At 41.9% G+C, this 144,179-nt stretch overlaps 1 protein-coding gene across 2 annotated transcripts; it reads left to right on the forward strand.

Moving 5' to 3' along the window:
• The first annotated feature begins 17,213 nt into the window (after positions 1 to 17,213).
• On the forward strand, positions 17,214 to 97,966 carry cnih3 (cornichon family AMPA receptor auxiliary protein 3). Of its 2 annotated transcripts, XM_041251577.1 has the most exons (6): positions 17,214 to 17,475; positions 34,534 to 34,602; positions 35,946 to 35,993; positions 85,383 to 85,495; positions 88,534 to 88,677; positions 97,939 to 97,966. In XM_041251577.1, exons 1-6 carry the CDS (start codon positions 17,395 to 17,397, stop codon positions 97,964 to 97,966), a joined length of 483 nt encoding a protein of 160 aa, XP_041107511.1. In that variant the 5' UTR covers positions 17,214 to 17,394. The 2 variants fall into 2 exon arrangements, with proteins under 2 accessions (XP_041107511.1, XP_041107512.1); XM_041251578.1 differs by lacking the exon at positions 35,946 to 35,993.
• Positions 97,967 to 144,179: the final 46,213 nt, after the last annotated feature.

Raw genomic sequence — 144,179 nt, forward strand, 5'->3', positions numbered from 1 at the left:
TAGTGTCAAGAGCCCATCCTTCCTCTTCCAAGGCGCAGCCCCGCTGTGGCAAAGTGGTGGGTGAAGGGGAACAGGTGTAGCGGTGATACGGTGCAGGAGTAACAAGCAGACAATTGTATTCCAGTGAAAAGTGCTTTTATTGTATTCTAGGTCTGGTGACCGTAAAATAATAAATCCCCGGCAATACACAACAATGTGTAAGGTACGGGGATAACAAAACAGGGCACAGTCCCGAACAAAAATGAACACACGGTCACCAGTCCTGGGTGAGTGCAGTCGTACTAGTGGTGAGTGCAAACACAGGTATTTTCGAGACGGTAGTGCAGTGATGATCTGGATAGTGCTGACCCTCGGCGACAGATCCGGATGTGTGCTTTCGCTGTCTGGTGGTGCAAAAACACGGTCAATAACAACACAGACACACAAAACAAGTAACACGTCTTCCTTTTTTTATGAGAGCTCCTCTCTCAGTCTTTCTCTCCACCGAACTTTATCCAAACAAAGGAAAAGATCAGGGTTACCCTGGCCCCTATATGTATATATATATGACATCTTGGAAAATGGTTGCAGCTGCCTTATTACTTGCAGCTGCCCCTCGTTTACCTTTCAGGTCAATACAGTCTTACAACAGAGTCTCGCTTCGTTCCATGCTGACCGACTTCCCGGTCCTGGAAACGAACTGTCAGGCCAGCCCTTCCAGATACTTCAAAGACATCAAGACATCAAAGGCCTTCTGCAGTCTCTCACATAGTCAGTTTCATCTCTCTCCTCCCGTCTCCAATCCATCGAGGCACAGGTTGGACATGGACCCGCGCCAGCCCTTCCCGTCTCTACCTCAGCCTCCAGCTCAGCTCAGCCTCCATTACAGCCTCAGCATCCATTCTCCCAGCAACCGATCCCGAGGCCCCGCAGTACAACTTGGCCACAGCTGCCTCCGCTTCCTCGTCTTTCCAACCTTTTACTTCCTTCAGACGGCACTCCATCTCCTCTCATCTCTGCCTAATCATCCAGGGTAAGGATGTCAACCTCGTATCCATCTTCATTGCAGCTTACCAGTACATCGACCATCGGGTAGTGGATTGCGGCAACTTCTCCGTCACCCTTAAGTTCCGCGATCCAAGGCTTCTAAAAAGTTTCACACTCTGAGAGTTCGTCATAGCTTTTTCAGCATACCGTGATGTTCTCTTCACAGCCTACCCTCACAGATGCTGGATCAATATCACCTGTACGTTTCCGAGCTGTCCGTTAGACATGAGGATGCCATATTTTATGATTACCATAAAGCTTTCTCCGTCAAAGCAGCCGCAATCCTGGAAGATGACAACGTCATCATCAACTGGGCAACTCTGGACATGGATTTATTTAATCAAATTTTCAGCGGGCTATGAGCCTGCACTTGCGGGATCTATGCTTTGACAGTCCACTCTTCATCTCTGTGCCCCAGAGCAGCTTCCCACAGCTCTCGCAGCCCACTGCCTCTTCCTTCTTCACCTTCCTCCCATCATGTCTCTTTCATCAATCCTATTTACAGCTCAGCAGCCCCATCAGCATCTCGCTCCAAGGATAATTATTGCCTCTCTATTAAATTCTCAGGCACCAGGCAGATCTGTAATAATTTCAATACTGGAACCTGCATGGTCAAAGGCTGCCGCTATCTGCACCTATACAGCTTTTGCGATGACGCCCATTCCAAATCCATCTGTTCCGTGTCCCGCAAATGACTAGCCACCCTCCTTTCAGTTTCCACACCCATAAAGAGCATTGCCTTAGCCAAAACTTTAAAACCCCACCAATACCAACAGTTCACAAATACCTATCGACAGGCTCAAATACGGATTCTTCATCGGTTTCTCCCACCCACTTTCATCATCATTCGTTTGCAACAACCTTCACTCAGCTACAAGCCCCAGGTTGTCTCCTCCCTTATTCAAGAAGAAGCTGATAAGGGTTTCTTAGCGGGACCCTTTCCAGCCCCTCCCTTTCCTCAATATTGAATTAGCCCAATAGGAGTCATTAGCTGCAACATCTCCGGGAAAAAAAATGGCTAATTATAGATCTCTCCGTCTTGAGAGGCTGTTCCACTGCCAGCATTAATACACTGATCCTGAATGACGAGTTCTCACTTCATTATATCACTCTTTCAGGCCCCATTAAATCCATCAAGCCGACAGGTCAAGGAGTGTGGCTAGGTACAGTGGATATTTTGGACTTCGTTATTTGGTGTCTACTGGAATGGAGAATTCTATTTCGTCACCCAGATCACCTTCAGTTGCCACAGCAGTCCGAAGATCTTCAATACCCTATCCGAAGTTCTATGTTGGATCCTGCTAAACTCCTATCACATTCCTTTTCTCCTCCACCTTTTTAATGACTTCCTTCTCATTAGCCCTCCTTCGCACCCTCCCGCCGAAGCCATAAATGCACTCCATTCACTTTTCTCTTCAGTCGGTGTCCCACTCTCTGCTGAAATAACCATCAGCCCTGTTACTTCTTTTTTGTTTCTGGGAATCATGCTAGATATCATCAAGGTCGAAGCACGCTTTCCACCTTCAGAACTCATCAACGCCTTTCAATCGTCACGGTCCATCTCAAAACAGAACCTGCTCTCTCTGCTAGGCCACTTTAATTATGCCCTCCGCATTATCCCTCAAGGCAGAACCTTCTATTTCGGCTTCTCAGGCTATCCACCGCCACAAAAAACATCAATTCTCATATCTTCATTCCTTCAGATGCCAGAAAGGATATAGAAATGTGGTCCACTCTGCACCAACATTGGAATGGCCTATCCTTATTCTACCAGGATTTCATCGCAGCCCTAGGCCCCATCTTTACAGATGCCTCCTACCTCAAATTCAAGGGCATCTATGGAAAACAATGGTTCAGCAGTGAATGTTCACCACAAATCCAGAACCTGCACCCCCCCCCCTCCACCCCCAAATGGAAGTCCTCAACACTCCTTGAGCTCTACCCAATCGTCACAACCACTCACCTCACATATTGTATTCTTTAGCGACAACCAAATATCTCCCACTTCATTCAACCAGAATTGGATCCATGCTTTTATTGTCTATCTCAGGGACATCCTTTGGGGAGTTAGTGAGGCTCACTTTCCCCAGCCTCCCTGGACTACGCCCTTTGAGCTGGAGGTTCTGCATCCGGCCAGAGCGGACCCCCGGCCACACTGTATCCTGTCGCAGTTTGTGCACTTTACCTATTCTAATTTCTGGAGACTCTCTCTCTCCTTCTCAGCTGTCGACACAAAGTCTGTCTCACAGTCCTTCGATCTCTTTCTAATATCTCTATTTCTTTCTATCTCCAGGACTCCTGTAAGCTCTGTTCCACTATCCCGAGTCCCTCGAATTTTGCCTTTCAAGGCTCTCCTTTGGAGGTCCGTTTGGTCCCGGTGGGTATCTCTGTTCACAAGTTGCTCAGCTGCAGCGGCTCTCCGAAAGTCGCTTCCTCCCTTCCTTCAATCCCTTATGGGTAACTCCATTTCCAGGTTGTCACGTAAGTGGCTCTCTGCAGAGTGGGGGATTTTATCTATGTGTTTTGGGGTCTTGGGTTGCCGGATCAGCCTTCAACAATAAGGTTCTCCATCGCCGAGAGCAAGACTCCTGTTCTATCCCTTTAACTCCCTTCAAGTACCATGGTGCTCTCTGAGCTGTCATGAAGCACTCCATTTACCACTCACCATTGTCCTGTGAATTGTATTGGGGTAGGCATTAAAAAAGAGCCTTCCATTTTAACTACAATGTTACTTTGAACTACTGTACAACCCCGGGTTTTCAATTAGTAATAATTTAAGTGGAACTGTGGCGGAGTGTCCTGCCCCTTTATGTTTATCAGTGTTTTATGTTGTATGTAGTGTGTTAATGTTGGTGTTTATGTATAAAATACACAGGATATAAATATGAGTTACGAGCATAAGTGTTTAAAATGTATAGGCACAAGGATTGCACAGCAGGTAAATTAACGTGCAGGTAAAATAATATGGGGAATTGCTGACCAAAAGGGAGTTCACTGATGCTTGTTTATTTCATCATTACAGTACATTTGCTAGAACCTGCAAAAATATAATTTGCCGACATGTGTCATTAAAACTACCTCATGTCAAATGTTAGCAATGTTTTTTTATTCTTTGGATTTTGTGGGAATCAGTATTATCTGTGATAGCTGTGAAAACACTGTTCTTTTTTAATTGCATACATGAGTGGTGGAAAGAACATAATGAATACATACTTCATTGCTAGCATATCAGTTTCCCTAACAGGATCAATGTGAAGCTTCACCTGCAGAGGAAAGCACAGGAGCTATAAAAAGCTTCTGAGTCACACAGTAAAAGTCTGCCAATGCAGACACTATAGGTTCTGCATAAAAGCACAAGTACTTACAGTTTATTATAGTAGCCAGAATGGTTGTCTTTTTCTAGTTTACTTTCTTTGCAAGATTGCAAGATAACCCATCCTGCTTGATGTCACCACAACCACCACTGTTTATGTGGTTACAATGTTTGAGAAAAATTATGATACAAAATACTTAAGTTTAAGCAAAAATTGACATATTGCACCAAGTACAAATAATGATAATGCATTAGGCTTATTCAACATTTTAACTATAATAATACATAGTTTCAGAAGCTAGCAGCTAAGTTAAACACCCTGACCAGATCCTGTCTGAACACCTCCACTAAAAATATACTCCAGATCCTTCTTCAGAAGTATATTACTAAACCAGTTTTAGCTGGTGATGTCATAATACCAAACAACACCTTGATTTTTGGTGAGAAATACATAGTCTAGGTGGCTGTCACTGGGTAGCAACTTATTTTCAGAAAAGATTTGTTTAGAAAGTACCGGGAGCTTGAGGTGTTAGTTTGAATTTGTTATTTTCAGAGAAATGGTTATTGTTCAAAAACTGCTGGCTGAAAAATGCAGAGCAAAAATTTAAATGTGTGTGGAAGTTCACACAACACTATTATATTGAAAGCAAGCAGGCTCAATTCTTATTCTGCTTCAGATCCCCTCTTCTCCGCGGCAGGTAGCAGGATTTGTTCTGGGTATCTAGTATTTTCTCGTCACAGGTATGCTGAGTTCTTGCTGCTTGGCCCCTGTAATTTACTGTAATTCCCCCCCCCCCCCCCCCATATGCTGTCTACACTGCAGTGCAGTCTGACCTTTCAGTGGCTGCCCACTCTACAGGGTTTTTGCATCTGAGACAATTTGCACTCACTATTTATTTTCTGTCAAGTATATGGACCGTCTCTCCAGTGCTAATTTTAATATAAGCATAATACTACCTGGGAAAACAGGCAGTGCAATCTTCCTTCTTATCTGTGCCCTGTCTTCTCTGACACTGTCAGAATTACAATCTTTGTGCCCCAGAGAAGGTCTCATTTTCCTAAAATTAATCACCTGCAGGACAGTTATGAAATGCCCCACGCTATCCATCTCAATTTGTTCACACTAATATACCTTCCTGGGTACGCTGTGTAAAGGTAACAGAGTGGCCTGGACAAGATGGCCAGACAATTAATTCCCAGGGTTAGGCAGAAGTCAGACATCTAGAAAGGGGACGAGAAGTGAGTTTCCACCATCTGCGCAAAACTTAATACTCTGTGAAAGCAATCACCGGTGTCCAGTTGCTGTATTTTACAATGTTCTCGACATGGCAACCTTCGGGGAAAATATCATCTTATGATGCCAGCCATGGAGCTCTGGCAGAAACGTTTCGATTGGAAAGCTGCAGTGAAATGCAGCTCAATCTGGATACAGTGCGCATCAAGTGACACATGCAACAGAAAACAAACAATGCCAGGTAAATAAATGCAATAAAAATAAAACATCTGATATATGTGCCCAGTGTGAAAGAGCAGTATGTAGTAAATAAACAGAACTTGATAAGTGTTACATCTGTGTGCATTGTGCTAATATGGGGGTGTGACAGAAATACAATGAGTTCTGGTTATAAATCTCCCTCTCGACCTGTAAGCGTGCTAAATAGTGAAAGGAAAAGTATCTGGACAGGCTGGCCTGACAGTTTGTTTCTTAGGTCGAGAAGTCGGTCAGCCTGGATGGAAGCGAGACTCTGTTGCAGAAATCTATTGACCCGTAAGGTAAACAAGGTTACAGCTGCGCGCTATAGATGCAGCTGAAATCGTTTACCAAGGGATCATGGTGATAGCATAAAAGGGCCAGAGAAATGCTAATCTTTTCCTTCGCTTGGGGTTTGCGCTTTAAAACTGGAAGGACTGAGAGAGCTGCAGTAGTGATAAAAAGAGAATATTCGTGAGTGTTGTGTTTGTTTGTCTTGTATGTTAGTAACTGTCTGTGTTTATTGAACCACCAGACAGCTAACACGTATGTGGAGCTGTCACCTTGGGCCAGCACAGGCTGGATCATCACTGCACCAATGCAGTCATGAAATAACATTGTTTATCACGCACCACGAGCACGACCACACGCACCCAGGACTGGTGACCGTGTGCCGTATTATTGTGGGGCAGATACATCTGTGATTATTGTTTGGGACTGTAACCCTGTTGTTTTCTCCGTGCAATACACATCGTTGTGTATTGCAGGGATTTATTATTTGGTAGCCAAACCCGGATTACAATTAAAACCACTTTCCAAACCAGATTACAATTGTCTGTAAGAGTGGTGACGTCAGAACCAGGAAATGAAACCAAAACAGACAGTACCGTTGATGACGGCACTGGTGCGCATTTATTATGAAAACAGAAAAATAAAAGGTTTGTACCAAAACACAGGACATGGCACTTTACGCCAAAATAAAGAGACAAACAAAAAGGACTAACATTTGACAAACAAGTGGACGAACACACAAACAAGTACCACTCTGGTGCTTCCAGTGCGCAATAGCAATTGTTATTTTATATTATTATACTTTCTCATCTCTCACACCCTTTCTCCACTCTCGAACACACAACCACGAACGAGTGAAAACATGCCCCTTTTATGCAACGGTATCGATACATCTGCACATGAACTAATTTGTGCCCTTCCTGTTCTTCCATACAAATACCCTTTTAATTTGCACGTGAAGTGATTTGTGCCATCCTCGTGTCTAACTACAAATTACACTTTATATCACCTGTGCTCATAACCCACATTATAACATGTGCACTTTATACATAAACACCAACATTTATACACTATTGTGGCAATGTTGCCCGCCCCTGTGTGTATTTCCGTGTTATATGTTGCATGTTGTGTGTTAATGTTGGTGTATAGTCATTGGTACACAGGATATAAATGGGTCTGTGGAACACGAGTTGTTTAAAATGTATATTTGTACATAGGCACGAGAATTGCACAGCACTTCACGTGCAGGTAAAATGTAATAATATGTGAGCATGGGGAATTGCACTTTATTAATTCACGTGCAGTTGTACTGCGACTCCAAGTGAATGATTAATTAGCAATCGAGTCTCAGTACAGCTGCATAAAAGCAGCACGTTTTCACTCACTCTGGGTTGTGTGTTCGGTGAGTGTAGAACAAGTGTGGAGAGGAGAGAATATAAATACGTGATTTCACTCTCCGTGTTTGTCTGTTCGTCCGCTGTCTTGCTGTCTGTTTCGTTTTGTTTGTCTGTTTATTTTGGCCTCAAGTGCCGTATCCTGTTTTGGTGTGCTGTTTTTTTTTTTTTTAATCTTTTGTTTATTATTATTTAATAAAACATTGAGCGTCCCTGTGCCTCAGTTTCACCCGCTACTTCCTGAGTCTATTTCTGGTCTGACGTCACCAGTGCAATGCATCTTGGTCACAACTACGTACAACATAAAACACAAAACTATCGTTACCTCCCTTCTTTTTGCTGTCTGGCCACCACTGCTAATAGGGTCCTGGATGTTGTTACTTTTGTTCTCTTGATGTTGGTTTTGATCATCTAAATTTTGAAGTGGCTCAAATTTGTTGGATGTTTTAATTTCTGGTGGTTGTGTTTGACGAAGTTTCTTTTTTTCCCTCTTTATTCCTACCTGAACCCAGCTGTTTTGTCTTTCTTCTATCTCCCTGGCATTCAGTTTGTTAGGGGTGGTGCAGACTTCCATGAATTGTGACTGTGCCAGCTCCTGAAGATCCTGTTGCTGTCTCATTTCTTCCAGCTCCATTTCTAGCACTCTTACTAGTTTAAACAAGTCCTGGATCATGTGGCACTTGGTTTAGCTCTGGCACTTGGTTTTCTTAACCTTGTAATTTACGGGCCTATGACGATGTGGTGGGTGTGGTGGTGAAACAGAGTCACAGAGTCACTGGTACAGGTGCAAATGACCCCAATAGATCCCAATAGAGCAAGTCCCTCTGAGCTCTTTGGTGCCCTTTCGGGGTGGTGGAAAGTGCAGGTCCTCAGGTGCTCAAGTGTCCAGTTCTGTTGTGCAGGGTGTGTGATATCCAAGATGAAAGTGCTGACAGTAGTGCCGCAGCTCCTTGGCGTGACAATTTACTCTGACCCCGGTCCTGATGAAAAACAAGCAAAAGCATGTAGCACACAAACAAAACACATGGCTCAGCAACAAAGGTTCAGTGTTACCTCAAAGGCCCCACACTTACAAAATGACAGCCCTTATATACCAGGAGACTCTACCCAATGATCAGCGCAACTCAGCACACCTACTAGTTGTCTAATGCAGCACAGATGAACACAGTAATCTTGTCCCCTAATGTGGTCATTCCGCCCTGCACTAAGATGGCCGACTTCCTTTTCTGCCCCTCTCTCCAAGTTGACCCATCTCAATACAGGAATGTGAGTACCTCTGCTTAGCGCCCAGGAGGGAGATTTGCAGCTCAGATCCTCTCTCTCTCTGTCACAGGGCCCCACTTCCTCAATTACCTCGTAAGGACCTTGCCACAGTGCAAATAATTTACAGTACGAGGAGGGAACTAAAACCAAAACCCTTTCCCCAGGCTGAAACACTCTGACCTTTGCTGCTTGGTTGTAAGTCCAGGACTGTGCCACTTGTGCTTTTTCTAAATGTTCTCTAACTATGGGGGTGATCTTCTTGATGATTTTATTACCCATTTCTATCACATGTTCGACTAGCGATTTCCCTGTATTGGTTTGTCCCTCCCAGATTGCGTGATGTCAAGTATACCACGGGGCTGTCTCCCTATGGCAATGTTGCCCCTCCCCTGTGTGTATTTCTGTGTGTGTAGTGTGTTAATATTGGTGTATAGCCATTGGTACACAGGATATAATATGGGTTATGAGCACAAGTATTTAAAATGTATATTTGTATTTAGGCACGAGGATTGCACTTAATTAATTCACGTGCAGTTGTACCGAGACTCCAATTGAATGATTGATTAGCAATCGAGTCTCATAAAAGCAACATGTTTTCACTCAGTCAGGGTTGTGTGTTCGATGAGTGGAGAATGGGTGTGGAGAAGGAGAGTAAACAAAGTAAAATAATGTAAATAGAATTGTTTTGACTCAGCGTGTTTGTTTGTCTGTTAGTCCACTGTTTGTTTAAGTGTTAGTCAATTGTGTTTTGTCTGTTTTGGCCAACTCACCGTTTTCTTTTAAAGTGTTTTTGTCTATTTAAACTGTTTATTTTACAATAAAAGCACTCCAGCGTCTCAGTTATCACCTGCCAGTACTGCCTGTCTCTGAGTACTCCTTTCTAGCCTGACGTCACCTTACTGCCAGCCTGTTCACACGTGGTGTCATAACTGGGACAACAGCGCCTCCAAGACTCAGGCCAGGAAGAGTACTGCAGAGAAAAAATATATATAAAAAGGCAATGGCAGAAGACGCCATCAGGCTGAGGACTGGATCCAGGACAACGCTGGGCTGGAGGCCCAGTCTTTGCCCATAGTCATCTGGGTTCTGTGGCTGATGAACGGAGCAATGGGAGGCTTATGAGAGGGAACACACCCCAAACTCCCTGGAGGAAGGTGTGGAGTTGGTCCTCTGCCTCCTGGAGGCAGCTATAAACAGAATAGCAGCCCAGGTAGCAGAGTCTCCAGCACCTAGACAGGGGGAATGCGAGAGTCCAGCACCCAGATGGGGGGACTGCAAGAGTCCAGCGCCCAAGGGGGGACTGTGGGAATCCAAAGCCCGAGAGGGAGATGTTCCCACTTCCACCAGTTGAGGAAGAATGCCTGCTGTCCCCATCTCCACCAGCAGAGGAAGAATGCCTGCTGTCCCCATCTCCACAAGCAGAGGAAGAATGCCTGCTGTCCCCAACTCCACCAGCAGAGGAAGAATGCTTGCTGTCCCCATCTCCACCAGCAGAGAGAGAATGCCTGCTGTCCCCACCTCCACCAGCAGAGGGATGTCTGCACGACACTGCCCAAGGATGCCTTCATGTCATGCCTTCGGGGATGCCTGCCTCACTTTGCCGAAGGATCCCTTCCTCGTTTCACCCAAGGATGCCTGCCTTGCTTCGCCCAAGGATGCCTGCCTCGCATCGCCCAAGGATGCCTGCCTCACATTGCCTGGGGTTGCCTGCTGCTCTGCATCGTCTGGGGTTGCCTTCTGCTCCACATCGCCTGGGGTCGCCCGCTGCTCTGCATTGCCTGGGGTCACCTGAACTGCTTCGCCAGGGATCTCCACCAGCTCTGGGGATGTGCTGGGGCTGGTAGAGCCAGCACATCTCGGTCGTAGAGCCAGCAACAAGGGTGTGTGTGTGGGGGGGGGGGGGGGGGGGGGGGATGTGGCAATGTTGGGCAGCCCCTGTATGTATTTCTGTGTTGTATGTTGCCTGTAGTGTGTGAATATTGGTGTATTTTCATTGGCACACAGGATTTAATATGGGTTATAAGCACAAGTGTTTAAACTGTATATTTGTATTTAGGCATGAGGATTGCACAGCACAGCACCTCCCAAGCGCATCAGCGCACACAACAGCTATGATGCTGGTTCCAGAGATCAACAACAGTGCAATCTCCCCAGCGCATCAGCATGACAACCATCTGGGTTGAGCTAAGTAGGGTACATCTCTGAGGTCTTCAAATGGGCACCATCCATCCTCTGTGTTTTGTTGACTAACCCACAACACCTCAAGAGTGCTCAACAGTGACTTCGGTGTCCTAGCATCACCCCTCTCCATCCCCCACGTAACTCAGCCCAGCTTACTTGCCCATACATCAGTGTTTCTTTCTTTCTATTGTGCTTGAGATCCCCAACCACGATCTTTCTGTCTCAACCACGGCCAGTTGCTGCTCCTCTCTGCTGCATCAAATAAGTTACTCACTGTGCGATGCAACTCTTGGTCACTGAATCTGATGTTTCTGAGAAACCGGGTTGTAGAGTATGCCACAAATCCTCAACAACCCACTCCACTGGGTAAACCCAGACTCTCCATCCTTGCTGTTCTGCTTCAGTGGCTAGTTTCAGCATACCACAATTTCTTCCTCTCATAAGCCTCATCTACAGCATTCTCCCACGTCACTGTTAACTCTACCAGTTGAACAAAGTGTGCTGATCCAGACAACAAGACAATATCTGGTTGAAGGTTAGTGGTGGCAATCGCAGGTGGAAAAATAAGCCGTTGACCAACATCTGCCAGCATTTTTCAGTCTCTAGCAGCTTCCAGTTGTCCTGGGCAAGGCTTGGTTTTAACACCTTTTCTTGGCAGTTGCTCTCCTGGGCGGAGGAATGTTGTCTTTTGTGCATAATGTTTTGATGGAACTGGTGGCAACTTATTGGTTATGTTATGCTTGTCTTCCAATGCTAAGCCAAACATCTCAGTACCTGGTCATGGCACCAAGTAAACTGTCCTTGGCACATTACATCCTGTGTTGTGTCAGTAAAGCATGTTCTTAAATGTGTTAAAATATGTGACTTAGAAAACGTGTCTTTCAATGTACACCTGCGTTTGCACCTGTCAGATAGTTGCAGAGATTAGGGTCCAACATGGTATATGTCTGCATTTCATTATGAAGGTTACAATGGAGTACTTCTTCATTTATTTAGTATGTGCCTCCTCTGATTTGCAGTGCATATCTTATTATTAATAGTCTACCTCAGAAAGCTGAAACGTGTATGTATAAGGCCTCTGTGAATATTCTAAGAGCATTCAATAGGATTGTGACAGGCTGGCGAGTGGATAGAGGCCCAGAGACAGACTGCAGTTCAAAAAATATCCGGTCCAGCTCCGGAGGCGGCAACGGCGGCCCGGCTCCCTCTAGTGGTGGAGGCAGCAACAGCGGCCCGGCTCCCTCTAGTGGTGGAGGCAGCAACGGCGGCCCGGCTCCCTCTAGTGGTGGAGGCAGCAACGGCGGCCCGGCTCCCTCTAGTGGTGGAGGCGGCGGCAGCGGACCCTCGGGAGGCGACGGCAGCAGCAGACCCTCTGCAACCCTAGGAAACAAAAAGGTTTCTAACCCGCAGTGTTATTATTGCATGGTATTCGGTGCACACGGTGCATGTCGTACTCAGTGGTTTTTATCCAGTACCATGCACCGCACATGGTGTTACAGCGCAGTGGTTTCTAACCCGCAATGTTATTATTGCATGGTACTCGGTGCACACAGTGCATGTCGTACTCAGTGGTTTTTACCCAGTACCACGCACCGCACACAGTGTTACAGTGCAGTGGTTTCTAACCCGCAGTGTTATTATTGCATGGTACTCGGTGCATGAGGTGCACATCATACTCGGTCTCGCGGGGGTGTTCTTCGTCCAATGCAGCGGGCCCCTCCCAGTCACATCTCCTGACACCATCACAGAGCCCCTCCGGGGAGATACCCTGTGCTCAGTCATCTGTCTCAACCTGCAGCCGCTCCCCATCGCATCTGGCTAGATGGGTGAAAAAGTCCCGGTAGGCATGGGATATGGATATGAAAGCTAAGATTGGTCGCATCATGGATCTCTTAGAGAGGCAGGCCCCACAAGCTTCGGCTGTGGACCTCTGTGTGGCATCCCCCCCCACTCCCTGAGCCGGTCACAATCTCTGTGCCACCCCCTGACCCCTCCAGGGAGTACAGGGCGAGTGGACCCACCGGGCTCTCTGCTCAGACGAGGACGCACTTTCCATCACCTGAATTCCAGGCTGATACGGCCCCTAGTTCTGAGGCTTCCTCGGTTTTTAGTGCACTGCCTCTGGCAGGGTTCATGCCCGCGCTTATGGGGTGCACAGCGGCGTACCTGCAGGTCCCCTGGACAGCACAAACAGAGCCACCCTGTTCCATCTTTCGACCGAATGACGTGGCTCCCCAAGCTCAACCCAAACGCTGATAAGGCCACGATTTTGGACGCGCCCATATCTCCAGGCCACACTTTTGGTCCAGAAGTGGAGGAGATCCTTCAGCAGAGCCTTCGGGACCGTGAGGCATCGAGACAGGTAGCCGCATTACTCCCTCCCCCCGCTCCTGCATGGGTGAGTTCGAGCCAACCGGCACCCGGTGCAGCCGCATATGGTCACCCGGACCGTATGGTTAGCCCCGCCAGGTGACCTTAGGCACCGCCTACAGGCCTCATTTCAGGTGAGAGGTAGGACCCTCCCTCAGCCTGGTGGACATGGCCGTAGCCAGCCCATGCAGCAAAAACCGTGACGGCTGTTCAAGGGTTTCCACCCTAGACACCCACCGACACTAGCCCCGCCTCATACCCGATTCACGGCACAACAGCTGCACTACTGGCACGCTTGCACCTCCTACATGTGTTTGCTCGCAACTGTACAATACGGTTACGCGGTTTAGTTTTGTTTGGGACCCCCTCCTTTTCGCGGCTTCCCGACTATCTTCGTAATGGACACTCTTCAGGCCTCGATGCTCCAGACCGAAGTAACAGCCTTGCTGGGGAAGCGCGCCATTTGTCTCGTAGATCCTACATCTCTCGGAGAGGGTTTCTACTCGAGAAACTTTCTAATACTGAAGCGGGATAGTGGCTTTTGCCCTATCCTGGACTTGTGGTTTCTAAACCGGTTTCTAAAGTAGAAGGGGTTCCACATGCTGAGTCATCGTCACATACTCGACCGGGTGACTGGTTTACCACGGTGGACTTACGGGAAGCGTATTTTCACGTTTCCATTTGTCCACAGCACAGGAAATACCTCCGCTTTGCCTTTCAGGGCAACGCGTAAGAGTTTTCCGTGCTGCCGTTCGGCCTCTCCCTAGCTCCCCATACGTTTTCAAAGCGCATAGACTCTATCCTCACCCCCTTGCGGCTGCAAGGAGTCAGAGTCAAAGACTGGTTGATCTGTTTCTAGTCACGGGAGGGAGCGGTGGTCCACATGACACTAGTGACAGAGCATCTAGTGAGGCTGGACCTCACCATCAATGACACTCAGAGTCGGCTGACGCCAGTGAAGAACATAATGTATGTGGGACTCCGGCTGGACTCCACCACGGTGCGCGCATACCTGTCAGACGACAGGGTAGCAGCTTTACACCACCTCTCCCTGTTTCAGCAGGGATCAAAGGTTTCCTTTATTTTGTGCCAAAAATTTCTGCGTCTGATGGCAGCAGCGGCACCAACCATCAAGCTGGGTTTATTACTGCACCCATCGAAGAGTCGGCTCCACCCTCAGGTGGTGGAGCACATTTTGCAACATTTCGGCAAGGCGCAGGTCGATCTCATCACTTCAGCGGAGACGACACACTGCCCCTATGGTACTCCCTCCACCGCTGCAGCGGTCCACTCTGCGTCGATGCCCTAGCCCAGGTATGGCCCAGAGCAGTTCTTTACGCGTTCCCGCCTCTGCTATTGCTCCCGGCCTTTCTCGAAGGTCCGGTCGGAGAAGGCATCAGTTCTCCTCGTGGCCCCCAGGTGGCCCAGAGAATCTAGTTTTCACCCCTGTGCCAGCTATTGAACGGCCCCCCCTGGGAAATCCTGCTTCCCCGTTATCTTCTCAGTAGGTAGGAGGCACACTTTGGCACCCGGAGCCGGGCAGGCTCCAGCTATAGGTCTGGCCCCTGAAAGGGACTGCTGGTCAGCCTTAGGGATTTCAGACGTGGTCGTGGGTACGCTGTAGAATGCTAGGGCGCATTCCACTAGGTCTCTGTATGCCAGTAAGTGGAAACGGTTTCAAGACTGGTGCCATTCTAACGGTCATGATCCAATCTGCTGTCCCATGCCCGCCATCTTGCAGTTTATGCAAGATCTGCTTGAGGCTTCCACATTGAAGGTTTACCTAGTGGCTATTTCTACTTGTCAAGCCCCCATTGACTCTGTGTCCCTGGGCGTGCATTTTCTGGCTACCTGATTTCTCTGAGGCGCTAGGCGATTGCACCCTCCTAGGAGGGCCACTCTCCCCGAATGGAGCCTTGGGATTGAACTGGAGGCTCTCACGCAGGCCCTGTTTGAGCCTATATACTCCATTGAGTTGAAGCACTTGTCCATGGAGACAGCTTTCCTCTTGGCTATCACCTCCACAGAGCGGGTTAGTGAGCTGCAGGCGCTATCTGTGCATAGCTCCTGTAAGCGTATTTGGGATGATGGTAGCAGAGCGTCACTGCATGCAAACCCTGCTTTTCTCCCCAAGGTGGTTACAGCCTTCCACGTGAATCAGTCCGTGGAACTGGAGTCCTTCCATCCTCCTACGTTTGCGACAGAAGAGGACAGAAAGTTGAACCTTCTCTGCCCAGTTCAGGCATTGAGATGTTATGTGGATAGGACAAGAGCGCTGCGTCAGTCTGACCAGCTCTTCGTCTGCCATGGAACACAGACCCTGAGACAGCCGCTCTCCAAGCAGCAGCTGACGCATTGGATTGCGGACACAGTCTCGGCCGCGTATGATGGTGCTGGCTTACCCCCACCTAGGTGGATAGCCTCACATTCCACAAGAGGAGTGGCTACATCATGGGCCCTCTTCTGAGATGCCTCCATGGCTGAAATTTGCGATGCGGCTAGCTGGCCTACCTCGCATACCTTTACCAGGTTCCACCGCCTGAATGTGGTAGATCCCTCATTGCTCTCTGTGGGCACTAGGGTCCTCATATGCTGCTGTTCTTTTCTTCCTCGCGACGGCTCTGGTACACGTTTCCCATAACGATGTTTGGTGGCCATCTTCGAATTGAAAGGGAACGCTAGTTTACCTACCGTAAACCTGGTTCCCTGAAGAAGAAGATGGCCACCAACCGCAAGGTTGCTTCGGACGACATCGCAGTTTTGTCACGAAAGAGGATGATTCTTCCCCTGTGTGACGGTTAAGTGCCCTCCGGGGGCGTGACTGAGGACATCAGTGGGGGAAGGGGGCCTGTCAGTAGCTTTGATATAGGAGCTCATTGACACCTACCAATAGGCAGGAGTGTATCCCATAACGATGTTTGGTGGCCATCTTCTCTTTCAGGTAACCAGGTTTATGGTAGTTAAACTAGTTTTATGCTGGCCAATCAAATTATATTTATTACTGTGGAAATTGCTGGGCGTAGTAACTAGCTTGATCAAAAACTAAATTGATATACTTGCACAAAGCTATAATATTTTTAGTGAATGAGGAATGGGGAGAAAACGAAGATTAGTTTATGAATATTCAAAAGAAAACGAATGTTTCGAAGTACAGTGTACAAAAAAGCAAACATAGCAGAAGTGGGTCAGATGAGGCAGGGGGTGCATAGCACTGCTGCTGCATTGAGGTACGTGTTCATGCTGACAATAAAAGAACATACTGAAAAATAAGCCACACATTAAACTAAAACAAAGTGAACTGAGAAACAAGCAATCCGTTTATGCGGCTTTAACACGCGCTACAACAAAAATAAAGAGCAGCATAACTGTGATAATGAGTTTGTCAGAGCGCTCTGCTTTGCTGGACAATCGCTGATATTGCAGAGACGTATGTATTTGGTGCGACAGTACTGTGTTCATCAGCTAAAACACTACATAACGCCGACAATCTTAATCGTAAACATATGACAGAAGATTTTTTTTACTGATGTTACAATTAAAAACTATTTTTTATCGATTGTATCACTTTTTATCACTTTTAAATACAAGAACCGGAAACACGGAACACTAGTTATGTGTTAAATCACGGGTTAAATCTAAGGGGGCTGTCTCTGTGTGATGTTGCATGTTATAGTCTGGGTGCTTCAAATAAATCACTGATATCACTTTTATAGTTCATTGTCCCATCACCTTCCACCTTCCTTCTTGGATCTCTTGACTGATAAATGGCTTGGATTTCTTTACATCGCTGGATAATGCCTAGTGTTTTCATCTGCCTTTTGTTTGCATAATGTCATTTTAATTTGCTGATCTATATCGATATTTCAATGAATTTAAACGCTGTATTTAAATGCAATTTAAATGTCAAAAATATCAAAACAATACCATAAAGTTCCATACCTATGAACCTTGTGTACAAGTTGATGGAATGTAAGGACTGTAAGGACTGCTAATTCTGGATGCGAATCCTTAGTTTTTGTTTTCTATCTTATCTCCTGAAGTAATTTTGGATTTGCCACCTATTATCATTTTAATTACCCTGGACCATGGCGTTTACTTTTGCTGCATTTTGCTATATGCTTTCCTTGGTTCTGTGTGCATCGCTGGTATTCTTTGCAATTTGGCACGTGAGTATATTTATTCATTTCAGAGTTAGACGTATTATTTTTGCTACTTTGTGCAAATATATTTGAATTATATATATATATATATATATATATATATATATATATATATATATATATATATATATATATATATATATATATATATAGTTTATATAGTTTAAACATATATTGTTTATTTTTAATTGTTTAAGAACACCAAACTATTCATCATGACAGTGCTAAATATATAAAACGCTGTTGTTGGCTTCTTCAGCAAAGGTCAAAAAAGTACAGTACATTTTATTTTATTCATAAAAGCAGACTTTGAAAGAACGTTATTCTAGTGATTTATTCAGATAAAGGAAATGAATAAAAAAGAAGCATTTTAAAGCTGAAACAGACAAAAACAACTACAGTATTAATATTTTTTATTGGGAAAATGTGGAACTTCTTATATGTAGTTTTTTGTTCTACCTGACTGGGGGAAAGCGGCGGGTCAGTGGGGGGCATTTTTAAGAACAAATCAGTGATAGTCCTCTCTTTCCTGCTTTAATAAGAACAAACCGCCTAATAAAATGAAAATATGCTACAAATATGTGGTACATGTTAATGAGCAAGATATACATATATAATTTCTAAAATGTATTTTGCATTTATACTATAAATTAGACATGACTTTCCATCTTTGTCGTTCATTTGTTTCAGTGAATAATTGTAATGCTTGAGGGTTACAAGATTATTTTATGCACCAACATGAAGAAGTAGATAACAGTACTAAACAAAGAGATTGCCTTTTTTGTATGTATAGTGTTCCGCGTTTTTATGTCTAAAAAAAAAAAAAATAAATAAAATACATTCTGTGAATTTTAGGGTTAGGGTTAGGGATTAGTTTACTTTACGTATACAGTATTAAAATAGGGCTAACATCAGTAAGAAGTCGTTTTTAAGTGAAACATCAGTAAAAACCGGGGGGTGGTGATCTCAGCATACACACTTTACAAGTAGAATATGATGCGTAGTAGTTCTGGTACCTGGCATGTATGTTGAAGCAGAATCTGTGTAAATCCAAGCCACATTTTCCCAGCTAGTATTTTTCGAACGTTTGGGCAACAGCTTTTGCTGGCGGAAACAGTATCTACAGAAGGCATCATCAGCACAAAACAAGGCAGGATTATTCGCCTTGAAACCATAAAAATAAAAGAAAAAAGAATATTGACAGAACTGGGTGGTGCAGAACATCGGGAAACACGTCAAAAATCACAGTGGACATTTCCATCAATGCAGTCCATATAAGTTTACCAACTAAAGCTTCAATTTTCTGTCAAATCTTTACGATTAAGATTGTCGGCGTTAGGCAGTGTTTTAGCTGATGGACTGGCAGTACTGTCGCACAAAGACTAATACATACATATCTGCAGTACAGTGGCTGTCCAGCAAAGCACAGCGCTGTGACAAACTCATTAACAGTCATTCTGTGCTTTTTTTTTTTTTAAGCGTTTGTAAAAGCTGCATAAATGGTTTGCTTGTCTTTCAGTTCACTTTACTGATTTAGTTTAATGTGCTGCTTATTTTTCAGTATGTTCTTTTATTGTCAGCGTGAACACGTACCTCAGTGCAGCAGTATTTGCAGTGCTATGCACCTCCTGCCTTCTCTGACCCAGTTCTGCTATTTTTGCTTTTTGTATACACTGTACTTCGAAATTTTTTCTTTTGAATGTTCATACATAGATTTACGTTTTCTCCCCATTCCTCATTCACTAAAAATTTTATATTTATGTGCAAGTACTTTAATTTAGTTTTTGATACGTTACCATAATCAGGTGATGTTTGTGAACAGAGAACCACGTTTGAACGTTATTTGATCCTCTGGCGTCTAAAAATCTTCTGTATCCTAGGATACAGTGTAGGGCAGGGCTTCTCAAATTCGGTCCTGGGGACCCCCTGTGGCTGCTGGTTTTCGTTCCAACCCAGCTCTCAATTACTTAACTGTACCCTTAATTTAACTCATAATTTGCTTAATTAGACCTTTTTACTTGCTTTCAGCCCTTGAACAGTTGCACATTTCAAGTTAGCTATAACATATGATAAGTAACTTGAATTCTGTAACTGTTTAAGACACTGTGTATTGGCCATTTGATTTTTTTTTAAATTAACATCATTAATGAATAGGATGTCAAGACAACAAAGATCATGATCTGCATTGGAATAGTGATTAATAACATAGACATGCCACCATTATGTTCAATTGTGTACTAAAATTAGACTGTACATTTCCAAAGGCATTTTAGATGAAGAAATTCAAGTTCCTCCCCTTGAACCCTTCTTGCCACTATATCAGTCTGTAAACCACAGAGGAATGTGGCACCAACTGCAATGCCACCAATTAATGTAGCCTTTGAAACAGAACACAATAATACAACAAAACAAAAAGCAAGACTTCTTGTATACTAAGGTTGAAACAGGTACATGACCCATTCAAGTTTTTTTTCCCCCATCAGTGTACTGTGAAATACATTGAAATTCATATACCAGCTTTTAAAAATTTAATGTACTTTATATTTAGTGTTTATTTGTTATTTTCCTAGTATTTTACACTTACAGTAGTTTCAGTGGAATGTTATTTTTAGTCCATGAGTTGGTCTATGGATTATACCTCCTTAAATGTGGAACAACCAAGTGTACAGTTTACTGCAGCTGGTGTACACTTTTACACAAATACTTAAATGTGGAATCCCAGGGGATGCTGGTATTGAATATGTGCAGAGTGAGGTCAGAACACTTTTAAATCTGGAATTAAATTAAAGAGCAATCTTCCATTTACAGAGACCAGCATGGATTTTGTGAGGACTGGAAAAAAAAACAAAAGCAAAAAAAAAAAAAAAAAAAAGCAAAAATATATTACAAGAGAAGCAAATAAGCTACCAATGAGTCACATTTTATGAAGTAAGTTATTAACCAGCCCACTCCATAAGAAAAATATTCCACCTCTTCATAGTATTACTGGCATTTGAAGTACAAGACCTGGAGTTTCATTATAATTAATGCATTCTTTAGATGGGGGTGATTAAAAAATAATAAAAATAGAATATGTATTATTTAGTATGTATTACAGTATTATTATCCTCAGCTTGGGATGCATATCCCCAGGTACAAGGATACAGTGGAGGCACCTCTGCATCTTCACATTTGTTCATTTGACATATCTATAGTATCACTAAATATCCAGTTGTGGTAATTGTGCTTGTAGTAAGCACATTATTTAGTGTGATATGTCTTTTTTTTCTTGTCAGACATATGTAATTATCCAATTGAGATGACATTTGTTTAGGGCACTCTTTAGTGGGTTAGTGATATCAAGGTATAGAGGATTTCTGTTACCATATACAAGGCTGGCTTTAGGCTGTATGGGGCAATAGGTGGTGAGGATTAAGTGGTCCAGAACATTAAATGAATGCTACAGTAGCAACCATATCTTAAAAAGAGTGTATAGGTGCATCATGTAATCATATGCACCCGCATATATGAACTTTAAGATATGGTAAATAATATTAATAATATTAAGATTTCCATTACATGAGAGTAGATGTTGAACTTCATGCTGATTTGAACTCGGCTCTCTCCAAGATAAGCACCAACTAAGACGTAGCTTTGCAGTAAACTAATGTGATCCATCTGCATCTCCATCCATTTGCGTTGTTTTCCATCTGATGATGTAGATATCATTCTGTCTGGTGTTGATTGCTGAAGTGTAATGCTGACTCCAGGGATCAGCTCATTTTACCACCCCAGCGCATCAGCACACACAATGGCTGCGATACTGGCTCCAGGGATCAACCCAGTGCGGTCTCCCCAGCGCATCAGCATGACATCCATCTGGATTGAGCTAAGTAGGGTACATCTCTGGGGTTTTCAAGTGGGCACCTTCCATCCTCTATATTTCGTTAGCCCACTAGCCCACGACACCTCAAGGGGGCTCAACAGTGACTCTGGCGCCCCAGCATCACCCCCCTCCATCCCCCACTCAGGTCAGCCCAGCTTACTTACCTGTACATCAGCGTTGCTTTCTTTCTATTGTGCTTCAGATCCCCATCCAGAATCTTTCCGTCTCAACCACAGTCAGTTGCCTTTCCTTTCTGCTGCTTTCTCCCCACTTAACCACTACTGGAGCACATGCACATACTTCAGAGGAGCCCAACAAAAATTAATTTCTGTGCATTTCATATGAGAGTGTAATTTGTCACATTACATTCTACTACAGTACTTAAAATTCCATTAAAATGACAAAAAGCACAGTTTATTTATGAAGATTAATTTTGGTATATATCATCATGGGAATCCAAAGAACTCTGGTGGCAACGTTTATCCCATCTCTATAATGTCTGCTCCATTTCCTATTCAAAGCTTTCTCTTTTGAAAACGATTGAATTTTTTTTAGCAAGATTCACCTGGATTTGTTTAGAGACACCCCTCCTTAACACATATGATCTGATCAGATCAGGGGCTCCTGTAGGCACCAATATCTGGTGTCTACCTCCACAGTCCTCTCTGCTTTAATCCCTATGCTCTGAACATGCTGCTGTAGACCTGTGGGAGCTGGGATGTATCCATTGCTTTCTCAGTATCAATTAGGAGAAAGTATTTATCGTAGCCTAGCCCCCCCACACTCCGCAGAAAAGCAAAGGCCCATGGACTGCGCACAGGGGGGGGGGGGGGGGGGGGGGGGGGGGATGGTGGCAATGTTCCCCGACCATGTGTATTTTGTGTTAAATGTTGCGTGTGGTGTGTTAATGTTGGTGTATAGGTATTGGTAAATGGGATATAAATTGGTCTGTGTAACACTGTATATTTATATTTAGACACGAGGATTGCACAGCACTTCATGTACAGGTAAAATGTAATAATATGTGAGCACAGAGAATTGCACTAAATAAATTCACGTGCAGTTGTACCGAGACTCCAATTGAATGACTGATTAGCAATCGAGTCTCGGTACAACTGCATAAAAGCAACATGTTGTCACAGGGTTGTGTGTTTGGTGAGTGGAGAACGGGTGGGGAGAAGGAGAAAACAAAAAGAGAAGTAAAAGTAAATAATTAATTTAACTCACTGTGGCAAATTTTATTCTTGGGCAGGCAAAGTTGGCAATATTAAAGAGCAGGAAGAGGAGTGGGAATATAAATCTGCTCAGTATTTTTAATTTGTTGCTTGTTACTCGGATAAAACTAGAACACAGTTTTTATAAGATAATGAACATTATGGAGAAGTTTGAAGTGCTGTGGTGTGTAGACAGTGCTCTGTGTGAAGTGAATGAGGAGCTGATTTTGTTCTTTTAAAAGGATTTTAAATCTGTAACTGTGTTTTTGAGTTTTAGTGTTGATGCGCTAGGGAGGCTCAGGCTGATCCCTGGTGGTGTACTTTTTTCTTTCAAATAACATATATCTAGAATTAGGATCAGACCTTGAAAAAAGGCTGTCAAAGTTACAAAAATCAAGTCGCTTTTCAAAAAGAAAAATATTTTTTGCAGTAAGTTTTTTTAGTCGGCCTCTGAAAAGTGCAACGGCTGTCAAAGTTACAAAATTCGAAACTTGGTACAAGGTCGTCAAAACTCTGATACATGTTGTGATAGGGTTGGCTGAGAGGTAATGTCAGGCCAGAATGCAGGAAGAAAACAAACGAGTACTATGGTGAAAAGCAAATATTTGAACACAAAAACACTACTCACAGAGCTATATAAAAAGTGAGAACAAAAACAAATCTCGAACACAAAATAATGTGATCCTAGGTCAGGTTGGGCAGTTGCTGTCACTGTTCCTAGAATGTTTTAGTTTCATTTTCAAACTGCTCTCACTCTGCTCTGTTCTATCCTATGAACAGCCACCCGGAGTGCTGCAGGCTTTTATGCAGGTGACCATCTCCCAGTTGGCAATAAATTAAACAATTAATTAAATAGGGAGATGGTCACTTTCTGCACAACATGTTTTAATGTGGGTGGGGCTTCCACACCATACAAAAACAAAACAAATACGGCTACACTGTCACATACATTTTTAAATATATACAAATAAACAATAACACAGCTTTCACCGTGTGGCATTGTGCCCCGCCCCTGTATATTTTGTGTTAAATGTTGCGTGTGGTGTGTTAATGTTGGTGTATAGGTATTGATTCCCTATGGGAAATCCCATTCAAAAACAGTCACATTTTATGAACATAAATGTTACGGGGTAACGTTCGCCATCTGGCGGTGGGTGTCGTACATGGCCAGTGTTGTTCTTTAGCTAAGACTCTTGTGCATGCAACGAGTCTCCTCCTGAGTTTGTTGGCCCAGGGTTCGTGGAGATATGGGTATGATAAGAGACTACCCACCTCCCTATGGCAAACCTCATTATAAAAACAGCATTGGGGTAAGGCTTGGCAAATGGCGGTCGTGGGTCATACGAACTCGAAGGAACCCATTTTCTTTAGCTAAGACTGATGTGCATCTGAAGAGATTTTCTGCGGCAAAATACATACAAAAAATGTCCATTATATATAAGACCTGAAACATGCACACTTTGTAGTGTATTTAGGCAACAGAAGAACCGATTTAAGTCCATTCAAAGTGTTTTGTGATCACAGTATCAGGCGACAAAAACCACTATATACCCCAGTCTTTAAAATATCACTTTATAGTGCAAATTTGAGGAAAGCAACCACTTAGCAACTTGCAAATTGGTACATTGTACATGTGGGACATGTAGATAATTAATCCAGAAGCTCAAGTGTCTAGCTTATTTGGTTCCCATGCAGTACCTGTCCTTAGATGGGCGATACTACTGTATCGCTGTATAACTGTATACCCTATAAATATCACTTTTTATTGTGTATTTGAGGAAAACAACCACGAACTTCATTTAAATTGCTGTGCTCTCAGAATATCAGTGATAACTTTGCTGGGTATTGAAGTGTTTGCTGGATATCAAAATGCCATCACTTTTACAAAAAGGTTGTCAAAAGGACATCGTTTTTAAAAAAGGCCAACGCTTTTACAAAAGGCCATCAAAGTTAAAAAAGCCTGTCAAATGGCCGTCAAAGTTACAAACAAATAACCATAACCACTGGACTACCAAGCCTCCTAATAAGGGAAAAGCAATCTTGCTGCATTCTTTAGAAGTACAATATAAATAATAATGGTAAATATAATTATTAATCATTATACTCATACTTTGATGGTTTTTGTTTTATTTATTAGGCGCGGCTACATTTTAGTAACAGTAATAGCAGTGGGTTGAATGAAATGGATACATTACTTGCAGAACAAAGGAAAAAACATGTGCAAAGCACATAGAAGTTGTACTGAATCCCTTTAGATATTTTTTCTGTTAGCTTTAATAAAAACATTTATCATTGCTAGTAGTTATTATAGTTTTATCTTGAGGTAAATCTTTAAAATGGCACACATTATTATTATTATTATGCACATTATTTTGTATTATTTATACTAACTTATAATGACTGTTTCCAAAGCAATTACCAAATACTTTTTAAAAAAAAAATTGTATCTAAATACTTGTAATTAAACGTTTTAAGAATTAAGCCTACTGTTTGTTATTCTGTCTGAAACCAGCAGAAATCATTCAGTTGAGCGAAAATTGTAAAGGGGTACTTGAGCTGAAATCACCAGATAGAAGGGGTACAGTTTAAAATAAAAAATTGAAAACCCCTGGCCTACAGTATAAACTATCAGGAATAGATAAGGAAAATGTTGACTAATACAATACAATTAAGATTTATTTGAAGTTGTTCAAGGGCACTGGCCTCTAAACACAAAAAGTCTAATAAACCCCTATGCATGACTATAGATTGATGGATATTACATAAGCAAATGAGATGTCCTTTTGTTTTTGGAATACAATGTTCTTTCTCAAAAATGTGTTTTAATATAGCCTTTGATAAATGAAAACAACTGAATGGTGGACTGTGCGTGCAGTGGTTGCATGGTGGAGTGTGCGTGCAGGGGTTGCATGGTGGTGTGTGCGTGCAGGGGTTGCATGGTGGTGTGTGTGTGCAGGGGTTGCATGGTGGTGTGTGCGTGCAGTGGTTGCATGGTGGTGTGTGCGTGCAGGGGTTGCATGGTGGTGTGTGCGTGCAGGGGTTGCATGGTGGTGTGTGCGTGCAGGGGTTGCATGGTGGTGTGTGCGTGCAGGGGTTGCATGGTGGTGTGTGCGTGCAGGGGTGCAGGTGGTGTGTGTGTGCAGGGGTTGCATGGTGGTGTGTGCGTGCAGGGGTTGCATGGTGGTGTGTGCGTGAAGGGGTTGCATGGTGGTGTGTGCGTGCAGGGGTTGCATGGTGGTGTGTGCGTGCAGGGGTTGCATGGTGGTGTGTGGGTGCAGGGGTTGCATGGTGGTGTGTGCGTGAAGGGGTTGCATGGTGGTGTGTGCATGCAGGGGTTGCATGGTGGTGTGTGCGTGCAGGGGTTGCACGGTGGTGTGTGGGTGCAGGGGTTGCATGGTGGTTTGTGCGTGCAGGGGTTGCATGGTGGTGTGTGCGTGCAGGGGTTGCATGGTGTTTTGTGCGTGCAGGGGTTGCATGGTGGTGTGTGCGTGTAGGGGTTGCATGGTGATGTGTGTGGAGGGGAATTGGAGTGCAGGTTTGGTGCAAAAGAGGGGGAAGCAAAGGCATATAAGGGGGTACAGGGAAAAGACTGGGAAGGGTAGGGTAAAAGAAAAACTACTACAATGATTTATTTTCACTTTTGACTCCCAGTCCACTTTCCCTCACTATGATTTTATTTTGTGATTAATTATTGTCAAAATAAACGACCTTCATCTACTCAGGGTTGCATTCTCATTTCTGTCCCAAAAAGAACCTGAAATGCTACACCATGTTCCTTCTCAAAAATGTCTTTTAACATTGCCTTTAATAAATGAAAACGGCTGCTTTAATTACACGGAACAAAAATATAAATGCAACATGTAAAGTGTTTCGTGAGCTGAAATAAAAGATCCCAGAAATTTTCCATATGTACAAAAAGCTTATTTCTCTCAAATTTTGTGTACAAATTTGTTTACATCCCTTAGTGAGCATTTCGCCTTTGCCAAGATAATCTGTCCACCTGACAATTATGGGATATCAAGAAGCTGATTAAACAACATGATCATTACACAGGTGCACCTGTGCTGGGGACAATAAAAGGCCACTCTAAAATGTGCAGTTTTGTCACACAACACAATGCCAGACATGTCTCAAGTTTCGTGCAATTGGCATGCTGACTGCAGGAATGTCCACCAGAGCTGTGGCCAGAGGATTGAACGTTTTGATTATCCTGTATTAATAACACCCTTTTAGCGTCATTGTCAGTTTTTTTAGAATCATTGTCAAGGTAATTAAAATTAAATCCAATAATGCCCCTCCCATGTGAATACGCAATAGGAAAGTCAGTGCGACATTTGTGTAGCAATGGGCTTAACAACCATGAACCTGGTTCTAAATAAAAATCAAGCAACATGGCGTAGCCAGTGGTAAAGTTGGTTTAAAGTTCGATATTCATCTGATATTAGCAACCATATCACCAGCACGTTTCAAACCAACTTTAAATGCAAAGCTGATCAGTTAAACTTTCCTTGAACTGTAAATCCTACAGACAATAATGCTTAAAATGACATTCGTCTTGCAAAGCTAAATCTTTCTTTTCAATTTATAAAATTTAGTCCGGGCAGGGGAGCAATTTTTTATAGCCTGATCTATGAAATTTAGTCTGGGGGGGGAAGAAATTTCAAGTGAAAATAAATGTAAATGTAGCTTATAACTCCTTACAGAGTCCAGATAGGGTCATGGTTACTATAGAACACAGATAGGAACACATATATGCTCTATCCAAAAATGACCATTGACCTTTCCTTAAGGTCAAATGTAAAACTATTATTAGGCTTCCAAGCCAAAGGCTGGGAAGCCTATTGTTATTGTTAAGATTTTTTTTATTATTATTATTATTATTATTATTATTATTATATTATTATTATTATTATTATTATTATTTTCTTCCCAAAACTTTAAACTGCTGCTGCTTCAAAGTTTTGTGACTGATCAGGTTCTGACTTGACAGGTAACAAGCTGGATACATTGGCTGTCAGATGGAGAAAAAATGTTGCTGCTGCGGCCTTGCAATTGGCGCCGTGACGCATTTTTTGATAAAACCTTTCGAAATCTTCTTGGGAACCGATGAAGCAATTGATCTGAAACTTGGCATATATCATCAGCATCCAAACCTGCATCAAGTTTACGAAGCAGAAGTTGCTGTGATAAATTTTAAAGTAAAAATGGCTGCCACAAATCTTATTGAAACGCGCCCCTAAAAACAAACTGCTGCTGTTTGAAAACTGTTTGTCCAACAAACTCCAAACTTGATAGTTATCGTCCTAGTAAAAGTGGGATACAAATATGTGAAAATGGTGATGTTTTATAAAACGAGATGGCCGCCACTTATACGTTTACATTTGAAATTTAAACCTGTGTCAGTGGACAAACAATTTACTTGACTAACTCCAAACTTCACAAGCATCTTCCCTGATACTGTATCAATACAATTAACTTTTAAAAAATTGTGTTGACCGTAAACAAAAATGTCTGTTTGATGCGTTTTTTAGAAAACTTTCAAAATCTTCTTCTTTGGAAATGGTGAAGCGACCGCACTACACGTTGGCACCGACCTCTCGGCACCGACCTCACTCTTTTCAACGCCGATCCTGGTACCGATTGATTCGGCACCGGTGACTAGCTTCGAGGCCGTCTACAGGCTGGCACCAACCGTGTTACACGTCGGCACGACCTCGGCACCGATTGACTCGGCACCAACATCTTGGCACCGACCGCGCTCTTTTCAATGCTGATCCCGGCACCAACTGATTTGGCACCGGTGAATAGCTTCAGGCTGTCTACAGACCTGCAGCAAACGCACTACACATCGGCACCGACCTCGCCGACAATTGACTCGGCACCAACTCGGCACCAACAGCGCTCTCCTCGATGCCGATCACGGCACAGACTAATTCGCCACTGGTGAATCGCTCTAAAGTGTCTATAGTCCGGCACCAACCATGCTACTCTCAGCACCGAGCGCAGCAGCTTCACCTGCAAAGCTTATGTCGGTCCAGTCGACTGGGTCCCCCGCTGGGTTCCACCAGTGTGACCAGTGCGCGGTGAAGCTGCCCAGACTGGAGGAGCACCGGTCCTGCGCCAGATGCCTAGGGCCAGAACATGCGGCCAAAGAACTGGCAGGTGAGCTGGGCTGCTCTTCCCTGTAGGAAGTCCTCAAGGAGAACTAAGCGATGGAGAGCAGCTCTATCCCTAGAGTCTCTCTCCTTGAACCATGGGAGAATGAGATCAGTGGTCCAAGAGCCTCCGCAGAGGTCATCCAGGACCCCACCTGCTACAGTGACCAGGGTGCTCTCACGCATACCTGGGTCATCCTCCTCTTCCCCACCACGGTACAGAGGCACAGACGCCTCTCAGGAGAGGAGAGATGGTCACTACCGAGGAGGTACCACTTGAGGGGACACTCACCAGGGGACAGGAGGTCGCCGAACAGGCAGCTTTCCCAATTCCCCAGGGGACAGGAGGTCACCATGCAGACACCACTCCCCTTCCCCACGCAGGCGCAGACGATCCCTGTCACAGTCACCTTGAAGATGCCCAAGCTTGGCCAAGCGGCACTTTGCGGAACTAACAGAGACTGTAAGGGCTCAGTAGACCATGCTGGAGACCCTATTAAAATCACAATCAATCACAGGGCGCCCTTGCCACACATGTTGCAGAGGGAAGAGTTCCAGATACTAATGCAGGGTTCAGCTGCAGCCACGGACGTTCCCTGGCCAGCAGAACAGGAGGGAAAGGGGAACCGCTTCATCCAGCAGAAAGGGCATCCACAGCATGCCCTCGCTTTATGCCAGGACTTCCTGGAATTGGTGTGCTCCTCCTGGAGCAACCCAGCATCTGCACCCTCAGCCCCCAGAACAGCAGAGTCTCTGCTTCATACTGCAGGAGCCCAGGAAGCGGGCCTAGGCACATTCCCCACTATCGGGGACATGGTCACGGTATTGGTGCAAGGTTCCACCTTCACCAAGGGGGATAAGGACCCAACCTATCCATCCAAGCCTTGCAGGACAATGGATGCGATGCTCAAAAAGGCTTACGCATTGGCAGCGCTCCGAACAGCAAATGCCATGGCCATACTGGTGCTCTACCAGAAGCAGTTGGCAGGCTGCAGGAAAGAGCTACAGAAGCAGACACGAGGGAGCTCCAGGTGGTAGTCAAGGTGATAACTAACCTAACGAGGGAGTTAGGTCAGGCATCAGGGAGGTCGCTGGTGGTGCTGGTGGCCGCCCGCCAGCATTTGTGGCTGACACAAGCCAAGGTCATGGAGACCGAGAAAATGGTGCCTCTGGACGCCGCCATTACACCGGGGCAGACTTTTGGAGTGACCATTGATGTGAGCCTTGAGAGGTCCCACAAGACCACGGAGGTCGCCTCCAAGTTTTTGCACTTTCCGGCTTACCGTCAGCGCCCAAGGTGGCATTCGCAGGCTGCTAGGGTAAAAGGGTCTGAACATTGCCCTCAACCCTAGAGTATACAAACAAGCAGAGGCAGAGGCTGAGCCAGTGGCAGGGGACCACTATAGGCCAGGGGTAACCGGTTCTCCGGCTGGAGACCAAGGCCGGGGCCTAAGAAAGACCCTCCCCCTTCCAAGCCCAAGGGAGACCGCCCTGAGGGGCCCCAGCTGCCACCAAACCCCCCTACAACCGGACTAACCATCAGCAACGACCTATGGAAAGAATGCACCCAGGACTCCTGGGTGCTATTGACAATGAGACACGATACACTCTACAATTCCACATAAGTCTGCCGCCCTTCAAGGGTGTGCTCCTCACTACTTCGAACCACCAAGGGCGATACTCCTTCAACAGGAGATTGCCAATTTTCAAAGGAAGAACACTGTACGCTTGGTAAGTCCAAGCGATGCCCTCAGCGTTTTTACTCCAGGTACTTCCTGGTTCCCAAAAGGGATGGCGGTTTCAGACCAATTATGGACCTCAGGGTCCTCAACTTGTTCCTCAAACAGAGGAAGTTCAACATGTTGACAGCACAGCGTATCATCAAGTCCTTCTAACCGGGCGACTGGTTCACATCGATCGACATGTAAGATGCCTACTTTCACATCCCCATCCGTCCCGCGCACAGAAAGTATCTGCGCTTCACCTTTCAAGGCAACGTGTACGAATTCCGCATGCTGCCTTTTGGCCTTTCACTGGTGCAGCACTGTCTCCACTTAGGCTGTGGGGTATTCAGATCCTGAATTATCTGGACGATTGGCTAGTTTGCTTGCATTCAAAAGAATGTGCAGAGGCGCATACAAAACAGGTCTAGATCATGTGACGAAGTTAAGGCTCTCAATACATCAACAGAAGAGCAACTTCGTACCGTCTCAGTCCACAGTGTTTCTGGGGATCAAACTGAACTCTGTGAGCATGCTTGCCTCACTGTTGGAAGACAGGATTTGGTCATTGGAGGCCACACTCTCCCAATTCAGAGAGGACGCCCTCCTACAAGTCAAAGTATATCAAAGGTTGTTGGGGCTGATGGCAGCCGCCTTGAGAATCCTTCCACTAGGGCTGCTGAAAATGCGCCCGCTTCAAGCCTAGGTAAATACACTCAAGATGCACCCGGTCTGAGATCCGTACCGGCTGGTGCGAGTGTCCAGGCAGTGCTGGAAAACACTGGAGTGGTGGCTCCAACCTGGCAATCTGAGTCTTGGATCTCCCCTTGGATCCACTCACAGAAGGGAAGTGGTCACTATAGACGCCTCCAGCCTGGGTTGGAGAGCGGTCTGGAATGGGAGAGGAATAGAGGTCAGTGGAAGGGACAGTGGCAGCAAGCGCACATAAATACCCAAGAGCTGCAAGTAGTGAACCTGGAGTTATCTAATGGTCCGGATGGACAACACTACAGTGGAAGCCTACATAATCCACCAAGGCGGCCTGTGCTCACCAGGTTTTCACCACGCAACGCACAGACTTCTGTCCTGGATGCACAGAAACTTACGTTCCATCAGGGCAGTTCACCTCCCTGGTGTGGACAACAATGCAGTAGACCTCCTATCCAGAAGAGCTCCAGACATCTTGGAGTGGAGGCTGCATCCTCAAATGGTGAAACAGATTTGGGAGAGGTTTCGACCTGCACAAGTCGACCTCTTTGCCACAGCCGTCCACTCATTGCCCCCTGTGGTTCTCTATGGAGAGAGACGAGGGACCCCTGGGAATAGATGCTCTAGCTCACCCCTGGCCACGGAGGCTATTGAATGTGTTCCCTCAGCTACCATTATTACCCCTGACACTAGAGAGGATCAGGGTGGAGAGAGCACAGGTTTTGTTGGTTGCACCCAGATGGCCGAAACGCCCCTGGTTTGCTGTCCTCTCCGACATGTTGTTGGATCAGCCGTGGCAGCTCCCGCTGCGCAAGGACCTCCTGAGCCAAGCAGAGGGGCTATTATGACACCTGAACCCAGCCCATCTCCAACTCTGGGTGTGGCCGTTGAATGGAGCCTTCTATTTAGACGAGGTTTGCCAGATGCAGTAGTAGAGACACTACAGTCTGCTAGGGCATTGAGCACTAAAGCCCAGTACTCATATAAATGGAAAGTTTTCCAAGACTGGTGCCTTGCCGAAGGTCATGATCCTGTGACTTGCCCGATTGAGACGATATTAACCTTCTTACTTGTTTGTCGCAGAAAAATAGCGTCCTCTTTGAAGGTATACCTGGCAGCAATATCAGTGTGCCATGACAAAATTGACTCGGTGTCCCCTGGGGCACATTTCCTGGCAGTGCAATTTCTTAAAGGGGCTCAGAGGCTTCGTCCTCCAAAGAAAAGTATGGTCCCCAAGTTGGATCTAGAACTGGTACTGCGGACCCTTATGGTCCCTCATTCAAGCCCATGGCGTCAGCAGAACTACACCCTGTTTCATTGAAACTGGCATTTTTAATAGCCATTACGTCTGCCAGTGAGTGAGTGAGCCTCACGCGCTGTCCGTCGATGACACATGTATGGCTTTCACTGGAAGTGACTCGCGGGTAACAAATCCATCCTTTTTGGCAAAGGTGGTATCCTCATTCCATATTAACCAATCAGTGGTTTTAGAAACTTTCAGACCTCCCCCGCACGAGTCAGAGGAGGACCGTAGACAACACACGCTATGCCCAGTTCAGGCTCTGCACTGTTATTTGGATAGGACAGCATCCTGGAGACAGTCCAACCAGCTGTTTGTCTGCTATGGGTCCCGCTCTAGAGGTCAGGCCATATTGAAGCAATGTCTAGCGCACTGGGTAACAGATGCGATACGCTTGGCATATGAACAGATGGACTCCCTGTTACCTGGGGTGATTTAAAGCCCATTCTACCAGGGGCCAAGCAACTTCGTGGGCTTTCCTTCATGGTGCCTCCTTAGATGAGTTATGCAATGCTGCTACATGGACAAGTAGTCAGACATTTGTGGTTTTTAACGCCTTGATGTTGCAAACCGAACAAGACCCTCTCTTGACTCTAGAGTTTTGCAGGCATCATGTGGGGTCTGAGGCTATCGGCGTGGGGCTATATTGTCGGTAATCTGGAGCCACGACAGCTTTGGTACAGCTTTCCTATTTGGTAGTAGTTGTCATTTGAATTGAAAGGGAACGTTCCCTGAAGAGAATGACAACAATTACCCTTTGAGGTCGTGTCCCTGCCTGACCTCTGTTTTCAAAAGAAAATGGCGATGTGCTACTGTGAGAATGTCCCTCTTCAACAGGAGGTGGGAGGGACTTCCCCCTCACAGCAGGGCCCTGATAGGGAAGCTTTTTTATATATGCCAGTGATTGACGGTCAGAAAGGCTCTTCCCATTCAGTAATGATTGTCATTCCCTTTCAGGGAACCAGGGTTATGGTAATAACCTAACGTTATTCCACATACTGTAATATACAGATACTTTACCAATATACATGCATCTCATATACTTACCAAATGACAGCTAAGTCTTAGATACCACTTATCCCACTTTCATGAAACTATTCATTGCCACATCTTAAGCTAAACTAGTCTGTACATTCTTGTGGCAAGGTGGGAGAATGGAGTTTTGGTTGGCAGGAAAAGAGATATCCTGCCTTAACAGAGGAGCCCTTGCCTGGAATGTGGCTGCGGCATAATTGGGTAATTGCCTATCAATTAAGCCTCAGCCACATGGCTTAAAAGCAGGCCTGTGTTCTCAGTATGAGGCGGGTATTGGGGTTTATTATGCAATTTATATCCATCTCAAATTTTTTCCTAGCAATAATTACAAATATATGTAATACAAAAAACATCCCACAAGTGAACTGAAATGATCGCTTTTGTACAGTTCACTAGTTGTACTGGTTTGTTGCAGTCTGTTAATGTCAAAAGTAGAGTACTGGCGTAAAACCTAGAGGTGAAATTGTAACTGATAACCCGCACTATCAAAATCTTCACCACTCACTGGGCACAGAAGTTTTTAGAAACAGTCTCTGTGCTCAACAGCTTCACTGTTTACTTCCACAACATTTTAAACAGCACATGTTTCCCTGAGTGATTTGAAATAGCTCCATTATAAAATAATTTTAAGTGGTCACACAATGCATTAATATTCTTTATGAGTGGTACTATCTACAGTCTGGACAGGCACAGTGTAGTGATAATAGGAAATTCCACTGAAACTTCCATAGTTTACACTCGCCTCTACTAAAATTAAAGCAACATTAGCCACATTAGTCAATGGTACGTTTCTTTCCTTCACTACTCGTAATGTATTGATTACGAAAAATGAGTTACAGTTTCTCTTGTACTATTGTATGCTGGGGAGTAGCCCGGCTCATTCTATCTGAACCCCCTAGTTTATTGATTGAAATCAAATGTCAGTGAGGCCTTTGAGATGAAAAGTAAATTAAATAAGAGCTTATTAATTCACCACAACACCAGTTATTGCCCAGAAAGAAGGGGTGAGTGAATTAACAATCTTCCAGCTGTGCTGTTGACTTAATCTATGTACATTTCTTTCCAGATAATTGCATTTGACGAACTCCAAACAGATTTCAAGAACCCAATTGATCAGGGCAATCCACTTCATGCAGTAAGTAAATTAAAACATCCCTTTTGTTGTCTATTCATACATAAGGAACCTGTGTGGTAAATAATTTGAAGGTGGCACAAGGAATTCTTTTTCATATGTTTACAGTAGATTGCCATTTTTATAACAGTCTCAGTTGCCAGATGTAATTCTCAAAGGCTTCAGGATAGCTCCATAAATGGCTTCCATTTGAAAAAGAATATAAATATAATGTCGACTTGAAAGATCTAGTGGTAAAATTAAAATTTGTCTTAAAATGCATGCCTTGAAGAGATTCTTTATGTCAGATATTCTCATAATATTCAATTTCTGTTTAATATTCTACTAAGTGTTTTCTATATATTGAGGATGTTTTTGTTGGAATAGTATGTTTATTATAAACAAACAGAGAATGACATGGAACACATATACAGTTGGCGCTAGAAAATATGCAGAGTAAACCGCTGTCCCAATTAAACAAGAGGCATATGTGAACACTCCAAAAAAGAAAAGGCAGCCCAAGGCTGACCTAGATTTGCCTATGCACTACATTATTTTAAATCACAGAAATGAAGATTGTGCTCAAGAACTTAAATCATAAAAAAGTCAATAATACCAGATTGAAGGCACTACAGTCCAGATTATCTCAAGAAGGATTGGAACCTCCTACCAGTTGCCATACAATCAACTCTAACTTCATTTGTTTTGTCTATTTACACAGTTAATAGACTTAAAATTGATTTTTCAGCTTTATCAGATCACATTTTGTGTGTCTTCCAAATTACAACAGAACTTCATTTCTCTGACTTTGACTATTTAGGAGTGCTCATGAGTTATGTATTTTCTTTGGTGCTATTTAGTTTCTTCTCTAAATTGCTATGCCAGTTAGGCCACTGTATGTGTAGAAAGAAGATAGAGCAGAAGTATTCCTTGTGGTGTTGTTTATTTGACTTTGTGACAGGATAGTGTTAGGGCCCAAGATGCACTGTTGTGCACTTTATTAAACATAAAACAAACAAAACAGGAACAAGTAAACATGGCACAAGGGCCAAAACAAATGTTCAAACAAAAATATTCAGGATGGGCATTTGCCTTCACTACAAACTTTCCCCCAACCCCCAAACTCCTCCTCCAAAAAAAAAAGGATTTCTTATACAGGTGGCCACTCCCCAATTAGCACCAGTTACCTAATTGCAGAATGGCCATAGCTGTGATTGCTGGCAGGGACAGATTTAACCCCATCCCTGTCAACCTTACATGCCCACATACATTAAACAGCAGGGCTTCCCTGACACAGATTTATTTGATAATTGTGATGATTTTAACATATGCATTTCTGTGCTATTTTGTTTCTCTTATGCTCACAGAGGGAGAGACTGAAAAACATTGACAGGATCTGCTTTTTGCTGAGAAAGGTGAGCTTCAGTTACCCAACCCCAACATAAGGTAATGGTTTGTGCCAGAACTGCATCTGACTGTAGCCAGCGACAAGTACTAAAATTAAGACTCAAATTATGGAGAACGCATTTGTTTGTTTTGTGACACACATGGCTGTTATTTTCCATACATACTTGCACTGAGCTAGTTAGCAAGCTGCATTAGCAGAGTGAACATAAGGTATCAAATCTCTTGTAAAATCCCAATTGTCACAAAAGTAATACGTTACATCATAAATGAAACATCAACCAGTCACTAGGGCTGACTATATTTTATCATATCAGCTATTTATTGAAATCATGGCAACTTTCTACAACAAACATATTTTTTGTTAAACAAACTGAGTACAGAAAAGTGGTTTACGAAACAAAAACTGGTACAGGACTGCATTAATTTAAACAGACTGTTACAAAAGGAACAATGAGTTTCCATGTAGCCAGTTACAAAAGGAACAATAAGTTTCCATGTAGTCTGTACAAGCTGTACTTGTTTTTAAACCCTATTATTTTTTTTTCCCCAATTGAATTAAAGAATCCATGAGTAGACAGATGCTGGCAAACAGGTCACAGCTGGATTTTTTAGAACATTTAGAGTACCAACCACTTATTTTCAATTGATATTGCCCATCAATGAAGGCTCTACCATGTGGTAGTTTACCTCAACAGAGTTATCAGTCCCAAGCCAAAGTCGCTAACAAAAATCATTGTCGACTACCACATGGTAGAGCCTTAATCAAGAGGCCACTATTATAATTTTTCTATTTTTCTTTAAAACAACACTGTGGAAGGGTGGTGGGTAATTCACTGACACAGGAGATAGACAGGTATACTTGAAAACTCCACACAGGTGCCCAGTTTTATTTTTCAGGGGACGTTTTACTTTTTAGCCTGCAGAGGGCGCTGTTGTCCGTGATCTGCTTACTAACTATGGTAAACAGAACCATGGTAATACCAAAAGGTGGTAAACAGTTCCGAGTGCAGGCGCTCTTACACGTGCTCCAAAGAATAATAAAGAACAAAAACAGAAGGCGAAAGGAAAAAGAAAATAAAACAGTAATAAAACTACAAATAAAAGGTGCTGAGCTTGGCAGCGTTATCCCGGTCATCGCTACCAGCACAACCCGGATCACCAACCTACTTTAGCGGCTCCCTCAGCCTGCTATACATAATATGTCGGGGGTCTGCCCAAGGATTCCCCACTATCTCTCTTTCGATTTATCGCTTTCTTTCTCCAGTTTCTTTTCTCCCGGCTGGTTCTCAGTCCTGGACCAGCGCTTCCGCACATTGAGTGCGTCTAAAAGGGCAGACCTGAGGAAACAGTAGAGTGTAATCTCATCAAGATCTGCCTCCCAGCCATTCAGAGAGAGGGAAAGTCCACACACACCCTTTTCCACCTCCCCGTGTCACTGCCATGACTCACAGGTGGTTATTGGACGACTGCTGCCTTCTTCCTGCAGCACTATGAACACGCCAGCAGAGTCAGCACAGATCTCCCCCTGTTACAAACACTTTAAAACGTTAGTTTACCTACCGTAAACCTGGTTCCCTGAAAGAGAAGATGGCCACCAAACATCGTTATGGGATACACTCCTGCCTATTGGTAGGTGTCACTGAGCTCCTATTTCAAAGCGGCCTATAGGCCCTCTTCCCCCAGTGACCTCCTCGGTCCCACCTCCCAAGGGTACTTAACAGTCACGCAGGGAAAGGAACACCCTCTTTCACGACAAAACAGTGATGTCGACCAAAGTGAAAAAACTAAACAAAGTAAATATATAACCGTTGTTTTGACTCACCGTGTTTGTCTGTTAGTGTTTGTTTAAATGTTATTCCATTTTGTTTGTCTATTTATTTTTGGCTGCCAGTGCCGTGTCCTGTTTTTTGTACAACTGTTTTATTTTCTAATAATAATAAACCGCGCAGCATCACATTTATTCATCATTTTATCTTGCAGTACTGTATGTTTCTTCTGGTCTTACAGTGGCTCTCAAAAGTATTCACCCCCTTGGACTTTTCCACATTTTATTGTGTTATAACATGGGTTCAAAATGGATTTAATTAGGAGTTTTTGTCACTGATCAACACAAAAAAAGTCCATAATGTCAAAGTGAAAAATAAACTCTACAAATTGTTCTGAATTAATTACAAATACAAAACAGAAAAAAAAATTGATTGCATAAGTATTCACCCCCTTGAGTCAATATTTGGTAGAGGCACCTTTGTATAAGTCTCTACCAGCCTTGCTCATCTGGACACTATAATTTTTGCCCATTCTTCTTTGCAAAATTGCTCAAGCGCCGTCAAGTTGGATGGGGACCTTTGGTGAACAACAATTTTCAACTCTTTCCACATATTCTCAAATGGATTGACTGGGCCACTACTCCAGGACATTGACCTTTTTGTTTTTAAGCCAATCCAGTGTGATTTTGGCTGTATGTTTGGGGTCATTGTCCTGCTGGAAGATGAATCTTCTCCCAAGTCCCAGGTCTCTTGCAGACTTCAGCAGGTTTTCCTCCAGCATTTCTCTGTACTTTGCTGCATCTATCTTCACAAGCTTTCCAGGCCCTGACACAGAGAAGCATGCCCATAGCATGATGCTGCCACCACCATGCTTCATGGTAGGGATGGCGTTCTCAGGAATATGTGCAATGTTAGGCTTGCGCCAAACATAGAGCTTAGCATTGAGGCCAAAAAGCTCTATTTTGGTCTCATCAGACCATAGAATCTTCTTCCGCTTGGTCTCAGAGTCTCCCACATGCCTTCTGGCAAACTCTAGCCGAGATTTGATGTAAGTTTTTTTCAACAATGGCTTTCTTTTTGCCACTGTCTATTGTTGCCGTACGCACAGTGTCTCCCAGCTAAGCCATGGAAGACTGTAACTCCTTTAGAGTTGCCATAGGCCTCTTGGTGGCCTCCCAGACTAGTGCCCTTCTCGCCTGGATACTCAGTTTTTGAGGACTGCATGTTCTAGACAGATTCACAGTTGTGCCATATTCTCTCCATTTCTTAGTAATGGACTTTACTGTGCTCCAGGGGATATTCAATGCCTTGGAAATGTCATTATATCCTACCCCTGATTAATGCTTTTGAAGAACCTTATTCTGGATTTGCTTTGAATGTTCCTTCATCTTCATGATATAGTTTTTGTTAGGAAATGTACTAACTAACTGTGGGACCTCCCAGAGACAGGTGTATTTAACCTGAAATCATGTGAAACACCTTAATTGCACACAGGTGGACTCCATTCAACTAATTATGTGTCTTCTAAAGACAATTTGTTGCACCAGAGCTTATTTAGGTGTGTCAGAGCAAAGGGGGTGAATACTTATGCAATCAATTATTTTCTGTTTTATATTTGTAATTAATTTAGAAGAATTTGTAGATTTTATTTTTCACTAATTAAAATAAATCCATTTTTATTCCATGTTGTAACAAATTAAAATGTGGAAAAGTCCAATATATATTAAAAGGCAATGGCAGAAGACACCATCAGGCTGAGGGACTGGATCCAGGAAATGCTGCCCATTGCCAGCCGGTTCCTGTGGCTGATGGACAGGGAGTGATGGGAGGCTTATGTGAGGGAGCACACCCCAAACTCCCTGGAGGAAGGTGTGGAGTTGGTCCTCTGCTACCTGGATGCAGCTATAAACAGCCCAGGTAGCAGGGTCTCCAGCGCCCAGGCGGGGGGACTGCGGGAATCCAAAGCCCGAGAGGCAGCTGTTCCCACTTCCAACAGCAGAGGAAGAATGCCTTGCGACCTCATCTCCACCAGCAGAGGAAGAATGCCTGCTGTCCCCATCTCCACCAGCAGAGGGTGAATGCACCAGTCCCCTGCAAGTGAGCGAGAGCCGCACCAGTCCCCTGAAAGTGAGGGAGAGCCACACCAGTTCCCAGTAACAAGGGTAGACTACACGCTGCTCCCACCTCCATCATTTCCACCACCAGGAGCAGAGCAGCAGGAGCTCTGTCTGCCTCCACTACTTTCACCAGCAGGAGGAGAGCAGCAGAAGTTGCCTTTGCCTCCGACTCCTCCACCGCCAGGAGCAGAGCAGCAGGAGCTGTGTCTGCCTCCATTACCTTCACCGGCAGGAGCAGAGCAGCAGGAGCTGCATCTGCCTCCGTTGCCTCCACCAGCAGGAGCAGAGCAGCAGAGCAACAGGAGCTGCCTCTGCCTCCGCCACCTCCACCAGCAGTGAATGTCTGCTGGGTCCCCGTCCACCAGCAGAGGGTGAATGCCTGTTGGGTCCCCGTCCACCAGCAGAGGGTGAATGCCAGCTGGTATCACATCCCCCACAATCACCATCATGAGGAAAGGAGCTGGAGCTGCCTATGCCTCCATCACCACCAGGGGGAGAGCAGCAGGAGCTGCCTCTCCCTTCACCAGAAGGACCAGGATGTGATTCTGGCATTGGCGGAAAACAGCCTGGCCCCAGCAGCCGTGAAGAGGGCTAGCACCACCACTGCCACTGTGGCCAGCAACAACACGATTGGTCCTGACTCCGTCTCTGCCCCTAAGGATGCCTGCCTCGCTTCCCCCAAGGATGCCTGCCTTGCTTCACCCAAGGATATCTGCCTCGCATCACCCAAGGATGCCTGCCTTGCTTCACCTGGGGTTGCCTGCTGCGCTGCATCGCCTGGGGTTGCCTGCGGTTGCCTGCGGTGCCGCCTCGTCGGTAGGTAAAGTTAGTTAAAGTTAGTTTGTTTGTTGAAATCTAAAATGTATTTTGCCAATTACTTCTATTCAAACATAAGATAGATATACACACATACAGGGACAAATGGTTTGAGGTCTGGTTTGCAAAGGAGATTGTCTTGTGTATAACCATTGGGCATTTAACATATATACAAACTGTAACATCCACAATGTAACATATGTTTAGGAATATACCATATAAATATATAGAGACCCAAGAGCCACCCTGTTTGTAGTGATTTGTATTGATATAGTGCTGCCCTGCCAGAGGGCCCGGGGATGCCATGCTATATTTGTCTGATGAATTCACAACCAGGGCAGAGCCTGGATACTGCACTCTGTAGAGATATGTCCCTGTGGAAAATAATATTAGTAGAAAATGATTTTTCATCGAGCTATAAATAATACCATTCTATTCATAAGTACTCATGTCAAACAACTAAAAAATATTCTGTTCTTGCTATAAAAGCCAACTTTTTTGTGAAATATAACCAATATATATTTTGGGATATTTTTTTTTCAGTTTTTTATTGCACTGTATCAAATAATCAATCATAATTTGACTGTCTAAACTGCTGTTTAAACCAGACTTCTAACTTGAAATGCTGCTGCTCTTCTTAGAAACATCCTGCTAGTGGATATGATATTTAATCCTTCCTGTATTTTTGATAGTCAGCTTATAAGCAATGATATCTGTCAACAAACAGAAGGCCTAATCTTACTCAAATCTATACATTTTTATATATAAAACTGAGCTTCTAAATGTAGTTGAACTAAATTGAACCAAATACCGTATTGCTGATCTAAAGTTTTTCACACCGCTGGGGATGCTATCTCAAGGATGTAGTCGAAGCCAGCGCTCCAGATAAAGTTTTGTGTCATTGAGTAATTTACTCTTCAGTTTAGACACTATGGCCCATATACATAAAACTTACTGTCCTTTATCATGCCAGTAATAGTGTTTAACATGACAGTATTTCATCGGGTGATTAATAAAACAAAAAAAAAAAAACACTCATTTCAACGTTAGAATAATGTGCCCTTAAAGACCAATTTTCTCAGTAGCATATTATTCGTCTGATTCATAAAGCTGTGTGGTGCCATTAATTTACCCTTACCAGCATCATAATTAACACTTGCCTCAGACCAGGCAGAGAATGAAAATACTTAATGGTATAATTTGCTAGCATCATTTCTGTGCTTAGGAACATGTATTTAAGCCAATAGTAATAATAAAAATGTATATGTTTAATTATCCAATAATTAGGCAATTTAAGTAGTTTGTTATTTGTAACACATTCATTAAATTGCATTGGTAACTTGTCTGAGCAGGATATGCTATATACTGGTTGGAAAACATAAAAATGAGGTCTGTACCCTATTCATTGCTCTAAGTGGAGAAAATGGCAGGCTTGTGTGTGCTGTACATCAAGAGGAAAATATCTTGGAAGATAATCCTCCAAGAATAGTGAGAAGACCCTGCAGATTTGACTCTCTGGATTACTCTGATGATGTGATTCGTAGCAGTTATCCCCTTAACAGGAGCACAGTTATGCACCCCTGCGGCAAACTAAAACATTAACTAAGGAGTTGAGCGGCTAGAAACAAGGATTCAGGACAAGTTGGGTCAAGAAGTTGTATTGTAGTAACTACAAATGCATTGCAAGAAATGTATGGCGTGTTGTAATCCAATTTTGCTATGATTTTTCAATCTAGCTGTATATATTTATTTTAGTTTAAAAAAAAGGTTTTTGTTTGGAAAGGTATAGTGTACGACAAACATATTTAAGTGTATTATTCTTGAATCACATTTTAATTAATTGTGCAGGGATTTGCAAACGGAAGGAATACAGTAACACATAAAACATATTTTTTCACCATTTAACAATGAATTATATTTCAATGTAACTGTGCAGTGCTGTTTTTTCTGTGCCATTTGTCATTCAAACTAAACTTTAACATAAATGAAAAATAACCAGTCAGTGAGGAGGAGACCAGAGCCCTTGACCCGTGTGTGGTGTGTGGACCTCCCATCCAATGGGCCTGCATTTTTAAAGGAAATAAAAGTGCCTAATCACATTTGCTTTTACAACCATTTCCAAGATTTCACTTTTTCTATTTCCATGACCTCAGTAACAAAATTGTAGCCTCACTTATGACCCATGATGCTTCGATAAAAAATTTCAGTCTGCAATATGTTTAAAATATATAACACTGTCAGATGGACAACACGGGTGACAGCTAAGGTCTTGTAAACTTTGCAGGGTGTTCTGCAACACTAATGTTTTAATAACCATAACATTGACAGATGACCTAATATAGATGCGATATTTAGGTCATATAACTTAAGGGGTACACAAACTCTTTCAGTTAAGTTCCAGTTTCAAAAATAAATCAGTTTTACTACCCTCTGGTCATATCAAATATGCAGATCACACACTTTGTTCACTTTGTTTAAGTCCTTAAACCATTTGATTAGGGATGTCATTCCCCTTACATAATGCCTGGCTTGGCCTTAATCAGCTTGTACTGCATTGGAATAAACACAAGTGTGTTTGCTCGCTATATTAATATGTTAAAATATAATATGATGTTAAAATAAATCGTTTCACTGCCACATTGTTTTAACCACTAGCAATATCAATGACAGTGTTATTTATTTATTTATTTTTATTTTTTTACATAATTATTTTACTGTCTGCTTGTAAACTATTACATCAGAGGTGCCATTCCCATTACATGATGTCTCTGTGCATTTTGTTTTTGTTTGCAGAATGCCTCTTTCTAGTTCAAAAATTGTAATAACAGCCGAGCAGGGGAAGTATGTTACATTGTTTGAATTGTTTTTACACAACCAGTGAAATAAATTGTCCAGGGGCTTACAAAGTTCCACCATTAGGAGTCAAATAAATGTGTAGATCCAGACTTGTAAATTGAGGAATGTCTACAGGAAAAGCATTTAGAAAATAAAAATAATAAAACATGACACTAATGCAGCTTGCCGTCATCACTGCAGTGTGATTCCTCTATCTCTCGTAGGAGCTGGCTAGCTAATCATCAGCTAAAACACTGATTTTGTAAAACCACTGGGGTATAATCTAAGGCAGGTGTTGTGTGAAATTTAATTACTTTAAATTTAAAAGGAAGTTGATGTGGAAGTAAATAAGGCAATTACTTCACAGAGTAATTTTAAAAGGTCCTTTATTATTTCACACACACACACACACACACACACACACGCAGTTACATACACAGATGCTATACTGCGAATAACGATATCCCTAACGGGACATAACCCAACAAGGTTACATACAAAGATTATATTAATCACAGATCAATACAATCCATGAGACGCAACTGAACTAATTCTTACCCTTCCAAGCGGATCGGGAGAGCCCTTCGACCCTGGTAAGAGAAAGCAGCTGTCTCCAAGAAATTACCGAGCAGGACTGCGCGCTAATCCTCACGGCTGACTCTCATCAGAGCAGAGGAGAACCCCGTCCTTTATAACTTACCAAGTTAGGCTTTTGCATGCGAGAGAGTAATTGGCCAGATCACTCCCTCGAGGCTCGGCCCTCTGAATAAACTATTCCTTTCCCTAGAACATTCTAACCAAAACAAGTTATATAAACGTGACAAAAACAAGTTATATAAGATATGGGGTTATTATAGGGCAAGGGCAAAGATGAACTCGAACGCATTTCTAGAACTTTCTAAAACACACTTTTTTTTTATTACATTCGGTCCTTCGGTCGAGATTCATCTATGCACTGCCAAATACATTGTTCGCTGTGTAATTCTACGAAGATAGATACATAAACATATTTGCCATACACACAGAAGAAATACAATTCCCAATAATATTAAGATGGGATGGATTAATATAGTTAATGTTCCTTTAGCCTTTGGTGACCATCCCTCAAATATGGACCACCATGCATCTTGTGCATTACGTTCAATAACTTTCCCTAACCCTAAGATGGTATTTTGTGCCATTATCGTTCTAATTTTTAATACAGTAGCATTGTGTTGATGTTGTTTTGCTAAGTCAACTAATTCAGACGATCGATTCAGCAATACTTGATGTTTTTGCAGGGAAATGTGAATTCCTGAATGCAGAACTTCCCACTGGATCCTGGTGAGAAGCTCTTGCTGAGAATGATTGGTTAACAAATAAGTATCATTTCCCCAATGCCAAAGATATATGTCTGATAAACACCCAGAATAAGGCACATAAGTAAGTTGTGGATGGGCATGCACCGTACTTACACATAATTTATGAGGGCCAACTTCGTGCAAAATTTCCCTCAACGGCTCACGTCTCCATTCACACAACCCCTGTCCGTCTGTAAAACACGGGTTAGTATATCCTGTCCTTAATAAGCAAACCATGCCTTGGTCTGTCTTGTCACAATCTAGTAAATCATATGTCTGATTAGTATGTGTATCCAACCACATGCCTGTAACCTGAAGATACCAGTGAGCTCCCCCAGCAATTATAGGATGCACATAGTACTTACATACAGGCGTCACTCTCGTTACATTATGCGTAACATATCTCCCTATACACATAGTTTTGTTACACATAGTAGACTCTTTTACCACATTCACCCATAACTCTGAAATATTCCAAATTTTTGATATTCATGATTACTTTGTCGTAGAATCAATGATTGTACTTTGGTACGTTGATGAGATGCATATAACATTTGTAATGTACATTCTGTCCAGTTCATCCACTTGGTAATGTTCTGCCACTGTTGTAGAGTTACGTTAGTTATGTCTATGACCAGCTCGGATGCTACTCGGTCCCAGTACGCTTGATACACATGCATGAGCGCACCGTCGGGCATCCACTGTACAATTTTATCCAGGGCCATCCGAGTATTATAGCCCACATTTTGCAATTTATGTGCCGTTACTTGTCCGTCAATTGTGTTCATGAGTCCTAGTCCAGTCCCTGTTCCCCCCAGTAGGGTATCATACCAGGCACGTTTAGTTCGCCAGCCACACACAGTGTCCCAGTGACGTTGGCGAATGAACACTTTGTATTACCATTGCAGGTGAAGTTATCTTGGGTTCGGGTTTTGGTGTAGTTATTCCAGCTCAGCGTGACCCGATCCAGCTTTGTTAATTGATGTCCTGGAGACCAGGCCTGCAGCATCCCCACCACTGCCAATATCGCCTTCGTTCACCATACCCAGTGCTTCATGGTGAATCTGCAAACAAACATACACACTCACAACTCATTAGTTTTCTCTTATATAACATTTAGTAGCTGGGACATGTTCCCAGCCCTCTTCACCAGGTTTCATTATTGCTACCGTATTATCTTTTCCTACTGCAATCACATCTGCCGATTGTGGCGGTCCTTCCGCCTGTTGTACCCACACTTTAGCTCCATTAATGTCCGTGGACCCAAACCCTCCTATTCCTCTAGCTGTGTTAGTTAAGGGTTTATTCTGTGACATCATTCATATTATATGGTTTTATCAGTAATTGTGCTATCTTGTCTCCTTTGTTTAGGACAATTGGTACCTCTGACGTGTTAATTTAGACCACAAGTCTTTTCGAGGGATTTTTTTTTTTTTTTTTTTTTTTTTTTTTTTACCACCTCCCCCGTTCCCCTGGTTCCCTTAGTAGTTACCACGGAATGTCCACTGTGTATTCTCTTTCTTTTCTTCCTGTGTGCTCCAGTCTCCTAAGTCACCCAGTTCTCTAATTTTAACTACCACTCTCCCTACCTCTGTGCCCACTTCTGATATTAATAAAGCCAGTATGGCTCCCTTATATGGTGGCGGCGCGTCTCGTATTACAGCAGCGCGTGCACCAGCAGTCAAAGGGAACTCATCTACTTCATGCGCGTGTCCGGTATACACAGCTTCTCTCATAGTTAACTCCCGTAAGCGCTGTATGCATTCACTCAAAGTTCCCCATGAACCCCTCATTTCAGGCCAACTTTGCAATGTAGGATATTTTTCATTTGCTCCTTCTGCCATTAAAGTAAGGAGATTAGTATCACCATTATTTCCATCCATTCGGTTATGAAAACCTCTGCACCACTGTCTAATAATGAGATCTGTGCTCAAGTCCAAAAACTCAGAGTAATCACCGACATCTACACGTACATTTCCTGCTCCTGTATCGTATAACCGTAACAACCATTTATCAATTGGTTCACCTTGCTTTTGACGATATCGTTCTCTGATATCAAGACGCTCTTGTTGTGTGTAATCCTCAGTAGACAATTGAGCAGTTATTATGTTGCCTTGTGGACCAGCAACTTGTCTGCGTCTAACAATAGGTTTAGCTTGCAAAGGGGGTGGTTTGGATTCAAGGTCTGGTTCATCATTTGGATCTGGGTCAGGATTATCCGGGTCCCAAATATAGTCCCGGTCATCCGTGTCCGAGCTCCAAATGTCACCATCCCATCGTTCCGGATCCCACCCTGCTACATTTGCACTAGCCAGGAACGCACGGATCTTTTTCTTACTCGGCGTTTTCTTTTTTTTAGCATTAACTTTAGCAATATACACCGCAGCCCTCTCTGCCATTCCTGTCGTTTGCTGTAATTTTCCTCGCAAAACATCACACTGTGCCTGTGCAAGGGATGCACGTCCCATTGCATCAGACAATTCTACTATTTGCCGTTCTTGCCTTTTTTTTACTTGTTCCAACTCCTCATCCTTAATGCGGTAAGCCGTATACACAATCCATAATCTACGTTGCAATGCTCGTATTGGATCTTTATTACCAACTGGTACTTTCTTTAGACATGTCGTTAATTGTTCAGGTTTTGCTTGTTTCAATAGTTTAAACGAAGATTCTGGCAGCCCTCCGCCCTTTCTTAATTCTTGTGCCCCATCACTATAAATGGTTTCATCCCATTCAGGCAGCACCTCAGGCTCAAGCTCCTTATTCTTGCGTTCAAACATTGTGATTATTTACGTCCAAACTTCCTTTTATGATCCTGCCGACAACGCCAATAATGTTGTGTGAAATTCAATTACTTTAAATTTAAAAGGAAGTTGATGTGGAAGTAAATAAGGCAATTACTTCACAGAGTAATTTTAAAAGGTCCTTTATTATTTCACACACACACACGCAGTTACATACACAGATGCTATACTGCGAATAACGATATCCCTAACGGGACATAACCCAACAAGGTTACATACAAAGATTATATTAATCACAGATCAATACAATCCATGAGACGCAACTGAACTAATTCTTACCCTTCCAAGCGGATCGGGAGAGCCCTTCGACCCTGGTAAGAGAAAGCAGCTGTCTCCAAGAAATTACCGAGCAGGACTGCGCGCTAATCCTCACGGCTGACTCTCATCAGAGCAGAGGAGAACCCCGTCCTTTATAACTTACCAAGTTAGGCTTTTGCATGCGAGAGAGTAATTGGCCAGATCACTCCCTCGAGGCTCGGCCCTCTGAATAAACTATTCCTTTCCCTAGAACATTCTAACCAAAACAAGTTATATAAACGTGACAAAAACAAGTTATATAAGATATGGGGTTATTATAGGGCAAGGGCAAAGATGAACTCGAACGCAAAGCACACATGGCCTCAATGGCCACCTCCCCCCTTAAAATCCCAAAAGTCTCCAAAGTCCTGGGCGAAGAACAGGGACTTTAAGGGGTTGATGGGTGGCAATGTTGCCAGTAGTCAGGCTGCTACTGGCCATGCTGTCAGCAGACGTGCTGACAGTGGGGTGAATCTCTCCTCCTGCTGTACCACTGACAGCGGAAATGCTGCCAATGGTGCGGCTGTCAGCAGACATGCTGACTCCTTCAGCCGGGGCAAGTCCAGCAGCAGAAAAGCTGCTGGGGTTGGTGGGCTCCAGACCTCCCCCAAGATCTTCAGCAGCGAAACTGCTGCGGGGGAAGGTGGTCTCCTGACCTCTCCCCCCTTTTTCATAGCCGGCAGCTCCCTCTGGTGGGGCTCCGGCCACACTGACCCCTGCAGCCCAGCAGACCTGACTGCAACACCTGGCGAAGCAGTTCCAGTGACCCCAGGCGATGCGGAGCTGCTGGCAACTGGCATGCCCAGGCAACCCCAGGCGATGCGGAGCAACAGGCAACCCCAGGCGATGCGGAGCGGCAGGCAACCCCAACCCCAGGCGATGTGGAGCGGCTGGCAACCTTGGGCAAAACGAGACAGGCATCCTTGGGCGAAGCGAGGCAGGCATCCTTGGACAAGCTGGGGTGGGGTCCTTGGCCCTCTTCTCTGGTGTTGGCCCTCTTCTCTGCCTCTGCGGCCGACGGTTCATCCCTGTGCTTCCCTCAGCAGCCTATGCAAGGGCTGCTGAGGACCGCCAGCATCTATTCCTGGTCCTTCTGGTGCAGGGAGAGTGAGCTCCTTCTCCTCTTCCCATGATGGTGATGGAGGCAGAGGCAGCTCCAGCTCCTGTCCTCGTGATGGTGGGGGAAGTGATACCAGCAGGCATTCATCCTCTGCTGGTGGGGGAAGTGATACCAGCAGGAATTCATCCTCTGCTGGTGGACAGGGACCCAGCAGGCATTCATCCTCTGCTGGTGGACAGGGACCCAGCAGGCATTCACCCTCTGCTGGTGGTGGAGCCAGAGGCAGCTCCTGCTGCTCTGCTCCTGGCGGTGGAGGTGGCGGAGGCAGAGGCAGCTCCTGCTGCTCTGCTCCTGGCAGTGGAGGTGGTGGAGGCAGAGATAGCTCCTGCTGCTCTGCTCCTGCCGATGGAGGTGGCGGAGGCATGTAGTCTCCTGGCGACAGAGGTTGGAGTGGCGTGTATACTCCTGGCGGCGGAGGTGGGAGCGTAGTGTAGTCTACCCTTGTTACAGGGGACTGGTGCAGCTCTCCTTCACTTGCAGGGGACTGGTGTGGCTCTCCCTCACTTGCAGTGGACTGGTGCGGCTCTCCCTCACTTGCAGGGGACTGGTGCCGCTCTCCCTCCTGCTCTGGAGACAGTGGTGGGACCTCTCCCTCTGGCGCTGGAGAGGGCAGCAACGGCTTCTCTCCCTCTGGCGCTGGAGACAGCTCCTCTCCCTCTGGATCTCGAGGCAAAACCAGCAAGCATTCTTCCTCTGCTAGTGGAGATGGGAGCCGCAAGTCATCTTCCTTCAGCCCAATGAGGATGCAGGTAGGTGTGGCTCCTCTCACTTGGAATGCAACCTGTTGGGGCAGTCCCATATTGGCAGCCAAGTAGTTGATCACCACGGCTGCGGGATTCATGAAGGGCACTGGGTAGAAATGTTCCCAGTGTTCCCCATCTCTGGCCCACAGCAGGTCAACAACCAATGGGAGGTCCTCCCTGTTCCACTCCGGGTCTGACACCCAGTCCAGCATCTCCTTAGAAGACAGGAAAGGCTCTGTCTCCTCCCTCCTTGGCAGTGGATGCTCCGGGACCCCTCTCTTGGGCTGTGGACGTTCAGGCTCCTGCCACTCAGCCGTAGGATGACCGGGATCCTCATCCTCCTCCTCGTAACTGCAGAAGGGACAGGAGGCAAAGTAATGCTTACCCTCAGAGGGGGCACATCTGCGATGGCATCTAGTTGGGTCCTGGCTTTCTAGCCCTCTGGTGGAACCACTCCTCTGTGTCTTCCCCCATCCCATCTTTCAGGACAATGCCTGAAGATCCACATGGACTGAGCCATGCATGGTGTGTGACAGGTTTTGCCACAGGCAAAACACCGCAGCCCTGCTTCCTCCTTTCCCCCTTTGCTCTGCTGTTGCTGCTTCTTCTGGCTGCTTTTTCCCATTTTTTTTTTGTGTCACAAAGACGGCTGTAGTGGGTGACGTCAGACCAGAAATGAATACACAGCACTGCGAGTAAAATAAAGAATGAATGCGCTGCTGCGTGGTTTATTATTATAAAAAAAAAACAAGACAAAAACAGGACACGACACTGGCAATCAAAACAAAGAGTCAAACAAAAACGAACTACACAGACACACCCGGTGAGCTTCTATTTTACTTTACGTTATTATCTGGTATTATTACCTCCGTCTCCAATCCTGTTCTCCACTCACTGAACACACAACCCCGAGTGGGTGAAAACATGCTGCATTTATGCAGCTGTACTGAGACGTGATTGCTAATCAATCATTCAGTTGGAGTCGCGGTACAACTGAAATGAGAACAGAAACAAAATTCTAGAACTTGAAGCTACTGCACTAACAGGTAACTTGATATGTGTTACAGAAACGTGGTTGTCTGAGATTGATGGGGACGAATATAATATTTGTGGGTATACACTGTATAGGAAAGACAGGCAGGACAGAAGAGGAGGAGGGGTAGCGCTATACATAAGAAACAGTCTTGAAGCCCAGGTGTTAAACCTGGACAAAGAAAATAAAACCGAATCAATATGGGTCAGAATAACGGACAAAAATTCAAAGGGCATAATAATAGGAGCATGCTATAGACTGCCAGATTCAGACGGTGAGCACAATAATCTGTTATACAATGACATTAGAAATGCGTGTAGCAAAGGAGAAGCCATACTAATGGGGGATTTCAACTTCCCCCAAATAAAATGGGAAAACCCGGTGGGTAGCGCGAAGGATGAAATAGAAATGGTGGAAATGACAAATGACTGCTTCCTAACACAATTTGTCAAGGCACCGACTAGAGGGGAGGCATGCCTTGATTTAGTCTTTTCAAATAACGAAGATAGAATAACTAAAACAGAGGTCAGAGAACCACTGGCAAAACCTTTCAATGCCCGAGTGAGACCAATACGAGCCAAATGAATCAGCCCCATGCACCACAGAGACATGTTGTTAGTTTGGTACATCACGTCTAAACTAAATCAACACGGTAATCCACTGGCAAACTCAGACCACAACATGGTCTCATTTGAAGTGTTTTTTAAAACCCCAAAAGTAATGACTAAAGCTAAGGTTTACAATTTTAGAAAAGCAAACTAGAAGGTATGAAACAGAGACTAACAGAAGTAGATTGGAGTAAAATAGAGAAAACACCCACAGAAGAAGGATGGTTGTTCTTCAAAAATGTAGTACTGGAGGCGCAAAACAATTACATCCCTAAAGTAGACAAATCTAAATGTAAAACTAAATTTGCAAAATGGTTTAATAGATCAATTAAAAAAAATATTCAGTGAAAAAAGGCACTTTACAGAGCATTAAAAAAGGACCAAAAAGAAAGTACGCAGAAAGAGTACACAGAACTGCAAACGCAAGTCAAAAAGGAAGTTAGAAAGGCCCAGAGAGAAATAGAAATGAACATTGCTAAGGGAGCTAAAACCAATTCCAAAATGTTTTTCCAATATTACAACAGCAAGAGAACATTCAAAGAGGAGATTAAATGTTTAAGAGATACAAATGGCAAAATCGTAGATGAAGAAAAAAAAATAGCAAATATATTAAATGATTACTTTTCACAAGTTTTTACAAAGGAAGATACTGACAACATGCCCCACATGTCATCCAGTTCCTATCCAGTTTTAAATAACTTTAGCATAACTGAGGCAGAAGTGTTAAAGGGACTAGGAGCTCTTAAAATAAACAAATCCCCTGGGCCGGATGAGATCCTCCCAGTAGTACTCAAAGAAATGAAAGAAGTAATTTACAAACCGCTAACCAAGATCATGCAGCAGTCTCTTGACACAGGGGTGGTACCGACAGACTGGAAAATTGCAAACGTAATACCGATCCACAAAAAGGGAAACAAAACTGAACCAGGTAACTACAGACCAGTAAGCCTGACTTCTATTATATGCAAACTTATGGAAACTATAATAAGATCCAAAATGGAAAATTACCTATATGGTAACAGGGTACTGGGAGACAGTCAACATGGTTTTAGGAAAGGGAGATCATGTCTAACTAACTTGCTTGATTTTTTTGAGGATGCAACATCGATAATGGATAATTGCAAAGCATATGACATGGTTTATTTAGATTTCCAGAAAGCTTTTGACAAAGTCCCGCACAAAAGATTAATTCTCAAACTGAACGCAGTTGGGATTCAAGGAAACACATGTACATGGATTAGGGAGTGGTTAACATGTAGAAAACAGAAAGTACTGATTAGAGGAAAAACCTCAGAATGGAGTGTGGTAACCAGCGGTGTACCACAGGGATCAGTATTAGGTCCTCTGCTATTCCTAATCTACATTAATGATTTAGATTCTGGTATAGTAAGCAAACTTGTTAAATTTGCAGACGACACAAAAGTAGGAGGAGTGGCAAACACTGTTGCAGCAGCAAAGGTCATTCAAAATGATCTAGACAAGATTCAGAACTGGGCAGACACATGGCAAATGACATTTAATAGAGAAAAGTGTAAGGTACTGCATGCAGGAAATAAAAATGTACATTATAAATATCACATGGGAGATACTGAAATTGGGGAAGGAACCTATGAAAAAGACCTAGGAGTTTTTGTTGACTCAGAAATGTCTTCATCTAGACAATGTGGGGAAGCTATAAAAAAGGCTAACAAGATGCTCGGATACATTGTGAAAAGTGTTGAATTTAAATCAAGGGAAGTAATGTGAAAACTGTACAATGCACTAGTAAGACCTCATCTTGAATATTGTGTGCAGTTCTGGTAACCTCGCTATAAAATAGATATTGCTGCTCTAGAAAGAGTGCAAAGAAGAGCGACCAGAATTATTCCGGGCTTAAAAGGCATGTCATATGCAGACAGGCTAAAAGAATTGAATCTGTTCAGTCTTGAACAAAGAAGACTACGTGGCGACCTAATTCAAGCATTCAGAATTCTAAAAGGTATTGACAGTGTCGACCCAAGGGACTTTTTCATCCTGAAAAAAGAAACAAGGACCAGGGGTCACAAATGGAGATTAGACAAAGGGGCATTCACAACAGAAAATAGGAGGCACTTTTTTACACAGAGAATTGTGAGGGTCTGGAATCAACTCCCCAGTAATGTTGTTGAAGCTGACACCCTGGGATCCTTCAAAAAGCTGCTTGATGAGATTTTGGGATCAATAAGCTACTAACAACCAAACGAACAAGATGGGCTGATTGGCCTCCTCTCATTTGTAAACTTTCTTATGTTCTTATGTTCTTATGTTCTAAAGGGGCATTCAGAACAGAAAATAGGAAGCACTTTTTTACACAGAGAATTGTGAGGGTCTGGAATCAACTCCCCAGTAATGTTGTTGAAGCTGACACCCAGGGATCCTTCAAGAAGCTGCTTGATGAGATTCTGGGATCAATAAGCTACTAACAACCAAACGAGCAAGATGGGCCGAATGGCCTCCTCTCGTTTGTAAACTTTATGTTTTTATGTTCTTAAGTCTGTTAGTGCATGAATTAGCGCTAGTGGTGCAAATAGTTATTGGTGATACAGTGTAGTGCTGTTCCAGGTTTGTGCTGGCCTCTGGCGACAGCTCCAGAACGTGTTAGCTGTCTAGTGATAGCAAGCAACAAGTAGACAGAACAAACAAACACTCACAATATGGATACCCAAAACACAGGCCCTTCCGGGTCATTTTTCATAAAACAGAAATGAAGGAACAGATAACATCGCTTCAACCCCTATTTATACCATCACTCATGACCCCTTGGTAAATGACTGCAGCCGCTCCTCCAATCCGCAGCTGCCACATCATTTCCCTTCTGAGTCAATGAGTTAGTGCACCAAAGCTTTGTCTCTTTTCTACATGACCGACTTCCTTTTAACACTCAGAATGAAGTGTCAGGCCAAGTAATCCAAAGCACTCTGTCCCTGTTACTTAGCGCCTTCACAGATCGGGAGGGAGATTTACCACCAAGAATCATATCAAACATCTGCACAGCTGAAACGCCATATTCAAATTAACAATTAAACATAAAATGTTTTTTTTTTTTTAATCTTACCACATATAAAGCACTACTTCAAAAAAAAACGAAAAATTATAATAAACATTTAAAAATAAATTAGTGTGTAAACAGGTATATCTGCAGACAAAACTGTAAAAATGAAATTAGTTTTTAATTTAGATTGAAAGTAACATACTCTATGTTTACTCTTGCGTGTGTGTCACAGAAAGCGGATTGAGCTGTTGAAGCCTGCTTTGCTGCTTTGCAGTTTTCTGATTGAAATGTTTTTGCCAAAGCTCTGTGGCTAGCTTCAAGATTTAATCTCTCCTAGTGATATTTCCCCTGGTGCATTCCTTGTACAAAACGAAAGAATTGATGGCTACCATGTCCAGTAGAGATAACAACAGGCTAGGTTATATTCAAAATAAAAACATGTATTGTAAAAGGCAGTCAAAATGACTGCGCTGGCAGTTCTAGGTAGAGGGGATTATAACTTTTTTTAATTTTTGCAATTCTACCTTTCAAACACCATCAGGGTATTTAATATATGTATTTAGGAAAAGTCAAGAACAGACAACTGCATATCTTTCACACACGAACGAGTGATTCAAATTTTAAAAGTGGGACCCATCAAAATGACTGCCATGGCGGTTCTAATGTTAAAGGGTTTATGGTGTGATGTGTTCTGTGTGAAATATTTTCGCTATTTAACTTATTAGTGAACAACCCTTTATCAGGATTACTTATTTTGTAACACACATTTTTATACTAACCTCTTAGCCTTTTTCACATTTATTTCTGCAATATTAAGCAAATTCATTTTAGTTTATAGATTTTGAACTGGAGCATATAAAATTCGGCACAGTTGCATTGCTTGGACTGTTTTCCTTTGTAACTGCTATGTTTTAAGGCCTAGAAGCAATCTCACTATATCAAATATCAAATTAAATTCTACCCAATTCCCTTTCATCTGAAATAAAAACAAAACAAAACTATCAGAAATTTTAACTGTTGAGAAAAAGTGAAAAGCACTCAGGCTGCCATCAGTGAAATTGTAAATAAATGGCTAAGTGCATTATTTGGTTTTGTGGTATCCATTGCTGTATATCCAACTCAACTGAGCATAGGTAAAAGGGCCTTTGTATGGTCAATAACAAAATCTGCTTATAATCGGCCAAGGCATCGTGAATTCAGTGAAATGGAGACAAAACAGAAGGCAGAAACCGTGGACCTTTAAAAGTGAACATCAGTGGGGCAAGTATGATCACATGATTGTGCATCTCAATTTTGTATTTTTGATTGGAATTGTCTTTTCTTTTTATTTGTCGATTGCTAATCTCCTGTGAAATGAATCTGATAAAATCAAACTGTCTCAAACTGTCAGAACTAATGACTCAAAGATAGATGACTCGACTCGAGCAAACTTTGTGACTCAACTCAATTCGAGCTTGGCATGTCACTCCACTCGAGTCTACCCTCCGTGACTCAACTCGAGTCCCAGTTTTTGTGACTCGATTACAAGACTGCTATGGGAAAAGGAATGCTTACTCCAATCAGGAATCAATTACAATTGAGACCATATGCACCTACTGTGAGATCTTAATTTGGGTGCAAAAGGGTCCAGATGTCCTTTGCACATATGAAAAGTTTGATAAATATGTGATGCAAGACATAACAATCGATGGATGAAGTCTTAAATTAGTTACTGTAAATCTGTATTGAATTGTAATTCTACAAGCCAAGTCAAACTTAGAAATGTGTGTGGCCATCTGGGCAACCTCATTATTAATAGAATCTGACCTTTTCATTGCAAGCCCCATGCCAGTAGATAATGACACTTTACACAATACCAGAAACTTACCATCTTTCTCTACTCGTGCCATTGTTCTGAATTTAAAAACAGATTTGTAAATGCCTTGAGGAATTCTTATATTCGAAAGCTATTTATGTTGACACATTACAATAAGTCATTATGGTTTTAGAAATAATGTATATAATAATCAGATACCAGGTCAGTTACCTTTTTGTCTGACAGGCAAAAATTATATAGTTTTCAAATGAAGAACCGTATAGAAAATAAATAAATATAAAAACATTTTTTGTTGTTGCAACAAATAACCTCAATATACATAATGTGTAAAAAAAAAAAAAAAAAAAAAAAAAAGCTTTCCTGTTCCGTGAATTGAATGACAAAAGTGTACTGTAACACTATACATTATTTTAGGATGCAGGGTCTATGAGTAAGAAAAACTAGTTTTTTTACATCCCAAATGGCAAAATGGTAAAAAAATAAAATAAAATAAAATAAACCTAGCATTCTTAATGTTAATGGCATCTCTCCTGTTCATAATTAGTCAACACAATGCTGGTTTTGTTTAAACATGAAAAATGGCTAGGCAAGGATCAGCATGCAACTGCCGACACCAAACCCAAAAGCAGATGAAAGCTTGACACATACATGGGAGCTACTGTAAATTAGGTCTAGAAATGCTGTCTCTCTTCATGTTTCTTCACAAGCAATGCTTGTGTCACTTTCTATTAAAGTCTGGTTATTGACATTTGACTAAATGTTTTAAACAGTACTCATCATGTAAATGTAAAAACAATTATTTAAAACCATTGCAGTAATTGGCTTTTGTAAATCAGGAATGTATATCAATAGGGTTGATAAATAGGGAGTGCTTTTAATTCCAAAACACCGGAGCTGCTCTCTTACCTTTGATCATTTGAGCAAAATGTGTGACACGCCAATATTCAAAGGTCATATTCAAAGTGCTTTGTTTTTTAAAAACCAAGATCAAAGCTCTTAAAGCCATCTCCACTAAAGAAGATTATTGAGAGAGAAAAAACACAGTTGCTTTAAAGACTTTAAAGCTTTCATTTTAACATGACTTCAAAGTCACAGTGAGATATCAATTTGTGGCTTAAAAAGGCTCATGCCTTTTTTGTTGGAATGACTAAACTGTAAATCATAGGTCAAGCTCTTTTCAAGTTCAGGAAACAGTGTGATTTTTTTTTTTTTAAAGTTAGATAATCCATCTGTCTAGCATGGAGAGAACGTTGCCCCTTACTGGATTATTGAGGTGCTTTCAAGAAACAGCAGAGCCATGAAGGACAAATAACTGGAACATATCTTGAAGCAAGTGCAAACGCACAAGTAACATTTCAGAGAGGAATAGCACAGTAATGGCATAATAGAGGTACCACCATTATATTTTCCATTTGTGTGACCATGTGACTGGAAGGGAAATTGCTTTTGTACAGAATTCTAAGCAGCGTTGTGAGTTTGTATACAATATTTTAAATAGAGCACCACCTTCGATCTGAATAAAACTTCTTTGTTAATGTGCAATTTCATTTATTCCCAAATATTGGGCCTTTTTTCTCAAAACTTTACTGTTTTAAGGTTTGAAAGAAAAATAAAACTTCTAACTTCTTTTGGTCTATAAGCCTGGAGGTGAAGTAGAAAAACCGTCACGACTGTGTGTGAAAGTGGAGTGAGCTAGAAACGATCACAGCATGTTTAACCAGGATCTTAAGTTTATGAAAGGGGAATTCTAATCCCACGTTTATTTAGTTTGCGTTAGGAAGAAGGTTGCTGGTGTGGGACCTCCCTGTATTGCCCGAGCTTGGACACCTTATATTGTTATACAGTGACATGGGCCGCTCCTAAATAATTGTAAGAGTGTGTATACACATTTTTTAAACGGTGGTCTAAAACAAATCCATTATAATTTCTGATCCCTCTATTGTTTTTCAACTTTGAGGCACAGTTGTAAAAAAGGCAGCATTAAGCTTTTGTTTAAACTGCCTTGAATTATATTGTTATGCAAATTAAATCCCTTACACATGTTGTGCACTATAGAAAAGCTGCATCCACTGGTTACAGATTAGAATGGCAATAAAGATGGTGACAGTAGGAGTTCATTTAAAAACTGCTTCTATTCTTTATCTGCACAGGTGACTGATGTTTCACAAAGTCTCTAAAGTATTAACTGTGAGACATCTTGGATGGTCGACTCCACTGTCGATTTTCACCTTATGTTCCCTAAAGGAATTAGATATGATCTGTTTTCCTTGTTTAAAACATTTCTGGGGAGATGGTCCTAACTTACCTCCAGCCACAATCACATTTATCAGCTCAGGAACATGGAGGTTTTTGGAATGCAGGAAACAGCAACTTGGTAGTATATACAGGCATAAATGTATATTTTGGTGGAAGGAAACTTCACAGAATCACAAATGACAACTGATGCTCACAGGCTAACAGTTTGATCATAAAATGACCAACGCTCAAAGACAAGACCACAAATGACAAAATGATCACTCCCAAGGAAAGACATGCCATTAATTAAGCCCCAGCCCTGCCTACTCCTAACAGGATCAATTGTTAAATAAACAGTTACACATGGAATGATTTTATACAAAAATAAACTATTATTATTTATTCATTCCATTCATACTTTTTACTATAAACATTCATATACTTTACAATTAACATGTTTCTTCTCATGTTTTTTCTACCACCTTTGTTTACAAAGAGACGATCGCTAAACTGTTCCATTATGCTATGTTTACTTGTACTTATTATTATCCTTGTCATTATTATTCTCTCATCCTTAACTCTTACCAGTAAAGACTAAACATTAGCATTACACTTCTCTTGGAAGATTATCAAACATATAGCTAAAACAAACACTTGTCCCACATGTAAAGCTACGGCAACTTCATTATGGTAAGCTGCTTAATCTAAACAAAGCAATATACCATCATTTATCAAATACAATTGCTCAACAATGTGCACGATACATAAAGCATGGTTGTATCACCAACAGAATATCAATCATAACAAACACAACAACAATCAACATTTAATGTTACTGTGAGGGTCTCACCCTCACATGGCATAAACAACTCAAGTTTAACTAGTAAGAAAATCATGTAAGGTGGGTTCTATTTCATCTCAAAATATTCAAACAGTCTTCTTCAAACGAAGTCAATCAAAATTAGTTTATTCAGAAATTATATCAAAACAGGAATAAAGTAAAATACAGACAGTTCAAGGCAGGCCTCAACTGGTGTAATTTCCAAGTTGCCAGGGCTCTCTGCCCCCATGGTTTTCCAGGTTGCCAGGGCTCTCTGCCCCCATGGTTTTCCAGGTTGCCAGGGCTCTCTGCCCCCATGGTTTTCCAGGTTGCCAGGACTCTCTGCCCCCATGGTTTTGTGTGTGTTTTCTGTGCTGCAAGGCTTCCTGCACCAGCTTCTGAAAATATCATTACATGTATCTTTATACTAAACAAATAGGAAGTGGTACATTCCCTTTTAACCAACAAGCACTTGCCAACGTCCATGTTGTCAGTAGCTATTCAGAAATATTTATGAGAAGTATATCAATTGTAGCTAGGCAGAAGATTGTTCCAGAGGATGTGAAAATATTTAATCATATCGAAAGCAAAAATCATCATGTGTTAGTTTATAAAAATATCTAATAATATAAAATGCAGGAGTAGACACATGATATGTCGGTAGCCAATCAATGGATATTAACGTAATTTAGTCACTTATAGCTATGCAGTAAAAACATTGACAGTTTCTGAAGAATATAGTTGAACATAACCATAAATCAATGCAACAGTCTGGCTGGCTTGAACACTAAACATTTCCTCTTTCTCTGCAGTTTGCAGTTCTTGCAAAAGGAGGAACTGTGATACACTGCTAAACCATACAGAATTGCATGGTTCAGAAAATTGGGCCATGTTAAACAGTGGCTCAGAAAGATTTACGTTAAACACAGGAAAATCACACAAGGTTTAGTCAGTCTTTCAATGATTTCAATGAATGGAAAGGAACAAAATGACTGATGAAACAGAACCTTGTGCACACCACCCCACACAGGGTGCATGTTTATCAGAAATTATTTAGATTTGATTGATTGAATAAAAATAATTCTAATTCGCTGGGAACAGGTTTTGTGGAAAATTATACAGTTAGGGTTGACATTACTCTTTTAATATGTGTAAATGTGCTAGTTTTGGCTAAATTCAAATTCGTATTTTCCTTTAAACATCTTAATGACATGAATTTTCCACTTCAAATTTAGCCAGAGAGTCAATCCATAGGGTTTTCTTTTCTTGTATACAAACAGTGGACTATTCAAAATCCCCAAAAACCAAAATACATTTATTTTAGAGTTTAGAAGTTTACCAATTTTAATAAAAATATTATAATTGTTTATAATAGTGGGGATATTACACAGGAAATTGGGTGGACCGTGCATCAGAATCTCTTTAAGTGAAAACGGTGCTACAACTTCTTCTTCTAGTTTCAATACTGATGGTGTTTGTGCTAAAGAATGTATTAACCACTGTGAGCATTGTCTGATCTGATAAGCATAATAATACCATAAGGGGTTAGGTAAATTTATCTTTATGACTTCAAAACAATTTGTCAATGTTTAATTTAGCTTTTTTAAAAGTTAGCCAGCGTAGTTTGGGGGGCATGCAGCTGGGCGCTTCCAATTTCCTGTCAATTAGTACCTATTCTCTATTTAAGCCCTGATCACTTGTACCTTCGCTGTCTAGTGTTTCGTTTTTGTAGCAAACACTCACACGCCGTCATTTCGTGCTTCATCGCTAATCTACACTTAGTCACCTTTCACTGGAGGTCAGTTCTCTGTGCAGCGCTCCCAGGATATTATCAATTATTTTCCTACCTGCTCCGGTGATTCTTCTCATCATTCAGCTTCTCTATTCGGCTGCAGGAGCTCCAGCGTTAGTCTTTCCTGCTCCATTCAGCTTCCAGCCCAGCAACAGCACCGTTCAAACCGCAGCTTCATTACTCAACTTGTCCCCGTCTTTATTAGACAGACTGGCCCTCCACTAAAACTTTTAAAGCTTATTCAACAAGACATTGACATTCCCGTCGTCAGCGTTTGTCTTGCCATAACTCCTGTATTTAAATCCACCACAAAGCTCTGTCAGGTGAGTATTTCTTTATTCCTCGCTTGCAATCAAGCACCCCTCCCCTGCTCCCAGAGCCAGCACAATTTATCGTTCCTTCAGAAGATCCTGCCCTGGATTTCTATTAGCTACGTTCAACATTTTAAAGACCTATCCAGCCCATTTCACACTCCATTTCAACCTGTGGTGGCTTGTGCTTTCGACTAGTCACAACATTCTCATAAGACACTGCTGTTCTGCAACTTTTCCACCGCCACCTCTCGGTCCATGGCTACCATGGCAACACCCTCATTGAGTGACTGTGGGGAGTGGTAAGTCGCCATGGTGACCAGGCAGCTTCATCCGGCACTGCGAGCTCCGTGCCTCAGTACTGCAATCTTCAGGCTTCCTGTTGCTGTGCCGAATTGTGACATCTAAATACTGCGTTAAACGTATTCATATACATGACTAACTTTTATGCAATTGTTGTTCTACATTGACAAGGATTTCAATCACAATAACCAAATATGTTCTACCTGGTTTCACTCAAGCCAATGGTTAATTCCAATCATAACCTCTAGATGGCAGTATAACCCCACAAATTCTATACAGTCTTTAAGCTGGTTTGCTATCATTGAAGCTCGCACACTCCAGTTTTTCTGATTCTCAGGAGTTCCCACTCCTCCTCAACCTTTTGCCTACCTATATCCACTGACATTTTTCAATTTCAACTCTTGCCCTCTTCAAGGACCTGGTCATGAAGCAACCTTACTCAGATGCTTTTGAGATTTTGAGCTTCTGTGCATCATGCATCCATTCCTGAGACTTATTCCTGTTCCCAGATTCGTGTTTCCTTATCTCGCGCCGCTCCTCCAATCTGACCAGCTTCATCAAGGTACCTTATTCAACTTCCAAAGTCATCATTTCATCAACGTGAGCCGCTAGTCAGTCATGGAACCATGTCCTACAATTATTAACTTTTCAGTCAATGTCCTCCTACCCCCAATAGACAATACTCTCATAGACTGCTCCCAACCAATCAGTAGGTTTTGCAGACGCCTTGGAGCAACACATTCTTCATCCTAGGGTTCTGCAGGGGTCTCAGATCTCTGCATTTTTCATCTCTCCCAAAAGCAGCCCCATCTCTGGCTCCATCTAAATCTGCCTTAACACCAAAAGACCAATAGCTACCGCATTCAGCAGATCCCTACTCTTTGCAGCAGACCACCAGCAGGCCTCTGCACACTACTGACATGACTCCATCGTTTTCTTCCTCAGACCTCTGCTCTGTTCAGCAGATCCCGCCCTCTACTGTTAATCGCTCATTACTACAGCAGATCTCCGCTCTCTCTTCAGATCTGCTCACTACTGCAGCATGCAAAAGTTGCTCTAGTTTACTGTTTAAATCTGTTTTACTGTTTTAAATCCTATTCATATCCCCTCTCATCCTCTCAAATGTTACAGCATTAATACTTGGTGAGAGACATGGTACAAGACTGGAAATCTGTCTTGATTAAGAGTTAAGGAGTTCCGCTATTAAGAGAATAACTGGAGTTGTGAAACCCAAATCTCTGAATGTGAGTTTAACTTTTCCATTTCAAGCAGACATTATAGTAGCAAGCCACTGATCAATTCCATATTAACTAACACATAAAATGACGAGATCTCATCTCTCTGCCCTTGTTTCCAAAATATGGGGTGCAAAAGCGCCGAGCTTCCCCAGTAGCCGATTCATATGTTCGTTCAGTCCAGCTGCCACCTCAGCCCTCAGTTCCAGCTCTCGTTCTGCCTCTACTTTCAGTATCAAAGTTCAGTCAGCTGGTCCCATCTGCTTCTACAACCCCCATCCAGAATCCCCAGCTTCTCCAGATGCTATTTGACTGAATCCTACTATTAGTAACCTCCTTCAATCTGCTCAGCATTACATGTCTGCAGCCCTCGCACCTGGTTCAAGAGCTCCTATTCTACAGCCTGCTCAGTGCCTGACCCTCTGTGGAATTTTTAAAAGCTTTCGTCCTACCTCACCTTCCTGTCTATCTATATCAACGTACATTCTCCATTTGCTAATTTCCACTCTTCGGAAAAGCCACTTCTCCCCCTACAAGGATCTACCTATGGAGATCAGCTGCCTCTCGGCCGCCTTCGATGCTTACTCCATCACTTGGCTGCATACCTCCAAGACTGATCAATTTCAGCCCGGTCGGTCCATTCACCTGTCAAGTATCAAGTCCACTATCCCCCTTTTCAAGATATCTCCCCAGCAGGAACCCCCCCCCACCGCCCTCAGACCCTCTGTTCTTTGATTCCTCTCACTCCTATCATCACTAGACTCCACCCTCGATGCCAGGACTCTCTCTTCTCCAACCCTCACCTCCAGAGCAGTCCTCCCTTCTATCCACCCTTGCCAACGAGCAGGCCTCCCTCCTCTCTACCATCGCCTCCAGAGCAGGCCTCCCTCCTCTCCTCCACCCTCGCCTCCAGAGCAGGCTTCTCTACTCTCCTCCACCCTCGCCTCCGAGCAGGCCTCCCTCCTCTCCACCCTCGCCTCCAGAGCAGGCCTTCCTCCACCATCGCTTCCGAGCAAGCCTCCCTCCTCTTCACCCTCGCCTCCAGAGCAGGCCTCCCTCCTCGACTCCATCGTCGCCACCGAGCAGGCCTCCCTCCTCTCCACCCTTACCTCCAGAGCAGGTCTCCCTCCTTGACTCCCCCAGCCTGATCATAAATGTGGTGAAGCTGGTCCTCCTCTGCAGTGGATTCCTACATTCATTCATCCTTCTCTGATATAGTTGCTGCTCCCTCTAAAATCGCTAGTGGAGTGGGGGCTTCCTGTCTACCGGGGCCACTAGAGGTTTTCCCCTAGTTAGGTTTTTTCCTCTCCACTGAGCAGCAGGTATACACATAGTCAAATCCTAGTAAATTACTAACCATCCTCCTGTTTGTCCCGTTCGTCCTTCTGGTCTTTTGTTTATGTTATGTTCAGGGGGGTTCTCACCATGTGAGTCAGAGCGGACCTGTGGCCACACACTGTCCTTTTGCAGGTCCTGCACTTATCTTACCTCACTCGAGGCTCTGTTCTATACTCTGCCTCAATTCGGGACGTGGCTACTCCGTGCTCGAGTCCCATACTAACCTCTATGCCTTGTCCTTATTTCAGGTCCCAGGCAGCGTGAAGTCTCAGCCAATTGGGGGTCTAACGAGCGCCCCTTCACAGAAGTCTCAGACGCTAGGTACCTCTCTCGCTCTATCTCTTTTCGTGTCCCGGTCTACCGGGACGGTCTTCCTCCCGAGGGGTGGCTCCAAGAGTCATAACCCTTGTATGTGTTTTCGGTTGCTGGGTCCTTTGCCCCTGGGTTGTGTTGGCATCGCTGCCCTCAGTCAGTGACCACTATCTGTATCCTGTCTTCGGTTGCTGGGTCCTTAACCCCTGGATTGTGTCGGCATCGCCACCCTCAGTCAGTGACCATCTTTCTATCCGGTTTCGGTTGCTGGGTCCTCTGCCCCTGGGATGTGTCGGCATCGCCACCCTCAGTCAGTGACCATCTTCTATCCTAGCTTCCATGTCCAGCTCCGCTGGTCTGCTACTAGAGTGGGCCTCGTCTGCTCTTCTATTCTGTGTCCGGTATTTTCTAGCCTGCACTCTGTCCTAATAACCGATCCCTTCTGCTTCTTCTGCCCCATCCTTACACCCCCAGCTCACGCCCCGTGAAATGACCAAACAAATTCAGAAAACATTGAGTGACTTAAAATAAGAATTTGGAATGTGAAGAGGTATCATAGAAAGCATGTATGCTAACTGAGGCATGATAAACATGTTGATGGTCTCAATCCTGCCCCACAGAGATGAAGAAAGTTTATTCCAGAGTTCTAATTTGAGGTTAAGGTTACTATTTACCATATTTTCAGCAAATCTGGAAATGTTAATACCCAGGTATTTGATACCCTTCATAGGCCATTTAAAAGGAAATTCCAAATATTCTGATGTAAAGCAATTTTTAGAAAGTGGAATTGTCTCCGATTTAGCCCAATAAACTTGGTGTCCAGAAATAGCACTATATTCTTCTAGAATAGAAAATAACTGTGGTAAAGAGGTTTTGGGATTTTTAATTGTAAATAAAATACTGACCAAGTCCCTGGACACCAGCTGACCTTCTTATTGTGGCTGCGAGAGGCCCTACCATGTTAAAGAGCATTGGAGAAAAGGGACATCCTTGACGTGTTCCCTGAAAGAGCCTGAATGGCTTGGAGACATGGGTCCCTGTATAAATTGAAGCAGAAGGCTGAGCATATAAAATCAGTGTTTGCTCCAGGGTTTATAGATTGAGGGTCAATCTGGCCCATCCAACTCATCTGCTGGAATAAATAGGTTCCCCCCCTAAACCAGCACTGAAAAGGCAGCAACTAGATTTAGGGACTCTTCAGTCTCGCTGCTATAGGATGTTCTGAATGAAATTAGTTTTGACTCTGCTTGCACTCTTGCTCTGTATTGGAGTGTCAAGATGTTCACCCCTTTGTACTGTTGCATGGATATTTCTGCTTTTCTGAGAAGCTTGGACAAGTGGGGTCCATCTTCCCTCAGTAAGCAGTCTAACTGACTTCTGGCTACTTCTAAAGCTGATTCACAATGGCAAAATCCAAATCTGTCTTCTGGAAAATCAGATTTAATTGTGTCAGAATGGGCATCACAGCTAAAAACTCAAATGATGGAATATTTTTCAAAATGCCACTACCTTTTGAATCTTTCTGCTGCACTAACATCATTGCTTCTAAATTGCATAGAATGAAAACCAGCGAACATCATGTACCTCCTTGATTTTCAAAAGAGGAGCATCTAACACGTCCTGCATTTCCTGCAGTTTGGCCATACGAACAGCAGAATGCTTAAAGTAGTAATACAAGGATGTGATAATTTCTTGGAACTTTTGCATGTAGGTGGCATTGTTTGCTGCTTGACCTGTGACCAGTGTCAGTCGATGAGCGATGCAGCGTGTGTAATTTTGCTTCATTATTGTGGCCACTCCATTTTTTGCTCCCGTCATCACCCAATGATTTACAGTAAAGAAATAACAACTCCTGATAACAGTTTAATGTACTAGCATTTAAATGCCATTATCCTGACTGGTAAGTTCTTAATCACCTCAGTACTTAAAAATAATAAAACTTTATCCAAATAACATTACCTGTATAAACCCTCTTGTAAAATGTACATCAAAGTACAATAAATAAAAGCAAAAATATTACAGTTTTTTGTTTGTTTGTTTGTTTTAAACAATACAAGTTACCATGCAGTCAAACTTGTCAAACAAATTTTTTCATTGTTAATATGTGAAGTAACAAAAAAAAAGAAACTCTAAAATATATTTAAAAGAAAAAAAACACTATAGCCTAAAAAAATATATTGACATTGCATTATTGATGCACATTACACATTTAATTTACCATCATGCATGTGTTTTGTAGAACATATCAACAGACTGATGGAACTGTTTTTCAAAAAAAAAATCAATATCAGTCCCACTAAAATAATCTCTATTGGTCTCCCCATGCTTATCTAACTCAAGAGCCTTCCACCTCTGCAAATACTGAAACACACACACACACACACACACACACACACACACACACACACACACACACACACACATATATGTATAATATGAAGAAAGGGATTGTCTCTCAATTTATGCCAACCAGCTGGGAATATTCCAACAAATCTTTATCCTAATGATTCAGGACTGCAGAGAAAACTTGGTCGCACACCTTGCGCACACTACTTAAGTTTTCAAAATTTTATTTTATTTCTTTTGTTGAACAAACTTTTAGATTTCATGAGGTGGTGAATATTATCAATTAGAGCGCACGCTATTTATACTTCATTAATAACGTTTAATCACATTCAATTTGTTCAATTATTTGCCAGTTTAAATGGTTAACTGGTTTATATAATTAGATAATTTACTAAAATCTTAATAACAATATTAGCACACAAACATGTTGTCAAAAGGATGTCTGTTATCTTAATACTATTACCTATATCTATTACCAATTGAAGAGCCATTTACACTAGAACACAACAAACTAGAAAACAGGCATTAGATGAGCTTCATATGTTAAAACCGTGTTATTAATTGGACTACAATCTGTTGATGTGTCGATTACTAGTGTACTTGAATATACAAATTAGGTAAAACTTTATTAATTACAAAAGGATACGATCAGTACCATTAGATCAAATATATCACAACATGATTAGTAAACTTTTTAAAAATAATGACATAGGGTATAACTTGTGAATTTCCAACCAATAATAAAGCTTAATCTAATTACAAAGAGCCACATATCTTATTAATTATATTATTCTCAAATCTCTAACCAGTCACCACGAGACTTTAACCAGATTGCATTTACTAATTAAAAATAAAGCTTCACATGAAATCCTTAATTAGAACTTTTCAAAAACTGATCATAAATTTCTTTAATACTGAACAGATTTCCTATATTAACAAAAATAATTACAAATATGAGGTCTAAGTTTTCACTGAAACTGTATGGCTCCATTGTTTTTAAAGTAATTATCCAGGATGAGCTCTCTTCTCAATAATAATCTTACTATATGCCCCCCTCTTTCTGACACACAAACATTTTCCAAACCAATACATTTCAAATTGGATGCTGAACCATACTTCATCTTTTGGTAATGTCTGGCAATTGCGTAATCTAAATTAGTATTACAAATAGCTGCCTTATGTTCCACTATTCGAATTTTAAGATTAATTTTTGTTTGACCAATATATGCTAAGCTGCAAGGGCAAAAGACATAATTACATATTACATATTACAATTAATCAATTCCTGAATTTTGTATTTTTTACCTGTTTGTGCATGGGGACCATATTTACTTAAAGGTACTAACTTTCCTAAGTGTCTCATCGAATGTTAAGTTTACCGCTTATTGAAACCAGGTGGTGTCTGTCTATATCACAATATATACAGAGCAGACCACAAGTAGTGCTGTGTGGGAAACATGATAAACGCGTATATCTGCTTTCAGTACTGTATTATTTTTTTCCAGGATAAACGATTGCCCATGTTCCACAGAACGCTACAAATAAAATGTGAAATATAGGCTACATAGGATGTATTTCGTTGGTTTTGTGGATTAAGGGCAATATTTCACATAGAGTGTTGTAATACTGTACATAATGATATGATTCTGAAAATGCAACTCACCAAAAGATGGCTGCACGCGAACTGTATTACATAATCATTTCCTTTATTCTGATTCCAAACGTGTTGCTTTCTCAATGCAAGATACATTGTAGGAATAGACAGTGCTGTATAAATTCCCATGATAGTGTATTTTTTCCATTTTGACATTGTACTGCCAAAATGGCCAAGAGACAGTTGTGCTCTTTTAACACATGAATTACACTGAATTATTTCAGCTGAAAACATTTGCATTTTTGTCATTGAAAAGACAACTGTGAGTACTGCACAAATTGTGACTAGCCTGTGCAGTATGTCGAAATCGCCGGATAAGCAGCTGGAAGATTAAAGTTTCTTAAAAGAAAAAAATAAAATAAACTGCACACTTGCAGTCCCTTTTGTTATATCTTACTCTGCAGGTGCAGATCGTGTTCACGTGCACAGCACGCACCCAAATTGTTACAGTGTATATCAACTAGTGTAAGGACGCATGTTAGGTAACACGTGTAAGGCCGCATGTTGTAAGAGTATAAAAGCAAAGGCTTGTGTGTGCTTCATGTTCTTGGTGTTCTATGTTCTTTGAGATGTGTGTTCTGTGTAACTGCTTAATAAACGTCATTTGATTTTGGTACGGTTCTTCTTGTCCGGGCTCACTTATTTCCAGACCCAAATACATAGCAAATTGGTGACGAGGATGGGATCTTGCTAAAAAGGATCCAGCACAGTTAAAAAAAAAAAAAAAAAAAAGAAAATAGCAGAAAGATGGCTGCATTTGGAAGAGCCAAGGATTTCCAGTTCGATGAAAATGAAGAAAGTTTCGATGTGTACCTGGATAGGCTTGAGCAGTACTTCTGTGCTAATGAAATCACAGGTGAAGGTAAAAAGAAGGCAGTTTTTCTATCGCTGGTGGACCGAAAGACACATGGCGTGTTCACCGACCTTATGATTCCAGACAAACCTAGTGAAAAGGGGTTTGATGCGCTAAAGACTGAGCTGAAGGGGTTTTATATGTCAAAGAAGAACTTTATCGCAGAGTGATACCGTTTTCTACACGGAACCAATTGGAAGGAGAAACTGTAGCTTCTTGCACAGCTAAAGAAACTATTGCTAAATTGCTATTTTGGGACATTTTTGTAGGAAGCTCTATGAGGCCGGCTGGTTTGTGGACTCCAAAGTGCCGAACTAAGAGACAGGTTGCTGAATGCTACTTCTACGAAGGAGCTAACGCTGGCTGCTGCTACGGAGATGGCCTCAGTGTACGAAAGCACAAAGCAGTTTTCTCAAAGGCCAACTGTGTCTACAATCATGACCAAGGGAAAGATGGCACCGATGGTGAAGAGGAGCCCTTGTTTTCGTTGTACAGGAATGAGCCATCCTCCAGATTCCTGCTATTTCAAGGATTTACAGTGTCAGGGTTGCGGAAAAATGGGACACACACAGCGGGCTTGCCGTTCAACTGCACCAAAGAAGAAAGTGGCGGGGCTCGCTACCTGGAAAATCAGCCAGTGGACACCCCAGAGTCCCCAGCATTAAGCGTGGATTCTGAGAGCAGTAACCGTGAGTCTGACTGCTATGTTGAATTGCACAATGTAAATTCTAGCATTGATTCTGAAAAACCACACCATGTAAATGTAAATGTTAATGATGTAGACATGAGAATGGAAATAAACACGAGAGCTGCTGTAACTTTCATTTCGGAAAAAGTGTATAAACAAAAGTTTTCTAAGGTTAAGCTCCAGCCGACTGATTGTGTGTTAAAGACATATACAAACGAAACGATGTAAGTGTAACTTACCGAGAAAAAATCTTTGCTTTGGCTCTTGTAGTTACTAAGGGAAATGGCCCTGCATTGTTGAGTAGAGATAGGCTCAGGAAGCTGAAACTAGACTGGAGAAAGACACTCAGAGTTACTGATGCAGTAGGAGTCTGTTTTCAGCCCCGAAATTGGTTGTGTGACCGGAGTAAAGGCTAGTCTGAAGGTGGCTAAAGACGCCACACCAAAATTCTGGAAAGCAAGACCGGTACCTTACGCTTTGAAACCAGCTGTAGAAAGCCAGTTGAAAGAGCTGGAAAAACAGAGTATAATTTCAAAGGTTGACTTTTTAGTGAATGGTCTGCTCCTTTAGTATGTGTGCCAAAACAGGATGGCAGTGTACGCATTTGCAGGGATTACAAGGTTACCATAAATCCGTGGTTAGAGGTGGACCAATACCCAATTCCGAGAACCAGAGATCTGACATAGACCTCTCCCAAGCTTACCAGCAGGTGGAGCTGAATGAACACTCAAAGAAATACTTAACAATAAACACACCATTAGGACAACTACCATATGGACAACTACCATATGGAGTAGCTAGCGCCCCCACTGTTTTTCTGTGAATTATGGACCAGATCTTGCAGGGTCTGGAAGGGGTCATCTGTTATTTGGACGACATACTGATAACGGGGAAAAATGACAAGGAGCACTTGGTAAACCTGGAAATGGTGCTCTCGAGGCTAGAAAGTCACGGCATGCGGCTTAAAGAAGCCAAATCTAGTTTCTTCCAGGATTCAGTAAAATATCTTGGGCACGAAATAAATGCACAGGGAATTAGTTCCATCACTTAGAAAACACAAGCTATTGTTGAAGCACCTATTCCCAAGTATGTGCCAGAACTTAAATCATTCCTGGGCCTTCTGAATTACTATGGAAAGTTTATTCCGAATTTGTCCACACTGATTAGCCCCATGACTGAGCTACTGTGGAAAAATGTAAAATGGAAATTATCTGAGAGTTGTGATTGGGCATTCTTCTAAAATACTAGTGCATTATGACCCAACGCTACCAGTAGTGCTGGCGTGCGATGCATCTCCTGTAAGAATTGGAGCAGTTATTTCACACATGTATGGGGATGGCTCAGAGCGCCCCATAGCTTTTTCCTCAAGTACACACTGACTAAAGCAGAGAGAAATTACTCAGAAACTGAGAAAGAAGCACTGAGTATAATTTTCGGAATTATCAAATTTAAAGAATATTTGTGGGGAAGAAAGTTTACCGTGACGGACCACAAGCCTTTAGTTACGATACTGGGTCCTAAAAAAGGAGTACCGTCATTGGCGCCTGCCTGTATTCAAAGGTGGGCATTGATGCCAGCTATCTGCTTATCAATATGACATCAGGTATAAATATTTGGAAGACAATGCTAATGTGGATGCATTATCCAGTTTGCCTTTAGATGTAGAAAACCCTCCACAGCCAAATCCAATATATCGAGTCTCGTTTGCAGATGAGCTGCCAATTACAGCTAAAGAGATAGCAGCAGAGACAGATAAAGATCATGTGCTGAGTAAAGTGAGGTACTATACACTCACAGACTGGCCGTATACTGTAGATGAGGATGGTCTTACGCCTATATGTAAAGGGGGATGGAAGTACTCTGTTAATAATGTGTGTTTGTAAAATGTGTTATTCTTGTTCAGATCTGTTAGCATTCTTCATGTGTTTTAGTGCTTGTGTGATATAGAGATGAAAGATTACCTGTGTGTGAGTGCATCGCTTAGGGGGGTGGGAGCAGGTCTTACATGACCAGTCAGCGATATGGAGTGTTGGGCCAATGAGTGAGGAGGGGGGAGGGACTAAGATGTGTGTGAGGAGATGACAGTTTGAAAGAGAGAAGCAGATCTGGCAGTGGGAGAATCAAGAGAGAGAGAGGGAGTTGAGAGGTTTAGTTTGTGAGTGAGAAGAGAGGAATGAGATCCATTGTTCACTAAAAGCTAAAAGAATAGTAAATACAGCAGTTTCCTACTGCGTTGAACTGCAACTGTTATCTGTCTCCTGGAAACCCCGCAGCTCAGTGTTACAACATGTAAGTAAATCCTGTTTGACTGCGGACCGTATCAACTTCAACCTCCATCTCGATCTTCTGCCTGTCAACAAATGCACACATCCACACAGCAGACAGCTCCTCTGTCACTAGCATTAATACCCTGCATCTTTCTAAACGAGGGATTTAGCAGAGCTCCTTAATAAAATCTGAATCTCAACACAATAATAATATAGTACAGTAATTGTTACAGCTGTATATAATGGTATTTAAAACAGGATTCATTTATCTGCCTTTTTACATAGCCACCCTTACTCTGGTCCAGTCTCAGTCGGATACACGACGGATTACTGTACTTCTTTATTACATTCATAGGTTTTAATACATCTTTTTTATTTGTGTAAAGAGTGTCTTAGAGTGTTTTAAACGCATTCATGCTTGCTTTGTTTTGATTGCTGTACTGGTGATTGGGGAACATTTTGAATGCCAGGTTATTGAGTGGGAGTTTATACCATCCATTGCTTACTGTGTGAATGACGTTAACACAAATGCCCGGTATTGCATACCAGTAAAACATTTTGTCAAGGTGATTTTATATTACTTACCAAAATGATTGTTTAGGCTTGTGGCGGAGTGTCCCGCCCCTTTATGTTTCTAAGTGTTTTATGTTGTATGTAGTGTGTTAATGTTGGTGTTTATGTATAAAATACATGGGATATAAATATAGGTTATGAGTACAAGTGTTTAAAATATATATGTAATATGTGAGCACAGGGAATTATACTTAATTAATTCACTTGCAGTTGTACCGATACTCCAATTGAATGATTGATTAGCAATCGAGTCTCGGTACAGCTGTATATAAACAGCATGTTTTCACTCACTCGGGATGTGTGTTCATGAGTGGAGAATGGGAGAGAGAAGGAGTTTTTTGAGGTTTTGAGAGCAATTGCTACAGCGTGCTGGAAGTGCCAGCATGGTACTTGTTTGTCTGTTCGTCCACTGTCTTGTTTAGTGTTGTCCGTTTTGTTTACCTTTTTATTTTGGCCTCAAGTGCCGTGTTCTGTTTTGTGTGTTTTGTTTAAACCTTTTTTTTATTATTTACAATAAAACCCTGGATGTCGTAGCATCACAGATTCACCTACCTTTGTTCTTCTTCGTCCTTCTTCTGGTCTGACGTCACCCCTGCAAAGCCATCCCGTTCACAAGGCTACATCATTTTCCCTTTGTATTTTAAGTCCTTTCCCGCCTCTCGGATGCTTCTTGGTTTTCCGGTTACTGTTGATGTTTAGCAGAATAACATGACTTAGGATGACAGAGGGTTGATAGCCATGGTAACCGTCACTCTTGCAGCGAGCAACGCTGACTGTGAAAGAAGGTTCAGTGACCTGAACTGAAGTGAATACCTACATAAGACAAAGACATACAACTATTCCACTTCATTACTTGGTAGAATGATATATTGTGATACTCTGCTCCTTCTTATTGTTATTTTTAAATATATAAATCACCTTATCCAATAATAACTGCATTTAATAAAAAAGAACCAACTCTATACTGAACCTTGGTCTGCAGGGAAAAAGCACCACCATACTCTTAACGTCCTCCTGGGTGAAACTGTGAGTTTTCAATGCATACCTTGTTAAGGAAACCTGATTCAATTAACTTTATTGTAATGACAAAAGTATGAAATCACCCCATTTCTTATAATAATAAGAGGTATTGAAATGGATTTCACTCTTTTAAGTCACAAGAACATGAGGACCTTTTGGTGGTGTGTGAGTTGGAAGGAACACACAGACAGGCAGTACTGGGGTTGAAACTGAGACGCTACGGTACTCAGTGCTTTTATTAAATAAGCAAAAAATAAAAGATTTAAACAAAACACAAAACACTTTCAAAAACAAAAGGCACGAGGGCCAAAACAAACAAACAGACAGAACAATAAACAAGTATATTTTAAATATATAGCAATTGTTATTTTTCCTCCTTTCTCTCTTTTACGTACCTCCAAGTACTCTCCACCCACTACTGGCAGACTGCAGGTCTTTTATATTATGGCCGAGAAGTTAACTAGCTAGTAATTATCTTACTACCACTTGGCCATAGTCTGCACAAGTTTACTAAGTCTGCATGACTGTCAGCTAAAAAATGACCCCAGGCAAAGTGGAGCATGGTCTGATGGGTTGAAACCAGAAGGTTGTATTCTAGGGTGGAAGCTCCTTATGCCTACTTTTCTAATATTCAGTAGGTGGAAGGACTACCCCAGCTGTCCTAGAGTGTTATTTAATCCATCGGGACGAGCACCCCGTTTTCTTTTTAACATTTTACAACAGTTTGGTACCTCCTGGATTTAAATGATGCATTCCAAGGTGATTTTAGAGTGCTGTAAAATGTTCTAATAAAATGGTTGTGGTTATGGCTAGATTTATGTTTGTCAAATTGGTGCACTAGTCTTCAAAGAGCCTAGGTATTCTGGAAACTATAACCATTTGCAAGAACTCAATTGTTTTGAATGTCAGTGGACCAAGCCACGAATTGTCATTTCATGTTCTTTCTTCAAACTGCCAGAGATCAGTAGACATTGCATTGAAAAACAGATGAGTACAATTATTCAGTGTAGAAAAGGGTGATTTTTTCCCCCTTCAACACAGACATTTGCTTTCCATTTATTTCTTATCTGTAAGTAGAACAGATTTGCAATCTTCCAATTATTTCTCTTACTTTACATCAGGAGCCAAGTGCATATCATAGAAAATAAAAGCCTTGATACTCATCTCAAAGAATTTTTTTAAAATTTTCCATCATAAAATATTAATGTTTCATGTCTCTAAAGAATAAAGATCTATTAAAAGGAAAATAAGTACAACCTTTTACTACTCTTAATTATCATTAGTGTTCTGACTCATAAGACAGTAATTGGAAACTGAAGACTCTTTTCATCTCAGACTGAAGGAAGAATGATTTCCAATCAAACAGATTCAGATATGAACACAAAAAATACAGTGGGTGGAGAACGTTATTTTGTGTTGTTTAAATTTCAGATATTTACTTGTCAAGTGTCCAGAACTAATTGGCTTTTGGAAAATTTTCAAACTCACAGCTTAAAAGTACCAGTTGCAAAAGATGGCAAGGTCTGCTATAGTCATGTATATGAATATGCAACAATGCTTGGAAAAAGCAAACGCCTAGTTGTACTTTTTTGTTTCTACTTAAATTGATTGTTTATATGTATATATTTATCTCAATGTCCCGGCTCTGCACAAACTCATACCTCTCAGTCGACTCATTGGGCATCCCCTCCTACTCCAGTTTGTCACAGCTCTTGTCTCAAATCGTAAAGCAGCAGCTCCTGACATTAAGAACATTTCATTTAATTTGTCAGCTCGCAAAAAAGGAATTGTTTTCCCTCTATCTCTCTGCAATGCAAGGCTATCCAAGTTTTGGTCACTCCAGAAATGACGTCACGTCAAGTCCCAGTACTCCTGCAACAAGATGCCATACAGCCTCCCCACCTGATAATCATGGTGGCGTCGTCATCTGGGAGTACGCAGCACCGCTGTTCTGAATCCTGCAGCCACATCAAGACACTCGAGTCATTGAAATACTACAGCTACATCCTCTAGCCACATCAAGACACTCAAGTCATTCAAATACTACCGCTACATCCTCCAGCCACATCAAGACACTCGAGTCATTCAAATACTACCGCTACATCAAGACACTTGACATTTACTACACTGGAGGCTGTACATTTTACTATCACTGTACTATCACAAAAATCTTTTTCTGCAAAAGACATCCCCCGTTCACAACTGTTGAACTAGCGCCTATATTAGGCTACTTTGGATCACAAGTTGTTATGCCGTTTTTTCAATGGTTCACCGCTTCTTTCATGTTCCACATGTGCATCATTATCTCACTCCACTACAGCATGCTCTCAGACCGCTGCCTCTTTTTCTTCCCCTTCAGTCATTTCTGAAGCTAAACACTGCACCTCCACCTGTTTTCTTTGCTCCAAAGATGGTTGTGGTCGGACCATAATTTTCACAGGCAGAGAGCAAGTATGCAATAACTTTAATGACGGAGCAAGTTCATTATCTTACTACAATTGCCTACACATTTCAGAGAAGTTCACGCTTGAGTAGTATACCCTCAGAGACCCAAACCTTCAGCCCCAAGCCTCAAAAAATGTAAACCTCCCATTTCAAATGTTCCCCGGTGACTATTAAAATGTCACTCTAACGCAGTAAACATTCAAGCACTTGCTTCTGAAATAACTCTTCACTCTGACTCACACTTAGTTTCTTTACTCACTGATGGTTTAACTCATGGGTTTTCCATTGGGCTATATTCCTTTCCAACTACTCCCTTAATATGCAATAATCTTCAATCTGCTATATCCAATCCTGCAAAAGAAATATATCATCACTTTATGATCGGTCCTTTCAACACGTCTCAATTTTCTTCATTACACATTAATCCCCTAGGTTTAGCAACATGAAAATATTCTGGGGAAAAAAGACCTATACTTGATCTTTCTTCTCCTCATAATTACTCCACTCCCAGTATCAACAGTTTAATCCCTCATGAAGATTTTTCTCTCCCGTATGCAACTACTGAGCATGCTATTTTGCTAATCAAAATATCGGATCAAAGTGCATGGCTTGTAAAAGCCAACATTTATAATGCCTTCAAAATAATGCCAATAGATCCTTCAGTCCAGTGGTGTGAAAAATGTTACTTCTCAGTTCGCCTAATGTTAGGATGCAGAAGCTTTCCCAAAGTGTTAAACGCCGTTTCAGATTTAACTATCCTCATGTTTTCTCAAGTTCTTGGATGTTATGTTAGATTCAAATTCCTTCAAAGCTTCTCTTCCTCAAGAAAAAGTAGATTGAATTATCATGTTCATTTCAACATTTCTGTCTCGAGACAATCAACTTAACTATGCTCTGAGAATCATTCCGCAGGGTCATACATTAATTTCCTATCGTCTTCAGGTTGCTTCTTCCATCAATTCCCTCTCGCATTTTATTTCTATCGATTCCTCTTGCTCTCAGGAATTACACCTACCTAATCTTCAACCTGAAGATTTACAGCTTTTTACAGATGCTTCTCCTTCTCATGGTTTTGGAAGACATTTTAAGGGGAAATGATTTGCAGTTTCTTGGCAAAAAAAAATAAAAAAAAGAATTTGAATCTATACCCCATTCCAGTCAGTGCTCTGCATTGCACAAAATTTGTCCAATTGCTGTAGCCATATTCCTTTTGGGGTCTTCCTGGACAAAAAACTAAAATTCTCATCCATACAGATAATTTAGCAACAGTCTAAATCATTAGCAAAGGTCACTCTTAATGTCATATTATGAACATTTTTAGCAGGATCACCTGATCATCAGTTTGTCATCAATTTATATTAACAGCAGATCATTGAACCTTACTGCTGATGCTTTTTCTTGTTTTCAATTTCAGAAATTCAGACTCTTAGCTCTAGAAATTGATCTGCATCCTTTGCCAGTTCCTCCCCTTTCAGACCTGGCATTCCTGTAAATCATAATCTCTATCCTGTTATTCCACAAGCACAAGAAACAGCACGCCTCAGCATCTTACCTCAGACCCTTCAAACATAGAGGTCAGATTGTATAGGATGCTTGGTGGTCCGGTGGTTAAAGCAAGTGTCTTGTTACCAAGATGTTCCCAGCTCAATCCCAGCCACTGACTCATTGTGTGTGACCACCAGCAATTTGCTTAACCTTTTGAGTAGTGAGTTCTAAAATATACTGCCCATCCTATGGGAGTTTTTTTTTCTGTCTTCTACACCTAGTGTCACATTTAATAAAGAAAAGAAAACAAACCTAACAATAAAAGTTTTAGAATTGTCAGCCTGTAAATCCAGCGCTAGTCCCACTAAAAGGAACATCCCGCTTCAGTAACCTACTACTCTATGCAAACCCTCTCTACAATGTTTGGGATCAACATCCACTAAACTGACCTATTTTTGGGTTCCAGGAGTACCGGCATTCTCACAGCGACTCTGGCCTCTTCAAGCAATGTTTTCAAACGGCTTCGGCTAGGCAATGCCTTCATGTGTACTGTCTTTAAGTGGAAGGGCTTTGAGTAGTAGTTGTGTACATGAAGTGGACACTCTCCTCCTAGATGTAAACAAAGCATCCCTCTGTGTAGCATGGCGGTGCTGCAGCCTTCTTATTTCCCGTCTACTTTTCCAGATGAGCCTAAATAGTTCTTAAGAAAAGATTTTACAGAACATTTGCATGTTCCAGTGAATAGTATTCAAAATGTTTATTTTCGTCCAGTAAAACTGTGTCAATTTCCATAATGTAAGTAGAGTAAAATATTCCTTCTCTGAGGGCATTTCGTTTCCGGGCTTATGTTTCTATGGACATTGTGAATCGCGATGGATCAATCAGCTTCCAACTTACAAGTGATGTTGGTGATGAAGGTTGAACGATTATCAAATCATCAATTTATACCCCCCCCCCCCCCCCCCCCCCCCCCCCCCCCAGAAAACAAAGGACAGTGGAGGTGAACTATTGCTATTCATAATTGTTATTGTAAACTTTCAGTAGCTGTAAGCTTATGTGTTGACTCTCATTTTTGAGATGTCTGTTGTTGCCATCAGAACTAGAGTTACTAGATTTCCATAGTAATTTTTTTTCCCAGTTTTGCTCATTGTTGTTGTTTTAGTATTTCAGTACATACCATTAATTTTCTTTGACTTCAGTTAATCCTGTTGTCAGCAGCTTAAATTCCTCCTTTTAGTTTTCTTAAAAACAATCTTTACTGATTTAATGTGCATGTTTTTATATTTTACAACATAATTTATATCGGGCACAAAATGTCTTAACTCATTAGTGCATACAGGTTGCTAAACCTATCAAAGCACAGCACTTAAAATCGATAAAATCAGCTAACATAATTAGAAAAATATATATATTCATAGCAGTACTATTTGAAGATAAAGCTCAAGAGTCAAAATTTACTGTTCCAAATGCAAAAAAAATTAAAATGTCAAATTCCTTCAAATTCAGTCTTTGGGTGCTAAAAGGCATGGTGCAAACAAATACAGTAATTCCTCGTTATACAAACGTAATTCGTTCCTTGAAAACTGCTCGTTAGGCAAAATCTCATATAACAGAAATGAAATCCCCATTGGTTGCCATGTTATAATCTTCAATTGGTTCCATAGCCCCAAAAATGTCCTCTTCAGGACCCAAAATTCACCTTAATAAGGACAGAACGGTATCGAAATATGAAATCACTGAACTCTGTATCAATTATTAAAGAAATTAAATAAACTCCCCCACAAATAAAGGACGGGGCTGACACAGTTTTCATTCATGCACTTATCATAGTGTTGGAAAACGTACGATATTAATAGTAAATATTAATGAAGTTGTAAAAACGCTAACAATAAATAACGCAGAGTTATGAAAAAGAAAATTTAAAAAGAATATTAATATAAAACAGAAATAAAAAAAGCACTTAATAAGTAAAGAGATAGCAGAAGCAACTGACAACCGCTCCATACGCGAGACACGAGAACGGTACAAAGACAAAGAAGGCTCACATCACATTCTGGGATGGCGGTGGTGGTGGTGAATGCAGTGATACACGCCTTGTGCAGACGCAATACGATCGGCCACTTTGAGAGTTCACTTCTCCTAAGAGCAAAAATGTGCTTTTTTAAGGGAAAAACAGGTATTAATTTCTGTGTCTTGTATAATTGAAATCTCGTATATCGGTAGCTCGTATAGCGAGGGATTACTGTATACATAGTATAAAAAATATAGGCATTAATGGGTTAACTCTTCGTTTGCTATGAATCTTTTTACTTCTACACACTCACCAGTTGTGTAGTTGGCTCATCGATCAGAGTGCCTCTCGTGGTGACACATTCTGACAAAATCGAGCTGCAACAGTATTACATTGAAAGTAATAAATAGACTGTAAACAATCTAAGTTAATAACCTTTACACTGTTCCAAGGTCCTACATAAACATTTATGTGATTTCTACAGTAAGTGCCCATACTATAATTTAATACAAATTAAAGCCAGTAAGCCATGTATTGCAGTGTTTTATAGCAGACTGCAACCACCAGCAAAATATTTCCAGATTTCCTATAGTATATCATGCTAATCTCCTAAAGAAGTGGGTTCGTGCTAATCTGTATTAATAAAAAGAAATATCCAAAACCATTTGTGTATAGAAATATAAATGTATATAAATGTAATTTGTATACCAAAGTGATTTTCTGTTTCAATATTACTCTTTTCCATTTGATAAGTCGTTTCCATGTTTTTCCATTTCATATACAAAATACTTGATATTTATGTGCTGGACTTTTACTTTCAAGCTACATTGTTCAAGTAAGTGCCAATACGTTATTTATTGTTATTGGTATTTATTTTAATCAAGCAACAGTTAACAGAATAAAAAAAAAAAAAAATATATATATATATATATATATATATATATATATATATATATATATATATATATATATAAAATGAAAGAAAGCAAATAATATATCTTGCTGTAGAAATTTACAGAAATTGCAACAAAAACAAACTTCTAAAAGTTATAAAATAAACAGGGTTTGAAATCACAGTTGTGCATTTTTATTTATTTATTTATTTATTAATGCACTCGCGCATTCTCGGACATGAGGTAGTTAATGAGAAATGGCGCCATGGGAAAGTACGTACACTCAGAATCTTAGAAGACTAAAAATAAATGTAAGGACTGGTTGGTTCTATGGGCCTCGTACAAAAGAGCACTCAATTTGGAGTTACCGCTCATATCTAAATTAGTGAGCCCAACGGAGTGTAGATGATTGTGCATGTGTTGTGTCAGGAAATGAAAATGAAAACCAAGTCCGAGGGATGAAAAAATGCAATATTTACTTTTTTTAGATAGGATCATCCTCAAAGACCGCATTCTGAAAGGAAATGGATTGTTTCTGAATCTCATTTGCTAGTTTTTTTGATATGTGTGCATTCTGCAAACATTTGGAATCCGATGCGCCAGTACACCTGACAGTACACGGGGAAGTCAAGTTTTTTGACTCAGATGCTCCTGAAGAATGATTTTGGACATTTGCAGTGTGGCATTATATAAATGTTTGGACGCATATGGATTATTATACAATGACCAAATACATTCGGAACAGCAAGGTGGGATAGTTTATGTTTTATTTGTCATGTAGTGCTGATGTAACCTTTAAGTAATGTTGATTAATTGATTGAAACAATCCCTGCATACTTAGACTAGGAATTGTGCAGTGGGGTAATGTGTTTTGTTCACGTACTAAACATGCATGTGTAGACCATTTCACGTACATACGATATCTATCGTATATATATATATATATATATATATATATATATAATATATATATATATATATATATATATATATATATATGATGAGACATATATAATGTGACAGCCAGCACTCTCACGGTCAGTGGACCCAGGGTCGACACAGAAGTTAATTTTTCAAGTGTGGTTGCTTTCATTTTTAATGCACATAAACAAACAATTAAAATAAACACCTAGCTCAAACATTGAGCCTAACTTCACTTTGAACTAGTCCTTGACTAACACGCAGGACAGCTAAGCCATTTACCTGTCAATAAACAATAAACTTCTTCTGTCTCCTTCTACTCAGCAGTCCTGAGCAGACTGACTGCTCTCCTTTAAATACCCTGCACCTGGATCTAATTTACAATGATAGCCAGGTGCAGGGGATAATTAACAATAAAATAATTAAACAAAATGTGCATTTGCACGTGTTTTATGCAGGGAGGATATTAATCCCCTCCCTGCTGTGTTACTATATATATATATATATATATATATATATATATATTATTATTTATATATATATATATATATATAGTTTTTTTTTTTTTATAATTAAGGTGTGGCTCACCAAGTGAACAGTCTTAACTTAAATGGCCCTTGCTGCCAGATTTTTCATTTTTCCGTTCAAACAAATTTTCATAACCATTTGAAAAATAGGGTTAATTCAGTGGTTAAAGCCTGGTTTACAAACTAACTAATTATCGCCCTTTAGTAAATACGGTTTGACTAAAACTCATCTCATTATTCAGAGTGTGGTGCTTCATTTAAATACATTATCCTGCATTACCATGCACATCACATATTCATTCGGATTACCAGTGTGGCACAATAAAATCGATGTGTGCCATAATATGTCCACTACTCATCTTCTATACTGTGTTTTAATTTTATGCAATAGGTTTGTTGCCACAATCAAACTAAGTTAGACAAACCTCTAAAATACATTAATTTTTGACTTTTACAAAAAAAAAAAAAAGTTTAAATTTAAATCTAAATGAAAATACTTTCTATTGTAACAACTATGCAGCCCTGATTGGCTGCTGAAAACTACATGTAGTTAACTGCGGTACAAAAATAATGATTTCTATTCCATACTATATATATATAATATATAAAGAGGCTGTGTGGTCCAGAGGTTAAAGTAACAAGGAGGTCTCCAGTTCAAATCCCAACTCAGCCACTGACTTACTATGTGACCCTGAACAAGTCACTTGTGTTCTGTCTCTCGAGTGAGACATTGTTGTAAGTGACTCTACAGCTGATGCATAGTTCAGACACCCTAGTCTCATATCTTGTAAAGCACTTTGTGATGGTGGGCCACTATGTAAAAATTATTACAAAGAATAAGACATGTAATACATTCAGGTTTCTTATTTTTAATGATAGACTAATGAGAAACACAGACTAGAATCGTCAGTCCATTTGGCTTGTCTACTCTCATCAGAACATAAGAACATAAGAACATAAGAAAGTTTACAAACGAGAGGAGGCCATTCGGCCCATCTTGCTCGTTTGGTTGTTAGTAGCTTATTGATCCCAAAATCTCATCAAGCAGCTTCTTGAAGGATCCCAGGGTGTCAGCTTCAACAACATTACTGGGGAGTTGATTCCAGACCCTCACAATTCTCTGTGTAAAAAAGTGTCTCCTATTTTCTGTTCTGAATGCCCCTTTTTCTAAACTCCATTTGTGACCCCTGGTCCTTGTTTCTTTTTTCAGGCTGAAAAAGTCCCTTGGGTCGACACTGTCAATACCTTTTAGAATTTTGAATGCTTGAATTAGGTCGCCACGTAGTCTTCTTTGTTCAAGACTGAACAGATTCAATTCTTTTAGCCTGTCTGCATATGACATGCCTTTTAAGCCCGGAATAATTCTGGTCGCTCTTCTTTGCACTCTTTCTAGAGCAGCAATATCTTTTTTATAGCGAGGTGACCAGAACTGCACACAATATTCAAGATGAGGTCTTACAAGTGCATTGTACAGTTTTAACATTACTTCCCTTGATTTAAATTCAACACTTTTCACAATGTATCCGAGTATCTTGTTAGCCTTTTTTATAGCTTCCCCACATTGCCTAGATGAAGACATTTCTGAGTCAACAAAAACTCCTAGGTCTTTTTCATAGATTCCTTCTCCAATTTCAATATCTCCCATATGATATTTATAATGTACATTTTTATTTCCTGCGTGCAGTACCTTACACTTTTCTCTATTAAATGTCATTTGCCATGTGTCTGCCCAGTTCTGAATCTTGTCTAGATCATTTTGAATGACCTTTGCTGCTGCAACAGTGTTTGCCACTCCTCCTACTTTTGTGTCGTCTGCAAATTTAACAAGTTTGCTTACTATACCAGAATCTAAATCATTAATGTAGATTAGGAATAGCAGAGGACCTAATACTGATCCCTGTGGTACACCGCTGGTTACCACACTCCATTCTGAGGTTTTTCCTCTAATCAGTACTTTCTGTTTTCTACATGTTAACCACTCCCTAATCCATGTACATGTGTTTCCTTGAATCCCAACTGCGTTCAGTTTGAGAATTAATCTTTTGTGCGGGACTTTGTCAAAAGCTTTCTGGAAATCTAAATAAACCATGTCATATGCTTTTCAATTATCCATTATCGATGTTGCATCCTCAAAAAAATCAAGCAAGTTAGTTAGGCACGATCTCCCTTTCCTAAAACCATGTTGACTGTCTCCCAGTACCCTGTTACCATATAGGTAATTTTCCATTTTGGATCTTATTATAGTTTCCATAAGTTTGCATATAATAGAAGTCAGGCTTACTGGTCTGTAGTTACCTGGTTCAGTTTTGTTTCCCTTTTTGTGGATCGGTATTACGTTTGCAATTTTCCAGTCTGTCGGTACCACCCCTGTGTCAAGAGACTGCTGCATGATCTTGGTTAGCGGTTTGTAAATTACTTCTTTCATTTCTTTGAGTACTACTGGGAGGATCTCATCCGGCCCAGGGGATTTGTTTATTTTAAGAGCTCCTAGTCCCTTTAACACTTCTGCCTCAGTTATGCTAAAGTTATTTAAAACTGGATAGGAACTGGATGACATGTGGGGCATGTTGTCAGTATCTTCCTTTGTAAAAACTTGTGAAAAGTAATCATTTAACATATTTGCTATTTTTTTTTCTTCCTCTACGATTTTGCCATTTGTATCTCTTAAACATTTAATCTCCTCTTTGAATGTTCTCTTGCTGTTGTAATATTGGAAAAACATTTTGGAATTGGTTTTAGCTCCCTTAGCAATGTTCATTTCTATTTCTCTCTTGGCCTTTCTAACTTCCTTTTTGACTTGCATTTGCAGTTCTGTGTACTCTTTCTGCGATACTATCTAATTTAGTCTAAGGTGTCCTTGTCCCTGGTTAACCAAAGGTCACAGGAAGATATATAACACTAGTAATAATGACCTTCTCCACAGTTAACATGTAGCACTGACACTAACCTCAATCATCAATGGTAAACAGTAAATTATAAGTGAGACATGATGGCCAGCCGGATGAGATAATCTTCTTGATTCCTGATAATGACAATCTTGTTTTATGTGTTTTGTTATTCTAGCTGGTTCTACCAGAGTACTCCATCCATGTCCTTTTCTGTATAATGTTCCTGTGTGCCCAGGAATGGCTGACTGTTGGCCTGAATGTTCCCCTACTATTCTACAACATATGGAGGTAAGACTGTAGACTAGAATTTAAAAAGGGCAAACAGCTTGCATGTTTGGTTTCTGATTGTAAGAAGGGTTTTGAACATTACCTGATTATAATTATAAAAGTTTTCCATAGTTTATGCATAACAATGTTTAATAAAGCATAGTAAAAGCATGGTAAAGCATTGTTAAAGCACATATAAGCACTGTAAAGAGTATAAAGCATATTGCTGTGCACATTTACTGAGGTAAACTTTTATAAGGGTAGGCTCAACATTACATATATTCCCACTTACATTTTTAATTCCTATCACAAAGATTCTACTCTATGGTATATCGAGAGTGGGTCATAATATCATTCTGTGTGTGAAATTAACAGAAATGTAATATACAGAGAGTGTCCTAAGCCATTCCCTGTGTCTACTTGTCATGGAAATTCATGGTTCAATTCAATTTAATATAAGCATTTCTCAGGTATTTAATTATGTTGTCTGTGTGACATGCTGTGGGGGTTGCATTGTTAACACCGATTCCAAAACGTTCTTAACCAGATCTACTACAAATGTTGTAGATAAGGCACAGGACAAGCTACAATGCAGTTTTACCATTATTGTGCTAAAAGTTAGATTAAATGCTTTAAGAATAATTTTTAATTACATAACTTGTGGATACAAGTTTTATTAGTTGTTTTAAGTAAGGTTCCCAATAAATCTGAAGTCTTTATTGTTTTTTAAATAAATATTATAAACTGATAAATGATGTGTTTTATATGCTTGTAATCGTAATTTTGTATAGAGAATGAAACTAAAATGTGTATGTTTCTCCAATGAATGTAACTAAAGTTATATTGACTAGGAGGTTTAAAGGATAAATATAAAATCCTTTGATAACAAAATAGGCGGATACATTCCATTTCTAACACACCCTGTTTACGTGACACGCGACTGTCTATCAGATACTGTGAACCAATGGAAGGACCGACAAGGACTTGTTTGCAGTACAAGGGAACGCCTATACATTGTGTTATTTAAACTCAAAACATGGATTTTCACTCTCTCAACTCTCTGCTCTTCTCTCTGGACGCTGGACTCTCTCTGGGTTCTCGCTGGATTCGCTTTTTCTTCACTCTCATCACTCATCAAACTCTGAAATTATTCAACAAAGATGCAATGATGTAATCTTCAAAGCTGTCCTGGAGAAGATGGGCTGCCTCAGGGGAGACGAAAGCTTTTGCCTGCAGTACAGACTTCACAGAGATACTGTGCTGCTGCACGGCTAGCTTGTACAGAGAGGACGACCGTGTTAAGGACTTTGTTTTAAACATCGCTCAAACAGAATAAGTATCAAACTTATATTATGTGTTTACAAGTAACTGAACTGAAGCCATGATATTGATAAGGTCACAATACGTAATGTGCATCTATCCAATTAAATGCTGAACATTGTACATGCGTACTTAGCTACATGGAAGCTGGTGCATGTATACATAAATGTAATGTGTGACTGAACCGAACAATGCAGGATGAAGACTGCTTCATTAATGCAGAACTATGACCAGAGAGCACATCAAGGATTTATTATGAACATTTAACAATGCATTACTTTTCCTTGAGTGTTTTATTTTGTTTCTTCTTTATACATATGTTTTTAACTATGAAGCCTAACCTTTATTCTTATTCCTTTGAGAATATGAATAAATGTAATAATAATTTGTTTATTTTGTCTTATAACAAAATACACATTTATGATTGATTTGAAATACTTAAACATACATAATATTAATTGTTAATCTCTTTTCATCATGGACACAGTTGTGACATAAACCCTAGATATACAACGTAAATGTGCACGACATACTTGATTTCTGGTCACAAACTCCCCCACTGACAGAATGCTTTTAAAAAGAATCATAAACTAAAATACTGGACAAGTGGTTTATCTTCACCATCATTGAGTAAATCCTTTGGCGCCAGCAGTGTCTTGCAGAGGGTACAAACCTGACAGTCTTGGGTGCCCCTCATAAATACTGCCGACGGGAGAAACAGCGGAACAATTGAGAACAATGGGCCGCCTCAGAACGAGAACAGCCAATGGGAAACACTCCACGTGCACTCAGGCACAGCCCAAAATAAACAAACTATCCAATCACAGGGGTAAAGAGAAAATTACAAAAGCACGTGCACAACGTTTAAACAAGGCTCCCGACATGAAATCCAAGGCTCTTGACACACAACCAAGTCTCTGAATTGTGCCAATCTGGAGACCCAGCCTGCGACCGATTTGAACAGAGATATTGTTTTCAGACACTCTAATTAAGATAACTACTCTAGTGTGTGCCTTGGTGCTGGAGGAGGCAGCGAACGTCCATTAAATATTCAATAAGTAGTGTTTTAATCTTCTTATGAATTTGAGAATAAGCAGACCTTAAAGTAAAATTGATGTTTTGTTTTAGGTAGAATGTAAGAAAAGTATTATTGCTTTCAATTCATACTTTGAGTTAATGAACACTAGTAATTGTTTGTATGTGATTTATACAAATTTATGTGGGTTTACAAGGCAATTGTCATTCTGCGTTAGAAGCTAGAATCCAAATTTAGTTGTCCGATAATAGATCATTCTCAATAGGTTGTCTGAACGGAAAGAGTGTCTTTATCTCGCAAGAGTGAGAATTGCATTTTCTTTGACTGAACTGCCAGCTTTCCATTTTCTTTTTTTCTCCCATACCTGCTCTTTCCCTCTCTCTTTCCTTGCTCTCCTCAAGTTAATCTCTGCAAACAGCTTGTCATCTGTAAGCTCATTTAGAAACCTCCTGACATCTCCTTAAAATAATATAGTACTGATAGAAATTCTTATTAAAATATATGCAGATGGTTTGCAATTCATGTTTGGCAAAAATAGTCAAAAACATGCTCAAAAATGTTTTTATCAAAATGCTAATTTCCTGCAATTTTTAACATTGTAATTATTCTCTCTTGTGAATAGTGTACAATCTTTATGTGAAGACAGGTTATGTGAGTAGTAATAGTGACTAGACTTGAGCCTTGTCTTTGTGCTTTTCGGTAGGTATTTCCAAAGCCCCACAGACAGCACAGAGTTATTGTATGATCCTGCTTCAGTGATGAATGGGGACACTCTGAAATTTTGTCAAAAAGAAGCCTGGTGCAAGCTGGGTTTTTATTTAGTATCATTCTTCTACTATCTCTACTGGTAAGTAGTTTGTGTTGTCCATTTGTGATGAACGGATGCTTATTAAATTTGCTGAATGCGCAAGAATTAGATTATCGGCTCTTCTATTATTCCACATTGCTGGAATAGCACAGACAATTAAGAAGCTTTCATGCCCTATTTTTTGACGCTCAAGACAATGATTCTACAATGTACTTTCTGTGGATTTGCCCTTTGTGTATTTTCCATAAGCATGTTATCACTGGTCTACCTTGTCTTTTGTTGCTGTTTGTTTGCTTATATTTTTCAAGTTGGAAAATGCTGATATTTCAATGACAATACTGAAGAAGTAAATGTTGCTGAAGCTTCAAGGAACAAAACAGGTTTGATTTGTTTTGACCTACAGAGTTGAACAAAATCTGTATGATGAAATAGCTTATCAAGAGTGTGTAAGTAGATTCAAGAAAATGCACAAAGTCTTTTTCTTCAATCAGTTGTTAGGTTTATTAAAATATGCAGGGAGACTGGCCCCAGGTACTGGACAAACAGAATACTCGTTCTTACAATTTTTGCATGACATTAAATACCCTTTTGTTTAGATGGTCCTCCTCCCTCTTTCTCTGACACTTAACCAATAGCAAAGGTACAGCATATTATTCTGTTACTATATACCATATGTATTTAGTTTAATTTAGTGTATGTGTGTGTGTGTCTGTATAGTCTAGTGTGGTGACCTCTGAACTCAATGCATTCCTCATCAGACCCCTGGTGCCCCAAAAGGTCTACACATATGATTTTTGTAATCTTCCTTGTTCATATTTCTCCTTAATGCTTGAGATCCTTTGAGTCCACTGGCATTATCTTGTATTCTTTCGGTCCAATGGCAGTCTCTGGGAGCTTTCAGCCCCTTTATGCTTTGCATTCCAAAAGTCTTAGAGCCTGGCCCCTTCTGGTCCACAGCGCTGTTATAGCTTGCAGTCAATGTCACCAATTGTTAGTAGTACATTCAATTTGAACCAAACAGTCTGCTATCTGCAATATTAGTCTCTTTTTAGAAAAGAACACCAATATAGCTCTGCCAGTCTGCATGCATAGCAAACTGCTACACAATTCTTGTTTCATGTTTTCCAACACTATATATCCTGAAAAAGAACACAAGATGCAAATATCTAGTAGTCTGAATCATTTTCAGTTTTGATAACATTTTTGTCACACAAATGGCACTTTTGTCAAGGTAAGGAATAATAATAATAATAATAATAATAATAATAATAATAAATAATAATAATAATAATAAAAACATTCACGGTATCTATACCTACGGAAATTGACAATGACCTCACCCCTGGGCCCAAGTAGTCTCAACTCAATGCCAGATCACGTCATTAAACTTTAGCTCAATTTTCGCAGCAGTAGTAAAGTTCAATCCATGACGCAAAATTGATGAAACAAACTCCTTTCTTATTATACCCCTTTCACACAGTCGAGTTATGACAGCTCAGAACCGGCAGTGATTCAGCATTCTGGTCCATGTGAATTGCCTATACCGTCACAGAGCCGACTTAACTCCTGTGTGAAATGCTATGCTGGTACTGAAGCACTATAGTGGCCGTGGATTGAAAGTCATCATCCTGTATACCGGACGCGTTGGGTATTTTTGGTGTCGGTGTGTGGCAAAGTGGCTAGTGGAGGGGAACAGGTATAACGGTGATGCGATGCAGGAGTGACAGGCAGACAACAGTTTCCAGTGACAAGGTGCTTTTATTTATAATCCAGGTCTGGTGACCGTTAAATAATAAATCCCCGGCTATACACAACAATGTGTAAAGCACGGGGATAGCAATAATACAGACACAGTCCCGAACGAAACGAACACACGGTCACCAGTCCTGGGTGAGTGCAGACGTGCTTGTGGTGGGTGAAAACACTGTATTTCGTGACGGTTCCGTGCAGTGGTGATCCGGATTGTGCTGACCCTGGTCGACAGCTCCGGACCGGTGAGTTAACTGTCTGGTGGTGCAAAACGCAGACAATTACAAACAAACACAACAAAACACAACACGCAGTTCTCTTTACAACGAGAGCTCCTCTCTCGATCCTTCTCTCTCCAAGCGTTAACCCAAACGAAGGAAAAGACCAGCGTTACCCTGGCCCCTATATGTAATCCCGCATGATATCAAGATAAACGGTTGCAGCTGCCTTATTACTTGCAGCTGCCTCTCGTTTATCTCTCAAATCAATACGGTCTTACAACAGAGTCGCGCTTCCATCCAGGCTGACCCACTTCCCTGACCCGGAAACGAACTGTCAGGCCAGCCCTTCCAGATGCTTCTCCTCCCGTTCTTTAGCGCCCTCACAGGTTGGGAGGAAGATTTATCACCAGAACTCATCTTTCCGTCACATATCCCACCGCTCAGAGTGGAGCCGAAGGAACACTCGGCTAAATCTACCTTCCCCATTACTCCCCCCTCCCGGGAAAAATAATCCGCATTTTGGTGGTCTTTCCCCGCACGGTGTACCATGTGGTACATGAAGGGCTGCAATGCCAGATACCACCGAGTTATCCGGGCATTGCTGTCCTTCATTGTGCTTAACCACTTGAGTGGGGCGTGGTCTGTGACCAGATCAAATGAGTGTCCCAGCAGGTAGTATCGTAAAGAGTGAGCAGCCCATTTAATGGCCAAACACTCTTTTTCGACTACGGAGTAGTTGCGTTCCCGAGGTAACATTTTTTTACTGAGGTATAATATCGGGTGCTCTACTCCAGCTACTTTTTGGGACAAGACTGCACCCAAACCTACATCCGATGCGTCGGTGTGGAGGATGAATCTCTTGGTGAAATCTGGTGTGATAAGAGTGGGGGCCTGGCAAAGTGTACGCTTAATAGCATCAAACGCCCCCTGACACTCAGCTGACCATTTAATTAAATTTGGAGCACTCTTTTTGGTGAGGTCGACTAACAGGTTAACCACTGTGGCGTACTCGGGGATGAAGCGGCGGTAATAACCGGCTAAGCCCAGTAGTGACCTCACCTGAGTCTTGGTTTTGGGGATCGCTGCATCAACCAAAGCCTGGATTTTGGTGACTACAGGTCTCACCCTTCCATTCCCCATTAAAAATCCCAAATATTGAGTCTCTGTTTTGGCAAACGCACATTTCCTCAAGTTAGCTGTCAGCCGGGCTGCCCTTAGAGACTGAAGAACGGCTGCAACCCTAGCCAAATGCTCTCGCCAGGTGGAGCTGTATATCACCACATCATCAATATACACTGCTGCATGTTCATGATGTGGGCGTAAAACCTGGTCCATCAGTCTCTGAAAGGCAGCGGGCGCACCATGTAGCCCAAACGGCATGGTTTTAAAGTGGAACAGCCCTTCTGGTGTTGAAAATGCGGTTTTCTCTCTGGAGCTGCGGGTTAAAGGGATTTGCCAGTATCCCTTCGTCAGGTCCAGAGTGGAAATAAACCTCGCTTTTCCCAGTCTGTCTAAAAGTTCGTCGACCCGAGGCATGGGATATGCATCGAACTTAGCAATAGCGTTCACCTTTCTGAAATCCACACAGAAGCGGTTGGTGCCGTCTTTCTTAGCCACTATGACGATCGGACTGCACCACTCGCTCCTGGAAGGCTCAATCACCCCAAGCTCGAGCATATCACATACCTCTTTGCGAACGCCACTTCGTCGACTTTCCGGGATCCGGTACGGTCTCTCTCGCACTGTGACACCTGGTGGAGAGATAATGTCATATTCAACTAAGTTTGTCCTGCCGGGCACGTCAGAAAAAACATCGCTGAACTCCTCAATAAGCTTACGCAGCTCTCTTTGCTGATCCGGAACCAATTGTTCCCCCATAGAAATCGCTCTTGTGCTCGGGGTCTCTGGACAGGGACCTAAATCATCCTCCATATTGCCTGGGGCTATAAATAAGATCTCCCTTGCCTGCCAGGGCTTTAACAAATTGACATGATAAATTTCACGTTCATTTCGGTGATCGGGCTGTCTAATTTCATAATTTACTTTCCCTATAGCCCGAATCACCTCATACGGCCCCTGCCATTTAGCACACAGTTTCGATTCAGATGAGGGAAGTAGCAGCATTACCTTGTCCCCTGGTCGAAAGGTTCGAATCCGTGCATTTTTGTTGTAATGCTGCTGTTGTCGGTGCTGAGCCGATCTGAGGTTGTCTTGGGCCAAACGACCGACCAAATCCAGGCGATCTCTTAGTAGGAGCACATACTTCACTACATTTTTAGACGAGCCTTTGTGCTCCTCCCACCCCTCCCTCAGCAGGTCGAGAATGCCGCGAGGCTGCCGGCCGTACAGGAGCTCAAAGGGGGAGAACCCCGTTGAACTCTGCGGCACTTCTCTCACCGCAAAAAGGAGGTAGGGAAGAAGCGATGCCCAATGTTTCTGCTCCTGTGTTACAAATCGCCTCAGCATCGACTTTAAGGTCTGATTAAAACGTTCAACCAAACCGTCCGATTGTGGATGATAAACGGACGTCCTGATGGGACGTATTTTTAATATTTTGTACACCTGCTGTAACGTATTGGACAAAAAATTGGTTCCGTGATCAGTCAAAATCTCCTTGGGGATCCCTACTCTAGCCATAATCTGCGCTAACTCGGTGGCTATTGCAGCTGCACTAGTGGACCTCAATGGAACTGCCTCTGGGTATCGCGTTGCATAATCCACCACCACTAATATATGCGTATACCCAGAGTCAGAAGGTAGCAAAGGGCCCATTATGTCCATTGCAATGCGCTCGAACGGAGTGGAAATAATCGGCAGTGGGACCAAAGGGGCGGGGCGCACTCGACCCGGCGCTACTTGCTGGCAGTCTGGGCATGTGGCTACATATTTCGACACATCAGTATGAAGACCGAGCCAATAGAATCGAGCCAATATTCGCTCCCTCGTCTTCTCGGCTCCGAGGTGCCCCGCAAAAGGGATATCATGCGCCAGCCTCATGACCTCGGTCCGACAAGACGGGGGAACCAATAATTGTGTTACAGGCTGTCCTGTGCCCGCGGCTAGGTTTACCCTATATAGTAATTGCCCCTTTATACTGAAATGTGGATATACTAGCGGCCCAGCGCCATCAACATCCTTACCTTCAATGGACCGGACCTGCCCCCAAGCGTGCACCAGTGACGGGTCGTTCTTTTGGCCCCACACTAGGTCCGCGCTTGAGTACCACGGGTCCGGTATATTGAGAGGGGCTGGAATAACCTCTGCCCTAGTCGGCCCAGTAACCTCGCTCTCTCGGTCGCACTGCGTTCCCACTCCCTTCGACTGGCGTTTGTTACCATTACAGCACTCTCCCACCAGACCCCAGCCTTGTCTCAAAGACGCTCCCTCCCATTTCGCGGTCCGTCTCTCCTTATTTGTTTTTCTAGGACGGAACAGAGGGGAAAACATTTCAGGATGAAAAGGAAACACATCACCAATCCGTTCCTTTTTCCCTTTTTCTGCCACGTTTACGTGTGTGGCTGAGACTGCCATTATTTGCACCAATTCTTTGAATTTTGGCCAGTCTCGGCCCAGAATAACTGGGTGCGGCAACCTTTCCGCCACCCCGACTACAAGGTGACGTTTTATCGGTCCTACCGATAAATATACTTTTAGTGTGGGGTATGCCGCCGTGTCTCCATGGATACAGGAGATGGCCACCTGACCTTGTGGCCGCCACGACATACCGCCCAAGAGAGCTGTCCTGATCAAGGTTTGCTCACACCCTGTGTCCACTAACGCGTGGGTTTTCACATTCCCTAAAACCACGTCAATCAGACAGGGCCCCTCCCAACCGTTTTCCCCCTGCTTACCCGTTCCAGGTGTCCAGTTGCATGCAGCCACGTCACACTCCATAGCAGCGGGGCATGACCTGGCCCTATGTCCTGGCTGGTTACACCTAAAACAGAGTGGAGGGACAGAGGGGGCATAGGTTAAATATCTGTCCCGCTGCTGGTAGGGCAACGGGGCAGGGGCAACACCTCTACCCCAGCTGGGGGCCATCCTCGGTCTCCATGGGGGGGAGGCAAGGGGGCCCAACGGGGTCGGCGGTCTGGGAGGTCTGGGTGCCGGGACCGAGGGTGATGGTGGTGGTGTTGGAGGAGAGGGAGGGAGAGGTTGGTTCCTGAGCAGGGCAGGGGCTGACAGGATCCCGACCCGGGCTGACGTCAGAGAGTCCTCAAAATCTTCGGCCAATTTGACCGCCTCCTCCAGGGTGTCAGGGTTGTGGCGCCGTACCCACGCCTGAGTTTCGGCGCCGACCACATGGCAGAATTGTTCCACCACAATGGCTTCCCCCATTTGTTGAGCGGTCTTCTTCTCTGGGGTCAGCCAATGGACCATGTGGTCGCACAACCGCTGTGCCACCACCCTGGGGCGTGTCTCCGGGGCTCTCCGGTACTCGCGGAACCGCGTCCGGTGGGTCTCCGCGGTGATGTTGAGACGACGGAGGATAGCCTGCTTGACTAGGTCATAGTCAGTGGCGTACTGGTCGCTCAGGGCTTGGTAAGCTGCCTGCGCTTCCCCGATCAGGCAAGGTCCTAGCTGGCTTGCCCAGAACTCCCGAGGCCATCCCGCCGCGGTTGCCAGCCGCTCGAACGCCACCAAAAATGCCTCCGGATCATCCTCCGCCGTCATTTTCATGGCCCGTGCCTTCGGGGCCGACATCAATGATGTTCCGGTAGGGGTCGCTCCTGCAGCAACGATCAGCCCTACCCGTTCAATGAGCGCCGTATAGCGCTCCTCCCTCCGTCTCTCCTCTGCATCCCGTCTGGTCTCCAGTGCCTGCAGCAACTCCGCCAGCGCGTTGCGGTCCATAGTCCCGTGTTCTGACACCACGTGTGGCAAAGTGGCTAGTGGAGGGGAACAGGTATAACGGTGATGCGATGCAGGAGTGACAGGCAGACAACAGTTTCCAGTGACAAGGTGCTTTTATTTATAATCCAGGTCTGGTGACCGTTAAATAATAAATCCCCGGCTATACACAACAATGTGTAAAGCACGGGGATAGCAATAATACAGACACAGTCCCGAACGAAACGAACACACGGTCACCAGTCCTGGGTGAGTGCAGACGTGCTTGTGGTGGGTGAAAACACTGTATTTCGTGACGGTTCCGTGCAGTGGTGATCCGGATTGTGCTGACCCTGGTCGACAGCTCCGGACCGGTGAGTTAACTGTCTGGTGGTGCAAAACGCAGACAATTACAAACAAACACAACAAAACACAACACGCAGTTCTCTTTACAACGAGAGCTCCTCTCTCGATCCTTCTCTCTCCAAGCGTTAACCCAAACGAAGGAAAAGACCAGCGTTACCCTGGCCCCTATATGTAATCCCGCATGATATCAAGATAAACGGTTGCAGCTGCCTTATTACTTGCAGCTGCCTCTCGTTTATCTCTCAAATCAATACGGTCTTACAACAGAGTCGCGCTTCCATCCAGGCTGACCCACTTCCCTGACCCGGAAACGAACTGTCAGGCCAGCCCTTCCAGATGCTTCTCCTCCCGTTCTTTAGCGCCCTCACAGGTTGGGAGGAAGATTTATCACCAGAACTCATCTTTCCGTCACACGGTGTTACAAGCTTTCATTTTTTTCAAATATAATGGCTGAAAAGGAACGAGGTAGTAATTAGATTCTGGAATAAGTTAAGGAATTGTTAAGTTTATGTGCTGACAAGGAGGTCAATTCACAAATAGAAGGGACAGTGGCGAATTGCCATGACAACGATCTGTTGACTGAAAAGCTTTGAAAGTTGTACTCACATGATCCCTTTGGCTTTGTGACAGTGTTATGACAGTATTTATACTGACATAGATTGCTCAATTTCATACTGTGTGAATGGGTATTTTAAATAATTTTTGTGATGCAAAAGAATGTGCCCTAATTTTTTTAGTAACCAGTTACTACAGACTTTAAATAAGGTCACAGTCCAACAGAGCTTTTTAGTTCAGGTCACTTTAATTAAGTCTAGTCTTAAATCTGAGCCCAGAGACAGAAGTCTAGTTTTCTAGTAAGCTCAGTCCTGCACTCTGTGGACCTCTCTATTTATCACTGTGCTGTCTCTGCATGTGTAAGGAGTTCAACTAGCCTAAATCCCCTTGATTGCCATCACAGGGCCAGATACCCACAAGAACCAATTCTAACCCACATGTGCTTCAAAATGATTGACTAAAAACAACCTAATAACAAAGCAACCCTGTAGACGATTTAGCTAACCCACATTACGCTAGACAGGCAGGAGAACTAGTGCAGATATATATTATGACTAAACCACTATTCATTCAGTACAATAATGGAAATGTTCCCTGGATTGTTACAAGAATACATGTTTCTCATTGTAATGAACTGGAGACCAGAATTTGGTCCTCAGTCTCTACCTTTTTATTTGTTAAGGACACTGATGTCAGTTTTCAGGCAGTTTCTTACATTGTGGAAAATACTAAAAACATTAAGATTTATTGCTTAAACATAAATGCAGCACTCTAGGCTACAAACCACAACAACATGATATGCATGTAAAATAAAGTGTGATTTAAGATATCATTAACCCTGACATCACATACAGCAAATGTTACATTGAGCACCAAAGAAGTCACAGAAGTTTGTTTTTATAATAGGTGGAAAGAACCTTGATTCAGTTTTAACCTACTGCACTGCCCGGCATTTATCAAACAGCTGTTGTTAATGTAGCAGTTTTGGAGCATATTTCCTTCCTTTCAATTCCATTGTTCTAAATCTTCTCCTCATGGTTAGGGACAAAAATCTAAGGAAGCATGAAGATTAATGATAGTAGTCCTGTGGCAATATGTTGTTGACACTATGCTGCAGATCAGTGGAAAATGACTAATTAAGATGCTCTTGCATTGTTTGTGAATGTGGCACAAAGCTTTATGCTCATTAGCTCATGCTCCGTGGCAGGAAGAAGCTATAACACACACCACACATGTTATGTATATAGAACAGTATGCAACACCAGTAGCTTTAACTTCTGTGTTATTGTAGTCAAAGAAATAACCTGGAATTCCAATTCAAAGTGACCATTAAATAAACAAACAGAAATGTTTGCAATTTGTTAAGATAGTGGATATGATACAAAATGCTGGAATCATTAATGCATCTAGTCTCAATGCAGTAATGTTACAGAACTATGGATATTCATTTTAAAATGCTTTCATTTGCTATTGTTATAATTATTAGGGATGTGTATTTGAAGTTTTATGGTACATACCACCTTTTGTTTTACAGCTGAATCTTACATTTACGTGGCCTTTTCCTATTTCTTTCCCTTAGCATGATATACACATTGGTAAGTTCCTAACCAGACGGCAACAGGAAAAAGCTGGAAAATGGGGAACCCCTTAAATCAACATTGCCTTCAGCTGGAATTAAATAAAAAACAGATGGTAAACCAATCTTGAAAACTGTAACATCTGAAGAAAATAAAACCTGGAGGTTCTGGCTGGAGTTTGGTGCTGGGAAACCAGTCCAGCAACTGTGGATTGCGCAGTTGGTCATGTTTTGTCAATGTTTGTACAGCTTTTTATGTTCATAGTACAGAGCTGAAAATACTATCCCATTTGACAATGTATCTGTTTCTATTCTTGCCTCTTGTCTGTAACTTCTGGATTGTCAGTTACCCAGGTAATGGCAACGATCTTTAAAAAGAGTGCCAGACAACATTTAGCCCAAGATTGCATACTTGCAAGAATGTTTACCACTAATATATAGTTTAAAACTGACACTGTCAAATATATTTTCCAGGGCACTCAGTATAAAAATAGCAACTGGGGCATCAAGCCAGATGACCAGACTTCAGGTTTAGTAAACATCACATTTTTAATGTATAGCTGTGTTTTTAACTTTATATTCAGCTCATACAGTGAAAGCACAATAAACAGCTCCTGTGAAATGTATATATGTTTTTGATAATACTGTAAAACAACAACAACAAAAAACTTATAATGATGTTGTGTTAATGTCAGTATAGATGGAACCTATTTAAATCAATGTGTTGCACAAAATTAGTATTTATAGGTGATGCTCAGCAAGCAAAGTACATATTCATAATAATAATAAATTGCCAGCCATCTGGACTCAAGCATGGAGTAAATATTTAAACAAGGTATCATTGCTCATGTAACTATTTATGATTTCAGTTAGTCGTGCATTAAATAACCACCTTTATTATAATACAAAATATTACAGATTTCCAAAAGCACTGAACAGAAGACAATGGTTGACGAAAAATAAAAAATAGAATATTAAATAGTCGGAATACAGTCTTATCCTGTGGAGCATCCTGGTGCCACCTGCTAAAAAACAAAGAATAAAATAATAAATCAACCGGGTGAACAAAAAGTATTAGGCAGAGGAGCATCATATACTCCCCCTTGAAGGAAAGAGAGGCTGAGAAATTCGCAGATAATTTATTTGCTAAAAATGTGTACGTCACCTTCATCCCGGTGAACAAAAACCAGTTGTCAAAAACAAAAATAACATATATATATATATAGCTCTGTTACATATGTAAATTAGGGCTGTCACTTAATCGCACTCCTATTTTCTCCCTCCTAGCATACCCTAATTCATTTTCTGCAGCACCATTTTAGTGTATGCCAGGATTGAATGAGTGTAGCTACATTTGAATATTAAATTAGTCACGGAACCGCATTATGGAGCAAAGCCTCAAACTGAAGGACTTTCTGACGGTCCACTGGATAGAAAGACGGTTACTTGTATCTACTGTCAAAATGAGTTCTTGTACTGAAGAGCAACTAGTCTGCTGTACCACCTGTGTGCTAAACATGCTTTCACTTCTGAAAATACACAAGTAGTTTTTCTGCTGCAGACAACAACAAATGAACCCATCATTTTCGACAGAGAACTCAGGATTGTTGCAAACACATTAATCAAGCTAAGTATGATATTATCACCAGTGCTGTTGGATACCTACTTCAGACCCATTAACATTGTAGCTTAATCTTATTTCAATAAGTACATTTATTTTTAAACAGTATTATTTACAATTATGGAGGATATAACCATCACTCGGTGAATCTTTTGTTCTATTTTTACAATTTCATGTTATTAATAAAAGAGAATTTTAAAGTATTATTATTATTATTATTATTATTAACAACAACAACAACAACAACAACAACAATAAATAATAATAATAATAATAATAATAATAATAATAATAATAATAATAATAATAATAACAACAACAACAATAACAATAACAATAATAATAAAACGTCAGTGAAAAGCATCAGTAAAGGAAACTGTAAAAGAAACAGATAATTGTAAATGCAGTAAGGTGCGTAATAAACTGACTCCATTGTGATTTAGCAGTTAACTATAAAGATAATCCAGAAATAGGAAAAAAAAACGTTTTTTTTTAATACTGTTTTTTTTTTTTAAATAATAAAAATAATAATAATATAGGCTGGTAAAGTTTATGTGTTCTCTTCAGAGAAGCCAGACGTGTTCGTGAAGTGTATAAACGAGATTTCTCTGTTCAATATTCTTTATTTCCTTGGCACTGGTTTGCTGCTTTTAGTTACAGCATTAGAATACAGAGCTCAGTGAAACTTTAAGTCACCGTGGTAACAATCTCACCAAGACACCACCAAACTCCCTGTGGTTCAGCAGCCACCTCACAGTGTGTAAGGTGTTCCAGTTGAAGCTACAGTAGCATTAGCTGCGCAGTACAAAACAGAGTTCCAACAAATTGTTGTTGCTGTATTAATCCTACGCTAATAACATTCATAAAATACTCTGAACAGTGAAATACTGTAACCTGACCAAAACAGATAATGCATTCCAACATTACAATAGCATCAATAATAAAACAAACTTAAGTGAGATGGGTGCAGTAATTGAATCAGTTAAATGTGTGATTAAAACCAAGATCAACTGCAGTACATTTTTTGCTTGACTATGAGAGGTGAAAATAACAAAAAGTAAATAGAATGCAGACTCATCTATTAACAAAAAACTAATCTATTAACAACAAAACAGTATACCTTAAATTGAAACTCAGTTTACTCAAGGTCAAAAAACAGCTTCCCTTAAATTGAAACTCAATTTACCCTAAGTGTGGCAGTTCTTTATTTGAGCTGTGTACACAAAACAGCTTCCCTTAAATTGAAATTCAATTTACACTAGGGTGCACGAGATCTTTATTTGATTTGTGTACTTTTGTTTATTTAAATATGTTTTATTTGAACTGTGCAAGCACAAAGTGTCAATCATTCCCCTCAGCCTCACCCACTTCCATCGAGGAACTTGGGGCTTCCTCCTGCTGTCATATGCAACATGTTCAGCCAATCACAGCTAACTTTAGTTGGAACCCAAAACTGACACTAAAATAAATAATAAAATAATAACGTAAAGTTAAAATATCTGCTCACCATGTAGTGTTAGTCCGTTTTGTTTGTCTCTTTTGTTTTGGCAAAAGTGCAGTTTCCTGTGTTTTTGTGTTTGTTACAACCGTTTATTTTCTGGCCGTCTGTTAATTTATTAAATGCTGAGCCAAACCATTCGCTCAGCTCCACCAAACTCCACCTCTCTCTGTCGTTTATTTCCTAGTTCTGGTCTGATGTCACCCACTGCAGCCGTCTTTGTGACACGTGGTGTCATCGTGGGATTACCAGTGCCTCCTAGACGCAGACCAGAGCAGGAACCGCAATTTTTTGTTTAAAAAAAAAATAAAACGACAAAAAAAAGAAAAAGTCAGAAGACGCCATCAGGCTGAGGGACTGGATCCAGGACAATGCTCATAGCCATCCGGGTCCTATGGCTGATGGACAGGGAGCAATGGGAGACGTATGAGAGGGAACACACCCCAAACTCCCTGGAGGAAGGTGTGAAGTTGGTTCTCTGCTACCTGCGGGGATCCAAAGCCCGAGAGGGAGCTGTTCCGATCTCCACCAGCAGAGGGTGAGTGCCTGCTGGGATCACTTCCCCTACCGTCACCACCTGGAGGAGAGGAGCAGTTGCTTCCTCTGCCTCCAACACCTTCCACCTTCCAAGTGAGGGAGAGCTGCACCAGTCCCTTGCAAGTGAAGGAGAGCTGCACCAGTCCCCTGCAAGAGAGGGAGAGCCTCACCAGTCCCCTGCAAGAGAGGGAGAGCCGCACCAGTCCCCTGTAATAAGGGTAGACTGCAAGCTGCTCCCACCTCCGCTGCCAGGAGACTACATGCCGCTCCCACCTCCGCAGCCAGGAGACTACACGCCTCCGCTACCTCCATCGGCAGGAGCAGAGCAGCAGGAGCTGCCTCTGCCTCTGCCACCTCCACCAGCAGAGGGTGAATGCCTGCTGGGTCCCTGTCCACCAGCAGAGGGTGAATTGCTTGCTGGGTCCTTTTCCACCAGCAGAGGATGAATGCCTGCTGGTATCGCTTCCCCCACCAGCAGAGGATGAATGCCTGCTGGTATCACCTCCCCCACCAGCAGAGGATGAATGCCTGCTGGTATCGCTTCCCCCACCAGCAGGAGGAGAGGAGCTGGAGCTGCCTCCATCACCATCAGGGGGAGAGGAGCAGGAGCTCCCACTCCCTGCACCAGAAGGATCAGGACTAGATGCTGGAGGTCCTCAGCAGCCCTTGCATAGGTTGCTAATGGAAGCATGGGGAAGAACCGCCCAGCTGCAGTGGCTGAGAAGAGGGCCAACGCCCACACCCCAGCTTGTACTGACTCCCTGCCTCGCTTCACCCAAGGATGCCTGCTTGGCATCGCCTGGGGTTGCCTGTTGCTCCGCCTTGCCTAGGGTTGCCAGCCGCTCCGCATCGCCTGGGGTTGCTGGAACTGCTACGCCTGGGGTCCCAGTCAGCTCTGCTTGGCCGCAGGGGTCAGTGTGGCCGGAGCCCCACCAGAGGGAGCTGCTGGCTATGAAAAAGGGGAAAGAGGTCAGGAGACCACCTTTCCCTGCAACAATTTCGCTGCAGGAGTTCTGGGTGATGGAGTCCCCCCAGTGGGAGCTGCCGGCTACAAAGGGGGGAGAGGTTAGGAGACCATCTTCCCCCGCAGCAATTTCACTGCCAGAGATCTTGGGGGAGGTCTGGAGACCACCAACCCCAGCAGCTTTTCCGCTGCTGGACTTGCCCTGGCTGAAGGAGTCAGTCTGGGAGCTGTCAGCACGTCTGCTGACAGCCGCACCATTGGCAGCATTTCCGCTGCAGTGGTACAGCGGGAGGAGAGATTCGCCCTACTGTAGGCACGTCTGCTGACAGCATGGCCAGTAGCAACCTGGCTACTGGCAACATTGCCGCCCATCAACCCCTTAAAGTCCCTGTTCTTGGCCCAGGACTTTGAGCAAGACTTGGGGGATTTTAAGGGGGGAGGTGGCCATTGAGGCCGTGTGTGCTTTGCACACGGGGGGTATATGTGGCAAAGTGCCCGTCCCTGTGTGTATTTTGTGTTGTGTGTTAATGTTGCTGTATAGTCATTAGTACACAGGATATAAATAGGTCTGTGTAACAAAAGTGTTTAAAATGTATATTTGTATTTAGGCATGAGAATTGCACAGCACCTCACGTGCAAGTAAAACATAATAATATGTGAGCACGGGGAATTGCACTTTATTAATTCACGTGCAGTTGTACTGTGACTCCAGTTGAATGATTGATTAGCAATCGAGTCACGGTACAGCTGCATAAAAGCTGCATGTTTTCACCAACTTGGGGTTTCGTGTTCGATGAGTGGAGAACGGGATTGGAGACGGAGGTAATAAATAATAAAATAACGTAAAGTTAAAATATCTGCTCACCATGTAGTGTTAGTCTGTTTTGTTTGTCTCTTTTGTTTTGGCGAATGTGCCGTGTCCTGTGTTTTTGTGTTTGTTACAACCTTTTATTTTCTGGCTGTCTGTTCATTTATTATATCCACCAAACTCCACCTCTTTCTCTGTCGTTTATTTCCTGTTTCTGGTCTGACGTCACCCACTGCAGACATCTTTGTGACAATGTGCCACCCCACATAGAGTATCATTTTAAAGCTTGAGCATTTCTCTTCAGCAGAAAGTAGTTTGCAAAGTAGCACAAGTAGGCATTCACAGGCTGTGCATTGAAATATACACGCACCCTTCTTTTCCGGCATATTACCACATATTGTGATGGCTTTGCCACCTCAAGCTGGTTGTAATGTTGGTAGGATGACCACCTTTTCAAAATGTAAAAACGGGACACTTGCCATTTGTTATGCTGGAGTATATTTACATATGTTTTTTACTCAGTGGTGGTGGTGGTGGTGGGGTAATCATTAGTTGTAGTGATTGTGAGAGTAAAATAAATGATCAGAAATGGAACCAGCACAAAATATTTGTGAGCTAGTTTTTTCTTTAAGTCTGTATTTCAAATAGCTTTATTTGTAGCTTTTATTGTTGTGGACTTGTCACAAAGACAGCCAGAGTGGGGGATGTCAGACTAGAAACAGGAACCAGGAAATAAACGACGGAGAGGTGGAGTTTGGTGGAGCTGAGCGAATGGTCTCGCTCAGCATTTAATAAATGAACAGACAGTCAGAAAATAAACGGTTGTAAGACAAACAAAAACACAGATGGCACTGGTAGCCAAAATAAACAGAACGGACTAACACTTAAACAAACAGTGGACTAACAAACAAACACGGTGAGTGAAAACAACAGTTATATATATTTTACTTTGTTTACTTTTCTTGTTTTTAATTCTCTCCTCTCCACACCCGTTCTCCACTCACCGAACACACAACCCCGAGTGGGTGAACACGTGCTGCATTTATACAGCTGTACCGAGACTCGATTGCTAATCAATCATTCAGTTGGAGTCGCGGTACAACTGCACGTGAATTAATAAAGTGCAATTCCCCGTGCTCACATATTATTACTTTTTACTTGCACATGAAGTGCTGTTCAATCCTCGTGCCTAAATACAAATATACATTTTAAACACATGTGTTACACAGACCCGTTTGTATCTCGTGTACCAATGAATATACACCAACATTAACATACATCATATAACACAAAATACACACAGGGGTGAGCACTTTGCCACATATACCCCCTCTTGTGCAAAGCACACATGGCCTTAATGGCCACCTCCCCCCTTAAAATCCCAAAAGTCTTGCTCAAAGTCCTGGGCCAGGAACAGGGACTTTAAGGGGTTGATGGGTGGCAAGGTTGCCAGTAGCCAGGCTGCTACTGGCCATGCTGTCAGCAGACGTGCTGACAGTGGGGTGAATCTCTCCAATGGTGCGGCTGTCAACAGAGGTGCTGACAGCTCCCAGACTGACTCCTTCAGCCAGGGCAAGTCCAGCAGCGGAAAAGCTGCTGGGGTTGGTGGACTCCAGACCTCCCCAAAGATCTCCGGTAGCGAAACTGCTGCAGTGGAAGGTGGTCTCCTGACCTCTCCCCCCTTTATAGCCGGCAGCGCCCTCTAGGGGGACTCCAGCCCCAGACCTCCTGCAGCGAAACTGCTATAGGGAAAGGTGTTCTCCTGACCTCTCCCCCCTTTTTCATAGCCGGCAGCTCCCTCTAGTGGGGCTCTGGCCACACTGACCCCTGCGGCCAAGCAGAGCTGACTGGGACCCCTGGCGAAGCAGTTCCAGCAACCCCAGGCAATGAGGAGTGGCTGGCAACCACAGGCAATGCGGAGCGGCTGACAACCCCAGGCGATGCGGAGCAACAGGCAACCCCAGGCAATGCCAGGCAGGCATCCTTGGGCGAAGCGAGACAGGCATCTTTGGGCGAAGCGAGGCAGGCATCCTTGGGCAAAGAGCGGCAGTGAGTCAGGACAAGCTGGGGTGCGGGTGTTGGCCCTCTTCCAGGCCACTGCTGCCGGGCGGATCTTCACCATGCTTCCCTCAGCAGCCTATGTAAGGGCTGCAGAGGACGGCCAACATCTAGTCCTGATCCTTCTGGTGCAGGGAGAGGCAGCTACTGCTCCTCTCCCCCTGATGGTGATGGAGGCAGAGGCAGCTCCAGCTCCTCTCCTTGTGATAGTGGGGGAAGTGATAACAGCAGGCATTCATCCTATGCTGGTGGAAAAGGACCCAGCAGGCATTCACCCTCTGCTGGTGGAGGTGGCGGAGGCAGAGGCAGCTCCTGCTGCTCTGCTCCTGCCGGTGGAGGTGGCGGAAGCAGAGGCAGCTCCTGCTGCTCTGCTCCTGCTGATGGAGGTGGCGGAGGCATGTAGTCTCCTGGCGGAGGAGTTGAGAGCAGCGTGTAGTCTACCCTTATTATAGGGGACTGGTGCGACTATCCTTCACTTGCAGGGGATTGGTGCAGCTCTCCCTCACTTGCAAGGGACTGGTGTGGCTCTCCCTCACTTGCAGGGGGAGGTAATGGAGGCAGAGGAAGCACCTGCTCCTCTCCTCCAGGTGGGGAAGGTAGGGGAAGTGATACCAGCAGGCACTCACCCTCTGCTGGTGGAAATGCGTACAGCAGGTATTCTTCCTCTGCTGGTGGAGATGGGGTGAGCAGGCATTCTTCCTCTGCTTGCAGAGGTGTCAACAGCAGCCCCTGTCTGGGCGCTGGCCACTCACAGTCCCCCCGTCTGGGCGCTGGACGCTCATGGTTCCCCCATCTGGGCGCTGGACGCACGGGCTCCTCCCACCACTGTATATTGAGTGGGACAGATGGCCAAAGTGTGCCCATATGCCCCACAGCTGGGGCACAGTTCTGCCGCGAGGTTTTTTAAAAAAAACCTCCCAACTGCCATCCCTGACCTCCTCCTGCTGTTGCTGTGGCTGCTGCTGCAGATTTTTTCTGCCCCTCCTTCTCCTCACCTTCCTCTCCTGGGCCGGTTCCTCCTCCTCCTCTTGGAAGGGATTGACAGCCACCATGTGTCACAAAGACGGCCGGATTGGGGACATCAGACCAGAAACAGGAACCAAGAAATAAACGACAGAGAGGTGGAGTTTGGTGGAGCTGAGCGAATGGTCTCGCTCAGCATTTAATAAATGAATAGACAGAAAATAAACGGTTGTAAGACAAACAAAAACACAGGACACGGCACTGGTAGCCAAAATAAACAGACAAACAAAACAGACTAATGTTTAAACAAACAGTGGACCAACAAACAAACACGGTGAGTGAAAACAATGGTTATATATATTTTACTTTGTTTACTTTTCTCGTTTTTAATTCTCTCCACACACCGAACACACAACCCCGAGTGGGTGAAAACATACTGCATTTATGCAGCTGTACCGAGACTCGATTGCTAATCAATCTTTCAACTGGAGTCGCGGTACAACTGCACGTAAATTAATAAAGTGCAATTCCCCGTGCTCACATATTATTACTTTTTACTTGTATGTGAAGTGCTGTGCAATCCTCGGGCCTAAATACAAATATACATTTTAAACACTTGTGTTCCACAGACTTGTTTATATCCTGTGTACCAATGACTATACACCAACATTAAATACAACATATAACAGAAAATACACACAGGGGCGGGCACTTTGCCACAGACTATTTGGCTGTCACTGTAGTTGCTGTTCTGTCTTGCTGGCATCGCGCTGTGTTTATTCATTTTTAAAAAGGGAAACTCAGGAAAGAACAGAAATGCAGCACTCTGACTGAAACACTTTACAGTATGTTGATGCATACTCGTTATCAGCATGAGATGAGATATCGATGTGGTTCAGTAGTGCGTACCAGGTGAAAGGTGTCTGGGGACGCGCCTGGACATTTTTTTTTTTATTGCTTCAACTAGCGAGCGAGCTAAAGGCATTACAAAATAATGCGGTAGGGGCGGTCTATGATGCACTATAAACAGGTATGTTTTGGTTTGAGCGTTGATGGACAGCAATCTTCAAGTCATGCCACAAATTTTTGATTGGATTTAGGTCAGGGCTCTGACTAGGCCACTCAAGGACATTTACCTTTTTGTTCCTTAGACACTCCATTGTAGCTTTTGGCTTTTACACTGACGTGTATGTGTTCATGGTATGGTATCTTTCAAAACAGTCACTTGGGTGTAACCTTGGCTGCCTTGAGCAGGATTTGCAGAACCATATAGTCTCTCTCCTCCCCCCTTTTGTCTTTCTGTAACTGCACACTGCAAAGTCTTTGGTGCTCTTTGATTAATTTTTGGCAATGAAATGTGACTTTCCATTCAGCCTTTCTTCTCTGTCTGTGGATGACGGACGATAACGTTTTCTTGAGCTAGGGTTGTGCACATCTCCCACCAGTTATATCAGAAAGGCTTTCTTGAAGGTTTTATGGCGAACAGCTAGCTGTCATGATTCCACCTACATCAAATTGAACAGGCATCCTCACAGTAGCACATCACCATTATCTCTCTCATCTCACTGAGACAGGTCAGATTGTGTTTTGCTTTCTTGAACCAAAATTGACTGATTTGTTGGATTTTATCTGCAAATTTATAGAAATTCCACAGTAAAATCGCACTTTCGAGCATTACTAAACAGTGCACTTGCTATATTCTCATGTCAGTTTACTGATTACAACTGATTCTGACCCCTCTTCTGAGATTGGCGGCAGCCATTTTTTTTTTCACCGCACGAGGCCTTGTGTAGTTGATATGCTGTGTGAGGAGCTGTTGTGGTGCTGTAAGGAGACTCCAAGGGCTCGCAGTGTCATCCTCTACGCTGATTTAATTGGTCACAGTGACCAGAAACAAAAAAAAAATTTAAAAAATCTTCGGCACCACCGGCAGCGACCTTGGAACAGGTCCACTCGGCACCGACTGTTCAGCATCAACAGCGCTTTTCTCGGCGCCGTTCCCGGCACCGGTGAACGTCTTCGGAGCAGTCTACAGCCTGGCACTGACTATGATCTTTTTGACGCTGATCCCAGTACCGATTGATTCGGCACTGGTGAATAGCTTCCAGGCCGTCTACAGCCCGGCACCGACTGTGCTACACGTTGGCACCGATTGACTCGGCACTGACTCGGCACCGACAGCGCTCACCTCAATTAATTCAGCACCGGTGAATCACTTTAAAGCATCTACAGCCCTGCACTGACCGCGACACTATCGGCACAAAGCGCAGCAGTTCACCTGCAAAGCCATGTCGGTCGAATCGACTGGGTCCTTCGCTAGGTTCCACCAGTGTGACCAATGTGCGGCAAAGCTACCAAGACAGGACGAGCACCGTTCCTGCGCCAGATGCCTAGGGCCAGAACACGCGACCAAAGCACTGGCAGGTGAGCTGGACTGGTCTTCCTGTAGGAAGTTCTTGAGGAGAACTAAGCGACGGAGAGAAGCCCTATCCCCAGCAGATTCTCTCTCAGTCTGCTAGGGCGCCTAGCACTCCTTGCCGAAGGTCACGATCCTGTGACTTGCCCTATTGAGAGGATATTAACCTTCTTACAACACCTGTTTGACAGTGGAAAATCAGCGTCCACTTTGAAGGTATACCTGGCAGCAATATCAGTGTGCCATGACAAAATTGACTCTGTGTCCCCTGGGGCACATTTCCTGGCAGTGCAATTTCTTAAAGGGGCTCGGAGGCCTCTCAGGGGATGAAAAGTATGGTCACCGCCGGATCTAGAACTGGTACTGCAGGGGATGTGGCAGAGCAAAGCTCTGCTAGGGCAGGGATGGGGTTAACTTCCCCTGCCTGCCTGGGTTTAAATGTTCAGTTGGCCAAGATTGGTGATTAGCTGAATTCACGATCCTCAGTGACCAGCCACCTTGAGATAATATTAACCTTCTTCTCACACTTGTTTGACACAGGAAAATCAGCGTCCACTTTGAAGGTATACCTTTGCAATATCAGTGTGCCATGACAAAATTGACCTGGTGTCCCCTGGGGCACATTCGTTGGCAGTGCAATTTCTTAAAGGGGCTTTTTGTTTATTTATAAAAAGTATGGTTTTGAAGTGGGATCTAGAACTGGTACTGCAGGCTCTTATGGGTCCCCCATTTGAGCCCATGGCGTCAGCAGAACTGCACCCTGTTTCATAGAAAGTGGCATTTTTAATAGCCATTACGTCTGCCAGATGAGTAAGTGAGCTTCTTGTGCTGTCATTCGATGACACATGTATGGCTTTTACTGGAAGTGACTCGCAGGTAACATTAAGAACAAATCCATCCTTTTCACCAAAGGTGGTATCCTCATTCCATATTAACCAATCAATGGTTTTGGAAACTTTCAGACCTCCCCTGCATGAGTCAGAGGAGGACCGTAGACAACACACGCTATGCCCAGTTCAGGCTCTGCGCTGTTATTTGGATAGGACGGCATCCTGGAGAGAGTGCAACCAGCGTTTTGTCTGCTATGGGTCCTGCTCTAGAGGTCAGGCCCTATCGAAGCAACGTCTAGCGCACTGGGTAACAGATGCGATACGCTTGCCATATAAACAGACGGACTTCCCATTATCGGGGGACATTATGGCCCATTCTACTAGGGGCCAGGCAACTTTGTGGGCTTTCCTTCATGGCGCCTCCTTAGATGAATTATGCAATGTTGCTACATGGACAGGTAGTCAGACATTTGTGCTTTTTTACTGCCTTGTTGTTACAAACTGAACGAGACCCTCTCTGGGCTCTAGAGTTTTACAGGCACCATGCCCGTAGGCATTATGTGGGCTCTGATGCTATCGCTGTGGAGCTGTACTTTCGGTAATCTGGTACAGCTTTTCCATTCGGTAATGGTTGTCATTCGAATTGAAAGGAAATGTTAGTTTATTACCATAACCCTGGTTCCCTGAAAGAGAATGACAACCATATCCCTTTGAGGTCGTTTCCCCAGCTGACCTCTGTTTTTGAAAGAAAATGGTGATGTGCTACTGTGAGGATGTCCCTCTTCAACAGGAGGTGGGAGGAACTTCACCCTCACAGCAGAGCCCTGATAGGGGGCTTTTTTTATATATGCTCAGTGATTGATGGTCAGAGAGGCTCTTCACATTCAGTAATGGTTGTCATTCTCTTTCAGGGAACCAGGGTTATGGTAATAACTTAACGTTATCTGTGTAAACATGCTATTTAAAAATATTTGCACTGCGTATGTTATATAAATTATTTAAAGAACAAGCGCAGCACGCACAATTACTGCCTTATCAGACTGAGCCATGAATAACTCCCACTAAATCTCATATATATGCAAACAGCCAAGTAAGATCAATTTATGTCTGTGTCCAAATTACTTTGAGGATCACTGCCCTAGACTTTAGTATGAATTAGGATATTTAGGTGTTTCATATGCATTATTAAGCAGTGCATATTTTTAAATAAACTCTTAAGTGTTGGTTGGATTAAAAACCTGGACTATTGGATGTCGCCAAGGACCAGTGTTGCCAGGTCCGCGGTTTTCCCTCGGAATTGGGCTACTTTAAAAAGACAGCCGTGGGAAATATTTAGGAGTCGTTGGTTGCTACTTTTTGGGCTACTTTCAAGAGGTCTTGTGGTTTTTTGGGCTAGTTTACTTTATATATATATATATATATATATATATATATATATATATATATATATATATATATATATATATATATAACTTTATTAAAATTAATAAACTTTTGCAGCCTACCCGCTGCAGTGCACACAAACAAGGTAAAACTGTAAAATAACATGTTGTTTTCACAGCGATCTGTTAGCTCACTGTAAGACAGAGAAGCATTAGAAATGCAGCTCCATTTTCAAATGCAAGAAGCTTATTTGGCACGGGATTTAAGAATAAAGTTGACAATTCCGTTAAAATATGAGCTGAAGCTGGCAGCCCATATTGCCATTCCAGCGTCCTCACAGTAGAACATTTGGGATGCATAGTCAGGGAAGTTGCACAGAAGGATATTAGTCTTAATAGAACAAAATGCTCAGCACTTATAAAATCTGTCATCGGGCCCGTTGTTCATCAGGAGATGCTTGAAGACATCAGCAGAGCCAGACTCTCTAATTGTAGACGAAAGCACAGACATCAGTGCAAACAAGCAACTCTGTGTGGTGTTAAGGTACTTCAGCAGAAAACTTGAACGTCTCGTGACATCGTTTGCCGGGATTGTTAGCTTGCCAGCCGGTGATTCTCACAGCATTGCAACAGCCTTATTCAAATTCTTAAAGGAAAACTAATTGGAAGTGGAAAGATGCATTGGTCTGGCAACAGACGATTGCAGTACAATGTGTGGGAAAAATAATTTGGAGGTGAATCCAAAAATTGTGTACATTAAGTGTGCCATTCACTGCAGCTCTGTGCATCTAAAACAATGGACGTACTTCCTCAAAACATTGAGTACATTGTATCATAGATGTACTCGTGGTTTTCCCACAGCACTCAGCGTCAAAATAAGTACCGCGATCTCCATGCCACAATTAATGTTAGAAGCCCCGCTGAAGATTTTGCAGCTTTGACAAAAGATGGCTCTAAATTAGCCAGTGTGTTGATCAAGTGCTTTCTCAGTACGAAGAGCTGAAGTTGCACTTCCAGCTTTCAAAGGACACTGAAAGGAACTACAATGCTGAACTACTGTACCAGATGTATTCAGACCGCGTAAACAGAATGTATGTTTTTTCTTCAGCCCTTTGTCAGTGAGGTCAACAGAATAAACAAGCTGTTTCAGCTTGACAGCACCAATCCAGCAAAACTTCTTGCTGATTTAATGACATTTTACCGCAGTTTGATCCAACAATTCATGAAATCTCATGATTTTCCAACATGGTCATCTGTAATGGATTTTGACATTACGTCCGACAGAAACAGCTTGCCACTTTCAGCAGTGGACTTCGGGATCAAGTTCCAGTTAGAACTGTCAGAATCAAAGATCGAACCTCAGAAAGCAGAGGATGTCAAACGCAGATGCAGAGATTACACATTCGAGTTTCTAAAAGAGATAAAACTAAGATTTCCTCCCAATATCCAGCAACTTCATTTACCGTTCTCAGCCCAACTGTTGTACTCAGTTCCAAAAAGCCACAGCTGGCAAATTTATCATTTTTGCCACTATACAATGGAGATCTCGGCAAACTCAGGCAGCAATAGCGAGATTTAAACAATGTACACTGTGTGCACACTGAAGAAGACAGCCAAACTGAATAGGTCTGAGTTGAAGTGGTGAAACACGCCAATTCAGCTGGTGATAAAGATTTCACTCAACTTGGTCTTTTTGCCTTATCTCTTTTAGTCCTACCATTTAGCAATGCGTCAGTGGAACAAGCTTTTTTCACAAATGGCCCTAATCAAAACCAAACTACGAAACCGAATGCAAGAGAAATTGTGGAAAACATTCTTAGGGTCAGAGCATATATGCAGTGTAATAAGATGTGCTGCAACCAATTTCAGCCATCCAAAGCAATGCTGTCACTGTTTACAGGCGACATCTATGAAGCAAATAACGCAGAAGATGGTGCCGACTCAGAGGAGCTTTTTTGAAACTAAAACAAATATAAGAAAAAAAAAACAAAGTAACATTTTTTTTATTTTGTACATACTTTTTTCTTTGTACATATTTAAAATGGATTTGAGATACACCTGTATGGTGATAACAGCTGGCCCTTGCACGAGGAGAGTGAAGGTAAGAAGTAAAAAATGTTTTTATGTGTTATATTTCAATGCATGGGGCATACTTTCAATTAACTGTTAACTTTTTTCTGTTTATTTAAAAAAAAAAGGTAAGCTGTTGGCTCTATTTTTGCAATTTGTTAAGGTCATTTAATTGACGTGGATGTTTAATTGATGTAATTGATGTGATCATCTAATTAGATTGGTGGTATAACTTTAAAAGACTGAAGTGTTTTCTTCTTTGGGAAACATTAGCAGCATTAAAAGAATCATACTGTAATCCGGTTGCTGGTATGAATGTTGATTGTGCCTTCAGAGTTTCGTATGATTTTTTTTTATTTTTTAATGACGTGTGGATGAGCTGTGCTGGGGCCTGTCATTTTTATCATATCTATACTAGATATCTTTTCTTACGTAAACGTTTGATTTTTTTATGCATAGGGCTACATGTTAATAGCAATAAGCTTGGTTTCAGTAAGAAAAATAAAATTGGGCTAGTTTTGAAGTGACTTTGGACTAGATGACCTAACACCACACCTGGAAAGTCTCACTCTTTGACCTTGAATCTCACTCTTTGGGGCTGTAAATCTCACTCTGTACTTGTTTCCTCAGAATATTAACTAAACTACGGGTCAAATGTTTACTTCTTAGTGGTGTTAACTTGTACAGGGCCAGATTAACAATGGCTCCAATCACTTGGAAGGGGCCCTGTGGCGAAATGTCCTGCCCCTTTATGTTTAAGTGTTTTATGTTGTATGTAGTGTGTTAATGCTGGTGTTTATGTATAAAATACATGGGATATAAATATGGGTTACAAGCACAAGTGTTTAAAATGTATATTTGTATTTAGGCATGAGGATCGCACAACACTTCACATGCAGGTAAAATGAAATATGTGAACATGGGGAATACACTTAATTCATTCACGTGCAGTTGTACTGAGACACTAATTGAATGATTGATTAGCAATCAAGTCTCGGTACAGCTGCATAGAAACAGCATGTTTTCACTCACTCGGGGTTGTGTGTTCGGGAAGTGAAGAACGGGTGAGAGAGAGGACAGTAATGGAGGACTCGCACAATACTTGTTGGGTTTGTCCACTTTGTTTGTTGTCTGTCTATTTACTTTGGCCAACATTCCCTTTATTTTCAGTCGTGTGTTTTGTTTAAATCTTTTGTTTATTATTATTATTTACAATAAAACTCTGGACGCCATAGCGACACAGATTCACCGCCCTACCTTTGTTGTTCTTTGTCCTTCTTCTGGTCTGACATAACCCCTGCAAAGCCATCATGTTTACAGGCCCATAACTACCTAAACAGATTTTTTTTGGTGTACACATTGCGATACATTTCCATAGAGAATATGTATATTTGAAGTACTATGTGGGGCCCTGTGAACAGTTGGGCTTGAGTGGCATGTGGGTGGTAACGTCACAGACCAGGAAGTAAACAAAGGCAAAGGTACGGGGAATGAGACGCATTTGCACTCGGCTTTTAATAAAATGAAACAATAAACAAAACACTTTTTTCTACACAATAAAAAGGGCTTGATGGCCAAAATAAATAAACAAATCAAATACTGTGTGGTACAGCGGTAGCAGTTGCTTCGGGTGTATTCTCTCGCTCTATACAGTACTCTCGTCTCTGGCTCAAAGAAAAATGCCTCCATCAGCCGAGAGCGGGTTCTTTTAAACTGTCCTTAATTAATTATCAAAAAAAAAATTACCTTGTTGAGGCTCCAACCACATTCCTGGTTTTTTCAATTAAAAACAAACAATATAAACACGGCTTTTCTACAGTCATAAATACAAATAATAATACAGGGGCGGGGTGTACCCCGTCACAGGCCCATAATGAAAAAAATGGGGGCCTACAAAACTGTTTGGTGCCAGGCCCACAAAAGGTAAATCCACCACTGACCTTGTATAGTTTGTTTTGATTGCGAAGCATCTCATGGTTGTTTTTCTGTTTATATTTTTCCTTTTTAAAAGCAATTAGAAGGAGCAACTCATCACAGTCTATCATTCTACCAAGTAATAAAGTGGAATAGTATGGCTTTGTCTTATGTAGATATTCACCTCAATTCAGGCTACTAAGATTTCAGTTTACAAAAACTGCAAGAGTTTCCACTAGTTTTTCAGGAATGCTTCTTCCTGCACTGAATAACTAAATGTCACCGATCATGGCGATCACACGCTCTGTCAACTTATCACGTGAACGGGGCCTGTGGTACTGCGAGTTCTTTTCCTTAAATACAAAGACAAAATCGAACTATAAACTGACCTTGACAACATGTTCTGCCGGTACTCTGTACAAGGCCGTACATGTGTAGTATCAAATTCAGTTCCTCCTGTAGTAATACGGCTGCCATTGATCAGCAGCTCCTGAGATAAACACGCAGTGAACTCCACACTTTAATAACGCACCAAAAATACACAATGTAACTTTGAAAGAGTAAGTTGAAAAGCATGGAAATTGAAAAATTACTGAAGTCAATCGACAAGGCAACAATGCAAATTATTATTTATTTATTTATTTATATTTATTGTAATATCTGCACTTTCTAAATAAATACCCAGCGCTTATATAAATACGTTCTCTTTCACGGTGAGTAAATTTACCATGTTTGTAATTATGTAACTATGTGATTGATTGATGTTTGAATTGTTTGTATTTTGGGTATTTTTTGCTTGTACTCTCTGACGAAGGCAAATCCATCCGAAACGTCAGAATGTTCTCTTTTTTTATGTAACAATTAATAAAAGTGTCCATTACATCATGCGTGTTGCACTTTTGTTTTGTATGTATTTCCAGCAGGCATTTATAAACACTGCATAGCTTATAATGTGACTTGTATTGAAAAACAAGGGGAAAATGTGTTTTACTGCTGGATATGCGATATATTGCAGCCTTGGTTCCCCCTTGGTTTTTTAATACAAGAGTCACATTATACACCAGGGATGTTAAACTGATGGCCAGCGAGCCAAATACGGACCTTGGAGGTACTTTATCCAGTTCCCCGCACAGTTAATTCATTACAGTGTAATTTGGCACAGCCCAGTTTGAGCCTATTTGGTTATTACACGTAAGAAATCAAAATCCCATCAGCCATCAGAAAAGTAGCGGGAAGCTCAGAGCTAAAGAAACAGAAGACAGCCAATCATATCTCGTACTTGGTGCTTAAGGTGTGTTTTCCGTTAGACGTTGTAGCCTACTGACCATCAAAAACAATAATATAACTCTCAAAACGTCCAAGAAAAGAAAGATCGATAAGGACGGCAGATTGTTTCAGGAAAGATGGGAATCTGAATATTTAATTGTAGAGCAGCAAGAAAACCCCAATTTGCTTTGTATGTAAGGGAAGTATTGCGGTGATGGAAGAATTCAATATAAGGCGCCACTATGAAATGAAACAAAGAAAAATATGACGTGTTTGAAGGAAAGCAAAGGCAACAAAAGCTGGCCGAATTAAAAAGAACCCTTGATTTAAAGCAGAACACATTTAAAAAGGCAAAAAAGTTTAAGTGATGTGGAAGTAAAGGCAAATTACCTTGTGTCAGAGCTAATCACAAAGTTGTCAAAGCCCTTTCTGAGGGTGGTGACAGCAAGATAATGAGTTCTGGTGATAAATCTCCCTCCCGACCGGTGAGGGCGCTAAAGAACGGGAGGAGAAGTGTCTGGACGGACTGGCCTGATGTCAATCGGTCAGCCTGGAAAGAAGCAAGACTATATTGTAAGACCGTATTGACCTAAAAGGTAAACGAGGGGCAGCTGCAAGCAATAAGGCAGATGCAACTGCTGACCTAGATGTCATACGGGATTACATTTAGGGGCCAGGGTAACGCTAAGCTTTTCCTTCGTTTGGGTAAAACGCTGGAGACAGAGAAGGATCGAGAGAGGAGCTCTCATTAAAGGAAAAGAAAGAGTGTTGTGTGTTGTTTGTGTCTGTGTAAATAACTGTCTGTGTTTTCACCACTAGACAGCTAAATGCACAAATCCGAAGCTGTCGGCGAGGGTCAGCATGAACCGGATCACCACTGCACCAACCGTCATGAATTACCTGTGTCTTCACCACCTGTGTCTTCACCACCGCAAACGCACATCTGCACTCACCCAGGACTGTTGACCGTGTATTTGTTTATGTTCAGGACTGTGCCCTGTTTTTGTTATCCCCGCGCTTTACACATTGTTGTGTATTTCCGGGGATTTATTATTTTTTGGTCACCAGACCTTCTTCACTGGAGTACCGTTGTCTGCCTGTCACTCCCCCCTGCACCGCATCACCGCTACATCTGTTCCCCTTTACCAGCCACTTTGCCACAAGGTGCTTTTATAAAAGACTGCATGCTTAAAATCACAGAAATAGTCACTCCTGAGAAAAAGCGCGTGTTTTCACTCTTTCAAGAAATACCGTGGCTGTAAGAGTGGATGACCTGGATACTGATCTTTAGATCAGCTCACTGGAAAAGCAAGCGATTTCGTAACCTTTTCTCTTGCTGTTGACGAGAGCACAGATATTACTGATACAGCTGCATTATCAATTTTTATATGGAGTGTTGATGCATACTTCACCCTAGAGCTTTTGGATGTTGCAGCTATGCAACTCACAAGCACAGCAAACGATATATTTCAACAGCTTCAGAAGTGTGCACGCAACATGAAATTACAGTGGGAGAAATTAGTTGGATTGACAACAGACAGAGCGCCTATCATGTGTGGTGAAAAAATGGGCTTGTTGCTTTGGTGTGCAAAAAACTACAGGAGAATTGTCCAACAACACTTATAACGCACCACTGTATTCTACACCAGCAAGCGCTGTGTGGGACAGTGCTGAAAATGAATCACATAATGGTCACAGTTGTGAAAACGATAAATTTTATCAGGTCAAAAGGTTTGAATCACCAGCAATTCCAAAAGTTGCTTGATGAGCTTAATACTCAATATGGTGATTTGCCACACCACACCGAAGTTCGCTGGCTTAGCTGTGGTGCAGTACTTACAAGGTTCTTCTATCAAGAAATAGAAATTTTCATGCACAATAAAGGGAAAGAAATTAGAGAGCTTTCAGACTCAAAGTGGTTGTGTGATTTGGGATTTCTCTGCAATATAATAGAACAGCTCAACAATTTAAATGTGAAACTGCAAGGCTGTAAACAAGTCATAACTGAAATGTATGACAGTGTTAAGGCGCTTGAGCTAAAGTTACATGTGCGGGAAAAACACACGCAGCAAGGAAATCTTTCCCTTTTCCTAACATGCAAATCTGTATGTGATTCTATGGCGGATTTTACTTTTCATGGTAGTGGGTTTGCTGCAAAACTAAACGTTGCGTGTGGAATTTGAGCACTGTTTTTTCAGATTTTCTCAGGTAGCGGTTCCAGTTCCATCTTCTTATAAACCCTTTTGGCGTAGATGTGGAAACTGCATCAGAAGACATCCAGATGGAATTTATTGAACTGCAGTGCAATAGCACACTGAAGGCTAAGTTTGATTTTGTCTCGGCTGAGCAGTTACCCTTTCCTTCCAGCCACATTCCCACAGCTCCGCATTCAGGCTGCACACATCATGTCAGTGTTACGTATTTCTGCGAACAGCTATTTTCACTGATGAAGATTAATAAATCTGCTCAAAGATCTCGTCTGAATAACAAGCATCTACACTCCGTGCACAAAACATGAATCTTGATATTGACAAGCTTGTCTCACAAAAAATGTGCCAGATTTCTTCAGTAAAAGAGAAAGCACAGGGCAGCAACTAGGTAAGCTAGATAACATGTTTAAAATGAATAAGTCCTATATAAAATACATGTATATGTATTAAAAACTGTGAATATAAAGATGCGTTTTCTATATCACTTATTAAAATGCATGTGTATATGTACAAGGTGTGCAGTTTGATTGGCCCATGAATCAAACGTTAAATTAAGATATGGCCCTTGGTAAAATTAAGTTTGACACCCCTGTTATAGATTATGCAGTGTTTATAAATGCCTGCTGGAAATGTACATACAGAAACATGTTTCTCTTTGAAAAAATGTTCTACCATGGCATACAAATATAAGTGATTCCAAACATTGTAAGCAGTGAACTCACCATGAAAGAGCACATATTTATGTAAACTCTGGGCATTTATTTAGAAAATGCAGATAATAATATTGATAATAATTTGCATTGCTGCCTTGTTGATTTAATACGATCATTTTTCAACGTCCTTCCTTTTCAACTTACTCTTTCAATAGACACATTTACACTGCAATTTCTGATCCGGATCAAATGTATCGGTACATTTGATCATGACCAGTGTTACAGTGTGTATTTTTGGTGTGTTATTAAAGTGTGGAGTTCACTGCGTGTTTATCTCAGGAGCTGCTGAATCGCCGTGAATCTGCTTTGACAAAATCAGCAGAGCATGTGTAGTGACTTGAAAAATACAGCTCTGCACATGCTCTGCACATGAGTAGGGGGCACTGAATTCTATGGGGAACAGAATTCAATAATACACCGGCTTACTTTCACCTCTGGTTGGTGGCGACGTCAGACCAGGAAGAGACACACAGAACACTGGGGCAGGAAGCGCTGATGTGCGAAATTAAATAAACAGGTTGAACAAACAGAAAACAAAATAGTTTCACTGAACAAAAAGGCACGGTGGCCAAAACAGAGAAACACAACAGATATGGAACAAACATGTATTATGCTGGTGTAAAAAAAAAAAACCAAAAAATATATAAATATATAAATATATATTCATAATATATATATATATATATATATATAAGGGCAGGGGGAGGGTCAGATTCCTCCCTGCCTAAAAACATGTGCAAATGCACGTTTTGTTTAATTTAGTTCTATTTAGTTCTAATTTGATTGTTAATTGTTTTACTGTTAATTATCCCCTGCACCTGGAGGTATTGTAAATTAAAACCAGGTGCAGGGTACTTAAAAAGTGCAGTCAGTTTGTTCTAGGCTGCTGCTGTGGAGTGAAGAGCCCGACTGGAAGTCGTAAGGTCTGTTTAAAACCTATGTTTTGGTTTTTTAGAAGTTTGTATTAGTGTTTTGTTTTCGTGTTATGTCAGGTAAATAGCTTAGCTGTCCTGCGAGTTAATCAGGGAAATGCGTATGTTTAGTTAGTGCTCCGAGGGAGCTAGTGTTTTGTTTGTTTGTTTTGGGTTTATTTGTGGTTGTGAATAAAAGGGCGCATAAGCGCTGAAACTTCAAAGTTTTATCTCTGAGTCATGTTTTTAAAGGGGCACGAACCCAAACTACGGCCAGTCTGTTCAGTGTGTGTGTGTGTGTGTGTGTGTGTGTGTGTGTGTGTGTGTATATATATATATATATATATATATATATATATATATATATATATATATATATATATATAGTGTGTGTGTGTAATAAAGCATAGTGAAAGCATGGTAACAATTATAAAGCGCAAAATATAACCATTGGAAAAGCATCTGAAATCTGCAATTTCTTATAAGAGGCTAGTTGTTTCAGTGACAATGGGTCTGCACTTGAAGCCTGTGGTAATACAAGGACAGTTAATGTGCAACAAAATGAGCCATTGGTAGAACACAATGTGTGCTAAGGGGGTAGAATTTAAAAAGTTTGCGTGCCACTGTTCGAGTATCATGATCACTGTACAACAGGGTACTTGGGGGTAAGGGTCTTCTAAGGGTCATAGGGGGTATGCACAATGACTCAGAAATGCAAAAAAAAAAAAAGAAAGTAAAAAGAAAATCATGATTTTTTTTAACAGTATTAAGTATTCTATAAAACTCTGTGTATAATTAGTTTATCTTTGTTTAGCAGCTCAATGTGAACCTCAGATTAAAAAAAAAACAATATCATTTCCACATTTTCCACCGGTACGCATGCGTGATTTCAATTGAGTGGATTTCCACTCTGATATGTTGGTGAAGCAAGCATCTGGTGATGGAGAGCGCTCTGGGCTACTCATGCGTTGCTGTTTTCAACTTGCTGCATCATTGAAGGACTAAAAAAAATGACAGTCTCATTCTGCAAGGACAAGGTCATTGTGATAGGATGGAAGGACAAAAGGCTAGTGCTCCTGATGAGCACCTTCCATGGCAGTGATTGTGAGAAGGTACAGCGCACTGTCATGAGATGAGCAATTGAAGAACTAGAGAAGCCGTCAATTATCTGTGATTACATCTGCAAGATGGGTGTAGTGGAGCGAGCGGATCAGTACTGTGCCAGCTATGCTTTCACAAGAAAGTCTCTGAAGTGGTGGAGGAAGATGTTCTTTTGGCTTCTGGAAGTAGCAATTATGAAGAGTGCTATCCTGTTCAATTTGATGAAGGTGGAATCAGGAAAGCTGTTAGCCATAAAACCTTCAAGAAAGCCTTACTGATGTAACTGGTGGGAGATGTGCACAACCCTAGCTCAAGAAAACGTGGTCGTCCATCATCAACAGACAGAGAAGAAAGGCTGAATGGAAAGCCACATTTCATTTTCAAAAATGAATCTAAGAATATCAAACACTGTGCAGTGACAGAAAGACAAAGGGGGAGGAGAGACTGTATGGTTCTGCAAAACATGCTCAAGGCAGCCGGGGTTATGCCCAGGTGACTGTTTTGAAAAATACCAAAATAACATACAGAAATTTCTGTCACTAAATGTCTTTTTTGTTTACAAACCTTGCCTGGTGTAAATAGTTATAACATTGATGAAAAATTGATTTTAGTTTTTTTTGTTTTTTTTTGTGGTAGTGTGTAATTGATTGTAAAAAGTTTTGTACCTGTCTGATAATTCTAAAAGGTAATATAATCAAGCAAAAACTCAAATTTTGTGTCATTTTGTTACTTTTTTTTTGTTCGCCTGATATATATATATATATATATATATATATATATATATATATGGTCTGGTGGTCACGTCGTCTGAAATTTTATTTTGTTCACAAGCATTAATTGGACTGGACCAGCCTGACAGCCGCAGAATAAATGGACTGCAAAGGGTTAATACCATTAGGACATCGGTGTTTCATCCTCAAACCGATGGTCTGGTGGAGCGTTTTAATGAGACCCTTAAGAACATGTTGCGTAGATTTATTGATAGTGATGTGCGTTACTGGGACCAGCTGATTCCTGCCCTTCTCTTTGCAATCAGAGCGGTACCCCAGGCTTCCACGGGATTTTTACCATTCGAGTTGTTGTATGGGCGGAGACCTCAGTGTTTATCTGGTCAGAGAGATGTGGGAGGAACAGCAGGACAATTTGACCAATACTGTCCGGTATGTGTTGGACCTTCTCAAACGTCTTGAGTCTGTAGGAAAGTGGGCGCATGACAATTTGCAGCGGGCTCAGCACAGACAGGAGACACCACACTATCGAGGAGCCCGGTTGCGCACATTTCAGTTGGAGGATAAGGTGCTTCTGTTATTATCTAGTTCTGAGTCAAAACTTCTGGCTAAGTGGCAAGGACCCTTTGAGGTCACACACCGGATTGGGAGGGTGGACTATGAGATCTGCCAGCCGGAGTGACTGAGAAAAAAGCACATTTATCATGTTAACCTCTTGAAGCCCTGGTTGCAACAGGAGGCATTGGTAGTGGCACAGGCAGATGATGTCACAGACCTGGGACCAAATCTTTCTGTGTTGGTGAAAACAAGGTCGGTACAGATTACAGACAATCTGACAGACAGAAATGTCAGGCTCAGGCACTGGTGATGGAATTTCCTGATGTGTTTTCTCCCATCCCGGGGCAGACTCGAGTAGCCCATCATCACATTGACATTGAGTTGGGGGCTCCAGTACACCAGAGGCCGTATCGTATATCTGAACGTAAAAGACAGGTAATAAAAACAGAAATTGATGAGATGCTAAGACTGGGGGTAATAGAAGAATCCCAAAGTGACTGGAACAGTCCTGTTGTCTTAGTGGATAAGCCAGATGGGTCTATCTCTCTCTCTCTCTCTCTCTCTCTCTCTCTCTCTCTCTCTCTCGCTGAGGACTGTGGGATCGTGGGAAGGGCTTGTGTAGAGCGAGTGGTGTGTACTGTGCGTGAGTTTACTGAAGTTATATTCATTTTGTACACGTTTAGTTTTATTTATTTGTATTATTTAATTTGAGTTTTTTCTCCTGGTTTGGAGCCGCCATGGGTTCCAAATCGGGAAGTTTTGGGTCGCTGACCCGCAGGCACGGATTTAAATGTATTCCAGACAGTTCAGTAACAGTGGAGGAGTGTTTGTTAGCTGTTGGGGAGAAAATAGGGTATGGAAATATAAACTCTGCTGCAAGAAAGCCATCATTGTTTTTCTTAGTAGCGAACTGTTAGTGAACAGGATTGTTGAAGAAGGTTTGTATATCAAAGAAAGTTTTGTCAGCGTTTTACCTTTAGCATCCCCTGTCACTAAAGTTATCCTTTCAAATGTCCCGCCTTTCATTAAAGATGAGTTGATTATTAATGAGCTACCGAGATATGGAAAAATAATGTCCCCAATTAAACCTATTTTACTCGGGTCTAAAAATCCAGATGTTAAGCACGTCATGTCTTTTAGGAGACAAGTTTTTGTATTATTGAATGACCCCAACTCGTCTATTGAAGTTGCGTGGACTTTCAATATTGACGGTAGTAATTATGTTATATTTGCCAGCACAGAATCAATGAAATGTTTTCATTGTGGAGGACAAGGACACCTTAGAAGGGCTTGCACTCAAAAAAATAATAATACTAAGTACAATAAGGCAAGAGAGCCAGAAGTGGGGAGGACGGAGTCTCTGAGACAGCACCGGGGGCTGAGCAGCAAATGCAGCCGCCAGCGCAGACAGTGAGACCCGAGCCGGCGCCTTGACTGAAGCGGGGGATCGGTGCGGAGGTCAAAGAAAACAATAAAGAAACAAGAGTTGAAACAGTGAATACCCCAGATGACGCTGGTTTTCAACTTGTTGAAAAAAGAGGAAAAGACGTGTGGCCACCCCAGGAAAGACAGCTGAAGAAGGACAGTCTGTCTGGGACTCTGAGACACTCTCTCAGGGCAGCGGTGCTGCTGCAGCTCAGAGCTTTGGGACAGGAGATCAAGGTAAAGCTGGATCTCAGTGTAAACCTGCGATAATCCTGCGTTCAAGGGAGAAGGGTAACAGCAGTGCTGCAGTTCAGTCCAGCGTTCCAGATCAGAGGACCTGTTGCCGGATACAGTAGCTGTGGATGACGCTGAAGAATCCGAAGAGGAGTCGGTGATATCAGAGATGGATGATGGAGGAGAGCTCTCTGACTCCTCGGTGCTGCTCGATGAAGCGCTGCTCAATCCGTCTGGTAAGAGTAAAATATATCCAGTTGATACAATATCAGCGTTTTTAGATAAAAAACCAAAGGGAAAAGGGGAACTGATTTAACACAGTTCTTTCTAATGTCCAGCTGTTTATCTACTCTGCAAAAATAGCCATGAGAAAAGCTACGTTAGAGGAGCTAGATCAAAAGAAACGGTATCGTTTAAAAAAGTAATAGTCTCTGCAAGAAAATTCTTGAATGATAACAAACCGAAGACATATTAATGTATTATTTAATAAGACATTTTAATATAGTTTTTAGTAGTTTGTTTTTGTTTTTGCTTTCTTGTTTCCTATTGAACAAATTCAAATAGCTACTTTTAATGTAAATGGTTGTAGGAGTGTCAATAAAAGAGCACATTTATTTAATTTTATCACACAGAAGAGAGTGAATGTAATGTTTTTTTACAGGAAACGCATACAGACAGTATGAATGAGAATGAGTGGCTGAGCGAATGGAAGGGGCGGGGCGTCTTAAGTCACGGTTCTAATGTCAGTGCTGGAGTAGCTGTGCTGTTCTCCCCAGGGCTGCAAATAGATATTTTATCAGGTAGTGAGGAAATCCAAGGGCGCCTTTTAAAAATAGAAACTGTTTTTAAAGACACTAAGATTGTTTTTATCAATTTATACGCACCAAATGAGGGCAGAGAAATTTTTTTTTTTTTTTAAAAATTAAATCAGGTTTTATCTAATTGTAATCCTGCACATATGATTTTAGTGGGGGGTGATTTTAATTGTACAGAATATTTTATTATGGATAGGAATCATGAAGAGCCACATCCCCAGGCTTCAAAAGAATTGTCTGCTGTTTTAAAAGTTCAAAGCCTGGTTGATGTCTGGAGGAATTTATATCCCAGAGTAAAGCAGTACACTTGGGTTAAAATCAATAATAATAATCAGATATCAAAAGCGCGATTAGATAGATTGTACTGCACTAAACAAAATCTTAATCAGATTTTTAAGAGCAATATCATTCCCACTATGCTGTCTGTGTGTTTCTTACTATTTGCCTGCCTTCTGCTGCTCCCTCAGTCATACTGGCATTTTAATACTAAATTATTGGAAGACAAACAGTTCTTAGATCTTTTTAAAGCATTTTGGGTCTCCTGGAGGCAGCAGAGTATGAAATATAATAGTATACGACAGTTGTGGGACATTGGAAATATACAAATTAAAATTTTCTGTCAGCAATATACTTTAAATACAACCAGGGTTTTGAACCAGACAGTTGAAGAGCTTGAGAGAGAGATATTGAGAATATAAACAAAAATTACTCTCGATAGTGATGAAAACATCTTCCAGTCTCTGAGAGAAAAAAGAGAAACTCTGAGCAGCCTACTGGAGGAAAGAGTGAAGAGGTCCCTCATCCACTCTCGTGTCACGCAGCTAAAGGACATGGACACATCCACCAAATTTAGAGAAGAAGGTGGTGGAGAGTAAGCAGCTGTTTTGTGTGCATCTGCCCTGCGGGAAGGAGGTGCACAGTAAAGAAGAAATTAATAGAGCAGCTGTGCTTTTCTACACCCAGCTGTTTAGTGCCAAGCCCTGTGATGAGGAGCAAATCGCTTTACTGCACCAGGACCTGCCCAGCTTGTCTCAAGAAGAACAGCACCCCTTAGAAGCCTGTTTGACAATGCAGGAGCTGATGGAGACAGTCACTCAGGTGTCACCAGGAAAAGCCTCTGGGATCGATGGCCTTCAGGCAGAGTTTTATAAAAAGCTCTGGCCAGTGATTGGGGAAGACCTTTTCCGGGTTTTACAAGAGTGCATTAGAGAGGGAGAGCTGCCTCTGAGCTGTCGTCGGGCTATGATTACACTGTTGCCAAAAAAAGGAGATTTAAAAGAACTAAAGAATTGGTGCCCCGTCTCACTTTTATGTTCAGATTATAAAATATTTTTAAAAGCCTTGGCCAATAGACTGAAGGAATGTATTCACACCGTGATTCATAAAGACCAGTCATATTGCATTCATGAAAGGACAATATTTGATAGTATCTTTCTAATCTGAGACTTTTTAACTGCTAGTAATCTTTTTAATCTTGATTTGGGGATTATTTCTCTAGATCAAGAAAAAGCATTTGATAGGGTGGATCACAAATATCTTGTTAAAACATTACAATCTTTTGGTTTTGGTCCTAATTGCATTTCTTTTTTTCCCTGTTGTATAAAAATGTTTTTAGTGTTTTGAAAATTAATAATAGCTTGAGCTGTCCATTTTCAGTGTACAGAGGGATTCGCCAGGGATGTTCCCTATCAGCATGTTATATGCCCTCTCTATTGAACCTCTGCTTTGTCATCTTAGGAGAAAGCTGATTGGTCTGAGAATACTTTTTACACCTAATGCTCCTCCAGTCAAACTGTCTGCCTATGCTGATGACGTTAATCTCTTTATCACCAGTCATGCTGATGTGTTAGCACTGAGAGACAGTTTGGACATTTTTCAGAAAGCCTCATCGGCCAAGGTGAACTGGGGCAAGTGCAGCACATTCTTGTCAGGGGAGTGGCGTGGAGCCGGCCCCCCGACGCTTCCTCAGCCATTGCACTGGGGGAAGACAGGGATCAAGGTTTTGGGACTCTATTTGGGAGAATGACAGTATGAATCCAAGAACTGGGAGGATTTAGCAGAAAAAGTTAAGGGAAGGCTGCAGCGTTGGCGGTGGCTGATACCTCAGTTGTCATACAAGAGAAGAGTTCTTGTGATCAACAGTCTAGTGGCCTCCATGCTGTGGCACAGGCTGGTGTGCCTGGATCCTCCCTCAGGGCTGATAAACGAGATACAAAGAGTGCTATTGGAGTTTTTTTGGAGTGGCCATCATTGGCTAAAGCCAGCTCTCTTGTACCTGCCCCCTAGTGAAGGGGGTCAAGGGTTAGTGGATGTACGCAGTCGTGTGGCTACTTTCCGGTTGCAAGCAGTGCAGCGTTTGTTGTTTTTACCTGAGCTAAGCTGGAGAAACATTGTCTTCTCTTTCCTGCACAGAGTGAGGGAACTGGGCTGGGATTGGCAATTGTTTTTAATAAATCTATCTCAGCTAGACACCAATGAACTCCCAGACTTTTATAAGAACAAGCTCAATGCCTGGTGAATGGTGAAGGTGGAGAGACTGGAGGATTATTTGACTGTAGGAGCATTGCTAGAGGAGCCTTTATTTTTTAACTCCTTGTTCCCTGCAGATGGTTTCCAATCTGGGGCGTTGTGCTCTAGTTTTGCAAAAGGGGGCATTACAAAACTAAAAGATTTACTGCAGGTGAGCATTGGGAGGCAGAGAGAGGTAGAAAGCCTGGCCAGACAGCTGGGAATTCACTCACTCAGAGTACTAGAGAATCTTTTGAAAAAGCTCAGAGACTCTTTCTCCCCTAGGGTTGCAGAGATGTTGAACCAGGCTCTGGGAGGCACTGATGAGCAAGAGTTGGCTTGCCCTTCCTTTTTAGTGTCCCCTGATGTTCCTGAAAACCTTGGGGAAGGTCTGTACAGTGTTGAGAGGCTGCAACAGATTCCTGCACACTCTTCTGGAAAAAAGGAGCTGTACACACTCTGTGTTAAGGTGTGCCATGTAAATGCGCTAAAGACGCTGCCTGATACCAGGTGGAGAGCTCATGTGGATTGTATAGGTAGTACTGCTCCGGCCTGGAGGTCTTTGTATAAACCGCCTTTGCCTAAGCGTTCAGGAGATCTACAGTGGTGCATTCTTCATGGCATCATAGCCACTGGGCGCCACGTCCACCGTATTGACCCTGCGGTTAGTAAAGACTGTGTTTTTTGTGGAGAGGAAGAAACATTGTTTCATCTTTATACTGACTGCAGAAGGCTGGACCCCTTGTTTAATGCTATTGCTGAATTGCTAATTTCTTTCAATGTGATTTTTACTAAAGAATTATTCATTTTTAATTTTCCTTACAGTCACAAGACACAATTTAAAAGTGCTTTAATTAATTTTATATATGGGCAAGGAAAATTAGCAATCTGGAAAACCAGGAAAAACAAGCTGCAGGGGTCGGGAATTTATAACGCTGAGTTAATGTTGAAATTGTTGTTGAAAACAAGAATTCAAATTGATTTTGCTTATTTTTTCTTTAGTCCATGACTTACAGAGTTTTCAGCAGCGTTGGTGTGTGAATGAGGGATTGTGTGTGCTGGGGGAGGAGGGAGAGCTACAGTTTTTTGTGTGAAATAATCTGGATGTGCATGTATATAGAGATTTATCTAATTGGGGGAATATATATATATATATATATATATATATATATATATATATATATATATATATATATAATTTAGATCTGTTTTATATATAACCTTGTTTATCTTTAAAAAAAAAGATGTTATTGTGAATTGTTAATTATTTTATTTGTTTTTTCAAAATGTTTTCAATAAAGGACCCTTAAAAGTCAAAGTCTCTCTCTCTCTCTCTCTCTCTCTCTCTCTCTCTCTCTCTCTCTCTCTCTCCTCTCCTCTCGCTCACTCTCCTTCAGGTGAGAGAGCTGCAGGTATTTATGCAGGTGACCATCTCCCGATTAGCAACAAATTAATCAATTAATTAATACTGAGATGGCCACCTTCTGCACAAGGTTTTTAATTGTGGAAGGGACTTCCCATCCATGCTACAAAACACAAAAACAAAACAAAACCACACGGCTATCCCGTCATATTTACGCATACAAAAACAATTAACAAAACACCCGGCGGTTCGCCGTCATATATACAAATACAGTAAATAATAAATAAACACACACACACAATAACACAGGGGCAGAGGGGGAGACCCCGTTCTAAAAATAAACAAATACAAAATAAAAACAAAACAATCTTGTGGCAGACAACACCACACTCGTCCTCCACATATAAACACACTTTAAAATAGCAGGCTTTCCTACCGCCCTGCTACAAATACATATAGTAACCCATGTATGCGCTATCAAAAAATGTCATTGCTTGTGACCTTTGACCTCTCCTAAAAGTCAAATGTAAAACTGGCTTATAACTCCTAAGAGAGTGCAAAAAGGGTAATGGTTACTATGGAACACATATAATTACCCCTGTACAGTATGCATTCTACACTATTTGTTAAAGTGTTTGGTACTGGTACTGCATTCTGTACTATTTACTAAAGTGTTTGGTACTGGTACTGCATTCTGTACTATTTACTAAAGTGTTTGGTACTGGTACTGCATTCTGTACTATTTACTAAAGTGTTTGGTACTGGTACTGTTACTGGTGCTTGTTCTATGCTAGTTCTTTTTGTTATTTGAATTACATAAACACAGACAGTTTTTGGGAGCAAAACCCTGGTCTGGACATTGTATTTATTACACCCTTTGCACATCCTGTTCACACAGCAAAATCAGCTAGTGTGAGACCTGGTGAGAAGGTCATTATCCTGGTTTTGATTTCTGAAATATATATTTATACTGTATGCCTTGGGAATGACTTTCAGATTACAGGGGATACAATGAAGGTCAACCTTTTCCACCCTGATTTGGTCTCATCTCAAATTACCTTAAAGAAGGGATCTGTGAAACAAGCTATAAATGTTATAACAAATAAGAATAGAACAATTTAGAATTTAGATTAGAATATCAAACTCCACAATTATGACATCTGAAGGCTTCTCAATAATTCATTAGTTTACTGTAACTGTATTACCGAGTTGTTTTTTCTATATAGCTAATTCATACAATAGTCACGTAAAAGAATAAAAATGTAAAGAAAAATAAATTAAACAAAACTTACTTTGTCACTTCTGCACTGAGTTATGGCTTCACAAACCATTGCTGTCTTGACATGGCATACAAGTTTAGATCCCAAGCCTCTGGCTAATTCAGATGCTTCTTCACAGAGCATTGAATATACTAAATTGTATTTTTGTTCTTTTGGTCGATTTAGGGTAAGGCTTTGTTTTCATCCCTAAAATACAATTTAAAAAAAAGGAAATTATAAAAATATATTTACATCTGGTATAGAAAATACAATTTAAAACAAAAGCAAAATGAAATTAGTTTCTTAATACAGCATACTAAAAATGAATATGTTCCTGTGACAGAGCTAGGAGCCCTGCACATGAAAAGGGGGCTGGGCAAAGCCCTGCTGTTTAAATGTGTTGCATTTTATTGTTTGACTTTATTGTTTATTATTTAAAGAATATGATTATTTATTTTAGAATGGGGTACCCCCGCCACTGTGTATTTTGTATGTGTATTATGTATTTAATATGTATATTTATAGGGCGACAAAGCCATGTTTCTTATTATTTAGCAGCGTGGATGGGGAAGCTCCAACCACACAAAAACCTTGTGCAGAAGGTGACCACCTCCCGAGTTAATTCATTGATTAATTGTTGCTAATCGGGAGAAGGTCATCTGTATAAAAGACTGCAGCTTTCTGTTTTACGGGTGGGTTGTTCGGAGGAGGAACGTGTGTGAGAGACACGGGAGAAGCAAAGGAAAATAAAGCAAAGCAAAGCAAAGCAAAATAAAATAAAACACAAAACAAAACTAAAATAAAAACAACTGCTATGAGTGCTGTAAGCTCCAGCAGCGTATTTGTTTAGTTAAGATTATTTTGTGTTTGTGACTTGTTTTTATTTATTAGTTTATTTTGCTCTGTGAGCATCGTTTTTGGTACAACCTTTTATTTTAGTGTTTAATTAAACACGGCGCCGCAATGCCTTTGCACCGCAGTACTGCCTTGTCTGTTTACGCTCCTGCATGTGGCTTGACGTCACCACACAGCCATCCATGTCACAGTCCCAAGTACACAATATACATTTTGAAGTGGACATGCCTTAAAATGTACAATACACGTACTTACAATGAACTGAACAAAATATAAACCACTTGTGTATTTACAAAAGCTTGTTGTTTACTAAATTAATGACTTGTTTATGATACTAATTACTGGCCTTACTGATGGTAGTACCAAAATATGCATTCTACAAGTTGTTCTAAATTAATTACAAATACAAAACAGAAAATAATTGACTGCATTAAGTATTCTCGCCCCTTGAGTCAATATTTGGTAGAGGCACCTTTGGCAGCAATTACAACCATGAGTCATTTTTGGATAAGTCTCTACCAGTTTTGCACATCTGGACACTGCAATTTTTGCCCATTCTTCTTTGCAAAATTGCTCAACCTCCATCAAGTTGGATGGGGACCTTTGGTGAACAGCAATTTTCAACTCTTTCCACATATTATCAATTAAATTGAGGTCCAGGCTTTGACTGGGTCACTCCAGGACATTGACCTTTTTGTTTTTAAGCCTCTCCAGTATTGCTTTGGCTGCATGTTTGGGGTCATTGTCCTGCTGGAAGATAAATCTTCTCCCAAGTCTCAAGTCTCTTGCAGACTTAAGCAGGTTTTCCTCCAGGATTTCTCTGTACTTTGCTGCATCCATTTTGCCCTCTATCTCCACAAGCTTTCCAAGCCCTGACGCAGAGAACCATGCCAATATCATGATGCTGCCACCACCATGCTTCATGGTAGGGATGGTGTTCTCAGGATGATATGCGATGTTAGGCTTGCGCCAAACATAGTGCTTAGCATTGAGGCCAAAAAGCTCTATTTTGGTCTCATCAGACCATATAATCTTCTTTCACTTGGTCTCAGTGTCTCCCACATGCCTTCTGGCAAACTCTAGCTGAGATCTGAGGTAAGTTTTAATAAAGGCCAGTTTTGTGAAGCCCCCGGGCTATTGTTGCCATATGCAGTGTCTCCCAACTCAGCCGTGGTTTAAAGTTACCATATGCCTCTTGGTGGCCTCCCTGACTAGTGCCCTTCTCGCCCGGATACTCAGTTTTTCAGGATGAGCTGTTCTAGACACATTCACAGTTGTGCCATAGTCTCTCCATTTCTTAATAATGGACTTTACTGTGCTCCGGGGGATATTCAATGCCTTGGAAATGTTCTTATATCCTACCCCTGATTAGTGCTTTTGAAGAACCTTATTCCAGATTTGCTTTGAATGTTCCTTCGTCTTCATGATGTAGTTTTTGTTAGGAAATGTATTAACCAACTGTGCGACCTCCCGGAGACAGGTGTATTTAACATGAAATCATGTGAAACACCTTAATTGCACACAGGTGGACTCCATTCAACTAATTATGTGACTTGTAAAGACACCTGGTTGCACCAGAGCTTATTTAGGTGTGTCATAGCAAAGGGGGTGAATACTTAGGCAATTTATTATTTTCTGTTTTATATTTGTAATTAATTTAGAACAATTTGTTAGATTTTATTTTTCACTTGACCAGTGGCAAAACTACTAATTAATTCAATTTTGATTCCATGTTGTAACACAATAAAATGTGAATACCTTTGAGAGCTACTGTGTGTGTGTATATATATATATATATATATATATATATATATATATATATATATATATATATATATATATATATATATATATATATAATATATATAAAATATTCTTTAAAATTATTCTCCAAACACACATTTGGCACAGTTCAAGGAAACCTGATAAACACATGCTAATCACCATAAAAAATACAATATTGCACACATATTGAATTAATGACAGTATTTTTTAACGATTCTCAATTATGTAATTTTACTTATTTATCTTATATTAAAGCTTTATGGAATAAACGTCTGTTACATTTGCAATTGTAAAATACTTTATATGTATATTCACAAATATACACAAATGCATTGCACAATTTATAAGGATGAATTCAGAAGAAACAAAAAAAATGCTTAAAACTTATCTTCGGGGTATAAGGCAATTCTGAATGTCTGCCTGTGCAAGATGTGGGTTGGAAAAGCAATAATAACTGCTAAATATAACATGTCAAGGAATGGAGTGTATGCTTTATTTCACTTGATGTCCCCTTAGCTAAAGATTACAAATAGATGAACCCCCCCCCCCCCCCCCACCCAAAAAAAAACTATCCATTAAGAAAATAAACCCTAAACCTTCCAGCAATGAGCCATTAACAATAATGGATTTGACTTTTGTCTGCCTGCTAAACCCAACACTGCTATTTATTTTAATGAATCACTTATTGATCCCCTTATTTGAATATAAAACATTCAGTATAAAAGCTGACAAATTGTGAGAAATGTGATTCTACTCCTCTGCGCTGTTTTGTGTAGGCTGAGATTTATTTAATCAGAATTTCCAATATGGAAAAAATCTATATATTACATATAACATCATACTACAGTTATGTCCAATTTCATATATGTCAACATATATGAAATTAAATAGTTTAATATATGTTTATTTTATATATATATATATATATATATATATATATATATATATATATATATATATATATATATATTATATATATGTAATGAAGTGTGGGGCATTGTGGTCGAGGGCCGATATTTTGGGCCACGGGTTATGCACAGTCTGTACCCATTTTAAGGAAATGTAGTCCTGCCGTCTTCAGGACTTCAGTTCCCAGGAGGCCATGTTAGATGGCATAATTTGACAAGGTGATTGTGTAATTGATTGAACAGCTGCCATCAATTAAACAATTGGGAGCCTTTTAAAAAGGGCAGGGTCAACCTGTTGCTTGAGAGATGGAGAGTCGGAGAGTTGGAGAGTTGGAGAGTTGGAGAGTTGGAGAGTTGGAGAGTTGGAGCTAGAAAAGAGTCTGTTTGCAAGGTAGGACTTAAGAGTCCTGGTATTTGGAGCCGGTAAGCAGCTTAGCTGCCCGGACTGTTAGTTAGGGAAACTTGCTGTTATAGTTAGTACTCTGTTAAGGAGTTAGGCTTTTGTTTGTTTATTTTGAATGTTTTGTTGAAGCACTGTAAATAATAAACACACAGGTACCATCCTGTTTAACTTGCATTCCGGGAAGTTTGACTTTCTTTTGTGCTAGAGGACAGTGTAAAAGGTCCGGAGAAGTGACAAACACACCAAACCTTTCCAGAGTTGTCACACATGGTGGAGAATGCGGGCAACATATTAATTTGTCTGTGCATAAAAGAAAAACTTTAAGAATATGGAGGAGTGCCTCAAGGCCCTGCTAGGGCACAGCAGCGCTACAACAAATGGCTGCAGCACAACAAGATGCAAACCGGTTACTTCGGGAAGAGCAGCAACGTACTGCACTTCAGACCCAACAGGAACTAAAAGTGCTGATCCAGAAGCTGGACGAGATGACCAGGAAGGCGCCGCGTCCCTCTGCATCTATCAGGGCTAGTCATTATATACAAAAAATGACTAACACTGATGATGTGAAAGCATTTTTCATGGCTTTTGAGCAGACTGCAGAGAGGGAGCAGTGGCCGGTGTGACAGTGGGCTGGCTTGCTGGCCCCATTTCTAAGTGGGGAGTCTCAGAAGGCATATTACGACCTAGACCAAGCCCAAGCTAATGACTATGCTAAACTCAATAGATACTGGCTTGGCTAGGAGTTACCACTACCGTCCGAGCTCAACAGTTCCACGACTGGGCGAATCAACCAGAGAAACCTACAAGATCACAGATGTTTGATCTAATACACTTGGCAAAAAAATGGCTACAACCTGAGGTCCGCACTGCTGCAGAAATCCTTGAAAGGATCGTGATGGATCATTTCCTGAGAGGTCTACCGCCACCTTTGCAGAGATGGGTTGGACAAGGGGACCCCTCAACTGCTGAGCAGCTGGTTGCGCTTGTGGAGCGATACACCGCAACGGGTGAACTACTCCGAACCACCGAACCAGAGCGACCCCAGAACCCAAAGGCCCGGAATGCCAACAAGTCCGGTAAGACTGTTCTTGGGTCAGGGTGAGCCGAAGAGGGGTGGGGTGTGAAGGGACTTGGTGACTATGGGGAAATGAACCAGGGGAACTGGTACAATAAATCAGATAAACCCGACAGAGTTAAACCGTGGTCTTTTGGAAAACATGTGAAATGTTTTAGATGCCAAGAAATAGGGCATATAGCCAATAATTGTCCTTTGGTAGATGACCCCATGCAATGCAATATGGGGAAAGGGGAGCAAAAGTATTCTTTGTTGATTTGCACAAATGTTACTGTTTTAATGGGGGTACAATATGGTGCTAATTATCTCTGTCAGATAACTGTGGAGGGAAACACAGCCAGAGCTCTGCTCGATTCGGGAAGCATGATAACTTTGGTGGCCAAAAATTTAGTAGACCACACCAAATTCGATCAGTCCCATAAACTCAGCATTACGTGTGTACATGGTGATACCCGCCCATATCCCACAGCTGTAGTCCACATACAAACCACTGCTGGGTCTGTGGATTATCGAGTGGGCATGGTACCGACTTTACCCTATCACGTAATACTGGGATGGGATTTCCCTAACTTTTTGGAGTTGTGGGACAAAAACAGCGAATTGGTACTGCCCAATGGAAATGACGTGGCCAAATTGGAGCTACAGAGTGGGAGCTAGGGGAACTGTTTCCTTTTGATTTGTGTGAGAAAACCCACCTAGTGAAGGTTTTATTAGGAGAAGAACGTGATCAAGAGATACCAGGTACCTCCTATGATAATGACACTGACAGTGTTGCTGAGATAAACTTACCGGAGGTTAACTCAAAGAATTTTGCTACTGTCCAGTTAAGGGACCCCACTTTGAACGGTGCAAGGGAAGGTGTAAGGATAGTAAACAGAACTCCTGTTAACCCAGAGATTCCCTTGTCCTACCCTCATTTTATACAAAAAAATGATTTGTTGTATCGTGTAGAAAAACCCAGGGAAGGTGTCATAGAACAGTTACTGGTGCCGCATTCATATAAGCGTACAATACCGGATCTTGCCCATGAACATGTTCTTGGAGGTCATTTGGGTATTAAGAAAACAAAGGACAGAATTTTGAGAAGGTTTTGTTGGATAGGCGTACACGCCGATATAGAACAACACTGCATGTCTTGCCCTGAATGTCAACAGACAGCCCCATTTAAGCTTTCCGGAATTCTTTAGTGCCACTGTCAATAACTAAGGTGCTGTTCGAGCGAATAGCGATGGATTTCACAGGACCACTAGGGAAATCTGCTAGGGGGCACCAACACATTTTAGTCATTTTAGACTATGCCACTCGGTATCCCAAAGCAATACCTCTTCGCAACACCAGTGCGAAGACGGTTGCTAAAGAGCTCACGCTCATGTTTAGCCGTGTCGGTATCCCAAAAGAAATGCTGACTGACCAGGGGACTCCATTCATGTACAAAGTCACTAGTGAGTTGTGCAAGTTGTTAAAAATCAAACACTTAAAAACTTCTGTTTACCATCCCCAGAGCGACGGTCTCATTGAGAGGTTCAACAAGACTTTTAAAATCTATGTTGCGTAAAGTAATAGATAAAGATGGGAAGAAAATTTATTTTTTATTGCCCTACTTGATGTTTGCTGTCCGAGAGGTACCGTTGGCTTCAACAGGGTTTTCTCCCTTTGAGCTTTTATATCGGAGACATCCCGAGGTCTCTTGGGTATAGCCAAGGAAAGGTCTTAGTTTTGGTGCCTACCGTAGAAAGCAAGTTTTTGGCTACCTGGAGGGGTCCGTATGAGGTTATTGAACGTGCCAGTGAGGTCAATTATAAGGTATGGCAGCCAGGGAGAAGGAAGCCAGAACAGATATATCACGTAAACCTCTTAAAGGCGTGGAAAGATAGGGAGGTACTGGTCGCAGTTAATGATAACTTACCTCCCAAAGTTAAGAAACATGAGCCCCCAATAAGGATTGCAGAAGGTTTGTCTAGTTCTCAGAAGCAGGAAGTTAGGGCCCTAGTTCTGAGAAATAATGATATTTTTTCGTCTAAACCAGGCAAAACAGATGTTATCAAACATGACATTGTAACAGAGCCAGGGAAAAGGGTAACCTTAAAACCTTACCGTGTCCCAGAAGCCCGTAGGAAGGCCATAGGTGAGGAAGTAAAAAAAAATGCTAGATTTGGGGGTAACTGAGGAATCCGACAGTGAGTGGGCCAGTCCAATTGTGTTGGTGCCAAAGCCAGATGGGTTGCTCAGGTTTTGCAATGATTATTGGGCTTTAAATAAAGTTTCAAAGTTTGATGGTTACCTTATGCCCAGGGTTGATGAATTGTTAGACCGGTTAGGAAATGTACGATCTCACCACTAAAGGCTACTGGCAAGTACCACTCACTGAATGGGCTAAAGCCAAAACAGCATTCTCCACTCCTGAGGGCCTATTCCAGTACAATGTACTACCCTTCGGTCTTCATGGGGCTCCCGCAACGTTCCAGCGTTTAATGGATAAGATTTTAAAACCCCATAGGGAGTATGCCGTTGCCTATCTGGATGATGTGGTAGTGCATAGTACTAGCTGGGACACGCATTTACAGAATTAAACTCCATAAGAATTGCTGGGCTAACTGCAAATCCAGCCAAATGTACCATTGGTCTGGAGGAGGAAAAGTATTTGGGGTACACAATTGGATGTGGGGTGATCAAACCCCAAATAGACAAGCTGGAGGCCATTAGGAAGTGGCTCAGACCTGTCAATAAAAAATAGGTGAAGGCCTTCCTCGGTTTGGCTGGGTATTATAGGCGCTTTATTGCTGGGTTTGCCACAATCACTGCCCCCCTTACAGATCTGATCAAAGCAAAAGGGCCACTAATGGTAAAGTGGAGTGCAGAGGCTGAGTCCGCATTCCAAGTTCTTAAAAATGCTCTGTGTGCACAGCCTGTGTCAATCACCCATGATTTTAACAAAAGGTTTATTGTGCAAACTGACGCCTCCGAGGTTGGGCTAGGGGCTGTGTTATCACAAGAGATGGATGGCGAAGAACACCCTGTTATGTTCTTGAGCAGGAAACTTAATCCACAGGAACAAAACTATGCAGTGGTAGAAAAAGAATGTTTAGCCATTAAGTGGGCGCTGGAAAAGTTAAGATACTATCTCTTAGGAAGACAGTTTACATTGATTACCGATCATGCCCCTCTTACTTGGATGCACCAAAGCAAGGAAAAGAATGCACAGGTTACAAGGTGGTTCTTAAGTTTATAGACATTCAACTTTGTAATTGAACATAGAGCTGGTGCAAAGCAGGGGAATGCAGACGTGTTATCCAGAGTTCACTGTTTGTTGTCTGGTGTCGCTCAACCCCTCGAGTCTGAGCTGGGGAGGGGGATGTGTAATGAAGTGTGGGGCATTGTGGTCGAGGGCCGATATTTTGGGCCACTGGTTATGCACAGTCTGTACCCATTTTAAGGAAATGTAGTCCTCCCGTCTGGTGCAGCAGGACTTCAATTCCCAGGAGGCCATGTTAGATGGCACAATTGGACAAGGTGATTGTGTAATTGATTGAACAGCTGCCATCAATTAAACAATTGGGAGCCTTTTAAAAAGGGCAGGGTCAACCTGTTGCTTGAGAGTCGGAGAGTTGGAGAGTCGGAGAGTCGGAGAGTCGGAGAGTTGGAGAGTTGGAGAGTTGGAGCTAGAAAAGAGTCTGTTTGCAGTTGTCTGTTTAAGAGTCCTGGTATTTGGAGCCGGTAAGCAGCTTAGCTGCCCGGACTGTTAGTTAGGGAAACTTGCTGTTATAGTTAGTACTCTGTTAAGGAGTTAGGCTTTTGTTTGTTTATTTTGAATGTTTTGTTGAAGCCTGTAAATCATAAACACACAAGTGTTCCTGTCCATCCTGTTTAACTTGCATTCCGGGAAGTGTGACTTTCTTTTGTGCTAGAGGACAGTGTAAAAGGTCCGGAGAAGTGACAAACACACCAAACTTTTCCAGAGTTGTCACAATATATATATATATATATATATATATATATATATATATATATATATATATATATATATATATATAATATATATAATTAATGTATTCTATATTCTTTTATCTCGGATATTATGTAAAGATGTGTATGTTACGCACATGTCACGTATGAACACATGCTAAAAAACATTAATTTGTATATAAACATTATCTTGTTCATATATGACTGTTATATTTTACACATATGAAATTACTAATTTCTATATTAATATAATGGTTACCTATAAAACTATCAATACAATTACATAGCATAGATATTTTTTGCAACAATACTGTATGTGCACTGAATATTACATAAAATAGTTTCAGTGCTGACTATTTAAAAGGCAGTATTGTACTGGAAATTGTTTTATTTCGAAGTAGTTAAGTGTTTTTAAGTAATCAGAATTTGTTCCCATTAATACTCCAAAAAGGTTTATAGCTTTATACTATATATCATATACAGTTGTGGACAATAGTTTGCACACCCTTTGCAAATAATGTGACCAATAGCAATCTGACTGTAATAAAGTGAATATCAGCAAAAGGTGACAAAGTGACATTATGAATTTTTGAAAACTTGTTATAGACACATTTGTTCCATTTATAATAAGAAAACAATATATTAGTCTCTTCGTTGTTTTGTTTTGTGTGAATCAGATTTGCAACAATTAAAATATTCTCATAATTGCCAAAGGTATGCACACTTTTGGCCACAACTGTAAATATGAGCTCAGAGATAATGAATGCTGCATGTTATGAAAACCAAAAGGGCTTTTCTTCTACGACTGGTTTGTGATTACATGCAGTGCCTATAGAAAGTCTACACCCCCAGAACTTTTTTCACATTTTGTTGTATCAGTGCCTCAGAATTTCATGCATTTAAATGAGGATTTTTTTTCACTTATTTACACACCATGCTCCACACTCTTAAGGGGGAAAAAGTTTTTATTGAGAAAAAAATTATATGTGAAAAATACCAAACTGAAAGATCATAATTGAATAAGTCTCCACCCCTGAGTTAATACTTGGTGGAAGCACCTTTGGCAGCAATTACAGCTGTGAGTCTGTTGGGATAGGTCTCTACCAACTTTGCACACCTAGATTTGGCAATATTTGACCGTTCTTCTTTACAAAACTGTTCAAGCTCTGTCAAGTTCCTTGGGGAGCGTTGTCTGACAGCAATCTTCAAGTCATGCCAAAAATTTCTGATTGGATTTAGGTTGGGGCTCTGACTGGGCCACTCAAGGACATTTACCTTTTTGTTCCTTAGCCACTCCAGTGTAGCTTTGGCTCATTGTCATGCTGAAAGGCAAACTTCTGTCCCAGTTTTAGCTTTCTTGCAGAGGGCAGCAGGTTTTCCTCAAGGACTTCTCTGTACTTTGCTCCATTCATTTTCCCTTCTATCCTAACAAGTGCCCCAGTCCTTGCCGATGAGAAACCACCATGTTTCTCCCCATCTGAAGAATATAGGTATGTACTGTACATCTATCATAGCTGCTTAACAGGATATTGTTAACAGTCCATTGTCGTGTAGTATTGCAATTTTGTGCATTCACTTGTAGCTTTTGTGCATTTCTGCTATATTGGTAATGAATGTGCAGGTAGATTTGCCCAAATTTTGCGAGGGCATTGCGTATTGTTTTGAATATCTTGGCCATAAAGCAGTACTTCAAAAATTGAAAAACTATTATATTATAAACTATGATAAAATAAACATTTCAAAAGAAACTAGTGTTTAAAAAGGTGTAAACAGGTATATGTACATACAAAATTGTAAAATGAAAGTAGTTTTTAATTTAAAACAAAAGTAACATATGCTTTCTCTTGCATGTGTGTCACTCAGTGCAGCACATAATCGAAGTTGAGCTGCTGCAGCCTGCTGCTTTGCAATTTTCTGATCAAAATGTTTCTGCCGAAGCTCTGTGGCTAGCTTCAAGATTAAATCTCTGCTACTGATATTTTCCCCAGTGCATTCCTTGTACAAAACAAAAGGTCCAGCAGAGATAACAGGCTTGTATATAAAAATAAAATAGTATATTGTATTACATTCAAAATAAAAACATGTGTTGTAAAAGGCAGTCAAAATGACTGCTCTGGCTATTCTAGGTAGAGGGGATTATAACTTTTTTTTTTTTTTTTTTTTGCGATCCTGCCTGTCAAATGCCATCATGGTATTTAATACATGTATTTAGGGAAAGTCAAGAACGGACAACTGCATATCTTTCACTGTGCAAGGGTGGGGAATTCACCGACGCAGGAGACAGAAAATTGGGATTCTAAAAATCATTTGGGTGCACAATTTATTTTGTTGTACTCTTTTTACTCTATTTCCACAGGTCACCTTCAGTGCTCACGCAGGTGCATAAAATAATAATCAGAAACACGGCCAGGATCTCCATCCTACACTCCGGCGTTTCCTCACTACTCTAGACAATCATTGGAGTCTGCCAAGTATTTTACCCATTACAAAAATAATCTACTAATAATCCCAGCTACTGAGCGAGAGGGGAAGCCCATACACCCTCTTCCCACCTCTCTGTGTCACTGCCATGACTGGCACGGGGATCCCACGGGGTTGCCGCTCTCTTCCTGCAGCATCGTGCGTACGTCAGACGGCCAGTCCAGGTCTCCCCTTTTACATTCACACACGCAAAGTAACTTACATTTTGAAGTTACTTTGGTGGTTTCTGTCCCTCCTCCTGGGCGGAGGAGAGGGGGAACTCTCTGAGCCAGACGAGGAGGAGGATCTGGAGGGGTGGAGTGACTCTTAGTCCTGCTCCTATCCCCAGATGGTTGCTAATGATGTAACAGGAAGTGCACTGCAGGGGACGAATGGGGCGAGTGGATGCTGCGCCGGTGTCAGAGATGCAGAATGGTCCCTAGAACACCAGGCCAGCCTATTTTCTAGTTTCCTCTTAGAAAAGCACAAGACATGCAGCAGTTGCAGTCTTTTAAATGCTCCCTCTGCATGCTTCCTTCCCAGGCAGTGGAGGCACCTGTCATGCTTATCCTATGCCGGAATGCTTCTCTTGCAAACAAAAACAAGGGGGAAACCCAGTCATGGCCTAAGGTTGAAAAAAAAAAATACAATGTAATCTAACAAGAAACAGACAGCAAAATTAACTGGTGCTGAAAACTGTTGTATACAGAGTACACAAGAATGGAGCACTGGTAACAACGGTCTTAGTGCCAAACTGCACCAACCCGTGTCACTGGTATCGACTGACCAGGTCACTGGTACAGGCACTGGTACTGGCCTGTGTTATCGATTTCTGGACGGCTGCAACCCAGACTTTGTGTCTCACAATCATCCCCCCAACCTGGATCTCCATGGCCCATTTCCACATCATTGGCGACAGGCCCTCAGTCACTGTCCCCGCAAGTGTGCAGCTGTCTGGCTCCCAGGGCTTCCAGGAAATGGTCCCTGGCAAGCTCCTCTTGGAACCCCAGTGACATATGGGCATACGGTACCTATAGTAAATATTCATCCCCCTTGGAAGTTTTCAGTTTGTTGTGTTAGAACCTGAAATCTTGATGCATTTAAATGTGATTTTTTTCCCTTTTGTTTATACAACCTACTCGACACTTTGAAGAGGTAAGAGAATTTTTATTGTGAAACAGTTAATGAAAAAAAAAACTGAAATGTCTTGGTTAGATAAGTATTCAACCCCCTGAGTCAATACTTGGTAGAAGCACCTTTGGCAGCAATTATAGCTGTGAGTCTTTTGGGGTAAGTCTCTACCAAGTTTGCACATCTGGATCATGCAATATACGCCTATTCGTCTTGGCAAAATTGTTCAAGCTCTGTCAAGTTAGATGGGGATCATTGGTGGACAGCAATCTTCAAGTCTTGCCACAGATTCTCGATTGGATTCAAGTCCTGGCTTTGACTGAGCTACTCTTGGACATTCACTTTCTTGTCCACTCCAGTCTCGCTTTGGCTGTGTGCTTGGGGTCATTGTCCTGCTGAAAGGTGAATCTTTGTCCCAGTCTTAGGTCTTTTGCAGATTAAAACAAGTTTTCCTCAAGGATTTGCCTGTATTTAGCTCCATCCATTTTGCCCTTGTAGCAGGGCGGTAGGAAAGCCCTGCTTACATGTATTGTTTGTTTATTTTAGGACGGGGTTTTCCTCTCAACCCCCGTCTTATTTCTTGGTTTGTTTATTATGATTTGTTTATATTTATTGTATGACAGTGAAGCACTGTGTGTGTGTTTTGTTTTTGCAGCGTGGATGGGAAGTTCATGATTTGTTTGTGTTTGAATATTTATTTTCTATGCTCTGTGAGCAATGTTTATTTTTGTTTAAATATTTTATTAATTTTTGTATTCTTTAGTAAAACGGCGCATGCCACGCCTTTTGAAACGCAGTTACCTTTTGTTGTTCGTCCTACCTCTGGTCTGACGTCACCATAACGCCATTTCCTGCCAAAACCCGCTACCTTGACAAGCTTCCCCGTCCCTGCCGATGAAAAGCATCCCCATAGCATGATGCTGCCACCACTGTACTTCACAGTGGGGATGGTGTTACCTGGGTGATGTTCTATGTTGGGTCTACGCCAGACATAAGCTTTGCATTTAGGTCAAATAGCTCAATTTTTGTTTATTGGACCACAAAATCTTTTGTCACATATTTTCAGAGTCTCCCACTTGCCTTTTTACAAATTCCAAGCAGGATATTACATGGGCTTTTTTTTCAGAAATGGCTTCCTTCTTGCCACTCTTCCATAAAGGCCAGATTTGTGGAGTACCTCAGCTATTGTTGACACACGGACAGTTTCCCCCATCTCAGCCATGGAATGCTGTAGGTCTTTCAGAGTTGTCATTGGCCTCTTGATGGCTTCTCTGACCAATGCCCTTCTTACCTGGCTGCTCAGTTTGGGAGGACTGCCTGCTGCATACCTTCCACTTCTTAATGATCGACTTGACTGTGCTCCATGGGATATTCAATGCCTTTGAAATCTTTTTATACCCCTCCCCTGATCTGTGCCTTTCCACAACTTTATCCCGGAGTTGTTTTCAAAGTTCCTTGGTCGAGAAAACCTTTCAATGCCCGAGTGAGACCGATACGAGCCAAATGAATCTG

This window comes from Polyodon spathula, chromosome 6 (genome assembly GCF_017654505.1).
Source record: "Polyodon spathula isolate WHYD16114869_AA chromosome 6, ASM1765450v1, whole genome shotgun sequence".
NCBI classification, from domain to species: domain Eukaryota; kingdom Metazoa; phylum Chordata; class Actinopteri; order Acipenseriformes; family Polyodontidae; genus Polyodon; species Polyodon spathula.

Coding starts and splice junctions, on each gene's coding strand:
- cnih3 (XM_041251577.1), top strand. CDS start 17,395: ATGGCGTTTACTTTTGCTGCATTTTGCTATATGCTTTCCTTGGTTCTG. Junction 35,994..85,382: donor TCTGCTTTTTGCTGAGAAAG/GTGAGCTTCAGT, acceptor TTGTTATTCTAG/CTGGTTCTACCAGAGTACTC. Junction 88,678..97,938: donor TTCTTCTACTATCTCTACTG/GTAAGTAGTTTG, acceptor TCTTTCCCTTAG/CATGATATACACATTGGTAA.